Here is a 144,179-nt window from a genome sequence, read left to right as displayed (position 1 = left end):
TATCAAAAATTTGCAAGTTTTAGTATGGTGGGAATTCAGTGATTTTGCATGCTTAGTCACACGGATCATGGGTTCTATGATTGTGCAAATTTCACAATCATGAGCTAGTTTATGTGTTTAGTTGATGGAGGGGAGTGCAAAGGAGAGTAGTCTTTTAGTTTGGGAGCTAGTGGGGCTACAAGACTAAACACATGAGGAAACATAGAAATGGGAATAGAAAACCCACTAACATGTTTTTTATCCTCTTTACCAAGTATAATGATTTTAAACAACACCAAACAAGTGAATAAAGATAAACAAGGACCATGAGTCCTACCTTAGGTGGGTCATGCTAGTGGAGATAAGGTGGGCAAACAAAGAACGACCAGGTGCAAGCGCGATGAAGAGCTCAAAGAAGAAGGTAACAAGCGAAAAAAGATTGAAAAATAGTGATAAAAACAAAAAAAAAATCCTATTTAAAGCTAAGGGGATCACGACGGCTAGTGTATTGATGGTGGCTGACACATGGCACAATGTAAATGGTCTCAAGAATTGTGATGTGATCATGGCAATGGTCAGTGCAATCACATCATAGTCGAATGTGATCACGGCAATGGTCGGCATGATCATGTCATTCACAACTGTGATTACTAGATAATGACATCAAGTGAAATTGCAAATAGGGATCTGATTCATTCATGTCCAAGAAAAAAACACTACCATGGCTCAAAAAAGGTGATTTAACAGTTGTGTGGGCATGATTTTATAGGTGGGGGAAGCGGTTGTGATTCCTCTAGAATCACAGTGGAGGAACCACGATAAGCAAGATAGTGAGTTTAATTAAGGTCCTGATGCATTTGGTAATACCTATTTGTGGCCCTACAAGATGATGATGAGAAGAAGTGATTTGATGTGATTCTATAGAACCACGGCTCATGGTTGTGACTATGAGTTTTTCATAGAGGGTGTTAAATCAATTAATACTTTGTGGCTTATTGTGAAAAATCATGGTCTTTTCCTAGCTTGATGCTCCATGAGATAGGCCAAGCATATCTAGATGAAGCTCTAGATGTAGAGGGAGCATGTTGGGGTAACTTTTGCAGCTCCCCCCCATGGAACATGGCATCTCTTGCTATGTTTCATAAAGTTGGGAAGTTTCTTGTGGCTTCTGCTCAAGTTCTTGTGGCTTTTGCTTAGGTTCTTGTGGCGTCCCAATCGCATGTTTAGTGGCTTTTAACTTCCATCTCCATTCTCACCAAGTGTCAATCTTGCTAATTGACTTAGTGAGCTTAGATCTTAAATTGGGTCTTGTTTTGTGCACACATGTGCTTTGTTACTTGTTGACGTTGTAGAGTGGTGTGCTTGGTTGGGACCCATTTTGGCCTTCTGTTTCTATTTCCACTTTGCTTGGTAGGTTCGATCATGGTGGTTGGGGTGATTGGTGGTTGCTCAGATGAGGTTTTTGCACATAAGGATTTGCCCAAGATTTCATGACTTGGGTAGCCATATTTTCCTATTCCCTTCATATTATCCTTGGGCCTTTAACAACCTTTTGGTGGGAACCCAATAGCGTTGAACATGAGGCTACTGGCCCTTGGAGTGTCATTGTGGGGTCGGACTCATGCCTCTATGTGTCACACTTGTTGCCTTCCCCTAGAATACTTGTGGTGCCTCAGGTTCAAGAAGACATAGTAGCAATTTGGGTGGCTATGGTTGCTCAAATTTCAAATTTTGGTCAGGTTCTAGGGTGCTCCATAGCAGCACTATATATTTGCAGCCCTCGGCGGATAACAAGTGGGCAATCCTTTACTCCTTCACAATTCATAGCAGAGATCCAACTTCATCGGAGCAACATTTCCTCTTCTAAGACACCTATAGGCATGGCAAAAGCCTTACATAGCCAAGGATTATTTCTAGTGGAAACATTAACTTTCAAACATCTAAAATCTCATATGGTTCTTGCATGCACACTTTTAACTCTGGCTAACATGGGCTCTAACTCTAGTTTTTTTGGCTTCACCTAGGTCTCATACAAGAGCAAGTTGTGACTTGCCCCCCGAGTAAATCATTGCGAGGAGATTAGTAGTTGTCCCTCCTAGAGAGAGTCCTACTTTGAGCTGCGTAGGCTCTATCTCAAGGTCCTCTTCCTCAATTAGGGTTAGAGTAGCCATGTTAATTTGGAGTCTCATTCCACTTTGTTTTACCTTATCTTGGACTAGCCTTGCCTTAGCTTCTTCTTGTACTTCTTTTTTTAGCCTTTCTTGTCTCAGTTTTTCTTATTTCTTTTTGTGTGCCTGTTCCAACATGTCTTGAGTTAAGAGCCCATAGTATTTCTTAAGTTTGCCTACCATTTATGTAGCTCTATATCAAAATGCCATTACTGATCTCAATGTGGGTTGCACCCTGAGGGTGAGCTATGCAACTCTGAATGGCGTTAACCCTTAGTGTTTTAGTTTTTTTTGCTTGGAAGAGCTGACTCCATGCATAAGTACTAGATCTCCTTCCTATAGCTCTTTAGATTTTAGGTTATGGTCAAACCACCATTTGTGTTAGAGCTTTTCTATGATTATGCCATGTAGAGCTATTACTCTAGTCTCATCAAGCTTTACTAATTCAACCACTCTTTCCACTAGAGCATTATCTTTTAGGTGTTCTTTGATAGCTATCCTCAAGATGGGGCAAGTTGGGCACCAAATATTCCATAGGCATCAGTGCCTTAATTCTGTATAGGGGCGAGCCAAAAAGGAGTTTGTCCCATGGCTACCTTATAGGAGGTCCTATAATCCTATATTACAAATGTTAGCTTATATAGAAGGTCCTATAGGCCCATATTGCGACGGGGCTATTATGAGACTGACAGGAAACACTATGAGGTAAGACTAGAAAGGATTATTTATATGTAAAAGATTTGCATGTAAATAAGGTCAGGGGATTTTGAATTTGAAATACCTAAATCAATGGTTAATATGCATTAAGGTCAATGTAAAAGGAATGTAGATGGTGCATAAGGAAATCCCGAAGGCCATACAAGTAGGCGCCTCTTCTAGGGGGGGTTAAGGAGGCATTGGATAGTGAAAGGGTCATGCTTAGCCATTGAAAAGTCAAGGGGCTGAAGTTGGAAGGTCATGCATCACCTAAGCCTATATAACCATGTGGTTAGGGTCCATTTGGAATATGGTTGGGTCCATTTGGAATATAGTTGGGTCAAGAATAAAAGTTCTAGTCTTACAAGTCCTCAAGCTATTGATGCAAGGAGCATTACATTGGTATCAGAGCTAAGTTATTTCTTTTCCATCTTTCCATTGAGCTACTCATTGCTAACTCTAATCTTCTCTACTTCATCTCTTCTCTATTCATTTTCATAAGCTAATCCTTAATCTCTTCTCTATTGGATAATCCTCATATTTCTCAAATCTTCTCCATACAAATACTTATTGCTTAATATATTGGGCCTACCTCTTGCCTAACTGATTGACAATACTTCTTACCTAATAAATTGGGCATACTTTGGGGATTCTACATGAAGCAAGTGGAGTACATGACAACCTTAAAGAATCATTGAAGCAAATATCAACAAGGAGGAATCAACAGAATTGTTCTTCACATCATTAGAGACAATTCATAATTACCCAACCAAGTAAGGTGGTTGTGTTGCATTTTTTTGCTTTGTAAGAAACTTTTCATTTTTCTTATTGTTAGAGTAAATGGCTTCTCAAGGTGGGAAGGATGAAAATGGGAAGAAGAAGGAAAACCCAATGTCCTCTTTTTCCATGGAAGAGGATATTACAAAAACAAATAAAATAGATATGCAAGATTTAGATATTAATGAGTATGAAGGAAATGAAGAAAAAATCTCTAATATAGAGAATAAACTTGAGAAAATGATGGGTCTTCTTAGCTCCTTGATGGGAGGAGGGGAAGGATTGAAGGTAAAAGAAATATCTAAAAACATTAATGAGGGAAGAGAAAAAACTCTAGAAAAAGGATTGAATGGAGCCATAGTTGAAGAGAGTCCCAAAACTAGAGACCAAGGTATGGTATTCAAAGATTTAAAGGCACCCACTTTTAGTGGAGAAGAGAAGGAGAGAAATAAAGATGCGATCCATATTTTTCTACAAAAATGGCAATATTTGTATCTTTTAAGAAATGTGCCTGATCATAACTTCCCCATTGAAGTTACCCTATCCTTACAAGGCAAAGCTTATAAGTGGTGGATGAGCTTAGCATAATCTAGGCAAGAACCCGATTCTTGGGATTCATTTAAGGAATTATTCTTAAAGGAATATCTTCCTGAAAATGAAGAAGATCGAAATTGGGAGGAGCAAGATAATTGTTCTATGGAATAAAAGAATTTAAATCTCACTCAATATATAGCTTGCTAGAGAATTTTTCTTAAAGCTTAAGGGAATAAATAATTTTCAAAAAGTAAGAGGCTTCATTAGAGGCCTAAAAAGGGAGTACAAGAAGGAAGTTCGCTCCAAAGAGCCAAGAAAAATAGATGAGGCTATAAAATTTGTAAAAAAAATTGACGATACCATGGGTAATTGTAATCGTAAAGAAAATGATTTTAAAAAATTCATATAAGCCTCATGAAGAAAATTTTGGCTCTCAAAAAAGAAAGGGTTTTTTCTTTAAAAAGGAACAATCTCTTAAAAAGCAAAAATCCAATCCTAGTAAGTTTCTAAAAAAGCAAGATTTTGAGAGAGCAATTAAAGAAAAACTTTGTTTATCTTGTCTTGAGCCACGACATGATAAAAGGAATTCAATTTTCTGATCATTGTTGTTCCATTCATGATAGAACTGATTCTGATACACTTCTCTTGTTTGGTACATTGTGCAATGGCCTATACAAACTTGATATGTATGATAGAAGTACTCATCCTCATGCAGATTCCTTGATTGTTTCCACGCCACGAATATAGCAGGACACTGAGTTTTGGCATGCTCAGTTTGGTCACTTCAATTTTCCATCTCTTATCCGGTTAAATTTTACAGCGTCAAGATATAGTTCATGAGCTACTACCTATGCAACTCTCCCACAAACATGTATGTGAGGGATGTATATTGGGAAAGATGCATCATCGGTCGTTTTTGAAAGATGGCACTATCCATGCTACACGTCCATTATTGCAGGTGCACAGTGATCTCTATGGTCCTATGTGGGCTTCCTCTTTAGGTGGACATCTATAATTCATGATATTGATGAGTGACTACACATGCTTATACTAGGTGATGATATCAAAGTCAAGTCAGATGCCTTCTTAGCTTTCCGTCAGTCTCTTCCTCTTGTTGAAAATGCTAATCATAAGCTGCTAACATTGCGTAGTGACAGAGGGGGGGGGGAATATTTGTCAAATGAGTTTTTTGCTTTCATGTTGACCCATGGCATTTCTCATCACTACACTACTCCTTATACACCACAATAGAATGGTGTAGCTGAATGTCGAAATTGGACACTCATGGAAATGGCCAAATGTATGCTCAAAAGCAAGGATCTACCTTCTAGATTTTGGCTTGAAGCAGTCATGTGTGCCAATTATGTAATGAACTACTGTCCCATTAAGGCTTTGAAATCTACGAGATAGCTTATAAAGCTTGGAATGGTAGAATTCCAATCATTACTCATATGTGTATTTTTTGTTATTTGGCCTGTGTACTAGCACATCATAGACATAAGCTTGAAGAAAAGGCTTTGAAATGTATCTTTGTGGGGTATATCAGGTGAGAGCAAAGGATATCGAATGTATGTTTTGTCTAGTTAAAAGCTGATTGTATCCAGAGATATCATCTTTGATGAATATGCATCTTCAACCCATGCTCTCCTATTAACTACAGCCATCCATTGATGCTCCGAATGTATTTGATACATTGTTGCCTTTGTTTAGTATTGGTGTTGACTCCTCTGAGCCTGCCTTAGTTCCAACTCAACCACCTGCTCTGCTGCAGCCCATCAGCATAGATTCAGCAATTCAACAATATCCTCAGTGCTCCGAGGGATCAGCAACCCTTTAATCTGGATGCCTTGGGTGATGTATTAATTGAAGAGAATGTAGCTATTCATGATTCTCAGTGGATTCAGCGCTAGCAAAGGACATCCTTTAAAAGGTTTAAATATTAAAAAAACTTTAAAAATTTCACACAAAGAGTTAATCTTATTTACTCATTTAAATTATCTTAAATCTAGGTTATCACCTAAAAAGATATTTGTATCAAATCATATTCGTCATGTTAGAGGAATATCAAATTTGCTACAATTAATAATATTATTGCCATTTTTAAATTTCATTTTATAGCAAACAAATTATAAATTTAAGGTGAGATTCTCCTACTCTAATACCAATACTTAGTTTTGACTCTACTTTATGATGCCAAGTTTTATTTGAACATTTGTTATTTAAATCTATTGAAATTGTAATTCTTTAGATGATACAAATGTAAATGTCATTTTTCTTTTTATTAACATTTGATTCTAACATAAAGCTTCTATACCATCCTTACACATAGTAAATAGATTTATGTTTGTGAAATATAAAACATAAAGCTTCTATACCATCCTTTTACATAGTAAATAGATTCATGTTTATGAAATATACTATTGGAGTATTAATCTATTTTACTAGGACTTCCAAAAACAAAGTTTATATTCCAATGAAATTGCTTTCTTTTCATCTATGGTAAACATCTCAAGCAAGAGGGTATTGCAAAATTGACACACTATTTAAAGATGTAGGTACATATAAATTCACATTTTCAAATAGTTTCATATTTGTTATTGTATTTTGGTTGTGTTATATTGTTTAGTCTTTTTTAATTTCAATAGAATTTGGATAGAAATCCATTGTGGATATATAAGAATATTGCATAATGGAAAGAGATACAACAAGAGAAAGTACACTAGACAATGCAATAGAGATAATGGAGAGATTTTTGAGATTTTGATTATACCAAACAAGAGGGTACAATATGATGGTGCTGTCCACCGGTGTGCTCTAGTGTAGAGCTTAGATGGCAATCTAGACAGACTCTGGATGGAGGGCGTACACATGAATTTGATTACAATAGTAGATAAGCAGCTTTCACCTAGAGCTTAAAATGTGGGATAGGATTTAGTAAGAAAAGTGTTATAAATAAATTAGTTAACCATCATATAGCCAAAAATATGTCAATAGAATTTCATAAAAACCAATGATTTGTTTTTGGTCAAGACGTCATGAATCATTAAGGTAGAAAAGCTCCAATAATATTAGAGGAAGAGCTTGATAGGGATGTCATGGATGCAATTCATAGGTCCCAATTGGTCCTTTCAAAGGTGAAGGAAAAAACTTGGGAGATAGATGAATGCTTTGAGGTAGCTGAGTGTATAAAGAAAGGAGTAATATGGCACTTGCCTGTCTCAAGGTCCTCCGGGTAGCTTATGTAGGATAGAAAAATTAATGAGAGTCCAGCAGTCAGAGCAGGAATAATTAAGATGGTGTGACATGAAAGCATACCTTTGCCAAAGGTTTTGTCCCCCCCAGGGTTAAGAAGATAAGCTGAATGAATTCTTAGAGCTATCATAGTAAGGCATAACCATAGAGGAGTTTCACCAAGCCTTCACCAATCTCCTTGCGATGGATGAGGTAATCATAATACATAGGTTTGATTGGAAGCTCAATTAACCTCTTGATAGCCTAGGTAAAAACACAAAACTCTATTCCATTTCAAAAGCAAATGGATGGTGGCTGAAGATTTTACCGAGGCCTTTACATGCAAAACTTGTAGCTTGTGCCATCATTTCTAAAGAGATTGATAGTTTTGGGAAATGTCTACAACCCTCCTCTACCAAAGCATAATCATGGGCCTAAGAGACAAGATGGTTTGGAGCTGAGGAGAAGCCTCACCTCCAAAGTTCAGCTTTAGTCTTGCCTTTCTTAACAAGTAAACAATGTGACCAAGTTTGCCAACACAAGGAGCTTTTCTTCATTCTCTATATAGAAAATTGCTATGTAGCTAGGAAGTTTTAGCATATTTCATAGTTACATGAAAGTATTTTCTTCTCTTTATCTAGAAAATTACATTTCCTTATACACCCCATAGCTATCTAGGAAATATTGCCTTTTACATGGAGAGTTGTATGGATTCTCCATTTCCTATATAGATATAGGAAAGGAGGTATTTATGTAGTAAATCAATAAGAACTCATTGTTTCTGTATACAAAAGTATAATTACCTATATAGGAAATGATGAAGGACATTGAATTCTCCGTGTAGTTAAATTTTTACTCTGTGGAAAATAATCTTAGAAAATTACATAATGGAAAAAATAAGAAATATTATTTTCACCTATAAATATTTTTAAAGTATAGACAATGTTGAAGTTAATATAGATAAATATTTTTATAACATATATTTCTTAAAAATTTGATCAATAAATACATATGCATCCATATGTGATGGACATGTGAAATTTGATCTATATATCAGTTATGGTTTTAATTTTTATATTAGCTACACTTTAGTCTACATGTGAGTAACACACATGCTAAAAATAATTATTTTTCCATAGCATTTAAAACTCAAATCAACACTATTTTCAAGGTAGACTCCCACATAGCCCAATTCCTTGGGGATCCAATCAAAAAGCTAGGGTTTGGGAAAATTGGTGTGTGAGTTCTGTGATGACCTTGACATGGGAAAAAAGAGCCAAGAAAACCTACTAAATGTGTGAGTTAGGAGAAAATATCATGGAGTCTCTAGGTCGGGAGGCATCTTTGAAGTGTCACATTAGATGGGAAAAAGAGAAGTTACAAGTTTCCCTTCAAGTGAAAGGTGGAGATAAGGAAGGAGCCGAGAAATCTAACAAGAATGTGGTTATTTAGGGTGGCCACACCTAATGATTTTACAGACTCCTAGGTAACTCTTTTTGTGATCATCGTATTTTACACTACTAGAATCCTCTTAAGGTAAGAACTAGATGCATGGATCAAATAGAATGTTCTACTACATGAAGGCCATTCAACTTATTTTATAGAGGTAAATGTTTCTTTTTTAACATCTTGGTCACAGTCTTTGATGGTTTTTAATCTAGTGGCATTGTTTCTCTTTAAAACTTTGTTCTTGTGATTCCTTGTTGGGATCCCTTACTTGATGTAAATGAAGGCTTGGTGCATGCTTTCCCAACGTGGATGGAACTTGTGAATCTTTCTCGATGGCTTTGGCCCTCTCTTAGTGATCTAGGCTAAGGCTTGGTTTGGTCCATGTTTATTCCTTTATTCCTTCCAATCCTTCATTGGGAAGAGTTCTTTTTTTTTGTAGCTTGGGTACTATTGTCCCAATTTTTGACAAATTGGAAATTCAATTAGGTTTCTATGAAACATTTGGGATCAAGCTTTGGCTTGGATATTTTTCTAGTGCGTTTCTTTATCGAGAATCATTATTTCAAGACTATCTAGTTTATAAAGAGGACAACAAGGGCTATAAATAAAATAAGGAGAGTGGTATAGGGACCCTAGAGGTACCAAGGATTTTTCAAGGCCTATTGAGAATTGAGAGACTCAAAAAATGCACACTATGTGCCACTTAACATGGTGATGAAATTTTGTAAGCTTAGGGGAGTCCCCCTACATGCTTTCAAAGTTCTATCGGCGGCCAATGGGTATAATGGCATGGAGAAGAGCAGGATTTTTCAAGGCCTCTTGAGGAGACTTAAAAAATTTGCACCAGGCACTACTTGTGACATATCAAATATCATCCAATAGTGACCAAACTTTGCAAGCATGTGCCTCCCCCCAATTCTATCAAAGTTCAATCACCATCATTGGATGGTGACGACCAGACTTTGCCAAGTTCAATCACCATAATTCGATGGTGACTAGACTTTGCAAGCACGTGCCTCCCTCCCAATGCTTGCAAAGTTCAATCACCACAACGGACGATGTTTGGGTATGATGGGATGGGAAGATTGGGATTCTTCAAGGCCTCTCAAGCACTAGGAGACTTAAAAAATGCACGCTGGGTGCTATTGGACCAATCCAGTGTCGTCCGATGGTGACCAAACTTTGTAGGCATATGGGGGTTTCCCCCTGTCACATGCTTGAAAAGTTTTATCACCATTACATGATGTTTGGGTATGACAACATGGGGAAGATATGGATTTTTAAATGCCTTTTGAGCACTAGGAGACTTGAAAAATGGGCATTATGCGCTACTTAACCAATCAAACATTGTTCAATTTTGACCAAACTTTATAAGCATGTGGGGGGGAGGACCGCTCACATACTTCATCACCAACTGATGTTTGGGTATGATGGCATGGGGAAGAGCAAGATTTTTCAAGTCCTCTTGATCACTAGGAGGCTTGAAAAATGCACATTGGGCTCTACTTGACATATCAAATATCGTCTAATGGAACTTTTCAAGCATTTGGGGGAGACTCCCCCAATATATTTGTAAAGTTTCATCACCAAAGGAGGATGTTTAGGTATGATAGCATAGGGAAGAGCGAGATTTTTCAAGGGTCTCGCGAGCACTAGGGGACTTGAAAAATGTGCATTGGGCACTACTTGACCAATCAATCATTGTTTGATGGTGACCAAACTTTACAAAGCATGTGGGAGGGGACCCTCCTACTTGCTTGCAAAGTGTCATCATCACCAATGTGGATGATGTTTGGGTATCATGGCAAGGGGTTGATGGAAATGAACTCACTTTTAAATTTTAAACTTTGAAGAATTTAAAAAATGGATGTATACAACACCAATAGAAACATTAATATAAAGACTTTAAAAAACGGATGTATACAACACCAATAGAAACATTAATTTTGAATAAAAACTTTAAAATTTTTGAATGAAAACTTTCAAATTAAGATTTAAACAATACTAAAAGAGGCATAATTTTTCACAATTAGATAAAAAGTCCATCTTAATATATATCATCATAATATAATACAAAGCATGACTACTAAATATATAATTAGAAATGAGTACAAAGGATGACCACTAAACATATCTCAAGTACAAAGCAAGACTAACCGAGCTACTTTGATTTTAGTCCTAATCGGGGTAATAGTTCCTACCTGCATGATATGATGAAGAAGAGTCTAGCACATCCTCTACTACAAATCTCTAAGCATCTAGACTAAGGTCATCTCTGAGATGATCTATAATATTGCCAAACTTGTGGCTCTCCACCATGATCGTCGGACATGGAGGGGAAACCTAAGTAATAACTTGAACACTGACGACTATAGCTCTAGTCACCTCTACCTCTCTCATGTAGCACTACATGTGGTCATGTAGTTGTCTCCACAAAGTGAAGTCAGCCCATACATGCCTCAACCACCACTGGGCCTCTAGTAGGATTGTGTGTGCTCCTCCACACTATGTACATGATCAGTATAGGTCATTGGTGCCAAAGAAGTGCTAGCACCTTCTCCCTCTATGTCAACCTCTTAAAGGGCTCAGTGTATCTCCTCCTTAGTCCACTGTGGACTAATAGGCTCATGTGGAAGTCTCATGGAATACTATGAGATCCTAACCCTCCTCAGCTCTGCAAATCTTATAAGGTCCTTATGTGTAGTGTGAGAAACTAGGATGCCAATAGTAGCAGGGTTGATCTTTGTTGTGCCGAGATAGAGATCATCCATCCCTAAAACCCTATACATGGCCACATTTACATAGAGGGCATCTTGTAGTGTGCACCAACTGTATAGTGATGTAAGCCAGAAGGAACATATACCCGCATCCTAGGATATATACACCTAATCACAATGCACATATACCCTCTTAAAATATCTCTAGAGCATGCTCTGCAAATGGGTGTCCTCTTGAGATATTTGTGGGGCTAGCTGAGGATAAAGTGCAACAAAAGGAGAAGTGCACATGCCAATGAGCATATGCCCTATGATGAATCTATCGATAAAAATGCTTGGTTATATGTGCTTAGCAATGTGTCATTGGTATAACCTCTCATGAAAGAGCCCATATCTTAAGTACTGTATCTCCACCTTGGCTCTAGCAGCCTGAAGCTCTTGTGCTAGCCTCTTAAGTAGGCTCAAACACAATGCATTAATACTAGTGGCAGGGGGTGCCTACATACAAAAAATAAAATAAAATAAAGAACTATATCTATTATACCTAATGAAACACAACACATTCACCTGTGCATATTACTAGAGTATAAGAGGAGTAGCACATACAACCTCGATTACTATATGTTATGAGCATAAGAAGACATGCACCACATGCTATATGCTAGTAACAGCAGTAGTTGCTTGAACATCTATCCCCACCAGAGAACAAAGAGCTTGGATGATGGTAGAGAGGGGGAAAAAACTCTAGATCAATCAAAACCATGCAAAGCTTTATGCTATGTTGCCTAGCCCGATCCTATAGAATGTTGAAAGTCATGGATATCATGTGCATGTGCATGTGCAAGGTGATTAGTGCTAATCCTACACTAATATAATGTGATTAGAGTGAATTAATCTAAGGTGGGTGTGATCTAAGTTTACTCATGATGATGAGTAAAGTTAGATGGGAATTAATCTAAAGTGGGTGTGATCTAAGTTTACTCATGATGATGATGAGTATGTGCAATAGACTCATGATGATGAGTATGTGCAATAGACTCAAGCACAATTAGGTTACAAGATTAAGACTTGTACTCATAAAGAGGCTTGAGATGTGTGTAACGATATGATTTCAGTGCTTGAAATGCTCCCCTTTTATATGAGGAGGTACACCCTTGGGCTTGTACATCAATGTGGGATAATTCCCTTTGCTCATGTGGTTGCATGCTCTACTTTTCTCTTGCTTGGCTTACTCAACTCACTCCTTATCTCTTCCTTGTGCTCTTTGACACCACATTTCTCAACGCCTCCCCTTGGTGCCATTTTCTTAGGCTACTGCAAGGTGGTTAGATGTGAGTTTTACAACATATTTTCACACCCCTCATTTTGGTTGGGTAGCTCAGAGGCTCTTTGCCTTGGTTTCTCTCTAGCTCAAGTGTTACTTTAGTGGTGGTTGGGTTGATTTTCACTCCCCCAAGGTGCTACTTTGGCTACTCCCTGGTGTTTGAGTGTTCTAACTGAGGTGTCAAAAATTCATCATTTTACCAAAATATCTCATTTGTTTACTAATAAACCTTAACTAATAAACCCTGTACTCAGTCAACTCTTCATCTTATGTGAGCATTTACTCATTTTTGGGGTATTTTCTTTTATTCTTTGTATTTATCTCATCCCAACACTTGGATTAATCCTATTGGCCCTCTGGAACCTTATTTGGACCTTAATCCAAAAATTTCTAAAAATGTGGACCCTTAGGCTAAGGCCTTTAATACACATATTCAATTAATTTCTAATGCACATTGGAAAATTTATTTTGAATTTTTGTTTCAAGGGAATTCATCTTAGATATTAGGAGAAATTTTTTATCCAAAATATCTCAATTCTCAATTAGCTCCCTCTAGAACATTTTCTCTCTCTAGGCCAAAACAAGGAAAAACAATACTTTCTTGCATTCTAAAATAGGGGATGATTACATGGGATTGAGGTAAAATCTTATACATTATTTAGGGCTAAGGAGGAATCTTACATTTTCTATATCTGATTGGAAAATCAAACTCTTGTAGGATTTCACCCCATCTAGCCTTCCTACCTTTTAACTCCTTTTGAGTACTTAACCATTTAAGACTTTCATGGTCAGACATTACTTCCAAATTGGCACTATACAAATAATGAATCCACTTTTTAAAAGCATGTATAATTTCAAATAGTTCTTTTTCATAAGTTGAAAATTTACTTTGAGCTTTGTTCAACTTTTACTTTCAAATAATTTAGATTTTTTTTGGGACAAATAGTTTATTTTTCCTTTATAATTGAAATACTTTCCTAAGGTGCTCAATATGTTTCTGTTCACTTTAACTAAAGACTAATATATCATCAATATAAACCACCATAAATTTTTCTAAATATAGAAGTAATGAGAGCATTACCTAGACCAAAAGGCATAACTAAAAACTCAATATGCCCAAAAGATGTCCTAAATGCTGTTTTTTGCACATGTTCAATTTTAACTTTTACTTGATGATATCCAGACTTTAAATCTATCTTACTAAAATATTTAACACCTTTGAATTAATCAAATAACTCATTTATCCTAGAAATAAAAAATTTATTTTTTATTGTGATTGAATTTAATCCATAATAATATATGCACAAGCTCATATATATGCATCCTTTTTCTTCACCAATAATATTAGTGAAGTCTAGAGAGACTTACTTGGCCTAATAAAGCCTTGTTATAAATATTCAACCAACTTCTTTTCAACTTCTTGTCTTTTTGTCAAACTTACTCTATAAGATGACTTACTAATTGGTGTCCTTTAAAACTTCTATGGGATGATCTATCCCTCTATCCGGAGGTAAATCTTTTGGCAATGTTTTTGTGAAAACATCTTTAAATTCTTCTAATAAATTGTTTAAATAAGAACTAACTACTTCACAAATGCTTGAATTAAAATTTTCACAATGGTTTTTAAACTGAGACATTGCATAAGAAAAACATTTGTTCTATTCCATTATCTTGATGAAGCTTTTGGAGCTCAATATTACATATCAAAGGAGAAGACGATACATTGTGCTCTCCTTGCAATGTTATAAATTTTCCTTTATGCTCAAATGTTAGTGTCTTATGCAAATAGCTTCTCAAAGTGTTTTCCCCAATGAAAATAATTCAATGTGCATTCATTTAGGCCTATCGTTACCATTCCCATTAAGTTCTTATCCTTGGGACATACAAGACAGCTTTGGCAAGTGTTAAGACAAAAATGAGATTCTTACAAACTCCCGGGGTAAATACAAGGTGTCAGCAACAAGAGTATAAGGACCCTTAGAGCATGAAGTCAATGCCACATTTCCTATGCCCTTGATGGCATAGGATGCATTGTTCTCACACAAAACTATTCTACCTGATGGACATCTCTCAAGGTAAAAAATAGTTGCTTGCATGAAGTAATGTGCTTAGTGGCACCAAAATCAAAGCACCAATCAGCATCTCAGAAGGAAACCCACCCTAACGTGTCATGCAAAGTTTCCTATCCACCGTCAAGCTCAAGCTAGGCTCAAGAGCTCCCACCATAGCCACTCATCACCACCGTCCTCTCGCACTCGTTGTCACATCAAGAGACGGTTGCTCTAATCCAACGGGTGATGCAAGCTCTCTACAAAGATTGTGTGGGATCTCTGCGCAAGAGGATCACGTTGGTTAGCCTAATCACGAGAGAGAGAGAGAGAGAGAGAGAGAGAGAGAGAGAGAGAGGAAGCAAGAGGGAACAAGTGATTAGCACTAATCACTCCCTAACCCTAACCCTAAGCACATCACACATGCTAGATTAGAGTTGCAAGAGAGAGGGAGAGAGAGAGAACACTCTACTTCTATTGCACAAATGGGAGAATGAGTTACAAACAAGAGAAATTGGCTTTTATAGTTCCAAGCCTTTTCCCACTAGGCCACTTGAGAGTACCGCCTGAGAGTAAGTGACCCGGGGCGCCCAAAACATAGTTAGAAGGATTTTCTCTATGGTTTGGCCAACTGACCAATATCCTCTTATCTATCCATCAAAAATACTTGGGAGCATCTTTAGGGAGTTTCCCTCATCAAATGACAGGATTTACAATATAGTGCCGGCACCCATTACATAAGTGTGTGGACATAGTTGCCGTAGGAATGTGTCAACCAACATGTGGTTAGCATACTCCCCTTCCTAAAGTCGATTGCATCCTCGTGTGATCGGTGAGGGGTTGTTGAGGCACGTGGGAAAGTGTCACACTTGGTTGGTTCTTTTGTCTCTCTGGAAATGGGAGGGGGTGGGGGAGTTAGTAAGATGGAAAGAAGTTAGTGGAGTACTAGTGATTAAGTATCCCACTAGTCTGATGAGCTCTTATGAGTTTGCTTTTTTATATGTGCCAAATAGTACTCTTTTTTGTGTTTTTCTTTTTTTCTTTTTTTTGCCTTTGTGGTGGCAAGACATCCTCTCATTAGAGGAGTCAGAGTACTTGATGAATGAGTAGACTAGCGTGGAATACTTAATGACCAGTATCCCAATGGTAGGTGGTATGATTAAAGATAAGTTAGTAAAATAATGGTGTTAGTAAGATCAAGGGGTTCACCTCTAATAAATTTTATGTATCATGTGTGTTCACTCAAGGGGTATTTAAACTTACATACTTTTATGAATTAAATAACCCCTTTTTCTTCATAAACTTATGGTTTTTTTTTAAATTGGTTTAAAAAACCACTCCTACATATGTAATTCTGTAACTTTTTTGAATTAATATACTCCTCTTGATGAACTCACGTGCTACACTTACATATTGTTAGGTGAACCCCCAAGTTAGTAAGCAAGTGGTAAGGGGGAATTCTAGAGGAACAAGGAGGCAACACACATGGAGACTATTTTCTCTCCCAGATGCTGTATGTTGATGGGGCGATATTCATGAAGCTCTAGCATCTTTGTCAAGACACTGTGATGGGTATCTTGGCTCCCGTGGGATGTTGAGTCATTAGTTTGCGGTGTTCTTTTACTTTCTTTGTGTGCTTTGTCTTCTTCTGTCATTGAAGCTCTGGAATCCTATGTTGATAGGAGTGGTAGTCAATGGCGAGGATCCAAATATGTGAAGTCAAAGAAGAAGTTAAGGGTAGGATTGAGTAGTCATGAAGCATAATTATTCAGGTGAAGCGGGGTTGATTAAGAAGATCCAGAAGATGGGTTGTACCATTAACTAGGCTTGCACCCACCATGGGTGGTTCCCCCATCTAGAGATGTACCTAAATGGCTATCGAGGATGAAGCTTTGTGCGGTGTGTGCGCATAGGACAGAGCCCAGTGAGATTTGCAAGTGTTGTGCATGGGCGAGGGAAAAAGGTGTGCCCGTGGTCCTAATCACCTAAGGACTTTTTTTACATTTTTTTATGTGTTTATTGGTCTGCACCCCTAAAGAGGGTTTTTACTGAGTGGCCCATGTGGTGCATGTTGTGAGCTTACCTTTTAGTGTAGCTTTGAGTAGTTGGATAAGCTAACCATTTGTAGCTTTGAGTAGTTGAATAAGCTCAACCATCTGTAGCTTTGAGTAGTTGGATAAGCTCAACCATCTGTAGCACTGAGTAGTTGGATAAGCTCAACCATCTGTAGCACTACCCCTTGGTTTGGCGATGAAGTTCAGGGGCGAGGTGGAGCTTCGTGAAGGGGGCTCCATTGGGGAAAAGGGGTGGGCAAATTGAGCTTTTGAGTGCCCATGGGTTGGGTGTGGGCAAGTCTATAGGATTTTGTCGAGGAGAAGGGGACTTGCTAACCTGTTGGTTGCCAAAACATCTTTGTTGATTGGATAGGTACTAACATGGTTGGTGTGATTTGGGCAGACTGAGGACGGTTGTGCTATGGGAGCCATATGATGGAGTTACCATCATGGAAGCCTTGGGCTTATAATAAGAGACATTTGGGCATCCCACGTTGTGCTATGGGAGCCATATGATGGAGTTACTATCATGGAAGCCTTGGGCTTATAATAAGAGACATTTGGGCATCCCACGTTGTGCCGAGTGATGAAGGTCTATGGTTGTTAAGGCTTCCGAGTTTTTTGTCGACGAGGCTTTGAGCTATGATGTGCTTGTCGACACGGAGGAGAGGCTTTTGAGTGTGGCTTTAGGAGCTGCAAGTGTGTGTTACCTTCATGTGGGAGCTTTGAGCACATTGGTAGGCACCCAATGTTGTTGGCTTTGTTTTGCTTGGGGTTACCTAACTGGTAGATGTGGGGCCTTTTGTCATGGCTTCTTGGGGAGTTGCGGTGGGGAATGAGCACAAGCAACCTGCTTGGGTAGCCAGAGGCGAGTGTTCCCTTCATAGTAGCCTTAAGACATTTGGGCACCCAACGCTGTGCCAAGTGATGAAGGTCTGTGGTTGTCGAGGCTTGTGGGTCTTTTGTCGACGAGGCTTCGAGCTATGATGTGGTTGTTGACGCAGAGGAGAGGCTTTTGAGTGTGGCTTTGGGAGTTAAAGGTGTGTGTTACCTTCATGGGAGCTTTGAGCACATTGGTAGGCACCCAACATTGTTGGCTTCGCTGTGCTTGGGGTTCCTAACCGGTGGTTGTGGGGCCTTTTGTCACACAGCTTCTTGGGGAGTTGCGGTGGGGAATGAGCACAAGCGGCCTACTTGGGTAGCCAGAGGCAAGTGTTCCCTTCATAGTATCCTTATGATCGTAATAGGCAGTCGGGGACGAGCCAACGTTGAAGCTTTGGCTTAGTGCTAGTTTTTGTTAGCTTAGTTGGCTTTTTGTGCTTGGGTTGTTGGGATGGCCATTTTGGGATCCAGTGTTCTATGTAGCCATCATAAAATCCCTGATCGGCACCATTGATTGTCATGATAAAGGTAAGAGGTCGGGGTGCTTGCTATGTGGGTGGTCAAGGATGTAGAGTTTGGGGGGATTGTCGATGATAAAGATTGATTATCCTTGTTGGAGGGTATCGACAATGCCCGATCGATTGGCTTTAGTGAGGCATGGGGTGTGGGAACAGGGGAGACTGCCCCAATGATGAGGATGGGACTTGAGGGGAAAGGGTAGTCGAGGGTGAGGGTGTGTTTGGATGAACTCCTCTTGAGGACACAAGAGGATAGTGGCCTTTGTGCCGTTGATGTCCATGGTGGTTGTTTCTTCGCACCAATTTATTTGGCAGCAAGTGAGTGGCATCAATCCACTCTTTTCTAGTAATAATCTAGCATTGGAGTGCTCCTACATCTATAACATGAAATCTACACTTATTTTTTATAGATATTTTTAGAATGAAATACACAACCCGCATTAGACGCACTTTTTGTGATATTTGAATGTAAGTATCTTCTTTGGTTAGTGTGGGTTTTCCAAGAGTTTTCCACACATGTAAGAGTACGAGATTGGTGTGGACCATAGGATAGATGTGGGCTTGCCACCATTGTAAACCATTCTTGGTAGCGAGTCCAATCCATATTCTTGGGGTGGGTTGAGTTCTCGTGGTAGTTCAAGGGTAGTGGAAAACTTACCAGTTAGTGTGAGGGGTGTAAAAATACCATTTGTGGAAACAGTTGGTGGGGACAGAGGATTAGATTCGAGGCCCTCCCCATCCCAAAGGATCATTGTTACCTTGCCCTGGGGAAGCTTGAGGGTAGTTGTGTTGTCAGTTGGGTTGATTGTACTTGTAGCGTTCTAGACCCAGCTTCCTCCAAGGATGAGTGCCTCCTTTATCTCACCTCTGGGAACCACATAGAACTAATAAGCCAATGGGTTAGATATAGTATGTAAAGTTTGTGTAAAGGACCCAAGGCTTTGTATGCATTGTCCAACTGGCAATTGAACTTTGGCATGGGCAATTTTTAAAAGATGGTTTGCCTAGAGAGACCCATGTTTCCCATGGCAAAAGATTGTGGCTAGTTGTGGGTGACAGACAGTAAGGCACGTTTCCATTGCATATTTCTTCCAAAGGGGAAATCTATCCAGACTCTAAGGATGGTTGTTTCAAGTTGGGGAGCTACACTTACACTTAGGGTGTTAAGCGAGGCAATGGCTTTGTAGGGTTCATGTAGAGTCTGGCCATTTGGGAGCATGAATTGTGTGCCGAGTTTGCAATCTAGGAGGGTGTCAAGTGTAGCAAGGATTTTCAGCCAATCATGGTCGACTTCATTTTCAGCCAATCAAGCAACCATGCATGGCACCCGCGCATCATCAAGGGCTTGATGACGAGGATCACAAACCAAGAGATCATTTCTCCTGGCGGTGGTCATAGAGTCTTTGGCAAAGGGAGCTTTGGCCATGGGATGTGAGTGCCACATATATAAATTGACCTTAAGCATTTGAGACCCTTTGCGGAGGTAGACATGATGTATGTCCTAGTCATGGATCAGTTGTGTTTGTCGCATGAAGGGTCTACCCAAGATGTTATCATAGGCAGCATTATGAAAGTCCATGACCACAAATGTGAGGTGGAATGTCATGTCACAGAGTTTTACCTTGAGGTTATGCACTATGCCCAAGGGTTTTACAGATTTCCCATCTGCAAGCTCGATCACCATTGTGTGGGATCAAGGCGTGGTTGTGTTAAACAATCCTAAAATGGGATTGATCATGGTGATAGACATAGACTAAGAAACATAATTAAGGTGGATTAAACCACACTAAGAACTCCATAAGAGATAGAGAGATAGATTGCACACTCAAGACTCAATTATATTGCATATCACCATTGAACCATACAATGATATAAGCTTCCTAGCCTTATCTCACTTTCCATGTCATCATCCATGTGGCAACTCCTTTTCCACTCTTTTGGTCAACACTCACACACCATTCAATATTACATGTGGCATTCTTATCTTGCCACAATATCTTGCACCTCTAGGGTGCTTTCACACATACACTCAACACCATGATTACATCTCTCAACACCATGATTACATCTCTCAACACCCCCTCTTAATCGAGGTGTTCCACAACTCATCCACCACCCATCACCCATATCAATGTAGTATTGCACAACCGCAATTGCTACCTCTAAACACTCCCCCTCTCAATGATACATTATAGTGTCCATCAACTATGGCTAGACGCATCTAGTCCGTTAGCATGTGATATCCCACTGCCCCCTCCGCGCACCAGATTCCCGATTTTGCTGGCAGCGAAAGCAGCTCCCTCATGCACGGGGGATAGGATTTCCCAATCAAGGAATCGCCCTCGCATGTCCGGGCACGAGACTAAGTTGGTGATCATTCCGAAAACCGAACCCGGTAAAACTTCCCATACCCTGAAAACAAGGACGATTCCACCAATTTGAAATTTCTTCTATAACAAGGTCAAGATACTAAACTAACCTTCATCTGAATAAACCAGATAGAAGGGAAACTATTACAGACTTAACTAGAAGGGATCGACGCTTTTTTCCTAATTGAATCAGGCACAGCCGTTGATCTATTCATTTGAGAAGTCTTCATGTTATTATTTAACTATTCGAGTTCTAAGCGTATTCCTATTGATCAATTTTATTATTAATACTCTACTGATTCCAGCCTAACCCCATCCAGCCCATGGGTTAGCCACTGCCCAACCACTGGAATTGGTAGAACTAGACAAGTAATCACCCACCCATAATTGAATGCCTTTCTTGACTTTTGCTTTAGAATACAAATACGCACACACTCCTCTTTAAACTTTAATTTATAAAACAATCCATTGACAAACAATTATTGGTTACAGATGTCATAACTCAAAATTTCCATTCCATCCTTGTTTCTCACAAAACAGTATCACTCTAGACTCTCCGTTGAGACCAGCAGGTCAGCAACAAGATCCAGTAACAGATTACAATAAATTTCTCGTCATCATACATATATATATCTTCCACGACATACGCATGGGTGTCCTAAGCACCGTGAGCCCGTGCATATTCGGTGGGTGATTTGAGTGTAGATTACTGAACTGGTCACATCGTCTTTTCTTGAAACGGACGAAGGAGTTACGTCTTGGTCATAGTCTGATTCAGGGTTTGAGTCTGGAAAGGTTCTCCCTGAACTATCTTTCTCGAAGGGTAATATTTCAATTACTACTTTACTGAATTTCATTCATTGAGTATTTTGCTTAACTGAATTCAAAACTAGTCAATTCCTATGAAGAATAAATTAATCATTTATCTAGAATTCTAACTTCGATAGATCTTCTGAATTTTCTCATTACCATCCTAGAGAATATGAAACAGTAGAATTTTCCTTCACAGAGTATTTACTTATTCATTTACCAATATTCATGGGATTTACACAATGATTAAAGAGAACTCTTATTTTGATATAAAAAAAATATGTATGCATCTATTTATGCATAAAATCCAACTTCTATGGAATTAAAGAGAACTCTTATTTTGATATAAAAAAATATTTATGCATCTATTTATGCATAAAATCCAACTTCTATGGAATTAACACTTTTATATAAAAGAAAATCCTTTTGTGCATCTATTTATGCATAAAAATCCATTTTGATGAAAGTAACACTTTTATAATAAAATTTCTTTTATACATCTATTTATGCATAAAAATCAATAATGATGAAAGTAACACTTTTATAATAAAAGATTTTTTTTATGCATCATTTTATGTATAAAAATTAATAATAATAATAATGATGACAGTAACACTTTTATAATAAAAAAAATCTTTTATGCATAAAAATCAATATTGATGAAAGTAACACTTTTATAATAAAAATATTCTTTTATGCATAAAAATCAATATTGATGAAAGTAACACTTTTATCATTAAAAAAAATCTTTTATGCATCAATTTATGCACATAAAAATCAATATTAATGAAAGCAACATTTTTATAATTTAAAAAATTCTTTTATGCGTCATTTTATGCATAAAAATTAATATTGATGAAAGTAACACTTTTATAATAAAAATTTTCATTTATGCATCATTTTATGCATAAAAATTAATATTGATAAAAGTAAGACTTTTATAAATAAAAAAATTCTTTTATGCATCATTTTATGCATAAAAATCAATATTGATGAAAGTAACACTTTTATAATATCATTTTATGCATAAAAATCAATATTGATGAAAGTAACACTTTTATAATAAAAATTTCTTTTATGCATCATTTTATGCATAAAAATTAATAATGATGAAAGTGACACTTTCATAATAAAAAAATTTATCCAATGTGCATCTTTCTATATGCATAGAATTTAAATCTAATGAAAATCACTCTTTTATAATTTAAAAATTTACCAATATGCATCTTTTTATGCATAGAATTTAAATCTAATAAAAATCACTCTTTTACAATAAAAAAATTACCAATATGCATCATTCTATGCATACAATTTAAAATTTAATAGAAATAATACTTTTGTAATAGAAATATTTTTTCTATGCATAGAATGAAAATAACACTTTTAGAATACACAAACGATGGGGATTACTCTTTTTGAATTAAAAAAGGTAATACTTATTTCACAAAATTTAAGAAAATTTTACCATAATCTCCTTTGTATGGTTGACAATTTTTTTAATTTTTCCTATTCTTAGTTTACTTAAAAATTATCCCCAATTTGTTTAAAGCATTCTAAACTAATTAAATTCCACTTTTAAAAGAGAAACAATATGAAAAGTTGAATTCAAACAATTTGATTACTCAACTAGGATAAAGAAGGTAATACTTTTATAATAAAAAAATTCTTTTATGCATCATTTTATGCATAAAAATCAATATTGATGAAAGTAACACTTTTATCATAAAAATTTTCTTTTATGCATAAAAATCAATATTGATGAAAGTAAAACTTTTGTAATAAAAAAATTCTTTTATGCATCATTTTATGCATAAAAATCAATATTGATGAAAGTAACACTTTTATAATTAAAAAAATTCTTTTATGCATGAAAATCAATATTGATGAAAGTAATACTTTTATAAATAAAAAAATTCTTTTATGCATAAAAATCAATATTGATGAAAGTAATACTTTTATAAATAAAAAATTCTTTTATGCATCATTTTATGCATAAAAATCAATAATGATGAAAGTAACACTTTTATAATAAAAAAAACTTATCCAATGTGCATCTTTCTATGCATAGAATTTAAATCTAATGAAAATAACTCTTTTATATTAAAAGAAAATAACCAATATGCATCTTTTTATGCATAGAATTTAAATCTAATAAAAATCACTCTTTTATAATAAAAAAATAACCAATATGCATCTTTCTATGCATAGAATTTAAATCTAATAGAAATAACACTTTTGTAATAAAAATATTTCTACTATGCATTTTTTCTATGCAAAGAATGAAATAACACTTTTAGAATACACAAATGATGGGGATTACTCTTTTTAAATAAAAAAAGATAATACTTATTTCATAAAATTTAAGAAAATTTTACCATAACCTCCTTTGTATGGCTAACCATTTTTCAATTTTTTCTATTCTTAATTTACTTAAAAATTATCCCCAATTTGTTTAAAGCATTCTAAACTAATCAAATTTCACTTTTAAAAGAGAAACAATATGAAAAGTTTAATTCAAACAAATTGATTACTTAACTAGGATAAATAAGGACTGAATTTAAGAATGAGAGAGGGGGAAAGCCTGGGAAAGCCTTTCCAGCAAGGCATAGCATCATATTATCATTTTAAAGATAATAAAAATTAGAAAACCATTAAAAGAATAAGAAAAAGTAAGATTTCTAACTTACATGAAATTCTGAGAGCTTTCCTTTGGCTTGATGGTTTGAGGGATCTACTCTTGTTTGCAACAAGAGTGGCCACCAATTCTTTAGAAGAGGGAAAGGTCAAAAACTAATGAATTATTAAGAAATTCATAGTTTTTGGCTCTGGGGAGGAGTAGAGTAACAGTGCATAAAACACTATTAAGCTTCAACAAAAGGGGGGGGGGCTTCTATTTATAAGAAAAAGTGAGCTTCTAACCAAGCAAACTGATTCTAGAATTTTTCAGATCAGTTTGGTCAGTTTTAGACCATTTTTGGGTCAGTTTAGCTTACTTTCGATTACTTGGTTCACCCTTTCAGTTTGACCATCGGTCTCGAGGTGGTAAGCTGTGCTGAGATCCAAGAAAGTTTCTACTACTTCAAAAAATGCAATCCAGAATCTTGACGTGAATTTGGGATCTCGATTACTTTACTATTCTTTCAGTTTGACCATCGGTCTCGGGGTGGTAAGCTATGCTGAGATCCAAGAAAGTTTCTACTACTTCAAAAAATGCAATCCAGAATCTTGACGTGAATTTGGGATCTCGATCACTTTACTATTCTTTTGGGTAGGCCATGCAATCTGAAGATTTATTTGAAGAACACACTGGCCACATCCACTACAGTGTAGGTTTCTTTTTTTACTGGAATCAGATGGGCAACTTTGGTTAGTCTATCAACTACCACGAAGATGGAGTTGTAACCTGATATTGCACTGAGGGTAATCCAGTAATAAAATCCATACTGATGCATTCCCGCTTCATCTAGGGGATGTCTAATGGGATGTAACTTCCCAGGCATTTTTACTCTCTCGGCCTTGACTTTGTGACGGGTCAAACATTGACGTACATGATTAAGCACATCCTTTTTTAGACCAGGCCAAAAGAAGCTTTTCTTCACAGACATGTAGGTTTTGATGAGACCTAGATGTCCTGCAATAAGGCTATCATGGGCTTTATTCAAAATTTGACCCTTAGTTCCCTCATCATTGGGAATGCATAGCCTGCGATTATAATACATAATTCCATCATCCAGGCTGTTGTACCCTTGAACTCAGTTCAACTCCTATGGAATTTTGCTTTCCTGCATAAGTAGGGTAGCAATAGGGCCAAAGAATTTATCCTGCATGATCTTCTCTCTTGCTTTAATAACCAAAGGATTTGACACTACAATAATTGCAACAAGCAAGGAGGCTTTTTTGTTGAGGGCTTCTGCTACCACATTTTCTTTGCCTAGGCGGTACTTAATTTCAAAATCAAATTCCTGCAGGGTCTGCATCCACCGTCTTTGGTGCATGTTGAGATCCTTCTGAGTGAAGATCCACTTTAAGCTATGATGATCTGTCATCAAAGTGAATCTTTGACCCAGTAGGTAATGTCTCCACAACTTCAGGGCATATACTACTGAAACTAGTTTTAGGTCGTGGACAACATAATTCCTCTCATGCGTTCTGAGTTTTCGGGATTCATAGGCCACTGCATGACCTTCTTGTATGAGTGCACCTCCCAAGGCAAAACCAGTGGCATCAGTTCCTACCTCAAAGGGTAGAGAGAAATCTGGCAGCTTTAGAATGGGATTGGTTACCAAGGCGGTCTTTAGCTTATCAAAAGCACTCTGGCACCTGGCAGACCATTGAAACGAGATATTCTTCTTGAGAAGATTAGTCAGGGGGGAAGCTATGAGAGCATACTTTGGTATAAAAATTCTATACCAACCAATCAATCCCAAAATCCTCTGACTTCTTTCATTGTCTTTGGCTCAGGCCAATCTATGACTGCTTGGACTTTAGCGAAATTTGGAGAAATTCCATCTTTGGATACCAGAAAGCCCACTATTCAACTTGGTCGGCAGAGAAAGTGCATTTGCTTTTTTTTGCAAAGAGTTGGTGCTTCCTTAGAATCTCAAGAACTCTTCTGACATGAGCTTCATGGTGGTCAGTTGCATTCTTTGAGTAAATCAGAATATCATCAAAGAAAACAAGAACAAAATCATCCAAGTATTCTCTGAGAATGTCTTGCATTAATCAATTGAATGTAGCTGGGGCATTTGTCAATCCAAACGGCATGACAGTGAATTCATAATGCCCATACCGAGTATTAAGGCTGACTTCGGGATATCTTGCTCATTAATCCTGATCTGATGATACCCTAATTTGAGATCTATCTTTGTGAACATCTGGGCTCCACTTAGCTTGTCCAGAAGCTTATCAATTCAGGGGATAGGATACTTATTCTTAATTGTCAGGTGATTGAGACCTCTGTAGTCCACACAGAGTCTTAGCATTCCATCTTTCTTTTTCTAAAAGAGAAGTGGCGCACCCCAAGGTGAAACACTGGGTCTTACAAACCCTTGTTCTAACAGCTGTCTAAGCTGTTCCTTGAGTTTGATGGCTTCAAGAACTGGCATTTTGTACGTGCGTAGGGCTACTGGTGACTAAGCTCCGGGGGTCAGTCCTATCACATGATCTACTTCCCGAATTGGAGGCATCTCTGTTAATTCTGCTGGGAATAAATCATCATAATCACTTAACCATTCAGTTTCTTTAGTTTTTAACTGTGAGTCTACTGGATTCATTTTGATAACATAAATGAGTTGCTTCTTTCTAAGTCCTTTTAGTAACTTAGAAGCCTTTACTAACTGCAAATTTGGGGCTCTTGAAATTCCGGTTCCTTGAACTTTATTTCCATGGAGGTAACGGAAGGAAATGGTTCCATTATGACAGGTGAATGTCAGCTTGATTTTTATGGAGCCAATCCATTCCAAGGATCCCATTGAGAACTCCCAAAGGTATAACTCTGAACTGACAGTCGGTTAAATTCCCATGTAGATTGAACTGAATAGGATCTGTCTCAAGGTGAGTGAAAAGAATCTTCCCACTTGCCAATTCAAATTGCATAGGTTTCCTTGATTTCTGATCTAAGACTAGCTTACGCAAGCATCCAAGGGAAATGAAAGAATGAGTACTACCTGAATCAATCAAAAGCTTAAAAGGCTTACCCTGATACTTAGCTGGAGTATGAATGATGGAGAATTGACGGTTTGTTGGCCCTTGGTTTTCAATTGCTGCATAAATATGTCCTCTTTCTTCTTCCACTACTTCTACTATTGTGACTGCTCTAGCTGCTGCAGTTTGAGACAGAACTCTTTCTCTTTGGTTGCCCTAGTTTTAGGAAGAAGTTCTGAGGCTACTCTGGATAGAGGCAGATGGCTGAGCTAGAGTTCTCCTGGGATTGCCCTGATTTTGATGAGATGGGCCCTGATTTGACTAATAGGAAGGGGTTGGTCTCTGCACTCTCGGTCCTTGACTTCCCTGTCCCCTTGACATGGTAGGAGTTTGGCAGTCTTTCAGCTAGTGACCCTGGCATCCAAAATACCGGTTCACTTCTAAGCTCATCCCTCTGAATCCTTGAAAATAGGTGGGGCTCCTGAGAAAGTGATCTGGGGGGGAAGGGTCTTCCTTCACTTTTGAATCTTCCCGCATCCTGATTCTGAATTGGGCCTTGCTGCCTCTTTGGGGGAGGAAAGTTTGAAGTACTTCCCGAGGTTTGGAATCTTTTAAAGTTAGAGGGTGCAGGCTTTGGTGGGACCTTAACAACAAAGGCTTTGGCAAAGTCTTTTGCCATTGTTACTACTTCGGCCATTGAAATAGGTTTGGCATTCTTTACTAATAAGGTGTCCAATGGCTCGTTCATTCCTCAAATGAACCTGGCCATCAGCTGCTCTTCATCCAATTGAGGAGAATATTTAAGGAGAAGGGCAAAAGCTTGATGGTACTCTTCAATTGTCCGACTATCTTGCTTTAGTTCCAAGAACTCATTCATTTTAGTTTCAAGGAAGCCAATAGGACAAAACCTCTTTCTAAGGTAAGCTTTAAGATCGGTCCAAGTCTGGGTATTCCGGTCGAGACAGTTAGTCTCGCAATGATTCCTCCAAAGCGACCCTGGCCATTTCTGCAATCTTTAACCTGGTGAGAGCCATCTTGCTTCTCTCATTGTAGCCAGTTACATCAAAGTATTCCTCCATTGCCTCAATCCACTTTTCCACTACTTCACCTAAATGCTCCCCTTCACCCTTGTAGGGACCAGGTTGAGATCTGTCCATGGCTTTTTGAACATCCGGATCTAACTCTTCATCATCGGTTAGAGGATCTAGTTGCATTGCCTATAACAGATTACAATAATTTTCTCATCAACATATATATATATCTTCCACGACATACGCATGGGTGTCGTAAGCACCACGAGCCCGTGCATCGCCTGGTCATCAGAACCCTCAAGATCCTCCTTAGGTGTCCTGGCACTTCACTCAGGGACCGCTTCATCGGCCCTTGCCCATCATACCGGAAGCACACCATTTTACACCATACCCAAGCTGGTCAAGACTTGGGCAGGTTTTTGCCGCGGGAGCTATCCTTTGAACACTCCCCACCAGAGCTGTTGAAATCGAACTTCCCTTAGAAAAACACATATACGAAATGCTCCCTCCAGTATTCTGGCGTAAGAAAGTCATTTAAAAAAACAAGGTTTCTATGCAAGTTTTCAGTTTTGATTTTCTGAATACAATGAGTATATCTTAATTTCGTATCCCAATACTTCTAGATCACAGGTCTGGATTCCAATAGAATTTCCTTAATTCTATAACCTGGATCCTCAGATCAAAATCAAAGGTCTCAATTTAATTTCATATTCGGTGGGTGATTTGAGTGTAGATTACTGAACTGGTCAAATTGTCTTTTCTTGAAAAACTAAAGAAGGAGTTACGTCTTGGTAATAATCTGATTCAGGATTTGAGTTTGGAAAGGTTCTCCCTGAACTATCTTTTTTGAAGGGTAATATTTCAATTACTACTTTACTGAATTTCATTCATTGAGTATTTTCCTTAACTGAATTCAAAACTAGTCGTCACGAATTCCTATGAGGAAGAAATTAATCATTTATCTAAAATTTTGACTTCGATAGATCTTCTGAATTTTCTCATTACCATCCTAGAGAATATGAAACAGTAGAATTTTCCTTCACAGAGTATTTACTTATTCATTTAACAAAATTCATGGAATTTAAACAATGATTAAAGAGAACTCTTATTTTGATATATATAAAAATTTGTATGCATCTATTTATGCATAAAATCCAACTTCTATGGAATTAACACTTTTATATAAAAGAAAATCCTTTTTTGCATTTATTTATGCATAAAAATTGATTTTGATAAAAGTAACACTTTTATAATAAAAATTCTTTTATGCATCTATTTATGCATAAAAATCAATAATGATGAAAGTAACACTTTTATACACATATACCGATGTCGCTCAAGAGGATCAGGAAAGTAAAGACTCTCAAAATGATGTGCGAGTCTGAACTGCTTACTCGGGTCGTAGCAGAGTGAGGTGCTCGAATGCAAAGGCTATCATATCCTGACTCTGGGAGAGTTCAGGAATGCCAGATAGATTCAGGATATCCATCTATAAATTTCCAATTCAATTTATGAGTTTTCAATTTTTGAAGTTCATTCAACATAAATTTAACAAGCGAAAACATTATTTCCCAAATTTACTTTAAAATTTTAAGCAATTTTTGATGTTGTTACGTAAATTTACAACAGCGCTCTGATACCAACTGTGAGATCCCACTACCCCTCCGCGCACCGAATTCCCAATCGCTCCAAGCGGAAGCAGCTCCCTCATGCGCGGGGTAGGGTTTCCCACTCGAGGCCTCACCCTCGAATGTTCGGGCACGAGACTAAGCTGGTGGTCATTCCGAAAACCGAAACTAGGAAAATTTTCCATGCCCTGAAAATGGGGAGAATTTCACCAATTTGAAATTTCTTAACGAATTTTTTTAATGAGGTCAAGATACTGAACTAACCTTAATTTGAATATATTAAACTAGATAGAAGGGAAACTATTACAGACTTAACTTGAAGGGATCAATGCTTTTTTCTTAATTGAATCAGGCACAACCATTGATCTATTCATTTGAGAAATCTTCAGGTTATTATTTAACTATTCGAGTTCTAAGCATATTTCTATTTATTAATTTTATTATTAATACTCTACTGATTCCAGCCTCATCCGGCCCATGGGTTAGCCACCGCCCAACCACACTGGAATTGGTAGAACCAGACAAGTACTCACCCACCCATAATTGAATGCCTTTCTTAATTTTTACTTTAGAATACAGATACGCACACACTCCTCTTTAAACTTTAATTTATAAAACAATCCATTGACAAACAATTATAAACTTTAATTTATAAAACAATCCATTGACAAACAATTATTGGTTACAGATGTCATAACTAAAAATTTCCATTCCATCCTTGTTTCTCACAAAACAGTATCACTCTGGACTCTTCGTTGAGACCAGCAGGTCAGCAAACGAGATCCAGTAATAACAGATTACAATAATTTTCTTGTCATCATATATATATATATCTTCCACGACATATGCATGGATGTCCTAAGCACCGTGAGCCCGTGCATCACCTGGTCAGAACCCTCGAGGATCCTCCTTAGGTGTCCTGGCACTTCACTCAGGGACCACTTCGTCGGCCCTCGCCCATCATATCGGAAGCACACCATTTTACACCATACCTAGGCTGGTCAAGACCTGGGCAGGTTTTTGCCACACGTGAGCTGTCCTTTGAACACTCCCCGCCAGCTATTGCAACCAAACTTCCCTTAGAAAACACATATACCAAATGCTCCCTCCAGCATTCTAGCGTAAGAAAGTCCTTTAAGAAAATAGGGTTTCTATGCAAGTTTTCAGTTTTGATTTTCTTTTGAATTTAATATCTTAATTCCGTATCCCAATACTTCTAGATCACAGGTCTGGATTCCAATAGAATTTCCTTAATTCTGTAACCTAGATCCTCAGATCAAAAACAAAGGTCTCAATTTAATTTCAGATTCGGTGGGTGATTTGAGTTTAGATTACTGAACTGGTCACATCGTCTTTTCTTGAAAACTGGACGAAGGAGTTACGTCTTGGTCATAGTCTAATTTAGGGTTTGAGTTTGGAAAGGTTCTCCTTGAACTATCTTTTTCGAAGGGTAATATTTCAATTACTACTTTACTGAATTTCATTCATTGAGTATTTTGCTTAACTAAATTCAAAACTAGTCACGAATTCCTATGAGGAATAAATTAATCATTTATCTAAAATTCTGACTTCGATAGATCTTTTGAATTTTCTCATTACCGTCTTAGAGAATATGAAATAGTAGAATTTTCCTTCATAGAGTATTTACTTATTCATTTACCAATATTCATGGGATTTAAACAATGATTAAAGAGAACTCTTATTTTGATATTAAAAAAAATCTGTATGCATCTATTTATGCATAAAATCCAACTTCTATGGAATTAACACTTTTATATAAAATAAAATCCTTTTGTGCATCTATTTATGCATAAAAATCCATTTTGATGAAAGTAACACTTTTATAATAAAAATTCTTTTATGCATCTATTTATGCATAAAAATCAATAATGATGAAAGTAACACTTTTATAATAAAAGAATTCTTTTATGCATAAAAATCAATAATGATGAAAGTAACACTTTTATAATTAAAAAATTCTTTTATGCATCATTTTATGCATAAAAATCAATATTGATGAAAGTAACACTTTTATAATTTAAAAAAAATCTTTTATGCATCATTTTATGCATAAAAATCAATACTGATGAAAGTAACACTTTTATAATTTAAAAAATTCTTTTATGCATCATTTTATGCATAAAAATCAATATTGATGAAAGTAACACTTTTATAATAAAAGAAATTTTTGTATGCATAAAATTCAATATTGATGAAAGTAACACTTTTATAATAAAAGAAATTCTTGTATGCATCATTTTATGCATAAAAATCAATATTGATGAAAGTAACACTTTTATAATAAAAGAAGTTCTTGTATGCATAAAATTCAATATTGATGAAAGCAACACTTTTATAATAAAAGAAATTCTTTTATGCATAAAAATCAATATTTATGAAAGTAACACTTTTATAATAAAGAAATTTCTTTTATGCATCACTTTATGCATAAAAATCAATATTGATGAAAGCGTTTTTGGGAAAGGGTCTTCCTTCACTTCTGAATCTTGATGGTTTGATGGTTTCCTTTGGCTTGATGGTTTGAGGGATCTACTCTTGTTTGCAAAAACAAGAGTGGCCACCAATTCTTTAGAAGAGGGAAAGGTCAAAAACTAATGAATTATTAAGAAATTCACAGTTTTTGGCTCTGGGGAGGAGTAGAATAATAGTGTATAAAACACTATTAAGCTTCAACAAAGGGGGAGGCTTCTATTTATAGGAAAAAGTGAGATTCTAACCAAGCAAACTGATTCTAGAATTTTCCAAATCAGTTTGGTTAATTTTTGACCATTTTTGGGTCAGTTTAGCTTACTTTTTTGGAACTAGACTTGAATTAGGAGAGAGGAGAGATGAAATATCTCAATTAGGAGAGAGAAGAGATGAAATATCTCAATTTTTAGAATTTAAAACTCCACCACACATGTGAAATATGCGCCTCCTTCGTGAGGGGGAATCCCCACTCTGAGGTGTCAAAAATTCATTTTTTTAGTATTTCCTTTAGTTCTTAGTCCACTCTTCATCTTATGTGAGTATTTACTCATTTTTGGGGGGATTTTCTTTATTTCTTCTATTTATCTCCTCCACACATTTGGATGAATCTGGTTGGCCCCTCAAAACCTTAATTTAAAAATTTCAGAAAATCTGGACCACTAGGATAAGGCCTTTTGAATAGATTATAATTGATTTCTAATGCACCCTCTGAAAATCTTTTTGAACTTCTGTTTCGGGGGAATTTATTTTAATAAGAAGAGATATTTTTCCATCCAAAAATATCTAAAATCTGAATAATCTCTCTAGAATATTTTCTCTCTCTAAGCCAAAATAGGTAGAAACAAATCTTTTATATATCTGAAGAGGGATTTGATTACAGGGGAAGATACTTGACATCTTGAGGGGATCGGGAGGAATCTTACATTCTCTCCCACTTGAAAAACGTGAGATATCCTCATCTCGCAAACTAGGAGTAATCTCATAACAATTCGGCATCTTTCTCCCAGGTGGCATCTTCAAAAGGATAAAACTTCCATTTCACCAATAACTCTCTCAGAATTCTGTTCCCACTTGAAAAATGCGAGATGTCCGCATCTTGCAAACTAGAGGTAATCTCGCAACAATTCGGCTTCTTTCTCGTAGGTGGCATCTTCAAAAGGATAAAACTTCCATTTGACCAATAACTCTCTCAGAATTCTATTCTTGAGAACCTTTTCTCGAACATCAAGGATTTGTTCAGGTTGGAGTTCCATCTGCCCTTGGGTTGAAGAAGTTAAGATTTCATCATCAAGCACATGATTTGGGCTTGGTATATATACTTTTTAAGAAGGCTAACATGAAATACATTATGTACTTTGAGATGAGGAGGCAGAAGAAGCTCGCAGGCTAAGTCACCTACTTTCTTTGTGATCAGATATGGTCCACAATATCTGGGGGATAACTTCTTGTACTTCCCAACCAATTCCCAACCAAGAGATAGAGAACTTCTTTTGGGGCATACTCGAATGAAGACCATATCTGCTTCTTCGAATTTTTTATCTGACCTCTTCTTATATGCATACTGCTTCTGTCTATCCTAGGCAGCTTTTATATCTGTGCGAATTGACTGCATCTAGCTGCTGCTCCATGTCATCAAGCATCTGTCTGGATATCTCGACCCTAATCAATGGCCAGACCAAGTTAATGGAGTTAAGCAATCTTGTCCATACAAAGCTTTGACTTGCTAGGGTTTGAAGCTCTCCCTCTCCCCCACATTCTCTTTAACTCCACTTCGATTGCACAAATGGGAGAATGAATTACAAACAAGAGAAATTGGCTTTTATAGTTCCAAGCCTTTTTCCACTAGGCCACCTAGGAGTAAGTGACCCGGGCCGCCAAAAACATAGTTACAAGCTTTTCTCTATGGTTTGGCCAACTTACCAAGATTCTCTTATCTATCCATTGAATCTCAATACTTGGGAGCGTCTTTAGGGCATTTCCCTCATCAAATGACGATATTTACAATATAGTGAGATGACGATGACCATTACGTGAGTGTGCGGATATAGTTGTCGTAGGAATGTATTAACCAATAGACAAGAGGCAATCAAATCACTGCATGTTATTGTCAATGCATAGCCATCATGTGCAAAATTTGCTTCCTCTATGTTATCGCTTCTAGTGGCAGCAAGTCCTTGGATGCTTCTTCTCCTGCTCACTCTCCTTCTACTTCTGAAAGTCCTCTAAAACATGACTAGGTTTTCGACAGTAATTGCATCACTTCTGCTTCTCAGTTGTCTCCTCTTTGGGCTTAGGGTTATCTGATTGGGCTGGTGCTTTGCCCTTAGGCTTGGCGCATGAGATGGAGCCCCAAATTTGCCTTTTCCACGATGGGAGAGGTAGCAAATGCTTGATCGGAAGCGATCATATTGCCAAAATAACCTCATTAATATTGATCAGTTATTCTTGCAAATCCTTGATATACGAGTGAGAAATGCATCCATAGATTCACCATCTGTCAGATGATCTCGGGGGGTGCACTTCTAAGAAACCCTTTGTATCATGTGCATTCAAGGGGTATTTAAAAACCCCCTTACCTGTGAATTTTTCATGAAGAAAATGACCCTTTTTTCTTTATGGGGACTTACGGGGTTTTTTCCCTTAAAAGGATCCCTTCTGTGAATGTATTTCTGTAAATTAACCTTAAAATTTTTAATTAAAGAACCCCTTCATTTGAACTCACGTTTATACTTACATATTTTTAGGTGAACCTCGTGAGAAAATGCTCCAAGTCAAGCTTTTTCTAAAGATAGGCAACTTAGGCTTCATTACGGATTTGGTATAGAGAGGCAAGGACATCCCATGCACTCTTAGCAGATGAACATGATCGGATGTGAGGAATAACTTGCCATTTACAAGAGTGAGCAATAATTGTATGCACTTGTGCATCTTTGGCATCCCATCTCAATTGTTCCGGTGTGTAGGAGAAACAAGTATAGAGGCTGTACACTACCACTAGAACTAGATTCACTAGTTCTAACAATAGATCTAGAGGACATGCTGACATACCCAATAGGCCAAGTGTCAACACCAGATACATACACCCACAGGTTCTTTTCCACTAGAACATGACGCATCATATATACCCACATGGGATAGTTGATTCCATCCAACTTGTCCTCAATGGACAGCTTGCCAAACAATTCATTGTTGTTTTCGGACATGTTGCACACCAAAGGAATATACAAATTGAAGTGTATCTCACATAGGGATTACCTACAAGGGAGTCAAAATACTTTAAATGTCTGTAAAGGGATGTGCAAACTTACTAGAAGCAGGTTGCAAAATAGAAAAGTGCGGAGTCAAATGGGAAAGCAACAAGCCAAAATCAGCTAACCAGAAGCTGACATGGAATTAGCAAGATGGAAGCAAACGTGGAATTAGCAGGTCTAATGACCTGCTGACTGGAGACAACATGTCTGATGTTGACGTAGGGACAGAACCAGCTGACGAGGCATCAGCAAAGACAGAAGCTAACGTAAAATTAGCAAGTCTGATGAGTCAGTGGGTCCAAAGGTTACATGGCATCAACAGTTCCAAAGCTGACATGGAGAAAGTAGGTGTGATGCTCACGTGGAGTCAGCAGTTTTAAAGGTGACATGGAGTCAGCAGGCTTCTAATGCTGATGTGGAGTCAGCAATTTTGAAGATGACATGGAGTCAGCAGTTCTAATGCTAATGTGAAGTCAGAAGTTCCAAATCTAATGTGGCATTAGCAATTCCAATGCTAACGTGGAGTTAGCAGTTCCAATGCTCACATAGAATCCAAGTCTGCTAAAAGTAAGCCCGGCCAAAGAATCAAACCCGACCAACTGTTGAATTCAAAATGTGAAGCACTGACTATTCAAGATAGGAAACCGAATATTGAAAGCTAGACACTGAATGTGGAAAGCGTTGAGCTGAGCTACAGATAAGGCAATGTTGATTGACGTAGTTAAATGAGTTAACGAAGCAAAATCAACCGATACAAAAGCCAAATGCTCAAGATGAATGCTAAGAAGCTAACAGTTCAAAGGTGACGAATGTCGAAGTCCAATGTCCAAAGAAAGCTAAATGACTGAACAACAGCCACAGCAGAGCAAGAGTAGTACCAACTAAAAACCTCTATTGGAAAGCTGGGTGAAGAGCTAGTGAGGGAGTGAGCCTTGAATTTCCGATAGTATTAACAAAAATAACGCCAATGTATAAAAGAAGGAAAAACCCTAGATCTGATTGAAAGTGTGCAAAACAAGATCTTACCTAGAATGAGTAGTGACACTAATGAGATGAAGATCAGCAGGCAAAGCAACAAAACAACAAGGCTATGATACCAATGTTTGATGTGAAAAAAGATGCTCTGCATAGACTCATAGAGACAAAACGCACACACGAGCTCAAAGAGCGATAGAGACAATGACGTTGGAATGTACTTTAATGAGATAATGAGTGAGTGGAATACAACTCTAGTAGCCCTAACACTGGGGCTGATGTGGATGCTTACGCACTAAGGGTGTGTTCTCACAGGAAAAAACCCTTGTCGCACAAGGTAAAAAGTGCTCATGATGATCAGAGCTCAGTTCACACCTAAACTTCTTGGAGGTAGAAGGCTAACAAATATATTAGATGTGAAAGAAGATGCTCTGCACAGACTCACAGACAAAATATACATATTCTAAAGAATTTCCATGTAGACACTGTATATTAAACTATTTTATAAAGTTAAGTTAGATGATATCATACATTTATATAGGGTGACCACATACATTTGTATAGAGTGATTGTCCTGGGAGCCAAGGCTGCTATGACCAATTACAAGGATTTCACAAGTGGTGTTTGGTCTTTCTATATTGGTTCCTCATGTTATGGCCTTTGACGTCCATGATTGGGAGTGCCTTTAGAGTGCTTTGTAATGGCAATACAATATTAAAGAAGACACTCTTCTCTAACTTCATGTGGACATTATTGTCATGAAGAACCATGTTAACCAAAAGTGGTTAACTTAGTGTGTTTGGACATTATTAGGCTAATTTTGAGTGAGAAAATATTTGGGTCAAGTGGTAATTAACAAATATTTGGGTTGGTCTATAATAGAAGAAAACACTGAAAAGTACATGGAGAAAAATATTTAAGTTCATGTTTGACTTTTTGAGTTATTTTGGTCAAGCCCTTTGGCTATGTTATACTTTGAACTCACAATATGTGAGACCAACTAATGCAAATACTATGATGTAAACTGAGTCTAGTTCATTGTGTTTACATATATTTAACATCGTGCCAAGTCTCTTTATCATGGATTTAATTCCAAGTTTCAATCCTCCTTCATAAATGGAATAGATTGATTGATCTAATTATCCTCATTGGCTAACAATGAATTAATCAATGTGATGGGTTGTCAAAGTCATAGGTGGACATCTTATTTAATTACAAGTGGATTAGTGAGGAAGGACTTTGTAACCAATGGATTAATCAATGTGATGGGTTGTTGCCAAGGTCGTAGGTGGACCTCTTATTTTATTACAAGTGGATTATTGAGAAAGGACTTATAACCAATGGATTAATCAAGGTCCTAGGTGGACTTTCGACATATTCTTTTCAGACATCAAGGCACGAGCAACTTCTGCAATGTGCCTATTTTTCCTTTCTATTTAAATGGTTATTATTACAAGTGGATAAGTGAGGAATGACTCTGTAATCACTTCTATACACCTTTGGTAGAATTTTGGTTCAAAGTGGCTTTAGTGCTTGGAAACCATGTTGGACATGGGTTTTGTGCAAAAAAAGTAAATTGCAAATAAAAACCTACCCCAATAAAGTTTACCTATGTTCATAGGGTATGGCATCGATGGAATGAATAAGTATGCTATGCTTATAAGTTATGTTTGGAGCTAGAGGGATTTTAAGATAGGAATGTTACTGTGTAGTTGGGTGTGCTAAAGATATTAAGAAGTATTATCTTGGTGTTTTTAAAAGACTGCCTTGATTAGTTAATAGTTAGACAAATGTTCTAATCATAATAGCACCATAATGAATTAGGTGATATGAGGACCTAAAGTAGATATCATCTAACATTCTTTAAAGGGGTGGTTTAATCTCCCACAAGTAAGATATGGCCATGAAGATAATTACAAGAACATTTAGTATGAGTATTTCTCTAAGGTTATAAGCATTTAAATAAAAGACTCTTTAAACATGGATTTTACTTCAAGTAATTCAACCACCAAAAGTGTATAGGCAGGGGCTCCAAGATCATTTAATTTTTACATCAAGAATTTTGAGACTTAAAGGTTTTTTAAAAATTAAAGGTCATTGTAATCTATCAATAGGATTTTAAGAATCATTAAGAAATTTAATGAAAGCTTGGTTACTCTGAGGTTGGGATGTCTCTGAACGCATAAATCCATCTTAAATTATAATGGTTTCCATAATTTTGAGACTTAAAGGTTTTTTAAAATTAAAGGTCATTGTAATCTATTAATAGGATTTTAAGAATCATTAAGAAATTTAATGAAAGCTTGGTTACTCTGAGGTTGGGATGTCTCTGAACGCATAAATCCATCTTAAATTATAATGGTTTCCATAATTAGTTCTGTGTGAGTATCACACTATGTCAAAGGTTCTTGGAGGACTATGGCTTTGTCCCTATGCAAAAGTGGAGGGAAGTATGTTACATTGAATGTCTATGGGGTATAGTTAACAATCTATGACTTCATGCAAGGTGTATTAGTAGTTTTGATAATTAGAGAGTGAATTATTAATTCGATAAAAAATGGAATAATTATAGTACTTCTAGATATGTGAATGTGCATGTACTTGGGCATTAAGCCATATGGGCATGGATATGGACTAGCCTAAGAGGGAGATAGTGCATTGCTAAACCCTTAAATGATTACCACATATCATATGGGATGCATCCACTCATGCACATATTGGGAATGCACTCTTTGATTTAGAGGCCACATGCTCACACATATTCACTCTATCTAATTCTCATATGTATTAAGATTCATGATATCTCCTACACACAACTATGGAGATTAGGCTTTATCTAATGATCTACTAATGACACATTATTAAGCTAATCTAGGGTGGATGGTGCCTAAGTACACTCATAATGATGACTATGTGCAATAGACTTAAACACAATTAGATTACAAGATTAAGACTATGTCCAATAGACTTAAACACAATTAGATTACAAGATTAAGATTTATACTCATAAAGAGGCTTGAGATGTGTGCAAATGATATGATTCATTGCTTGAAATGGCGCCCTTTTATATGAGGGGGTACACCCTTGGGCTTGTACATCAATGTGGGATAAACCCCTTTGCTCATGTGGCTTTATGCTAGGCTTTGCACTTTCTTTGCTACTCATTCTCACTCCCTATCTTTTCCTTATACTCTTTGGCACCACATTTCTCAGCACCCCCCCTTGGTGCCAAATATTTAGGCTACTGTCACGTAGGCTATAACACCTGTGTGACCGACGGCGGCAGACCGGATGGCCGAGGACGTGGCCATCCGCCGAGGTTCAGTGGGAGAGGATGCCCATGCGGAGTCATGGGTGGCCAGGCTAGTGTGGACGGTAGGCCACACACTATATAGCCTGGGGATGAGGGACAATCCTCATTCTTCCTCTGTGGTGGTTGGGTGGTGAGCCACAGGCCATCCCCTCCTGTAGTAGCACCCGTAGCGGCGCTACGGAGATCTAACATTGGTATCAGAGCTTGGCGTCGGGATCGCGAAAGTGGCGTGCGAAGCGGGCCTAGCCGTTTAATGATTGGCTCTCAATCAAAATTGGGGGGATAACCTTATCCCAAATGTCTTTATCATCTTCTACAGTAAGAAGTCGTGTACACGGAAGAAGTTGGCCATAGCTGGAAGGAAGGGTTTCCTCTATTTTCTCTCTATTCTCCTTTTTCTCTCTCTCTCTCTCCCTTGCACACACCCAAGCTCTCCATTGCAAGTAAGCAATTTATGTGTTTTTTGCTTTGGAGCTTGTCAATTTTGTGTTTAATTCTCTGTGGGAGAAGAGGTTGACTGTGTAATAGCCCACTGTGTGTGGGGGGGAAGACGGCCAGCTAAGGGGAAGATGGCTGGAGAATAGTCGACTGTGTTATTGTATTTCAGCCCACTGTGTGTGGGGGGAAGACGACCAGCGCAGCCGGCAGCCTGCCTAGCGCTGCCCCAGCGGCCAGCTAGGCTAGCACCAGCGGTCATCCCCCAGGCGGCCAACGCCGCCGGCGGGGACGATAGCCCAGTTGGGTGCAGTAGTGCCGTCAATCTGCATCAGCGGAGGGACATGGGCTCTGGGATCGGACGCGTGGCATCGCTGTGCAGGACCGGTTGCTTGCACATCTTGTGGCGCGCCCATCTCCAAGCCTGGAGTGGAGGTATTGGCACCTTGCCAAAGGGTGAGTTGTCTGCCATTCCCTACAGTGGGGGGACTGCGTGTCAGGCCGGGAATGGAGCAATGATTACCAGTGTCGGCGGCAGTCCAACCAAATGCAAGATTGGAAAAATAAAAATAAAAAATAAAATCCAACACCAGGATGGTTCCCGCACAGGTTCCCGCCGTGGGGGAAAAATTTACAGCAAGGGACTTTCCTCACATATATTTTTTTTGGGGGGGAAGTTATACACAGTACCAGGGGCTGGTTCCCACAGCGGGATGGTATTCGTATTTGGGACATATGTTCCGGTGAAGCTGTTCCCACAGAGGGACACACGAGACTTGATGACTGCTGCCTTTTACGGCTCAAAGCGGTTGTTCGCATGATAACTGTCAATTAATTTTTTATGAGTTGCAAGCACCTTTCTCTCGGATATAGGAGCATCCCGGAGTAGCGACGCTTGTAGAGGCTCGCAGCGCAACACAAATCGGCAGTCGACGACAACCCCACGAGAGTGACTATTCTCTCTCCACTGCTCATTTTATTAGCGTTTTTATAATTTTCAAGTTCTCACATTTTTTATTTGTGCAAGAATTAAAATGTCTGCTAGGCGTAGTGTGTCCCCACCGCCTTCTACTTCTCTAGGGTTTTCAGGTCTCTTGTCTCCTCGGTCGCGGGTTTGACCCCGACCGAATTGTTAGGCCATATACGCCCGTCCGGTGTCCGAAGTGCGCTCGTCGATCACGCGTGATCCGCCAGCGCCCTCCTCATCTGTTGACCCCGCCTTAGGACCCAGCGAGCCCGTAGTGGCTGCAATAGTGGCAAATGACCCCTTTATGGTCAATGAGGCAGATGACATGAACACCGATGTCGTCAAGGGGACCGAGGAGGACCTCTTGGAATATGACAAACGACGATTATGACCTATTGGACCCTGCCGCCGACGTCCTGACAGAGACGGAGCTCTCTAGTGGACTTTTTAAATATCTTAATGCAAAACTGAACAATATGGGTAAAGTCCAGGCTGACTTACTCACACGATGCTATAGAGCATCTCTACATGGTTAGACGCACTGACAGCCGCCTCGGCTAGTACTCCGACTCCTCGTGGTAGACGAGCTCCTGAGGCACGGGTGAGCGTAGCCTCGCCAGTGGTTGCAGAAGTACAGGCTGATGCACCTGCGAGGCCATCCGTAGTAGAGACAGCTTCGTCATTATTGAAAGACTTGAAGCCACCTAGTTTTGGTGGCGAGGAGAAGGAGAGAAACAAGGACTCGATCAACATGTTTCTAGTAGCGAAGTGGTCAGACTTGCACACGCTGCGACAGTAGCCTAGCCGGGTGCAGCTAGCCGGGTGCAGCCCGTAGAGGCTAGCCTCTCATTAACCGGCAAAGCGTACAAGTGGTGGATGAGTTTGACAACTCGTCCTTCCACTTGGACGGAGTTTGAAACGATGTTTCGAAAAGAGTTTTTGCCTATTAATGAGGCCGAGAGAAGCTGGGAGTTATGGGACAAGTGCTCGATGATGGAGAACAAATCCCTGACTCAGTACATCTCAGACTATGGGGAGATAGTACTCAAGCTAAAGGGGATCGATGCATTCCAGACATTACGAGGCTTTAAAAGAGGCCTCAAAGATGATTACCTTGAGTACGTAGAACCCTTACAGCCTAAAGACTTAGTAGAGGCAATTAAGTATGCGCAGATATTTGATAACATCAAGCGCCATAGTGCGCGTGGTGGTTCGAGCAAGGCCGAGGGTAGTGAGAAGAGGAGGTCAGGCCTTAAAAGAAAAGGGTTCCCCACAGTGAATAAGCAGGGGGATAAGATGGACCAGGGAGGACAGGGTGGTCATTGGTTTAAAAAACCGCGACCATCCAGGAAGAAAAGTGACAGTGAAGTCCAAAAGAAAGAGCAGTATATTAAAGCGCAAAAGAAAAATCACTGCTTTAATTGCAACGATGTAGGGCACACGAAGGCTGAGTGTCCAAAGCTTAAAGCCAGCACGAGCGGCAACAACGAGCCCAAAAGAGATGGTAAATCCTCTAGGCAGTTGCATACAATGCAGAGACTCCCTCTCAGTTCCGCAGAGTTCAGAGAGGTGACAGTGTGTCATTATGGATGAGCATCACGCTTGTTTGGTTGTGACACCAGCGATGTGCAGCCTACTATAGGTCCGCATGACATGGTGCGCATGTATGGCACCATAGGTGGCCGTAGAGTCTCAGTTTTTATCGAGATGATGGAGCTAGCCACAACTTCTTGAACTACTCATTAGTCAAGAAGTTGGGGTTGACTGAGACCCAGAGCGATCATGAGTATACTGTTAGCCTAGCCAACGGGTATGACAAAACGGTATGGAATACCGTAGTATTGGGGTCCCATTATCTATGCAGGACTACGAGGCTCCGCTTGACTTTCAGGTCATGTACTTAGCCAGAGCAAACATATATCTAGGCAAGGAGTGGCTGTATGGCTTGGGCCCTAGTCTAGCTCAAAGTTACCTACATAATACGCTACGTTTTGAGCATGGAGGTAGAGTCATTGCCCTGCAGGGCGACCGTATTATCCCCACCACACCACTTATTTCCTCCATGGAGCTATGCACAGTGGTCCGCAGAGGCCAGATATAGCAGAGGTATATGCTTGTTACCCTCTTTTAAATTCTATTTTCGTAGATGAAACTGTACATGATGTTTGCGTAGACAAACAAGGAAAACAAAATAGCCTTGGACGAGACCCACTGTTTGAAAACCCTGTTTTGGCATGCATGCAATTCAAACAAGAAAAAATCAAAGGCGAAAGAGACTTTAAAGAAAAAGTACATAGATACTTTAATGAATTTATTAGAGGAATTTCAGGATGTTTTTCTTGAAAATTTGCCAGATGGCTTACCACCATCTAGAGAACTAGACCATGGCATCAAAGTTATACCAGATTCAAAACCTATAAGCAAACCTGCTTATAGGTTAAGCCACTCCGAGGCACAGGAGGTGGGAAAACAATTGACGGAATATTTGAACAAAGGCTTTATTCGGCCTAGTTCAAGTCCGTGGGCACCCGTGGGCATCACCTATTCTTCTGGTAAAGAAGAAAGACGGATATATGCGGATGTGCATAGACTATAGGGCTCTTAATCAAATAACGATTAAGAACAAGTATCCAATGCCATGCATGGATGAGTTGTTTGATAAACTCTATGGATCGAGATACTTTACAAAAGTAGACCTGAGATCAGGGTATCACCAGGTTAGAATTAAAGCAGAAGATGTTGTGAAGACAGCATTTAGGACTCGTTTCGGGCATTTTGAGTTTTTGGTTATGCCATTTGGGCTAACCAATGCTCCAGCGACGTTTATGATAATGGACAGCATTTTACATCCATATCTGGGAAAATTCGTAGTAGTTTTCCTAGATGATATTCTTGTGTACAGTAAGACACAAAGCATTTGCGTCTAGTATTCGAGTTGTTGCAAGAGCACAAACTATTTGCAAAGAAGAGCAAATGTGAATTTTTTGAAACAGAAATTCACTACCTTGGCCATATTATATCCGCGGATGGAGCCAGGAAAAGTAGAGGCTATTCTTAAATGGCCAGCGCCGAAGAATCTCCAGGAACTGCAGATTTTTCTTGGCATGTCGGGGTCCTACCAACACTACGTGAAGGACTACGTGAAGATCACAGTCCTGTTGACTCACCAGTTATGGTCAAAAACTAAAAATAATAGTTGGGGGGAAGCCCAATAGAAGAGCTTTGATAAGCTCAAGGTGGCCGTAGCAGCTGCACCTGTTTTGACTATTGTCGATCCAAATGAGCCTTTTGTCTTGGAAACAAACGCTAGTGATGAGGCCATTGGGGCCGTACTTATGCAAAGGGGACGCCCAATTGCATTTGAGAGTAAAAAGTTAGATCGTGCGCAGCATAACTACTCGGCTTACGAGCGAGAGTTACTAACGATAGTTCATGCACTGAAAAAGTGGAGACACTATTTATATGGTGCTCCTTTTGAGGTCCGGACGGACCATGAAAGTCTGAAATGGCTTTCAAGTCAAAGTGAACTGAAGGGTAGAAAAGCTCGGTGGGCAGAGATTCTACAGGAGCTTGACCTTCAAATATGTTACCAAAAAGGTAAGTATAACGTGGTGGCAGATGCACTTAGTCGCATGCCACAGATTAATGAACTTAGTTTCATAGTCTTCAAGAGTGATTTCTTGGAGCCACTACGTGGTTTATGTGAGCACGATCCATCTTTTAGAGAGGTCTGGCGCGTTGTACGCATACGCACTTCTTCACAAACGTGACCACCTCTCTCGTTGGCACAGATTGCTAGTCCAGAGAGACTGGTGCCGAAGGTGCAACCGAAAGGGAAGCGAGAGTTAGTCCAGAGAGACTAGCCATGTCTTCTGGGTATAGTTTGGAGCCGGAGAGCTCTGACGTAGGCCCTTCATCACCTTTGACTGCCCACGGCTTCAAAGGGGGGTGATAAACTTCGTCAGGGGGAGAAATATGCTAATTACTCCATTAACGATGGGTACTTACTCTACAAGGGTAGAGTATGTGTACCAACTATTGGTGACTTTCAGGCCCAAATTCTTAAAGAAAGTCATGATAGTCCAAGTGCAGGTCATCCCGGGATTCAGAAGACCTATGCACTAGTAAAAAGACAGTTTTATTGGCCTAGTTTGTTTAAGGACATCCAGACTTATGTGCTGAAATGCAATAAGTGCCAGGTTAATAAACACGAACGTCTTAAGGTTGGAGAACTACTCCATCCACTGGAGATTCCTCACAGGGGAAATGGAAAAGCATTTCCATGGATTTCATTACTGGTTTACCTAAGACGAGTCGAGGGAATGACTCAGTGTGGGTGGTAGTGGACAGGTTAACTAAAATGGCAAAGTTTATCGCCACAAAGAAAACTGTTAAAACGCCAAAGTTGGCAAAACTCTTTATTGAACATCTCTACAAGCTATATGGCCTGCTTGCAGATATAGTGTCGGATAAAGATAGAAAGTTTAACAGTCATTTTTGGAGGGAAGTCTTCAAAAAGTTGGATACTACTCTGAGTATGAGTACGGCAGATCATCCGGAGTCTGATGGTGGTCAAACTGAAAGAGTTAATCGAATTCTAGAGGATACCTTGCATTCTTATGCTAGTAAGAAGTAATCTAATTGGGAAGAGTGCTGTGTGTTGTGGTCATTTCGTGCACTTGTACTTTAGATATACTTAGGATTGTGAGGTGCTTTATTTGCCCAAGGACATGTGACCCTTCCCTAATGAACTTCCCAATGTTTGATGCCATGCGCGAGAGGGTCTTACCATGAGCTTGTGACAAGTCTCTATGGAATTGTCTATACTCTCTTATAAGATTAAACTCTAATTTTTTGTGCAATGTGTGATTTCAAGCTAATGAAGATGATTTAGATGCAAAATATGCACTAAAACTGAACTGAATGTAGTGAAAACTGCTTAAATTGAGCAATGCGAATGAATGTGTGTGGCCATGTATATAAGTGAATTTCTCTCATAATACAACATACTCTCCCATTGTGCAATTGAGTCTTGCTCTTGCTAATCCTCTTGCTAATCTCTCTCCCTAATGCATGCTAGTGAGTGTGTGTGAGTGAAGTGAGGTGAGAGGAGGGACGAGGACCCATAGTGCAACGCGGCGGTGTGATAACGCTCGTGGTGGCAGACGCGGTGGAATTGCTTCTCAAGGAGTTGTAGAGCTTGGAGACCTTAAGGGTTATGATCTTGGCCATTGGAAAGATCCTCATGACAGTTGCAGTTAACCAGGTAATCTCTTTTTGGATGTGCTTCAAGGAGGGTTAGGATGAGCCATAACAATCTAATGATCTACTAATAACACATGATTAAGCTGATCTAGGTTGGATGTTGCCTAAGTACACACATGATAATGAGTATGTGCAATAGACTCAAGCACAATTAGGTTACAAGATTAAGACTCAAGCAAAATTAGGTTTCAATATTAACACAAAATAATGAGTACAAGGATGCTTCTTTGCATTTTCATTGAAATAAGCAATTGAGCTTAAAAAGTGGCTTTAGCACAAAAATATATATATAATACTTATGAATGCTATTATTATAAAATATTATTCATGTATGTTGTTGTTATTATGATTAAGCCAAAAAAGTTGTTTTTGTTAAATGAGATGGATTTGAACAAGATATGAGTGCATGAATATGAGGAAATGAGATCTATGGGTGGATGAAAGATGGAGGAATACCTAATTTGAGTATAGAGTTGACACTAATGAAGATGAATAAGATATGGATTAGGGCTAATCTCATAATCACGTTTTTGCATTAAGAAAATGAGTTTGATACATCCATTTATAGCTCTCATCCACATGTTCCATGCACCCTTGTGTTCATAAATGCCCACATGCCTTATGCGCCCTTGCACTTTCGATGTGCCTACTTTTTGACCATTGACTCCCTTTTACATTCATCCATTCACATGCCCAAATAACCCTCAAACATGACATGATGGGCACTATATTTCAACACCCCGCCCCCCTTGGTGCCCAAATGGGTCTCATCCCAAGAAGGTAATGTGACATACAGACATGACATTTTCTCCCTCCTTAATGGAGACACACATATACATCACTTAGCCAACATCATCGATGGCTAGAGGTGATTACATTAGCATAACGAGAACATAACATGACATCATGGACATGAACATAGACATCATCACATCCACATACATATGGGCCCATTATCACCAAGGATTGCCCAAGCCTAAGGCTGACATCAATATAAGACATGACATGAATCAAAATTACACCTAAAAAAGGTGTTAGCATTCTCATGAGTTGCTTCCACCATCAATTTGATTTATTGCTTCTCCTTTGACCAATAATTCTTCTTAAGGTGGCCTACCTTGCCACATGCATCACATACAAGCTTGGTTTTTTTCGATGATGACATTAGGCCATTACATACCCCATCCTTCCACATTGATTATATTTTATATTGGATTTGTTAAAGAATGTAGCCTCCCTACTGTTTGTTGAGATTTATTGTGGACCATTAGTTTCTTATCTTCTTCAAACAAAGAGGATTCAACACTTTCAACAAGGGTAAGATTTAGAAGATTAGTAAGAGTTGTTACCACCGAAGAAAACTCTTGAGGCTTGCTCTTGATTAAGACCGTAATTGCATCTTTCTCTGGGTGCCTTGATAGCTACAAGCTACATCATAATGCTCTTCATCTTAAGTACATGTCTCACAAATGAGTCTTTGAACTCCATATCAAGTCCATAGAACTGTATTTTCAAGTTTATTTTTGATTTTTTTCCCCTGGCTCCAAATACCTTCTCTAGCTCTTCCTTAGCATGCTCCTTGTTGCAGATATAATGAATGATGTTATCCCCAAGGCTTAACCCAATGATGGCCATGGATTTTCTATCCTTTTTTATCCATGCTTTGACTCCATCATCGCTCCCTTCATCAAGCTCATCTCCATTTACTAGCCCCCAAAGTTCCTTTTGCATGAGAAGATACATGACCTTTGTTTGCCATGTATGAAATCTTTCACCACTGAATTTATCCACTAAGACTTGAGTAGCCATGGCTTAATGACGAAGGTCTTACCTAGATTTTAACAGAATCTTATCAATGTCTAGTCCTCTTACAATGATTTGAACAAATTCAGTTTAGATTTAGGTGCTAAACATAATTAAGACCACTAATCTCAAAGAGAAAAAATTAGGTAACTTTAAGTGATCAATTGGAATAGTTGTACTTCCATTTAGCCCAAATTCTTTGAGAACATGAACTTGAGCTAATGATACTTGAATTAATTAGCCTTTAATTAAGGATTAGAGATTTTATCAAAAACTTAATGAAAAGTGAAGGTACAGCCCTAGATCTCATTCTCTGCTACTCCATTTGCAAAGCTAACTTCACAGAATCGGATCCATGCAATGCTTGCATGAGCTTGACAAACAACCAATTTCTCCCAAAATTTAAGGCACTGACTACAACACTGATTCATGTCGATTTACGCCAAATTAAGGCAATTCCTTGAGTAGCACAATTACCCAAAGCTCCTTAGACTCCCCTTGAAGGGCAAGCCCAATGGTGGAGAGAGTAGGCAATGGCAAGCCCTCCACCACAGGGTGGTTCTCTTCCACATATTTTTTTGGATAAGCTAAACTAATTAGTCACTAATAGGGTTTAAACTTACTGATTATGATATGATGGTGTGGTAATGAGATGAAGGGAATGTCATTGGCTTTGATACCATGTTAAATGAGATGGATCTAAATAGGATATGTGTCACGTGCATCGCACACTCGGATGCCATGTAGATGTATCTGAACAAGAAGGTGCATGACCTAGAGTGGAGGCTGGTCCCATGTGTCCAGCAACTAGGGTTCCACTCTAACGAGTCCGAGGTATGGTGTGCATTATCCAATGAAAAAATTAGGGGCAAAATTTATCCAAAGGCTAATTTTCAAGGGTCTTCCAAAAGTCTTGGGCTATTTTAGACCCAAAACAATAGTGACTTTTTAAATATATTAGCCCAAGGTAGCATTTTTGGGTAAATTTTAATGGAAAAATTGCCAAATTTCCACTAAAAGTGAGAATATATCTTGAAAATTTTCAAACATTCACCAAAGTCCCTACAAACTTTACCTTCTATCAAAGAAAGGTTCGCCAACCCATCTCTACTTTAACCATAGGATATGCTCCTGATTTTTTTCCCTGGCATTATCCTGCACATGAAGCAGTGCCAATCCGTACACTGTGAGTCTCCCTCTGGAATGATGTCAGATGAGTTGTATGTTTGGTTTGTAACCGGATGCCAGGAGCATGTAGGATTTGCATGTAGAAAGGGGTCTAGCCCATAGGGCTACCCCAGAAGAGGGAATTGTGCTCTTGTGTGGGCTTTGGGTAGGCTTGGGCCACCCAAGAGGGGCCCGGCCCCTCTTGGGTGGCCCAAGCCTACCCAAAGCCCACACAAGAGCACAATTCCCTCTTCTGGGGTAGCCCTATGGGCTAGACCCCTTTCTACAAGGCCACCCAAGAGGGGCCCCAAGCTTTGCCCACTAACCCTAGAATGGGTTGGGTTGGCAGTTGGCCAGCCCAAGGGGGCATGGCCAAGTAGTCGACAAGCTCTAGGGCCTTACCCAGCCAGTCGGCCAGGTGTGGAGGCAACCCACATAGTCTTCGCAAGAGGCTGCCCACCAACAGCCTAGCTCTTGCATAAAGTGGCCAGCTGTTGCCCAATGTGAAAACGATGGCTAAAAGGCATTAATTTGGAGAAAGACCAAGTCATGGAGGGGTTTACAATTGGCTAACCATTGCATATTAGGGGTATAAATACCCAGCCTAGAAAATAGTAGATTCATCTCATAATTCACAAGGTTGTTGCGTTCTAAGGGCCAGGTGAACCAAGATGCAGTGTTCCAGCCAAGGTGAAAAGTGCAAGTCAAGAACCAGTCTTTATTTTCAGATTTACATCATTTTAAGAGGAAGTGCCCCAGCTAAGGTGAAAAGTTCAAGTCAAGAACCCGTCTTTATTTACAGATTTACCTCATTCTAATAAAGCAAATACACCATTCGTGGTGGGGGACCCATAGAGGGTATTCAGGACCCAATACTGTGTCCTCTTCTCCTCTCTTTCTCTCTCTCTCTCTCTCTCTCTCTCTCTCTCTCTCTCTCTCTCTCTCTCTCTCTCTCTATTTTTTGCACATCTTCTTCTATGTTGTGCATTATATTCATCGTAACTGATTACTGCATTGAAGTTACCGAGTCTTCCTCCAAGCTTCCGCATGTTACATTGGTATAAAAGCCTTCTTCAAGTGTGAAGATTCAGCTAGAGAAGTAGGATTTTTTTTCCTTGCTTGTGTGGTTAGTTTCTAGACTCCAGCAGACCACCCATGTGCCTACTTTTTGACCATTGACTCCCTTTTACATTCATCCATTCGAGATCCATTCACATGCCCAAAGAACCTTAGCCTTCATCCACATGCGTTGTGCACCCGGGCACTTTCCATGTGCCTACTTTTTGACCATCGACTCCCTTTTACATTCATCCATTCGAGATCCATTCACATGCCAAAGAACCTTAGCCTTCATCCATTCCTATTTCATATCATTCTAGGCTTCATCCACATGCGTTGTGCACCCGGGCACTTTCCATGTGCCTACTTTTTGACCATCGACTCCCTTTTACATTCATCCATTCGAGATCCATTTACATACCCAAAGAACCTTAGCCTTCATCCATTCCTATTTCATATCATTCTAGGCTTCATCTACCTTGCTTCCACATACATGTGCCTCATACATGACATGACAACGAGCACCATATTTCAACAGTTTTAGCTATATATATAGCATAGGGTTAACTTAAATATTACAAAGAAATAAAAATCTAAGTGTGAGTAAACACCCATCTCATTTCACTTCTGTTGTTTCCACCACACCTTAGCACCTCAAGTAGATATGTTGGCACTAAGGGGGGTGATGACATATTGTAAACCAAACCTTACCACCTGAGAGTAGCAATCATACACCCATGGGGTATTGGAGTTGTAAACCTCACATCCAACCACCTTGCAATAGCCTAAGAATATGACATCAAGGGGGGGTGTTGAGAGATATGGTTCCATGGAACACAAGGAAGGTAGGGAGTGAGTGTAAGAGCAAGCTGCCATCATATGAGCAAGTTGGAATTATCCCACATGAGCAAACAAAGCCAAGATGTATCCACCTCATATAAAAGGGGTCGCTTTCAAGCAATCAAATAAAGAAAGATCTCAAGTCTTTTTATGAGTACAAGTCCCAATCTTGCCACCTCATATAAAAGGGGTCGCTTTCAAGCAATCAAATAAAGAAAGATCTCAAGTCTTTCTATGAGTACAAGTCCCAATCTTGTAACCTAATTGAACTTAAGTCTAAAGCTTAATTAGCTTAGTTTTTCATCATTATGTGTGTACTTAGATAGCATTCACCTTAGCTTAGTATTTTGCATTATCTCTTTAATCTACAAGCTTCCATACCCATAGTCATGAGGTGTCATGCTCAATCTTAACACTAGATAGCAAATATGGCCAGATGGTTAGGAGATGACTTATGTAGACTTGGCACTCTGCCAAGTAGGATGCATACTGTGTGGGCTATGTGACTGAGGGAACACATTGTTCTCAAGTGGGGCTCATTTGAGGGTCCAGACGATCTTAGATGGTTATGGATGGTCGTAGTTGGATAATATGGTTGGTTGGTCATTTCAGACCAAGTCGAATGATGTGGTCGGTTGGTCATTTTGGACTAGTGGGTTGGCGAACGTGGCTGACCTTGTCCAAATGCCGACCCTAGGTACTATATATAGACTAGTTTGGTATCCTTAGTTTATCGTCAAGTTCATTGAGTTCAAGCAAGACATCCTCCATCCAGAGTATGTCTAGATCGCCATCAAAGCTCCTTACTTGGAGCACATGGGTGGGTAGATGCCATCAATTTGTAATTAATATTGTTTACTCTCCACATCTTCCTACAATTTAGTGCTTTGTATTATGTCGATCCTATTCCGCTATTGTGTATTCTTATAGCCATATAGTGTCTAGCATTGAGTAGCACCAATGTGATTGTATTACCCAAATCATCAAAGAACACTGTTACTCTACTCCTCCCTAGAGCCAAAAACTGTGAATTTCTTAATAATTCATTAGTTTTTGACCTTTCCCTCTTCTAAAGAATTGGTGGCCACTCTTGTTGCAAACAAGAGTAGATCCCTTAAACCATCAAGCCAAAGGAAAGCTCCCAGAATTTCATGTAAGCTAGAAATCCTACTTTTTCTTATTCTTTTAATGGTTTTCTAATTTTTATTATCTTTAAAATGATAATCTGATGCTATGCCTTGCTGGAAAGGCTTTCCCCCTCTCTCATTCTTAAATTCAGTATGTTGTCATAAGGGTTTTGCAAAGCCCCCCCTTGCTAGATGAAGCCATGCATTCATGCTATGGTTGCAGATCATGGAGAGAGGCTTTATAGAGAATGGGAAGAAGATACATGTGTCAATCATGTCCTCCCCTCTCATCACCCTATAGGGCCATTGCTCACATGGGCTCCTATTAATGCATATAACACTTTGGCTGCATGAAGGACATCATCTCTGCATCACTCACATTGCACAACACTCTGCATGCACCCTGTGGAGTGTTTGATGGCTTCACAGGTAAGCCTTCTTAAGATGTTGTCGAGAGCATGTTTTTTTTAATCTACCTGCGCTTTTTAACTAAGAGACTACCAATGATATGATACACGTGTTTGAATGCGCTTAAAGGAATTGAAAAAATGACGTTACACTACCTGTGTACATAAAAACTAAAAACCACCTATTTACACTATCTGTGTAAAGAAAAACTAAAAACTAGTAAAGAAAAAAGAAAGAAAAAGAACGTGAATGAAGATGATAATTTTTTATATTTTATATTCTTACTTTTTTCTAAGTAATATCTTTGAGAGTTTTCAACCGACGTTAATACCTCTCTCTCTCTCTCTCTCTCTCTCCAGAGAATGCCTTTTAGATTCTAAAACCTTATCCTAGAGTTTGCCCAACTTTCTAAAAATCTACCTCATCTTAAGGAAAAGTGCCGCCTCTAAATTTTCAAAAAATAGTAGTAATAGGATAAAATTATGAAGAAAACGTTTGTTCACATTTGTCTTTTCCTCTTCAAGTGATGGTGAAAGAAGGATTCATGTCAAGTTTACTAAAAAATGTTTTCAAACATTGCCTTATAGTTAAAAGAGAGGTATTTTTTTAAAAGTCTATGAAAGCCATAGAAAATTGTGTTTTTAAAAGACGTATGCCAAAATAATTATTGAAAATTGTTCAATTTTGTTGTGGGGTGTGTTTCAAAAACAAAATTAAAAATAAGGGGGTCCCATGGGTACTAAGCCCGTCTCTTCTCTAATGCCAACTTAAAAAAAAAAATTAAAAATAAGATTTTTTGAGGAGAAAGACCATAGGAAATTATACTTTTTTTGATATTTTTGTTTTTTGTTCAACTGGTATCTCGTGTTGTGCAAGTACCTCAAATAATATCAATCGGTTCAGTCTACCCTGTCGAAGATCCAGGTGCACGCCATGGTGTCCTTCGAGATGAACGATCGGAAAAGTAAGTCAGCTTCCACACCTGCTGTGAAATCAGGTTTTTGATGATGCCAGGGTCTCATCAGTGGACCTGGGGTTTCAACGTTCATGCGATCTGCTGTGAGGCTAGGGTTTCAACATTCAGGCGATCTGCTTTGTTTCAATGGTCGTTACATATAATGTGAAAGTCAGGCTTAGGGTTTCAATGATCATACAGTCTGCGTTGAAATTGGATTTGAAACGATCATCTGTGAAAGACTTAAACAACCACCTCTTTTTTTTTTTGGGATCAGAAATTGGGATTGGCTTGACTGGTTTCGGCGTGTTTTTCACCATACTCGGAGTGATTTTTCTCTTCGACAAAGGCCTTCTGGCGATGGGCAATGTAAGATTTTGATATAATTGCAAAGCCCCAGCAACAGAACCACCCCCCCCCCCCTTCCCCCTCCCCTTTCTTTTCCCAAACTCACCCACTCGCGTTGCAGCTGTCCTCAGTAGCAGCATGGTCTCTTGATAAGCTCTCAACGATAGGTGGGATTCGTTTGTGAATCGATTCTCATTAAACCAATACTCTTGTTGAATTTGGGGACATATTGGAATGTTTTATGGTGAGCGTCTCTTTTGTACTAATATAGAACCACATATTCCACTATCGTCATCCATTATTCACTAGCTGGTTCATCTGCTTCTGGTGGTGCGTCTAAGGTGGGTCCATGGTATCTCAGAAGATTACTTGAATGAAATAGTGGATGCATCTTCAATGGCTTGGAAAACAGCAAAACGATGGAACTGAGCATTTGCTTGATCTAAAATGGACCCTTCTTCTTGAAGTGCTCGAGTGACTATGTTTGGCTCTTTAGATAAACCCTAAAATCCTTTCTTAAAGTGGCTATTCGGATGCTACTAACTTGTGTTACCAATTTACTTTACTCGAGCCTTTTGTATCTTCTCCCAGATTTATTGCAACGGTTTATCTTTTTCCAAAACGCTTGTGAAAATTGGTTCTTTGTTTGAAAGTCCATGCAAACAAAACACCCCTTGGATTAAAAATTTTGCCACTTTCTGGCATCCACATCTGACTTGCAAGAACTTATCCACTGTTGTCAAAACACCATTGTTTTGAAACCTTTGGTTTGGTGGCTCTTTAGCAATCTTGTCACTAGCTTGGACATTTTTTACTATATAAAAGTGGTTTGAAAGGGGTTTGCTGGGCTCCAAGATGTCTAAATATTTAATGGAATTGGGACATTATCTAGTATAAAAGATCAAGCACTTGAAGCTTGCTTTACGCGCCTGAGATCATTTCTCGGACATAGAAATGGGCTCTGGAGCTCAAGTGTCAAGTGGAAAGCATATATGGTGAGCTCCCAAGGATTGGGAGAGACATAGCTTTGAAACATGGTTCTACATAGTGCTCACATACATTTCTAACAAGGTGGAATACAAAGAAGGATCACACTTATAAATCTAGGAGGGTTACTATTTTTGGACAACCCCCAATGGAAATTATGTTCACATCATTCGTCCGTAAGCTAAGCAAATGGGGGGACTTGCTGAAGTACCTTCGATAGAATGTCTCTGAGTTGAGATATTTTTAGAGATGAAGTTCATGCTCTAAAATTGGGACATGTGGCAGTAAAATGGATCAAATTGAGACAAGTGGCCTCACGCTTATCACTTCAACAGACACAGATGCAAGGGAGAGAGAAGCTAGTGTAACTCTGCTATATACACCAAAGAAATCCCGAAATATACAATGAACAATGTGGAGGGGCAAGGGGCCATTTTATATGGCCTGAGGCGTCTGGTCAGCCAGCAGACGACTTTGCAGGATTCATCACCCGCATCTGAACTTTCGAGGAGATTCTCTTCATGGGTGATACCTTGTTGTAGAGAGAAGCCAAATGCTGCCAAATACCTCTGGCTAGCGTCATATGCTTTATATGATTGATCACCTGTGGTGTGCACTTGAGGAAGATGAAAGAACAGACTCTGGCATTGACACGATCCCATAACTGTGTCTGTGCCTCCCCTTCCTTCCGAATAGAGGGTAACTCCCTGTCCTCTAACTCCGGCCGTGGAACCCCAACAACAATGAAATTAGCCAAGTCATAAGACTCCAAAACAGATTCCATCCATCATTACCTTCCATATGCCGTAGTTGTTCCCGTCCAATTGGCGGTCCACCAGGAATGTGGGGAGTGTCGGGATCTTCACGTGCTTCTCAGCCATCTTAATCAAATCAGCCATCTCAAGGGTTCACAAGGTCTTGTGAAGGGAGGGTGGGTGGGAAAAAAGAAGAAGAGGTTGCAAATAGTATGCAAGGTGGTTGTCCAACGATGATGGCCGCCTTCTACCCGATCTCCAAGTCCTGTACAGCCCAGAACAGACTGTCTCCAAGCTTCAAGCCAATTGGGGCTCTGATACCATGTGAGAATGCACAGTGGAAATGAAGACAACTGCTGTAGAGAGCAATACATAGATGCAAGAGAGAGAGAAGCTAGTGTAACTCTGCTATATACACCAAAGAAATCCCGAAATATACAATGAACAATGTGGGGGGGCAAGGGACCATTTTATATGGCCCCGGTGCCAGGACAAAACAGGCCGATAGCAGCCCATGACCTGCTCTAGCCAAGTCGGCCGGCAAATGTGCAGTCGGCCGGTAGATCTGCAGTCGGCCAAGGCAGCACATCAGGTCGGGTCAGCAGTGTCCAGTCAGCCAGCATCTGATACAGCCGACAGGCACAAAACAACCTCCCACACCAAGCAAAAAATGGGAAAAATACATGGAAGTGAGGAAAAAATGGGGACACACCAAAATTGGGCGGGCACACCCACAACAAAGGCCCTGACATAGTGTACAGACAGGAGATGACTGCTAACATTTGCTTGCCAATTGCAGCCAGTCTTTATCATGCTGGCAACTCTTCTCTATTCTTGGTGGTTCTCTACTCCAAGGTTATGACTCTCCCACCGCTATAGGCTGCCCTAATACTGGCTGCTCTCTTTCTCTCTCTTTGTAAGGTTGCAAAGGATACCAACTCTCGGGGACTATTTTGTAGGCTTCCATTGTGAAGAAATCTTGAAGGCAAGGGTGGGGCTTTTTAATGACATCTTGTGTATAATTGATGGTTGTATGTGGATAAATTTTGAGTGTGTGCTGGTGCCGATGTGCGCATCTCTCTTTACAATTACGTGGAATTAAGTGACATATGTTTACGGTTGTGGCCAATCTAAGTGTTTAATTGAATCAATGGGCAAGTGTTTTGTGAAACTCTTCCGGCCCCCACTTGGAGTTTGCCATGGCCTTGTGAAAATGGAACAGCACAAGTGTGGGCATGGTGGTTGCTAAGTCAAAATATTAAATGATTCACATTTGGGGTGCCCAGACAGAGATAATGATGTGTGGACATCTCCAGGTGTGAAGGGGGGAACTAGAACATTAATATTTTAATGTTTTATGTATGGTTGCCCCTAGGCCTTAGTGGCCCTTAGGGAACTTTAATTATTATTAAAGTTGGGGCCCTAGGACAAGTTTGGAGAGGGGGCAACTCCACTTTTGGAGTGCATGTCTCTCTCTCTTCACTCTCTCTCTTGCTTTTGGGAGGCGTGTGACAAACGTGTATGCTCAAGCGTGGAGAGGAGAAGGAAGCTAGTCGGCTGCAGAGAAGTCAGGCTGCTGTGCAAAACAGGCCGGACAGTCCAGCCGTACAGCTCTGTACGGACAGGCTGCAGCAGATACACCCACTGGTACAGGCTGCGCAGACAGTAGCTGAAGACAGGAGCAGGGTTGTTGCTGCAGGTTCTGCTGTTGGTACAGTTGTACGGACAGCTGTACGGACAGAACAGGAGCAGGCGGCGCTGGACAGACCTGGAACAGGCGGCGTTGGACAGACCTGGAACAGGCGGCGCTGGACTGAGCAGGTACAGTCGGGTACAAAGGCTATTTTCAGGCAGCGTAGGCAGGTACAGTGCCACGTGGGCTGTTGGTACAACCTGAACGGACAGGTATAGTTTTGATTTCCTGGTTTGTGCAAACAAGTACAGCACTCCCAGTTGCAGGCAGAGCTTTTCCAGAGCTTGGTTGGTGCGATAGTCAAGTGGTTGCAGGGGAAACAGTACAGATAGTCGTTGTCAAGTGCAGACTGGTACGAACTGCTCCACGGGTGCAGAACCACGTGCTGACTTGGTAAGCTCTGAGCTTGTTCATTTGTCTTTCTTTCCATTGGCTTATGTCTGCTGCAGATTTGTGCTATCTGGCCCCTTGTGAGAGGAGGGGTATGGCAGATTGAAAAGGGTGGAAACAGAGATTGGGACAGTGAATGTATGCTTGAGCTGAGTTGTTGAATCATGTGCATGAGATATGCCAGATGTATGCTCAAGGCTGTCCTGCTGAATGGTCTTGGCTGATCAGAGGGAAGCACAGAGTGTTGCTTTGAGACACAGATCTGTGTGTGTGAATCCTCTGTGCTAAGAGGTATTGTGGGCTGCCAGATTGGACATATAGGTGTATTCTCTTGGCTGGTTTTGTTGTACTCAGTCTTACATATTTTTGAAATTGAATAAAGAAATACCGCAAGGGGCGCCAAGCTTTGGGGCCAACAGGTGTCGTTTTATTTTCAGATTTGGGGCACTCTAGCTCCAATCCAAATTGTTTTCATATCTAGACTACAAGTGGAAGGGTGACTGCTAGTCTACCGCAGTTTGGTTTTTACCAGAGGCCGGTTTCAAGGTTCCGTTGCCGGGACCAATCATCAACTTTCTAAAGGGGGTGAGCTCGTGGTTGCCTCGAGGAAAGTCATCGCTGAAAAATTCAGGAACATGTCTGATACAGAGGATGAGTACTTCTATCATGAAGAGGAAGAGCAAGAGACCTCTCCTGAGAGAAATGCATCTGAGGATATTTTTGCAGGAGAACAGGCTGCAGATGATGAGCATTATGAGGATGTAACACAGCCAGAAGATGTACTTGGTAAAGAGGATGATGATGCTCGGTTTAAAGATCGTTTGGCTAGTGTTATGGATGTGTTTATGCAGCTCACACAAAGTGAGAAGTTTGCTGAATTTATGAGATCCCGTACAGAGCCCGAAAAGAAGAAGAAGAAGAAGGTGCGTTCTAAGAACCTTCCTCAAGGTCATAGTGGTGCCATCCCACAGGATCCATCTTTTGGACAGTTTCCGAACATGCAGCATGCTTATGGTGCTAACTCTCAGAGTTCCTTCTGTGGACAGCCATCTATTCCTCAGCAGACTATGCACCAGGTTATTTTGGTGGTGGCTCAGTGTTCCAATCTATGACTGGGGGTTATCCTCAGAAAGGCATGGGTATGCCAGGGCCTTTTGGAGCAAATTTTCAGCCTGGTATGCAGGGGAATATGTATGGTGGTATGCAGTCCGGTATGCAAGGAAATATGTTTGGGAGCATGCAACTTGGAATGCAAGCAAATATGTATGGTGGCATGCAGCCAGGTATGCATAATGGAATGTTTGGAAACATGGGTGGAATGTATGGTATGCCAGGTGTGGGAATGGGAAATGTTGATCCTATGATGGGCATGAATGTTGGGGGCAGCAATCTTGCGAAGCCACTTCCATATGATAATCTAACGCCTATGGGTAAGGCGAAAGATTATAAGGAAGGGGGAGCTGCAGTGAAGTTTGATACATTCAGTGGAGCCAAAGATAAATTGAAAGCACTTACCTTTTTACAGCAGTTTGATGCTGCTTTTTCTGGTGGGAATTACACAGAGTCCTCTAAGGTGAGGAAAGTTGCCACTTTTCTCAAGGGCAATGCTTTGCAGTGGTGGTCTACTCTTCTTTTGCAGGGCATAGTACCTACTACTTGGGTACAATTTAAACAGGTCTTCTCTTCCGTATGGCTCACATCTACATTTGAGGTGGATGTTATGACTGCATGGCACAAGTTGGATGCTTCAAAATGTGAAAATTTGGAAGATTATAACAAGAAGTTTTGGGAAGCTTTACTCCCAGTGACTTCTTACCGTGCAGTGCCTTTGTCTGAGCAGGTAGAGAAGTATTGTTGTGGGTTGCCCAAAGAGGTGCGTGATTATTGTATCAAGACTCGAGTAACGAACATGTCACAGATGATAGAGAATGCTATGACAGCTAATGCATTACTCACTGGAGGATCATCTGGGTTTAAAGGAAGTAAGAACTCGAGCAAGAAAGCTGAAAAATCTGGGCATGCTTCGCGTGATGCTAAAGGGTCTTCAGAGACGCGGTATAAGAAGTTGCCAATGCCCAAGAGAACTTCTGAGGAAAGACGGGCTTTGAGAGATGCTCGGAAATGTTTTTACTGTACTGAAGAGGGACATATGTCATTCAATTGCCCCAAGAGAAAGTCCCAAAAGGACTCTGACAATAAAGGAGAGTCCAAGTCAAAGAAACCAAAACCTTCTGCGGGGTTAGTTCCTGATCTTGTGGGGGAACAGCCAGGTGGTGAGGAGACAGAGTTGTGCAGGGCATGGAGCAAAGTGAGATGAGAATGCCTTGATATTCTTTGACACAGGTGCTAGAACCAACTTCATTTCACCAGATTTGGCTGGCCGATTGGGGATCCGTGCAGAGGAGATGGGGCCGTTATATGAGGCTAACATGGCTTGTCCAGGGTATGTAGAACCCGTTACTCCTATCATTGGGAAGCTTCGGCTTCATTTGCAGGGTTATGTGGACAGCGAAGAGTTTTTCATCATGCCTCTTGATGGCTGTGATGTTTTGTTGGGTATGCCATGGTGCCACAGAGTACATGCGGTGGTGGATACATACAATAGGAAAATCACTCTGACTCATAGAGGGAAAGAACATATTTTGGATGTAAAACTTAAAGGGGAATCTGTTCCTATTGTATCCGCTTCGGCAATTTCATCAGTAATGAAAAAGCATCTTTCCGCGTACTTGATTTATGTAAAGGATGCACAAGATGATGAGTCTAAGTCTAATTTGTCTATGTTAGATAAGGACAGGACTGATTTCTTATGTGGGTTCCAAGATTGTATTTCCGAGTCATTGCCAGGAGAACTTCCTCGCCATTGATCTAATTCCTGGTAGTACTCCACCGAATAGACCGCCGTACCGTGTTAGTGCAGCCCAACAGGAAGAGATTACGAGTCAGGTGCAGGAGCTTTTGAATAAAGGGTTGATACAGCCTAGCTCATCACCCTTTTGCTAACTTGTACTCTTGGTGCAAAAGAAGGATGATTCTTGGTGCATGTGTATTGATTACAGGGCGCTGAACAAGAACACCATCAAGAATCGATTCCCCATACCGAGGATCGATGACATTTTGGACCACTTACAGGGCTCCACTGTCTTTAGTCGCATTGACTTGAAAAGTGGGTATCATCAGATACGTATTAGACCCGAGGATGTGCATAAGATAGCATTTCGAACCACATTTGGGTTGTATGAATTCTTGGTTATGCCCTTTGGTTTGACAAATGCACCTGCCACATTTAACAGAATGATGGACAGGATTTTCAGGCCTCATAGAGCGTTTGTGGGCACATTCTTTGATGATATGATTGTGCATTCACAAACTGAGGAAGAGCATAGAAGGCATTTGGCCATTGTGTTTGCAGAACTCAGGAACCATAGGCTGGTTGTTAATGGCAAGAAGAGTGAGTTCTTTTTGCAAGAGATACATTTCTTGGGGCATATTGTGTCTAAGCATGGAGTCCGTATGGATCCAGCAAAGGTGGAAGCAATTCTTAATTGGCCAGATTTGAGGACCGTGCATGATGTACGCAGCTTTCTAGGATTGTGTTCCTATTACAGGTGGTACATACGGTACTTTGCTGAAATTGCTTCGCCTCTTCATGCCTTGACAAAGAAGGCAACTCCGTTTAGATGGGCTGATCGGGAAATTACAGCATTCAAAAAGCTCAAAGAAAAGCTTACTTCGGATCCAGTATTGGTGTTACCGGACCTCCGAAAGGCTTTTGTTGTCCAGTGTGATGCATGCGGAAGTAGCATTGGTGCAGTTCTCATGCAAGAGGGACATGTGATAGCCTATGAGAGTAGAATATTGCAAGATGCCGAGAAGCATTTACAGGTTTATGAGAAAGTGATGTTGGCTGTAATTCACGCTCTTTCTACATGGAAACACTACTTGCTTGGGGCTGATTTCACTGTGCAGACAGATCATCAGACCTTGCGTTATTTCCTCACGCAAACTAAGCTTTCAAAGAAGCATATGCATTGGGCAAACTTTTTGTCTATGTTTCACCAGATTGTGCATGTGGAAGGCAAAAAGAATGTAGTGGCAGATGCTTTGTCACGCAAGCCACAAGTCTCCGCAGTTTCACTTGCTTATCATCATGAGCTTGATGAAATGAAAGAGCAGTATGTCCATGATGAGGACTTTGAAAGGTTGTATGATCAGATGTCTGAGGGTCAGCGGCATGAGCATTATATTCTCAGAGATGGGTTTTTACTGATGCATGGCAGACTGTGTGTTACCAGGCCATTGCGACTCAAGGTTATGATTGAAAGTCATCCACCGTATGCAGGTCATAGAGGTATTGACGCCACAGTAAAAGCAGTGGAGACTTTCTTTTATTGGCCAACCTTGAGAAGAGATGTTGATGCCTTTGTGAGGCAATGCATCGTATGTCAGAAGGTAAAGTTTGACCGTCAAAAGACACCAGGGTTACTACAGCCTTTACCTATTCCAAATAGACCTTGGGAGAGTATTGCCATGGATTTTATATTTGATCTTCCACGGACACAAACGGGCAATGATGGCATTTGGGCTATCATATGCAGGTTCAGTAAGCAGGCTCATTTCATTCCCGTGCTTAAGATGATCAAAGTGGATCATATGGTGAAGTTGTTCATGGCGAACATCTTCAAGTATCATGGCTTGCCTACGTCTATCATTAGTGACCGTGATCCACGGATGACGAGTTTGTTCTGGAGAGGGTTGTTTGACAACATGGGTACAACTCTCAAGTTTTCATCGTCATTTCATCCACAAACAGATGGTCAGTCAGAAGAAGCTAACTCTACAGTGTTGGATCTTCTTAAGTGTTATGTGTCAGAGCACAAGCAACAATGGGAAAAGTATCTTCCTTTGGTGGAGTTTGCATATAACAACACTGTACATACCTCGACAGGCAAGGCGCCTTTTGAGATTGTGGAAGGAGAGAAGAAGGTACCACCCATTTTGCATACAAAGGATAAGATCTTTGAGGGTGATCAGTATGTGGAGAGTATGGATGAAGCTTATCGCAGAGTTAAGTTGGCACTCCAGAAAACTCAGCAGAAGCAAAAGAAAGCCGCAGACCGTCATAGACGTGCTTTAGAGTTTGCATTGGGTGATTGGGTTCTTTTGCGCTTTGAAAAGGCTAGACTCAAGAAGATGAAGGGTAAAGAGCGCTTATTCCCTAAGTTGAGCATGCGTTATTATGGGCCTTTTCAGGTATTGGAAAAGATTGGTGAGGTAGCCTATCGTTTGAAGCTACCAGATCACTGGAGGATTCACAATGCTTTTCACGTGAGTCTCCTTAGACCTTTCCGTGGGGATGTGCCTGAGGATGTATCAGATGAGGCTCAACCGGAAGTTGAGGAACTTGATGAGGTTCTGATTCCAGAGCAGATACTGGCACATAAGGAAAGAAAGGTACGAGGTAAAGTTTCCCGTCGCTATCTTGTGAAGTTCAAGAACTATTCACCGATGGATGCGAAGTGGATGGAGGAAGGTGACTTAACAGATTCACCTCAGGTTTTGCAGCTTTATCTCGATGCCTTTGAGTTAGAGCCGACTCTTGCTGTGGCTCATTCAGGTTCAGCAGAGCATGGGTCTGGAGCATTGCCTGATGCTCAAGAGGGGGGTAGCACCTCCACTCCCTTGATACAGACAGGCTCAGATGACATCTAGAGGTCGCTTGGTGCAGTTTTTATCTCACCCGAAGGTACTGATGGCTGACAGTACATCTGTTTATGGGACTTCTATGATATATGTGTACTAGTCACATGGGATGTTGTGGTTATGTATGGTTCACAGTGGTATACAACTTGGACTACTACTACGCCATTGGTTTGCAGTGAATGATATTGATACATGTGCATGGCTTAGAGAGATTGGGACACTGATCTTGCCATACTGTATATTTCACTTTGGATATTTTGCTGTATCACCAGAATGCAATCGAGGACGCTTGCCATTTTTCAAGAGGGGGGTATGTCATGGCCCTGTGAAAATGGAACAGCACAAGTGTGGGCATGGTGGTTGCTGAGTCAAAATATTAAATGATTCACATTTGGGGTGCCCGGACAGAGATAATGATGTGTGGACATCTCCAGGTGTGAAGGGGGGAACTAGAACATTAATATTTTAATGTTTTATGTATGGTTGCCCCTAGGCCTTAGTGGCCCCTAGGGAACTTTAATTATTATTAAAGTTGGGGCCCTAGGACAAGTTTGGAGAGGGGGCAACTCCACTTTTGGAGTGCATGTCTCTCTCTCTTCACTCTCTCTTGCTTTTGGGAGGCGTGTGACAAACGTGTATGCTCAAGCGTGGAGAGGAGAAGGAAGCTAGTCGGCTGCTGCAGAGAAGTCAGGCTGCTGTGCAAAACAGGCCATACAGTCCAGCCGTACAGCAATGTACGGACAGGCTGCAGCAGATACACCCACTGGTACAGGCTGCGCAGACAGTAGCCGAAGACAGGAGCAGGGTTGTTGCTGCAGGTTCTGCTGTTGGTACAGTTGTACGGACAGAGCAGGTACGGACAGCTGTACGGACAGAACAGGAGCTGGCGGCGCTGGACAGTACAGGTGCTGGCGGCGCTGGACAGACCTGGAACAGGCGGCGCTGGACTGAGCAGGTACAATCGGGTACAGAGGCTGTTTTCAGGCAGCGTAGGCAGGTACAGTGCCACGTGGGCTGCTGGTACAACCTGTACGGATAGGTACAGTTCTGATTTCCTGGTTTGTACAGACAAGTACAGCACTCCCAGTTGCAGGCAGAGCTTTTCCAGAGCTTGGTTGGTGTGATAGTCAAGTGGCTGCAGGGGAAACAGTACAGATAGTCGTTGTCAAGTGCAGACTGGTACGAACTGCTCCACGGGTGCAGAACCACATGCTGACTTGGTAAGCTCTGAGCTTGTTCATCTGTCTTTCTTTCCATTGGCTTATGTCTGCTGCAGATTTGTGCTATCTGGCCCCTTGTGAGAGGAGGGGTATGGCAGATTGAAAAGGTTGGAAACAGAGATTGGGACAGTGAATGTATGCTTGAGCTGAGTTGTTGAATCATGTGCATGAGATATGCCAGATGTATGCTCAAGGCTGTCCTGCTGAATGGTCTTGGCTGATCAGAGGGAAGCACAGAGTGTTGCTTTGAGACACAGATCTGTGTGTGAATCCTCTGTGCTAAGAGGTATTGTGGGCTGCTAGATTGGACATACAGGTGTATTCTCTTGGCTGGTTTTGTTGTACTCAGCCTTACATATTTTTGAAATTGAATAAAGAAATACCGCAAGGGGCGCCAAGCTTTGGGGCCAACAGGTGTCGTTTTATTTTCAGATTTGGGGCACTCTAGCTCCAATCCAAATTGTTTTCATATCTAGACTACAAGTGGAAGGGTGACTGCTAGTCTACCGCACTTTGGTTTTTACCAGAGGCCGGTTTCAGAGTTACAAATCCTACCATGAAATACATAGAATCAAAACACAATTGTTTTGAAACCTCTGGCTCTTTAGCAATCCTACCATTAAATACATAGAAATCTCTTAAACAGCTAAGAATATAGATGCCAACTTCACAATTGGCAGCTCTCTAGGAATGAGGATGATAACAACAAGGAGGTGGTGGATCGAGCAAGCAATCCGAACATTTCTCCTGCATGCGCAAAACATTGCTTTGAAATATGCTATTTGAGGAGGATGGTGGTATGACAAGGACCGCCTTTGTGTGGTCAAGAGTAGTGATTTCTGGGCAGTACTTCTATTGTTACGTACCTGGTACTAATCTTTAGGATTAGTGGTCTAATCGAGCAGGGTTAGGGGAGCCCTCAGAGTAGAGGAAGCAGGCTGATATGGGTGGCTAAGGCTCATGGTTATTAATACCAAGTATACTGGCTATTTATGACGAGATAGTTATTTATAGCAGTTGTAGCCACTATATAAGTGTGATGGGTTATTATTGTTCATAGAGAGTTATTCACTTTGTGGTCTGTGATGGACCAGGATTGCCGTTGGGAACATGATTGGATTTGATGGATCATGGACAGTGGTGCCAAAGGCCTCAGCAGGCAGGCATTGGTAGTATAGCAATGCTGATTGGCATCGTTCGTGGGATTGGAGCCTTAGCCTTGGGGGAGGTTTGCAAACGTGAACGTATGGTTGGGTGGTGAGCTAGCTTGCACCCCTCTTAGGGGGTTTGTACTAATCACTCGTGTTTTGTGTTTTAGGAGATCTGTGGGGTTGTAACACGAGGTATCAGAGCCACCTAAATGCCGAAGAGCACATGATGCATGGGTGAAGGCCTCAGTAAGCTTTTTCTATTTGCTTTTGATGGCTGCTTCAAGAGACTTGATGGTTCTTTCCTCTTTCCCCTGTGTTAAGAGGGTTCCGTGGTTTTACATGTCACGCGCACAAGGTAGTGCCATGGCTAATCCCAGATCTAAATCCCTCATTAGGCAGCTTTAGGTGCATTTAGGGCATGTAGCATCCAATCAGCAGCATCTAAGCACAGTTGTCAAAGGATTAAAGATGGATTTATGGACTAAAGTTTGCTAAATTTAGGCATTAGTTATTCTTTGATTGTTCTCAATTGATAATTATTCATGCATTTATTAATCTCAGCTATTTTTTGTGATGATAATATAATCTCTTTTGGCCTGACATATCCTGGCAATTGAAATGCCACACAAACACATCAGATACTTTTTCTATCGGGGCTTGCTCTTACTATTGGGGTCAAATCTACAACTTCTTTTTTCCTAAAGCGTAGTAATTACAAGGTATGCTTTCATTTTCCTTTTTTCTGAAAGATTAGCCTTTTGTTCACATACAACTTCTTACATGCTGGTCAGCAACTTTATATGAAAGCATTCTCTCAAAATGATTTTGGTTTGCAGGGTTCTATCTCGTTTTTGGTAGGGTTTTTGCTAGTGATCGTGGGATGGGCTTTTGTGGGGATGATTATTGAGGCGTATGGCTTCATTATCTTGTTCAGGCAAGTCATGTTGTTGTTGGTTTGTACCAATGTACTGTACGCAGGTATATATTTTTTGGGTTGTTTATGAATAACAAACATGCTACTACTTGCAAAGCATACACCATCAGCTTGTTTTACACAGAGTAATGGTAAAGAGTGCAACTCCTACTGCAATTTGCAGCATCTTGAGCAGAGTACTGGGGAGAGCGTGGGGGATTGCAGGCTATCCCAACTGCTTTCAGCAATGAGAAGCAAGGAGAATGCCTCTTTTAGGGCATTGGGACCTTATCCTTGTCCTTGCCAAAAACTACTGGCTACTGAGCCACCCCTGCTGGTTAGCTAGAGTGACCCACATGCTGGTTGCCTTTTACCTGCAGGTGGCTGTGAAGCATTGTCCTGGGCAAGAAGAATTTCTTGGTGTTGAGAACACTCATGAGAACCTTCATGCCATAAAGCACGGGAAAGACTCTATCCACTAATGCATTGGCTCATATGGATCACCAAAGTTATTTGGATCAAATTCCATGTACTCTTATAACTGCTGCATCAAACCGGTAAGCACATGTACCTCCTTGGCCCTGTGTGCAAGGACTAACATCCACCAACTCCATGCTGGACACCAATCCTTGGGCAGCTTCCTGTGGAACATACTCCAAGAAATACATCATGTATGCACTGAAGCCAAAATATCTTCTTTACAACATCCAAGAAATGTGCTTTCAATGAAGATAAACCAACTAGCAGATCCTCTGGTGGTTAAGACACATAATTGGAGATGCCCTCCTGGGACTAAGACACATCCATTGACATGTTCTCATGCGGTGCCACAATGATGGCAGAACCTAAAGACACTTCACCCAACTTTGCGAATAGATTTGAACCACATTGAAGCCAAAGATTCTTCACCCAACTCATCTGAAGACTGTGAAGACTCTCTCAGACACCTGGCTGGAAGCTTGCTTCTTTTGCGACCATGGCCTATTAGAACCATTGGTGGAAAACTCCTACCCTTTGGCCAGATTGTGCATGCACCTTGCATAATTGGGATGATGGGCCTTTGCACGTCTGGTGAGATCCCAGGGCAAAGGCTCTTGTGGTCTGACACAATTCTGCAACCCTGTATGTTGATAATTGGTTGGCATTTTGCAGGGTTACAAAGATGGGCCAAAAAGCTATTTGGGAGTTGACCATTTTCAAGGCAACATTTATAAGCTAATGGGTTCACACACTAATCAAACTGTGGACAATCTATTAACTGGGCACTGGACACGTGGACTATTTATTAGATGGGCACTGGACACTAAAGGCTAGTGGGCAGCTGGGGCATGAAGCAACAGTACCTTTGAAGGGCTTCATTCTACTTCCATACTCCTGTAGAAGTACACCTTACACCCAGTACTGTAGGTAAAATCATTTGAAGACCATCTGAAGGCGTCCTATTTTCCCTTGTGCTGCGTGGCTTATGAGAAGGTGAACTGGTGCTCTCTTGTGAAGAACCTGGTGCCTAAAGGTGTGAATACCAGGATTCCCCAACCTTGAAGGCATCCTTGTTCCAGTGTGAGAGTGGGCATGACTTGAGAGATCGACACAGGAGCCTGTGTGAGGTTGTGGGTCATGCTTGATAGATCCACTTTGGACTTGGTATGAAGCTTTGGATTAACCCCTTGCTCAGTGGCTTGGGTGGTGGACACCTCTCTTGTTGAGCAGCTTGGGTTGAGGAATTTGTTTGTTTTGTTTTCATTTATGTAAAACTTGGAAATTTGATGCAAGGCACCCTTATGCTTGTGTCGCAAAAATACTATATTGGAATATACAATTCTGTAGGGGGGGTGGGTTTGTTCCGGACCTAGTGTGTTTTTCTTACATTTGTTGGTGTTGAACTGGTTAAGTGCTCGTCCAACTTTATTCTCATTAATATTTGTTTAGTCATGAGATTAGGGCTCTAATCCGCCACATTACATTGGTATCAAAGCCTGGTTTCCTTCCCACCGTGGTGAAAGAGACCCTCATTCTTGGTATTAGTGGGCTAAGTGAGTGATGGTGGGGTTAATTAAGGATGGCCAGCCATTCAACCTTGTAAGGATGGCTGAGTCTGCCTTGCATCTCCGGAGGTTTGACAGAAACTCAGTACAAAGGCGTTTGTGTGAATATATGCTCTTATGTGTGTGTGTGTGTGTGGAGTGCGTGTGTGAGAGCATAACTTCATACAGAGTTCTACACCCACTATTGGGCACTGATGACGATAGTGGGGATGTCGTAGTATCTAGTCCATACTATGCATAGTGGAGTTGATAGTTATACAGTCTTGTGGGTTGACTACCATAAGTATATAACATGCGCGTTCCTAAAAGGTGAATTTGCGCATGTTCCTGGATTCATCTAGGTATATATATATATATATTATTGCCAAATTGGAGTTAGAATGTCGCCAGTAATGGAGGCCAAAGACCAAGTGTTGGAAAGACTCCGCCAATAACGTAAGGAGCAACAAGCTATCAACAAGCAACTCAAGGACAACTTCGAGGTCCAAAGAGCACTATTTGCTTATGTTAATCAAATTGAGCAAGAGATCCATTTATTTTCAGATTTGGCAAAGAATGTGGATGCAAGACCTTGTGAGCTTGCACTTGTCTACCGCATAAAGAGTGGGGACATCATTGAGAGCAAGGATGGGCACCTCTCACTTGTGAAGCCTTCCCGGAAGTGATGCAGCCCAGACAGCCAAGGTAAATGCAAGAGTTTAGGCCACTGTGGTCTCTCTACATTCTCCTTCATCCCGTGGACACCCTCCCGGAAACCCTGTACTCGCAGCTTTCACTAATGATGAGCTCTTTCATCAAGAAGGCCAAGATTGAAGATGATTCTAAGCTTATGATGTAGTGGTTGGAGGGCCACATATGCAAGACAAAGGGAAGATGCATATGCATGAGATGGGCAAAGGCAAGAGCAAAGTGGATGCAGGAATTGCTATGCCTAAGCTTGTAAGGGCAAGAGAAAGATGGAAGAGCAAGAGGAAGAAGATCAGTTCATCGAGTCTCTACGGCCACCCAAGAAGCTTATGGACTTTAAAACAAGCAACCAAGAAGTCAAATTTGAAGACTTCCATGGAGAGTTCAATGTGCACAAGGCACTTGCTTTCATCTCACAGTTTGAGGTGCCCTTTCAAGAAGAAAAAATGAAAGAAAGAACGTTATTTTGTCTATGGAAGACCCCAAGGGTCTACCGTCTATGAGATCATAAGTAATACAATGGTACCATGGATATATTTTTTTTTCTGGGAAAAAGATCCTTCCATTAGTCAAAGAAAAACAGCTGCAAAGGGCTAAGTACAACCACGACGGGCTAAATATAGCCTCACCTCATATAAGGGCAGGAGACAAATGATCAAAGGGAAAGAGGTGCTTCTCCTCCGGCTGGCTGCTTTGTGAGGAGAAGGCTATCTCATACTGGGGGAGGGGGGGAAACAACCATACAGGTGGTCTATAATGCCAAATGGGGTCACCGTCTCTATCCGTGAGGAAAGGGCCAGGCCTCCAAAGTCTCAAGAAGGCTTCTCGTTGCTTCCGCATGCGGTTAGAACCTCCCTGCAGCTTCCCCCACTGACCGCGGAGGGTGTGAATGATGTCAAGCCATATGCTCCTGATGGTCTCAGCCGGCGGAGTGTGCGTGTCCTCGATGGCCTTGCTACATCTAGTCCGCTAGGTGTGCTAGGCGGCTATGCTACTGCAAATCTCCCATCGCTGGCATGAGCCTGGTCGCCAGACACCTGCCGGTGGGGCTATGACTGGTACTCTGCAATACAATGGTGGGAGACCTGAAGAGCAAGTCCTGCCCCGTCCTCTTCGTATGTCCTGACCACTCTAGCCTCAGTGGCCCAAGCGACAGTACCCCAAGTGATGATCCGGGTCGATGCCCTGTTCATAGCGAAGATGCAGAGAATCCGCTGCCAAATCTGCTGAGCCTTCGGGCAATCCCAAAGGCAATGTTGTTGAGACTCCTGGGGGTGGCGGCACCTCGAGCAAGCTGCTGATTGATCCCCGACTGCCAGCCAAGTACCAACCGCCAGACTCCTGTGTGCCGTCTTCCAAAGGAAGAGAGTGATCTTCCTCGGTCGAAAGCTGTCCCAAAGCCTCTTCCAGAAATCTGAAAGGAAGTGTTGTGATAGGCCTTGAGACTGCCAGTGTGATGCTGCTGGTGTGCCATCTATCTCCGGCATTTGGATCCTCCGGCTGAGCCGCGCTTTATATGCAAAGAAAGGGGCATCCGGAGTCTCTACCCAATCTGTGGGATCATGCCAAGTCCACTCTCCATGTCATGTGCACAATGTGTATCTATCGTGTGCTACACGCATATGAGGTGATCTAACAAAAGGACCTCTGAGAGGCAAGCCAAAAACGGGATAAAGGCATATCTTCTGATGAGGTTTGGGGAAGCTTGGAGCTAGGCAGGCTGATTGGCGAGCTGAGTTAGGGATAGACTAACGGGCGGACACCCAAGTATGGACGGGCGGGTGTCCGATGACCGGCCAAGAGCCTATAAAAGGGTGGCCAAGGTTAGTCATTAGTCATATAGAGAGTCTCGCGAGTTTGTGAGAGCTCTATGGTCTTGGAGCCTGGATCTAGTGCAGACGTGCACCTGCTTTACGCAGCCGAGGCCGGCAGCAATCTCGAGGCCCGCGAGGGTAGCTTCGTGGCGGTATGCACAGTGTGTATCTATCGTGTGCTACACGCACGCAAGACTAGGTTCGAGGTTTGGGGAAGCTTGGAGCTAGGCAGGCTCATTGGCGAGCTGAGTTAGGGATAGACTAACGGGCGGGCACCCAAGTATGGATCGGTGGGCGCCCAAGTGTGGACGTCCGATGACCGGCCAAGAGCCTATAAAAGGGTGGCCAAGGTTAGTCATTAGTCATATAGAGAGTCTCGCGAGTTTGTGAGAGCTCTATGGTCTTGGACATAGTCACAGGGGACGGAGGGGACGGAGGCTTGGAACGCCGGGACGACGAATCGGGACGGCGCAGGGACGGGGACGGACAGGGACGGACGGACGTCCCCCACCGGACATTTCTCACAGGGGACGGCGACGGGGACGGCGCAGGGACGGGGACGGCGGTCGGGGACGGTAGAGAGCCGTTGCGCCTGCCGTTTTTTGGCCGTTGCGCCTGCCTGCCCGTTTCTAGCCGTTTATGGCTGTTGGGCCTTGGCTCTTTGAGGCTTGGCCCTCTCTCTCTCTCTCTTGCCCTTGAGGCTTTCCTCTCTCTCTCTCTTGCCTATCTATATAAGAACAAGCCTCTACAAGGCTACAAGCACACACAAGTTCACAACTCTCAAGGCTCAAGCTTTCAAGGCTCAAGCTTCTTGAATCTTCTCTCTTCCAACTTCCAAGTTCCAAGCTCTAGGGCCTAGGCTCTCACCTCTCCCTCAAGCCTCGAGTCTTGACTCTTCCAACTTCCAAGTCTCTAGGCTCTCTCTCTCTCTTTCTCTCTCTCTCATTCCTCAAGGCTCGCTCTCTCTCTCTCTCTCATTTTCCTCAAGGCTCAAGAGTCAAGCCATCTTCAACCATGGCATCCTCCGCACGTGCCGGGGCTTCTCGTAGAAGGACAACGGGATGGACATGGTGGGAGGAGGTTAACTACACCACATCCGTTCATGGAGGCGGTTCTCGGCCATGGGTATGCAAGCTTTGTCCGTACCAGCGAACGGGTGGCGCCGACAAAGTGCGAGCCCACCTCTTGCATGAGAGTGGGCATGAGGTGAGGTTTTGCACGAATGTCACGCCCGAGAAGAGACGGGAACTTCTCGACAAGCTTAGCGTCTACGAAGCGGTCGAAGCGACAAGAAGGACACCATGAGTGGCCGTGGATCCCGCGACGATGGGGAGAGGAACTCAAGCCTCTACAATGGAGTCATGTGGTGGATCGGGATCATGCACACCATCACCTTCACCATCAAGTCTGAATGTTACTCCATCCACGACACCGGCACCCTCCATCTCCACGGTCTCTCAATCATTACGTGGCCCTCGGCGACAATCTACACTGGGGAGAATTGGAACCCCAAGTTGAAGGAAGAGGTGGATATGGCGGTGGCCCGCTTCTTCTTCCACGACCACATTGCCTTTCAAGCGGCTAGGTAAGTGCAATCGATCATTGCCAATTCATCATTCATGTTTTCATCATCCTAGTCCCCTTCTCATTAGTAAATTACTTTCTTGAATAGGTCGGAATACTTCAAGGTCATGGTTAAGAAGATTGGGGAGTATGGCTCAACCTATACGCCCCCCTCATCCGAGAGCTTGCGCACTACATTGCTCGACAAGGAGAAGCGCATTGTAGAGCAAGCGGCCGACAACACAAAGCGGCAATGGGAGAGGAATAGAGTCTCCCTCATTGTGGATGGATGGAGTGACACCCGCAAGAGGAGTATTCACGGCATGGTTGCATATTCCCGCGGAGAGATGTACTTCATCTCATCTCATGATGCATCCGGCACTGGGAAGAGCGCGGATGTGCTTGCGGCGGAGTGGGCTACCACCATGGAGATCGTTGGCCCCGAGCATGTAGTGGGCTTTGTTGCGGATGGGGAGCCTTCCAATAGGGCGGCGGGAGCTATTCTCCAAGGTATGTATGGACATGTCACGGTGTCCTTTTGTATGGCTCATTGCCTAAACAACCTCCTCAAGGACATGGGGGCATTACCATGGATCAGCCCGCTCATTGAGGAGGCCAACACCATGGTCTCCTTTGTCCTCAACCACCAAAGACTTCGGCATGAGTTCAACAAGAGGTCCTGTCTCTTTCTCAAATATTCCGACACCCGGTTTGCCTACAACTTTCTCATGTTGGGCCGGTTGAAGGATTGTAGCGGTGCTTTGAGGGGACTTTTCCTTAGCGACGAGTTTGTCGCCATGCAAGAGTCCCATACAAACACTGGCCAAGAGTGTAGGCTACGGGCGGATGACGCCTCTTGGTGGGAGCGTGTGAAGACCACAGATGCTATGGTGAGGCCCATAGTCCACCTATTGAGGATTATAGACGCTATGCAACCATGCATAGGCAAGGTCTACGAGGCCATGGATCGCATGATAGAGAAGTTGAAAGACTTCGTGCTTGACGAAGACAGATACGAGGAGATCCATGCCTTGTGTCTAGGAAGGTGGAATTCCTACTACTCTCCATTGCATGCAGCAACTTATGTGGTGGACCCAGAATTCCAAGGCAACAAGCAGGAGAGCGACCGGGAGGTGAGCGCTGGATGGAGGATCATCTTGGATCATCTTGTGCCTGATGCTCGTCTTGTGTCTGATGCATCGGTTAGGCGCAAGATCAGGGACCAGCTTTCGATGTACAGGTCATTTCATGGCTCCTATGGCTGTCATGATGCACAGGTTGACCGCTCCAAAGTTGGTGCTGCTCTATGGTGGGAGGACTTTGGTTCAGATGGACCGGAGCTGCAGCAGCTTGCCATCCGCATACTTAGCCAGGCCGTTAGCTCCTCTTGCTTGGAGCAACTTTGGAGTACCTACAGCCACATTGCCTCTAGGAAGAGGAACCGACTCGGGGTAGAGCGTGCCAATGACCTTTCATGACTCATTTTGTATCTACTTAATTGTTAATATGACTCAAAAGCTTACCATTTTAGTGTAAATTTGTGCTCATTTTGATGTACTTCCAAAGTAGAATAAGTGTAGAGTAGAAAAATTTAAAAAAAAAGTATTTTTTGAGTGCCGTTCCCTCCCCCGTCCCCGTTCCCTACTTATGGCCGTCCCCCGTCCCATCCCCGTCACCGTCCCCCGTCCCTTGTGACTATGGTCTTGGAGCCTGGATCTAGTGCAGACGTGCACCTGCTTTATGCAGCTGAGGCCGGCAGCAATCTCGAGGCCCGCGAGAGTAGCTTCGTGGCGGTATGGGACATCGCGAGGAGGAGATTGGTCAGTTTTAGCCTCTAGGGCTGACCATGTTAGTCAGAGGGGCTGGTCACCCCTCACTCATATTTTACCCATATTTATTCCCCATTTTATGGTCTTGGGATTTTCCCCAGTCGTGGAGGTATTTATCACTAGTCGGCTGCCTTCATGTAGAGGTATATATAGCCGGCATGCCTCCCTCATATTTTACTGCTTGCATTGCTTTCCTAGCTTGTCTAGCTGCATTCCCTCACTTACGAGGTTCTCCCCTCTTGCTCGGAACATGTATTCCTTTTGATGATGATATTGAGAGCAGGTTCTCACCTGTGTTTCCTCTCCATCTTTCTCTCTCTCTCTCCCTCTTGCGTTTCCACTTTCCCTTCTTCCGCTGCTCCTCCTGAGGTAACTGCCTGTGTGCAATCCAATCTTCAAGAGACCTAGCTGGTCCATGCTCAAGGCTCCACAGGATATGTGCGGTCGGGCCCCTAGCATGTGGCCACTATGTAAATGGATCAAGGGGTTCCACATCAAAGGCTGCCGAAGCTACTCCTTTGAGGCTACTGGAACAATTTGTGTAAGGGCTGGCCTGAGATGAGCCTAAGCACGAAGTAGACTGGCTGTGAATCCGTCGTCAAAGGCTGGACTGAAACCACGGGCTCGCATCTCTGTGAAGATCCATCTAGTACTCTACGGCCACGGGCCTTCAAGGCTCGGAGTGCGGGTTGAAATCCGGGCCAAGAGGAAATCCTTCCAAGGCTCACCACCGGGTAGGAGTCCTCTGACAATTAACTTGCCCAGCAAGGCACGGCTCTGTATAGCTGGATCGATGAGGCCAAGCCCCCCTCTGCTATATGCCACCTTGGGCTTGGCTGGCCTCCCATCACTTACGGCCCACAAGAAGTTCCAGATCAAACGTTGTACCTGGCCAATACAAGCCCGAGAAAAGGTCCAGCACGAGGTGATGTACCACATGGTGACAAGCAGTACCTGGCTCGCCACCACCACGTTGCCTGCTACGGATAGCCTCGCCGAGCTCGAGTACAAAAGCTTCTTCCGAATACTTAGAAGAAGCAGAGCGAGTTGTTGATCGGGAGAGAGATCAATGCCAACTTGGCAACCGAGGTATTAGACTGGAGTGCCCTCGGGATCCATTCGAAAGCCTCAACTAGTCGCCAAGTCGAGGTGGGTGCTGAGTCTACTTAAAAACCACACGACTTGTGCCAGTTGATCTGTGCTCCTGACGCACTGCAAAAAATCTCTATCGCCTCTGTGAATCTCTGGAGATTCCCAACATCTCCAGCAAGGTAGGCTGTTGTGTCGTTTTCCAGCAGCTCCTCCTGCGTGCGGAGGGGAAGGCGCAATCCTTGAAGTCTGGTCTCCTGGGCAGAGAGAAAACTACTCATGGCCTCGGCGACAAATAGAAAGAGATACGGTGCCAGAGGACAGCCCTGCCGAACCGAGCGGGAAAGGGGGAATCTGTCGCCTCGAGCTTCGTGAATGAGAACCTGGCTGTGAGATGTTGAATAAAGTCCAGAGACTCCACGAATCCACTCCATGGGGAATCCCATCCGGCTGATGGCCTTGGCCAAAATCTTATAGGCCGTCCCTAGAAGGGTGATGGGTCTCCAGCGCCGGATCTCCAATCTGTCACCACCCTCCTTTGGGATCAAATGTATCAAGCCCTTTGTGAACCTCTTTGGAATGGCACTTGTGAGCATAATCTCATTGAAGGCAGCGCGAAGGCAACCTTCCATGAGGTCCCAATGTCGAAGAAAGACAGAAACAGGAAGCCCATCTGCCCCTGGGCATTTGCCCTTGGGTAATGCCTTCACCGCCTCTGCTAGCTCCTCTGAAGTGAAAGGGGCCAATAAGAAAGACCGGAGGGAGGGGGGAACCACCTCCCTCGTGTGCCTCCAGACTCTCTTGCGCGCATCCATCACCTGGGGGGATAATGGGGCACCAGTGAGAAGAGATCGGAAGAAATCCGTGGCGATGGCTCTCACATGCGGGGGATCAGAAACAATAGCTCCATCCTGTTCACGTAGCCTACGAATACTCTCTCCTCCTGTGTGGGCCGGCTATCTCAAAGAAGTCTCCAGTAACTCTGTCACCGGCCTGAGTCCATTATGAAGCCTTGGCATGGTATCTATACTCCACACCCTCTCCTCGATGGACCGAATCTCCGTGCAGGCGGTAGTGATCTGACTCTCAATCCATGGGTTGTCTGGGGAACTCTCCTGAAGACGCTGTAAAGAGGCTAGGCCCCTCCTCAGACTCCTCTCTTGCTCCCGAAATCCCTCCAATCTACTCTGGGCTGCCTTCTATAAGAAAATACCGATCTTCCCAAGGCCATCATCCAAAGTGCATGCTGGAGAGCCTGAGGAAAAATCTAGTCCCACCCATATCTGCTCAATCCGGCTACAAATCTCAGGGTCCTAAATGAGGCTGTCTGGAAATTTGGAGCTCGCATGTCTGTCGTGCCTCCATGTCCTCTAGGGACAGAATAATTGGGGCATGATCTGAAAATGTAGTGCCTGCTAGAATACCAACCATGCCTCCATGGCTGTAAGCCCACTTGTCCAGTCTAGAGAGGTTGGGGCGAGTGCTCCGCCTATTCGATCGAGAGAAGCTAAGACTCCCAAGGCTACGCCCAAGCTTTGGGAGATGCCAAGGGTCCTGTCCCCTAAGAATTAGTATCATCTCCTCCCATGCAGAGTACTCCGCTCCTGAGACTGTGGCCGTGCCGCCTCCAAGTCTGTCCTTTGTTGCCTCTAGGCTCTATCATGTTGAAGTCACTGCCTATGCACCAAAAATCAGCCTGGGGTAGGGCTTGTCGGACTGTGCTCCAAAAGATAGCTCTACCTGCAGTTGCATTTGGGGCATAAATGCTGAAGAAGCCAACTCTATCCTTTCCAATCAAAATGATAACCCACTGAGCACGTCCTGGAACTATGACTCCTGATCCTGTCACAGATGGTAGAAGCTGCTCACTGACAGAGAGAGACACTTCTCCTTGCATCCTTGAAGGGCCGAAGGATGGAGAGACCAAAAGGTACGACTCCTGCCTGAGAATCTTTCCGCAGCGGCGGGTAAGCCTCTTAGTAAGATGGTGCTCCTGGAGGAAGAGAATGTCGATAGGTCCCGACTCCCCCCACCATAGCTCGCTGCAGCTCTCCTCTAAGGATGCCTCGTCTCTGAAAGCACTGAGGCCCCCCTCAGCCCTGAATGTTCCATGAGATAATTCTCATATCAATCTCTGTGTGAGGTGGAACTACCGGAATTGCCCTCCACTCGAAGAGTCTTGGGCGCGAGCTTAGACGGGGACTAGTCACAATTTATCCTGGTGCAAATTCGTGCCAAGTAGGCGTGGATCCTACCCTTCATGTATTGCCACTCAACTCGAGCGTGAGAGTATGTATACTCCGCGCTCCATCGATCATAGTGGAGATATCTGTAAGAAGGGGGGGAGAGGTACTGCGAGAGAGGTATGCATGAACACAAAAAGCAGTATCTCCAGGCTAGAGGTCATCATCTCCCCTCCCTGGTCTCTGTGGGCTGATCCACCAAGCTCCATCCTGGCAAGAGGCCATAAATGAGTAAGAACATCGATGATGCGAAGATCTTGCAGATGATGCGATAGCTCAACTGCCTGATCCTGAATGGTAGCGACCACTGACTACTCTGTCTCAGGGGTTGCGCAGTGCTCAAGGGGAAAGAGAAGATCATCGCGCCATTCTCTGGCGTAGAGGGTCTAGATTGGTGGAAGGCCATACATACCTCTCCTGGCACCACCAATCACTGGGAGAAGAGGAAGGTACTCCTTTCTAATGCCCGGGAAGCAAACTGTCACTGGGAAGCCCGAAATGCTAGCCAATGGGTCAGACGCAGGATTGAAGCCGTGTTGCCATCGAGCAAAGAAGGCTTGCACCGTTCGCAGTGTAAGGGGGCTCAATTGCATGACTCGGTCTGATGCTGATGGCGAGTCGAACTCCACACCTGGTAGTATCCGCAGCCTAGAGGGTGAATATCGGTGATCTTTGTAGGTTCGCCAATGAAGCTAGCTTGAAACAGATCCCTAAGCTATCCACGCGCGGGGCGGCTACCAACAATTTTGCAGACTAGGGTGGAGGCCTCAAGTGAGGCAACAATTGTGGCAAGAACATGAAGATTCGCTTCAGAGAAGGAAATGCAAGCAACGGCGGCTTCGGTTGGGGATAACGGAGCGGTGCCATGGAGTCCTCCTGAGGGTGAAGACCAGAATGAATCGAAGCTTGCCAAGAAAACTAAAACCCCAAGAAACCGGGAAGCAACAACCTGCATGGGAGGGGAGGGAGGAGAGGGGCGAGGAAACGAGAAGAAGTAGGAAAAAAGAGGGGGGGAGGCTCAAATAATAATTAAAAAAACCGGGTGGAGACACACTAACAATTAAAAATAAAAATAAAAAATTTTAAAAAAAAGAAAAAGAAAAAGAAGAAAGAAAGAAAAGGTGGGGCGTTCCCAAAAAGAAGAGGCGGGCAAAAGGCGGACAGAGGGAGTAGCGAATAGGGGGGCAGCGAAAGCGCGGGGGGGGGGGGGGGGGGGGGGGGAGGGGGGGGGAGAGAAGGAAAAGGGGGTTGAAGAAGAGGCGCATAGCGGGTGGGGGGAAGAGGGCGCAGGCGACGCGAGCGATAGGGGGGGGGGGATCTAACGGGAGCTTGCCGACGAGCGTTCTACCAGTTGTACCATGGATATATTGAGCCATGGAAGACATGAAAAGGAAATGAAAACACCAATGTGTGTGTTCATCCAGATGCAGATGATTATCCTATGATCGCTTCTCAGCTAGTACCAATCTGGGTTAGGCCTCTGTGATGGGAGTATGTCGTGTTGATGGAGAACCTCGTGGATCTCTCTTTTTGGTGGAGGGTCTTGATGCTCTAGGCTGGGGGTGTTTGGCTCGTAGAATGGATCGAGCTCTCTGGGTAATAACTCCTCTGGGGTGTGGATCTGGAGTGTGGGTATGGGTGGTTGCTCTGATGTCGAAGCATTGGCATCAGTATGGGTGGTGGCTCTGATGTGGATGCGTGTAACCACAAATAAATCTGTGATGGCTCTGATGTGGATGCGTGTAACCACAAATAAATCTGTGATGGCTCTTTGGGAGGTGTCGTGTCAGGGTTGGGCTTGTCTCTTAGCATGCTGCCTAAGCACTACATCCTTGTGTTACGTGAGCTCCATAGAGTATATGCCCAAGCATCTTTGATTCTCATGCTGTATCATGTGTGTGAATGGCCTGAATCCCTCTCGAAAAAGCCAGTGGAATCACCTTGTATCTTGTAGTAAGCGGGATAGCTAAACAACCAATGGGCCTCATCCTCTTGGTGCACTCACTGCATATCCTCTCCTCCTTTAGGATATCCTCGGCTTTGCCAGTCTCTACGCTGAGGTGGTGGGAGGATACCTTGAGCTGGCCAATCGCGATGATAGGCATAGCATGTGACATGTGTACTTTTAGGTAGCTCAGGATCTCAATGAATTTACCTCTGAGAGTCTCAAGAAGTGATCTCTGTAGAACTCACACTTAATATCAATCTCTGACGGCCAATGAGGTGATAGCTCAAGTAGTGAAGGTGTTTGCTTGGAGAGTCTCAAGAAGTGATCTCTGTAGAACTCACACTGAATACCAATCTCTGACGGGGAAGGAGGTGATAGCTCAAGTGGTGAAGGTGTTTGCCTAGGACCAAGAGGTCCTGGGTTCAAAAACCCCCTTGGTGTTTTCTTGGCGGCATCGCCTACGGGCGGATAATCAAGTGCTATGGGCGGTGAAAAATCGGTAACTACGGAAGGATCTTTGGCCTAAGGCCAGTCGGGGGGGGGGGTGTCATGTGCACAGAGTGTATCTACCGTGGGCAAAACCCACAAGACTTGGCTATCCACACCGAGCCATGAGCTGAGCTAACTAGCAAGATGCACCGACCAATCTTTACTCCATGACGTCCCATACCGCCACGGAGCTACCCTCGCGGGCCTTGAGATTGCTGCCGGCCTCGGTTGCATGAAGCAGGTGCACGTCTGCACTAGATCCAGGCTCTTGACCATAGAGCTCTCACAAAGACTTGCGAGACTCTGACCAACTGACTGACCTTGGGTGCCCCCCCTCTCCTGCCTTCTCCACCCACTCCCCCCCTTGTGTGCTCAGCCCACCTTCCCTGCTCTCCCCTTGCCCGTTGCTTTGCCGCCACCCTGTCCCTTCCTTTGCGCCTGGCGCCCCCCCCCCCCCCCCCCCTTTCTTCCCGGTTCCTCGCCTCCCCGTGCTTGCCTCTTCCCATAGGAAGTTTCTTTAGGGTCTTTGGGGTGTTTTTCTCGGCAAGCCTCAACATTTTTAGGTCTTATCCCTCAGGAGGACTCCATGGTAGCCGCTGTGTCAACCACGACCGAGGCCACCGTTGCTTGCTTAACTTTTTTCGAAGCGGACCTTCATATCCTCTCCAAGACTGTTGCTGCATTAGAGGCCTCCACCCTGGTTTGCAAAATTGTTGGTAGCCGCCCCGCTTGCGGACAACTCAGAGATCTTTTATAGGCGAGCCTCATTGGCTCGCGTGCAAAGATCACAGACATTCACCCTCTGGGGCATGGCTACTACTACTAGGTGGAGTTCGACTCGCTAGAGGCGTCAAACCGAGTCATGCAGCTGAGCCCCCCTGCATTGTGTACGGCGCAGGCCTTCTTTGCGCGGTGGTAGCATGGCTTCGATCCATGCGTTTGATCCACTCGTGCTAGCCTGTCGGGCTTCCTAGTGACAGTTTGCTTCCCAGGCCTTAGGAAGGAATACCTTTCGCTTCTCCAGGTGATTGGTGGAGCCATCAGGAGAGTGATGGAGTCCCTCCCCACTGTTGCCTCAGCCCTTGCACGGGTGGCCGGGATTCCATCTCTCCGCATTTGTGTGGCCTTGTCGGATTTAGTGCCACATGTTATATCTATCCCATGCCTCCGGGGAGACCTTGTCTTTCACCACGTGGAGTATCGTGAGTGCCACCATCCAAGGTTAGGTAGTTGAGCTATCTCATCATCTTCACAATCTTCGCATCACTGACGTACTCACCCATCTATGGGCATTGGCTAGGATGGAGCTTGGAGGCTCAGCCCATAGAGACCAGGATGGGCAGATGGTGACCTCTAGCCTGGAGGTGCTGCTGTTTGTGTTCATGCATACTTGTTGTAGTACCTCTTCCCCTGTCACGACCCTGTGAATTTGTACAGCATATGTGGACAGTGTGGGCATGGTGGTCAGTGTGCAGGACATTTATTTAATGTTCATATTTGGGGTCACCTATTAAGGTTCCCTTTCATAACTGATGGGGACAAAGGTTTTAAAACCAATAACTTTTTTTTTTTTTTTTTTGGGGAGCATTGTGGCCCTTTTGGGGGAAGCCTACGTTATTTTTGGAGGACTCTCTTTTGGAGGAGTCGGCTGCAGTTGCACTTGTATGTGCTTTTTCTCGTTTGGGCGACTGGCGTGCTGCAGGGAAGCACAAGACTGGACTGCACACACACACACTCTCTCTCTCTCTCTCTCTCTCTCTCTCTCTCTCTCTCGTGGAAAACAGTGCAGGGCTGTAGGCGGCTGCAGGAAGCACACAGCGGTGTGGAATTCTCTCCAAGGAAGAGTCCAACAGAATACATCATGGCCAAACATGGCTGAAAGTAATAGCATGCCCAATATGCTCATACCTATGATCCTCTCCACATAGCAGTCCCGCAGTCTTGTTCTAATTCCAATACACAAACCTGCATCCCTTTATGCCAAGAAAATACATTCATGAGGCCTCGAACAACATAGCCAAACTGCCCTTACTCGCAGCCAAAAACACAGCCATACATCAGTCCATAGACTCATCCAAAAACATCCCTCGGATTGCCCTGTTTCCACCCTCAGAACTGCTAAACCCTTCCTCTCACAAAGGGCCAGAGGAGCACCTCCGAGACAGTCACGAGCCAGAGAGAGAGAGAGAGAGAGAGAGAGAGAGAGAGGGAAGAAGGCCCTGTTCGGCTGTGCACCGACTACAGTCCCCTGCCTGTTTGCAAGGTAGAGAGAGTAACAGTCCTGCCCACCTGAGGCTGCTCGACCAGCCCGCCTGCCTTCCCACGAGATATAAAGAAATACTGAAAGGGGCGCCAAGCTTTGGGGCCAAAAGGCGTCGTTGATTTCCTTGTAGGAGTGCTCTAGCTCCCTTTTATTTGTTTTCTTTGCTGATTTACAGCTGTGTTAGGACGACAGTTAGTCTACCGCACTTTGGTTTCTACTAAAGGCCGGTTTCGAGGTTCCGTCGCTGGGACCATCACCAACTTTCCCAAGGGGGTGAGCTCGTGGTTGTCTGGAGGAAAGTCGCTGCTGTAAATTTCAGCAAGATGTCTGATCAAGAGGAAGACTATGATTATGATGAAGAGGCAGAGGAGGAGTCCATCCCTGATAGGACTGAATTTGGGGATACACATGCAGAAGAACAGGCTACAGCAGATGAACGTTTCGAGGATGTAACACAGCCAGAAGAGATGCCAAGTAGAGAGGAAGAGGATGCTCAATTTAAAGCCCGATTGGCAGGTGTAGTGGATGTGCTCATGCAGCTCACGCAAAGTGAGAAGTTTGCTGAATTTATGAGGGTCCCTTGTGAGTCTAAGAACAAGAAAAAGCTGCGTTCTAGGTGCTATTCCACAAGATCCTGCTTATGGACAATTTTCCAACATGCAGAACACTTATGGTGCTAACCCACGTAATTCCTTTTTCGGGCGGCCACCTATTCTGCAGCAATCTTTGCATCCAAGCTATTTTGGCGGAGGTTCCGTGTTCCAATCTATGACTGGGGGTTATCCTCAAGGAGGCATGTGAATGCAAGGGAATTTTGGTGCTAGTTTTCAGCCTGGAATGCAAGGCAGCATGTATAGTGGTATGTAGCCTGGAATGCAAGGAAACATGTATGGGGGCATGCAGCGCGGAATGCAAGGAAATATGTATGGGAGCATGCAGCCCGGAATGCATAGTGGCATATTTGGAAACATGGGAGGGTTAGCAGGATTGCATGGTATGCAAGGTGTGGGAACTGCCAATGTTGACCCTAGTATGGGTATGAATGCAAGGGGTAGCAACCTTGTGAAGCCACTTCCTTACGATAATCTAACGCCTTTGGGTAAGGTGAAGGATTATAAGGAAGGGGGAGTTGCAGTGAAATTTGACACATTCAGTGGGGCAAAAGACAGGCTCAAGGCTCTTACCTTTTTACAACAGTTTGATGCTGCTTTTTCTGGTGGCAATTACACTGAGTCCTTGAAAGTGAGAAAAGCTGCTACTTTTCTCAAGGGTAATGCATTGCAGTGGTGGTTCACTCCTCTTGCAGGGTATAGCACCATCTACTTGGGTACAGTTTAAACAGGTGTTCTCTCATGTGTGGCTCACATCTACATATGAGGTGGATGTAATGACAGCGTGGCATAAGTTGGATGCATCGAAGTGTGAGAATATGGAGGATTATAACAAGAAGTTTTGGGAAGCTTTACTTCCAGTTACTTCTTATCGTGCAGTGCCACTGTCTGAGCAGGTTGAGAAGTATTATTGTGGATTGCCCAAGGAAGTGCGTGACTTGCATTAAGACCCGATTAACAAATATGTCGCAGACGATAGAGACTGCTATGACAACAAATGCGTTACTCGCTGGGGTTTCAACAGAATTTAATGGCAACAAAAGCATTGGCAAGAAAACTGAGAAGTCATGGCATGCACCTCGGGATGCAACAATGGTTGCAGAGAAGCGGTGTAAAATGTTACCAATGCCTAAGAGAACTCCTGAGGAGAAGCAAGCTTTATGGGATGCCAAGAATTGCTTTTTCTGTACCGAAGAGGGACATATGTCTCTCAATTGTTCTAAGCGTAAGTCTAACAAGGACTCTGACACTAAAGGGGAGCCCAAGCCTAAGAAACCAAAGCCTTCTGTAGGATTAGTTCTTGATCTTGTTGGGGAATAGCCAGGTGGTGAGGAGACAGTGTTGTGTAGAGCATGGGGCAAGGTCAGAGATCAGATTGCTTTGACTTTCTTTGACATAGGTGCTAGAGCCAACTTTATCTCACCAGATTTGGCTGGCAAATTGGGGATCCGTGCAGAGGAGAGATGGGGCCTATTTATGAGACAAATATGGCTTGTCTTGGGTATGTAGAACCCGTTACCTCTATCATTGGGAAGCTGAGGCTTCATGTGTAGGGTTATGTTGACAGTGAGGAGTTTTATATCATGCCACTTGATGGGTGTGATGTTTTGTTGGGTATGCCATGGTGCCATAGGGTACATGCGGTGGTGGATACGTACAACAGGAAGAATAATTTGACTCATAGAGGGAAAGAGCACATTTTGGATGTAAAGCTTAAAGGGGAATCCTTTCCTATTGTATCGGCTTCGGCCATTTCATCAGTAATGAAAAAGCATCTTTTCGCATACTTGGTCTTTGTTAGGGATGCAAAAGATGATGAACCTCAATCTACTTTGTCTATGTTAGATAAAAACACGATCCATTTCCTACGTGAGTACCAAGATTGCTTTTCTGAGTCATTGCCAGGAGAGCTTCCTCCGGAAAGGCCAGAAGATCATGCTATTGATCTTATTCTAGGGAATGTCCCACCAAATAGACCGCCATACCGTGTTAGTGCAACCCAATTAGAAGAAATCATGAGCCAGGTATAGGAGTTGTTAAAAAAGGGGCTAATTCAGCCAAGCTCCTTGCCTTTTTGCTCACTTGTGCTTTTGGTGCAAAAGAAAGATGGTTCTTGGTGCATGTGCATAGATTACAGGGCGCTATACAAGAATGCCATCAAGAATCAATTCCCTATTTCGAGGATCGATGACATTTTGGACCGCTTACAGGGCTCAACAGTCTTTAGTTAGATAGACTTGAAAAGCGGGTATCATGAGATTTGCATTAGACCCGAGGATGTACATAAGACAGCATTTCGGACCACCTTTGGGCTGTATGAGTTCTTTGTCATGCCCTTTGGCTTGACAAATGCTCCCTTTGGCTTGACAAATGCTCTCACCACCTTTAACAAGATGATGGAGAGGATTTTCCGGTCCCATCGAGCATTTGTGGGCACATTCTTTGATGATATGATTGTGCATTCACGCTTAGAGAAGCATAGGGAACATTTGGCCACAGTGTTTGAGGAACTCTGGAAGCATAGGTTGGTCATAAATGGCAAGAAGAGTGAATTCTTTGTGGAAGAAATACACTTCTTGGGGCATATCGTATGAAAAGACAGAGTCCGTATGGATCCTTCGAAGGTAGAAGCAATCCTTAATGACCAGATTTGAGGACCGTGCATGATGTACGTAGCTTTTTGGGATTATGTTCCTACTATAGGCGGTACATTCGGTATTTTGCTGAGATTGCTTCGCTCCTTCATGCTTTGACAAAGATAGGAATTGTGTTTCGATGGGCTGATCGGGAAATTGTAGCCTTTAAGAAGCTTAAGGAAAAGCTTACTTCGAATCCCGTATTGGTACTACTGGATCTCCAAAAGGCTTTCGTTGTCTAGCGTGATGTATGTGGAACAACATTGGGGCAGTTCTCAAGTAGGAAGGACATGTGATAGCTTATGAGAGTCGCATATTGCAGAATGCCGAGAAGCATTTACAGGTCTAAGAGAAAGAGATGTTGGCTGTAATTCATGCTCTTTCTACATGGAAACACTATTTGCTAGGGGTTGATTTCACTGTGCAGACAGATCATCAGACCTTGTGTTATTTCCTCACGTAGACTAAGCGTTTTGAGAAGCATATGAGATGGGTCAACTTTTTGCCTATGTTTCACTTTCAAAGTGTGCATGTGGAAGGCAAAAGAATGTTGTGGCAGATGCTTTGTCACGCAAGCCACAGGTCTCAACAGTTTCAATGGCTTATCATCATGAGCTTGATGAGATGAAAGAGCAGTATGCGCAGGATGAGGATCTTGGAAGGGTCTATGATAAGGTGTCTGAGGGTTCAGCAGCACGATCATTATACTCCCAAGGATGGCTTTTTGTTGATGCATGGATTGTGTGTTACCAAGCAGTCTCGGCTCAAGGTTATGATTGAAAGTCATGCTCCACCGTATGTAGGTCATAGGGGCATTGAGGCCACGGTAAAGGCAGTTGAGTTCTCTTTTATTGGTCGACCTTGAAAAGGGATATTGATGCTTTTGTTAGAGTATGCATCATATGTCAGAAGGTGAAGTTTGACCGACAGAAGACACCAGGGTGACTTCAGCCTTTACCTCTTCCAGATAGACCATGGGAGAGCATTGCCATGGATTTTATATTTGATCTTCCGAGGACATAAACGGGGAATGATGGCATTTGGACTATCATATGCAGGTTCAGTAAACAGGCTCATTTCATTCCCGTGCGTAAGAAGATCAAAGTAGATCACATGGTGAAGTTGTTCATGGCGAACATCTTCAAGTCTCATGGCATACCTTTGTCTATCATCAGTGACCATGATCCACGGATGACGAGTTTATTTTGGAGAGGGTTGTTTGACAACATGGGTACAACTCTCAAGTTTTCATCATCATTTCATCCACAGATGGGCAGTCGTAAGAGGCTAAGTCCACAGTGTTAGATCTTCTCAAATGGTATGTGTCAGAGCACAAGGAACAATGGGAAAAGTATCTTTCTTTGGTGGAGTTCGCTTATAACAACACCGTCTATACCTCAACGGGCAAGGCACCGTTTGAGATTGTGGAAGGAGGGAAGAAGGTACCACCCATTTTGCACACAAAGGATAAGATCTTTCAGGCTGACCAGTATGTGGAGAGTATGGATGAAGCTTACAAGAGAGTTAAGTTGGCACTTCAAAGAACTCAACAAAAACAAAAGAAAGCAGCAGACCGTCACAGGCGTGCATTAGAGTTTGCATTGGGTGATTGGGTTCTTTTGCGTTTTGAGAAAGCCAGGCTCAAGAAGATGAAGGGTAAAGAGCGCTTATTCCCTGAGTTGAGTATGCGCTACTATGGACCTTTTCAGGTATTGGAAAAGATCGGTGAGGTGGCCTATCGTTTGAAGCTACCAGATCACTGGAGGATTCACAATGCATTTCATGTGACTTTTCTTAGACCTTTCCGAGGGGATGTGCCTGAGGATGTATCCGATGTGGCTCAGTTGGAACTGGAGGAACTTGATGAAGTTCTTATTCCAGAGCAGATATTGGCACACAAGGAAAGAAAGGTACGAGGTAAAGTTTCCCGTTGCTATCTTGTGAAGTGTCTTGCTGTATCACCAGCATGCAATCGAGGACGACCCTGTGAATTTGTACAGCACATTTGGACAGTGTTGGCATGGTGGTCAGTGTGCAGGACATTTATTTAATGTTCATATTTGGGGTCACCTATTAAGGTTCCCTTTCATAACCCATGGGGACAAAGGTTTGGAGGGGACAAAGGTTTTAAAACCAATAACTTTTTTTTTTTTTTTGGGAGCATTGTGGCCCTTTTGGGGGAGGCCTACATTATTTTTGGAGGAGTCGGCTGCAGTTGCACGTGTATGTGCTTTTTCTCATTTGGGCGACTGGCGGGCTGCAGGGAATCACAAGTTTGGACTGCTCTCTCTCTCTCTCTCTCTCTCTCTCTCGTGGAAAACAGTGCAGGGCTGTAGGCAGCTGCAGGAAGCACACAGCTGCATGGAATTCTCTCCCTCTCTATCTCGTGGGAAGGCAGGTGGGCTGGTTTAGCAGCCACACAGGCGGGCAGGACTGTTACTCTCTCTATCTTGTAGATAGGCAGGGGACTGCAGTCGGCGCATAGCCGATTAGGGCCTTCTTCCCTGTCTCTCTCTCTCTCTCTCCAAGAGGCCTCTCTCTCTCTCTCTCTCTCTCTCTCTCTCTCTCTCTCCGTGAGCAGGTGGGGCTGTTGGAAGCATAAAGCCGAGAGATTTCTCTCTCTCTCTCTCTCTCTCTCTCTCTCTCTTTTCACTGGCTCATGACTGTCTTGGAGGTGCTCCTCTGGCCCTTTGTGAGAGGAAGGGTTTAGCGGTTCTAAGGGTGGAAACAGGGCAATCCGAGGGATGTTTTTGGACGAGTCTATGGACTGATGTATGGCTGTGAGTAAGGGCAATTTGAGTATGTTGTTCGAGGCCTCAGAATGTATTTTCTTGGCATAAAGGGATGCAGGTTTGTGTATTGGAATTAGCACAAGATTGTGCGGGACTCCTATGCTGAGAGGATCAGAGGTATGAACATATTGGGCATGCTATTACTTTCAGCCATGTTTTGCCATGATGTATTCAGTTGGACTCCTATGCTGAGAGGATCAGAGGTATGAACATATTGGGCATGCTATTACTTTCAGCCATGTTTTGCCATGATGTATTCAGTTGGACTCTTCCTTGAATGTGAATAAAGAAATACTTAAAGGGGTGCCAAGCTTTGGGGCCAACAGGTGTCATTGATTTCCTTGTAGAAGCGCTCTAGCTCCATTTTATCTGTTTTCTTTGCTGATTTACAGCTGTGTTAGGGTGACAGTTAGTCTATTGCACTTTGGTTTCTACTAAAGGCCGGTTTCTTTCCCCCTCTTACAGGTATCTCCATTGTGATCGAAGGACTCCAAAGTACGCATACTCTCGCGCTCGGAAAGAGTGGCGTCACATGGAGGATAGGATCCGTGCCCACTTGGCGCCTTCGCCTTAGGACGGATTGTGATTATTCCACGTCTAAACCCTCGCCCAAGACTTTTCGAGTGGAGGGTAGTTTTGCTAGTTCCGCCTCACACATAGATTTGTTAGACATCATCCCCTTCTTGCTGGCTTCCTATTTGGTGTCCTATTTTAGCCTCTAGGGCTGACCATGTTAGTCAGAGGGGCTGGTCACCCCTCACATATATTTTACCCATATTTATTCTCTATTTTATGGTCCTGGGTATTTTCCGAGTCGTGGAGGCTCTTTATCACCAGTCGGTTGCCTTCATGTAGGCATATATATAGCTGGCATGCCTCCCTCATATCTCACTGCTTCTCTAGCTGCAGTCCCTCATACGAGGTTCTCCCCTCTTGCTCGGGACATGTATTCCTTTGGATGATGATATTGAGATCAAGTTCTCACCTGTGTTTCCTCTCCATCTCTCTCTCTCTCTCTCTCTCTCTCTCTCTCTCTCTCTCCTGTGTTTCCACTTTCCCTTCTTCCGCTGCACATTCTATCATGGTATCAAAGCGCTAATGATCGTCAACGTTGGATGCTCCCTCCTCTTACCTCTTGATTTCTGCGTTTTTCTGCCTGTGGACAGATCTGTGTTTTTTCATACGTTGAAGCTTGTGTTTCAGGTCAATCAAGGGCTGACTCATCCCCAATTCAATGGGCTGCAGTCCCCCCTTCATCAGGGCATCAGTTGGCAACCTCTGGGCGGCCTGACTGATAGGGGCTTTTTTTTCAGGGCAGCATACCTGCTCTTCTGGTGGCACCTTCCAGGGTTCTCAGGCGACTATTTTTTTTCAGGGCAGCATACTTGCTCTTCTAGCGGCACCTTCCAGGGTTCTCAGGCGACTATTTTTTCAGGGTCTGGGCAGCAACATTGCTGTCCCAACAGGCTGCGTTTTTGGCCTGTTTGGGCTAGGCTTCCCACGCCCTGTTCGTGGAGCTCTTTGGGCTCCCCTCTTGGCCTCTTCAAAGGGCCTTCTACTAGGCGCTAGGCCAGCGCCTGTCCCTTGTGGTTATCTTGTGCCATCTCCCCCCCCCTCCCCCGATTGTACTTGTTCTCTGCAGTAGTTCTTGATTTGAGGCTTCAGTGTTTCAATATTCAGCCTATTCCACAGGCCCTTTTACCCCTGCGTTTTCAGATTTGCAGCCTTGGTTGCTGCATTTTTCTGAACTAATCTCGTTGGTAGCTCTACCTTCACATGGGCTTCATCTGTTGGACCCGAAGGTACCTTCTCTTCAACATTTTTCCTCATAGGAGTTGCGGACACTGGTTGGCTTGAATTTTCAGGTTTGTAGCCCCTTGTTTGGTTGCGTTTTCTTCTCCAGTGGACACAGATCACTTGCAGAGGGGGTTTCTTGTTTGGATTGTGGCTTTGGAGGCAGTTTGGTACTTGAGGAGGATTCTGAATTTCAGATTTCAGTCAGCGTTTTGCTGATTTTGGAGCATCACTTGTGTTTTGTTCCTGGTCTGCACGATTTCCCGGTTTCTACATGTTCCTTGCCTTCTATTGGTGGTGGAGTGCTATTTTGCTGGATAGCAGTGTTTTGGCTGCGTTTTGCTTCCCACAGGAGTTTTCTACACTCAGAGGGGGCCTCTCACCGGCTACTTCACTTGAGGATCAGTTTCGGGAGGAGTTTTGTATCTGTGGAGACTTTCTTCTGTGACAAGAGTTTACAGATTTTGGAGGAGAGCAGTGATCTTTTCAGAGATCCTGAGTAGAGTTTATTTTGTCCAAGCTTGTATTCTTTGTAGTGTTTGCAGAACGAGGGTGTTTTGTCCTTTGAGGTGTGATCCTTTCACATGGATCATTTATTTGTTGCTGATTCTTGGGATCTGATTCTACTTCTGGAACAGTCTTCTGCTATCTGTGATGCTTTTGAGGACTTTGTTACCAGTGCAGTTTATATTCCTGCTGCCCTTCCTCTTTGTGAGGAGCCTACCTCTGCGTCTCTTTGTGATGCTTCTGAGGATGCCCCTCCCTCTGCCAGTTCTGCAGGTTTGTTGTTTTGGAGGATGGTTTTTTGGACCTAGTGGGATGCTTTGGATCTGTGGTTGCTAACCGTGCCTGGGACATAGTGGTACTTCCAAAGTTTTTTGGATTTGGATCATAATCAGGTTGGGCTTATATTAGTCCGACGATATCTTTTTTCAGAGAGGGATGTGGAGTCCTTTCATCTTGCGATGCCCATCTCAGTGGGGTGTACTTATGTATAGCATTGGGCAACTCATGTTATGGAGTTTGAGCAGATGGACCCCATCTTTTCTACAGAGTCTTTACATCTTGCGATGCCGACCTTTTCAGAGGATGCTTTTATACAGCATTTGGCTACTCTTGATACAGAGTTGGAGCAGATTGACTCTTTCTTTTGAGGGTTCCAGTGAGGAATAGTTTGCTTCTCTCAGGATTGATTATATACAGGATCTGATCTTGGTTGGTTATGAGGTTTTTCATAGCTTCTCCAGGCTGGATACACGACATTTGACTTCGCGGAGTGTTCTTACACTTGGGTTTGGAACCATTGTTTGGAGCAGCACAATGCAACCTATATGGTTGTTTTCTTCCAGAGGAGCGGTGTACCTTGTAGTTTATTCTATTGCTTTTGTAGCTGAGTTGCTGAGGAGATTGCTTGTGGAGCTTTCTTGGTACCTGTTTCTGCAGTCTTTCATCTTTGATCGAGGACGGCGTCTCTGGCTTCTTGGAGTACACTCAGTATCCGGTGCTGAGAGGGGGTGTTAGACATCATCCCCTTCTTGCTGGGTTCCTATTTGGTGTCCTATTTTAGCCTCTAGGGCTGACCATGTTAGTCAGAGGGGCTGGTCACCCCTCACATATATTTTATCTATATTTATTCCCCATTTTATGGTCTTCGGTATTTTCCCGGTTGTGGAGGCACTTTATCACCAGTCGGCTGCCTTCATGTAGGCATATATATAGCCGGCATGCCTCCCTCATATCTCACTGCTTGTCTAGCTGCAGTCCCTTACATACGAGGTTCTCCCCTCTTGCTCGGGACATGTATTCCTTTGGATGATGATATTGAGCTCACATGTGTTTCCTCTCCATCTCTCTCTCTCTCTCTCTCTCTCTCACTCACTCTCTCTCCTGTGTTTCCACTTTTCCTTCTTCTACTGCACATTCTATCAAGATTGATATGCAGATAGTCTCGTGGAACATATAGGGTTTAGGGGGGCCTTAGTGCTTTCAGAGATGAGGCGTCCTTAGAGGAGAGCTTCAGAGAGCCATAGTGGGGAGACCTATTGACATTCTTTTCCTTCAGGAGCATCACCTCGTAGAGGGGCACACCCACCGATGCGGGAGATTTTACGAGGGAGGAGTCATACTTTCTGGTCTCCATCCTTCGGCCCTTTAGGAACATAGGGAGGAGTTTGCATCTCTGTCAGTGAGCAGCTTTTGCCGACCGTGATAGGCCTAGGAGTCATAGTCGGGGCGAGCACAGTGGGTCACCATTTTAATTGAAGAGGATAGTGTTGGCTTCCTCAATGTCTATGCCCCGAATGCCGCTGCAGGTAGAGCCCTCTTTTGGAGCACAATTTGACAGGCCCTTTCCCAGGCTGACTTTTTGTGCATGGGTAGTGACTTCAACATGATAGAGGCAGCAAAGGACAGACTTGGAGGAGATACGGCTACAATCTCAAGAGCAGAGTAGTCTGCCTGGGAGGAGCTGATACTGGTACTTAGGGGACAAGACCTGTTAGATATCCGTAACGCCGCTACGGGCGTTACCACAAGAGGGGACGGCCTCTGGCTCACCACCCAGCCATAGAGGAAGAATGAGGATTGCCCCTCATCCCCCAGGCTATATAGTGTGTGGCCTGCCGTCCACACTAGCCTGGCCGCCCATGACTCCGCATGGGCGTCCTCTCCCACTGAACCCCGGACATGGCCATCCGGTCTGCCGTCGGTCACAGGCATTACAGCCTACGTGACATTACCCCCCCCTTAAGAAGAGTTTTCGTCCTCGAAAACAAACTGGGGAAACCTTTTGGAAATTGCACTACGGCGTTCCTAGGTTGCCACCTCCTCATCCCTATCTGTCCATTTAACAAGTACCTCCTGGTACACTTTATGTCGGGTTTGTCTGTCACGATACTGTAGAATCTTTTCAGGTTCATGTGGTATCTTTGGTGGCTCTATCAAGTCCACCAAATCTCTGGAGAAACTGCGTTCTCTAACCCGTGAACTGATTTCTTCAGTTTACTGACATGGAAGACAGGATGAACTTGAGAACTCTCCGGTAACTCAAGTTTATATGCTACGTCCCCAATCTTCTTAAGGATTTTAAAAGGACCACAATATCTCTGAGAATTTTTATCACACTTTCGTTTTCATGGTTTCTGACTGCGCAGGAACCTTGAGGAATACAAAGTCACCTTCTGCAAAGGTCACCTTTCTACGTCCTTTATCCGCATAAGTTTCAGCGCGATCTTGAGCGCTACGAATGCTCCCACGTGCGGCTCTGAGCATATTATTCATATCTTCAAGGAAATCCTTGACAGATTGAATCTTCTCCTTTTCTAGGCCTACAGCCATCGGAGATCTCGGCTGGAATCCATACATTAACATAAATGGTGTAAATCCAGTCGCTGAGTGTTTGGAGCTGTTATAGGCAAACTCCAATAAGGGCAAGTACTCTTCGCAATTAGATTGCTTCTTACTAACATAAGAACGCAACATATCCTCTAGAATTTGGTTAACTCTTTCAGTTTGACCATCAAACTCCGGATGATCTGTCGTACTCATACTCAGAGTAGTATCCAACTTTTTGAAGATTTCCCTCCAAAAATGACTGTTGAACTTTCTATCTCTATCCGACACTATATCTGCGGGCAGGCCATATAGCTTGTAGAGATGTTCAATAAAGAGTTTTGCCAACTCTGGCGTTTTAACAGTTTTCTTCGTGGCAATAAACTTTGCCATTTAGTTAACCTGTCCACTACCACCCACACCGAGTCATTCCCTCGACTCGTCTTGGGTAAACCGGTAATGAAATCCATGGAAATGCTTTCCCATTTCCCTTGAGGAATCTCCAGCGGATGGAGGATTCCTTCAACCTTAAGACGTTCATGTTTATTGACCTGGCACTTACTGCATTTCAGCACATAAGTCTGGACGTTCTTAAACAAACTAGGCCAATAAAACTGTCTTTTTACTAGTGCATAGGTCTTCTGAATCCCAGGATGACCCGCACTTGGAGTATCATGACTTTCTTTAAGAATTTGGGCCCGAAAGTCACCAATAGTTGGTACACATACTCTACCCTTGTAAAGTAAGTACCCGTCGTCAATGGAGTAATTAGCATATTTCTCCCACGTGTCCGGTCGAGCTCGACCGTCGCTACGGGCAATCCGACGTGCCATTACAGAATAAAGAGTTTTCGTCCTCGAAAACAAACTGGGGAAGTCATTGTTGGTAAGCAAATGTCTAGTAGTACTCATGCAAGCCGTGATTTGGTATTTCAACCAAAACCCCAAGGCAAATTTCATGCCTTGATTTTGCATCATGTCATTAGCACAAAAGCTAATGTACTGGAGAGCACTCTAGTAGCGCAAGTTCTTAGACTATGCTACTAGATATTTGTAGACCACGCTACCATGTTGCATCACCAACTTGTTAAAACTTCTCCTTGGAAAGCTCTACCGCCATAGGAGAAATAAACTAGAGCCAATCTAATCATGCATCACAAGGATTAGTTCCAAAGCTGAGAGATACTTTCTCTCTTAGAGTAACATCTTTGCTCTAGAATCTTGTTGAGTTTCTAACTACCATCAATCTACGGATGGTTAAACTCCACTCTAACTCAGAGTAAATGTAACTTTTTGAAGATTTCCCTTCAAATATAACAATCAAACTTCCTATCTCTTATGCCATACTATATATGCGGGCAGACCATATAGTATGTGGAGATGTTTGATAAAGATTCTTGCACCACTACGGGTGTCTGGAGTTACATCCAATCACTTACAACTCTTTGTTGCTATTACCAGACACATCCCTTCAAGTATTGTCTGGACTCACACAACTATTCGAGTTTATGTGATATTTGAGGATATTTCTCCTTTCCCTCAAGAAAGGTTTTTGTCCTCAAAACTCTACTCTCAAGCGGACTACGCGCTAGTGTCATAGGTCCAAGAATAAATCTAGACCATGTTTAATATCATATGTTATATTCTTGAGTCCTTCCAAGAAACTTTTAAACATCTTGCAACGAAGATGTGGTATAGTGTCTACGCACATATGGTGGTACTATTGATAATCGCTTTGCAACAGATCAGTGGTTTCACACTTGTAACAAAGTGCTTCATTGTTGCATATTACTACCTTTCATAAGCGGTTACACACTTATGAATCATTTGGGTGGGTTGTACCATCTATCAAGAAAAATTCCAAACTACTAATAACCACATTATCAATCCACAGATAATGACTGAGCTTGCTGCGAAGCCATAGGTTGCTAGATAATTGATGGTAATTACCAAAGCCCAATGTCTCATTACATCCTACATTCAATATAAATGCAAACATCACAGTACTTCGTGATGATGAACTTAGGAATTTCATCCTATCCCTGTTTGGTGTTGGTATGAAGTATAACTATGAGAACATTATTTGCTGCCTCCTCATTATAGCGGCAAAGCTACCTACCCATCACAGGTGGCAATCTCTACCAAGCTATAACCAATGACAAGCAAATAAACGAGTACTCTTGTAAGAACTTCATAACCATATCTCACATTAAACTCATAATCACTACGGATTAAATGCCAGGGCTTGCAAAATTGAATGTTGTCTGATAGGTAGAGGGGATCATCAAACTACGGATGACCTTGACAACTCACGAGGACTAGTGATGTGTAACTTTTTAAGTTACTCCACTCTCCTTGCTTATTCCATACCATCGAACAAATCGGTCCCTTGATTTGAGCAACGTCAACATATTTATGAGTACCTCGATACTCATGGATTGTGGTTCGGTAATTTAAAATGTTGATCTAGAGTATCTTTCACTCGAGGATCTTAATTTTATTAGCAGCTATGTATTAGTAGTGAGTAACTACGTACCCACTATCATCACACTAGTAGCTCCATACTAGTCTGTGAGTAACTCCGTACCCAATGGCGTACCTCCCCCGAGTGGGAGTACCATATACAACCATCTATAACAAGATGCTTAAGTCACTTGCTGCTAAAAAGTGACTACACAAATTGACCCCTCCATTGCACATTGCACTACAATTTCTGGTATTACAACACGAATTTTTGGACGTCCTTATCATAGAGGTCAATTTAAAAACTAGTGCATAGGTCTTGTGGAGTCTCGGCTGACCTAATTACACCACTGGTGACTTCCTACAAAAAATGTGGCACCGAAGTCACCACTATGTACTTTAACTCCGTAAAGTACATGGTCTTCATCTATCATCTATGGAAAGTTGTAAAACATTCCTGCGATGGATTTTTATCACCCTAAAATTATTGTGCACTATTTTAGTGTGAAGAGCTTTTTTCCTGGGTACCATGGTTCACCCCAAGCTCATCTTTTGCTAAATTCTCCGATTTAACAAAAGATATGTCTGCCTCCGAACACTCCAGTTCAGCCCCAGACTTTGAGTTTACTTCTTAACACTCCGGTTAAGTCAAAACCCACCAGATATAGTAGGATTTACCACTAAGCTCTCCGGCTTAGTCTTCTATCCTAACTCAGTCCGAGTTTATGTACGCTACATATGTCGGATCCGATACTAACAACAACCAGGCTCATCTGGAGTGAGATACTACTCACTATTGCCATGTAAAACCTTATTAAATCCGAGAAATGCTCCACTCATTCCCCAGGGGTCATACGACTTATAGGGTTTACACGCGCATGAACTTTGTAAGCAAAATAGCCTGTCATGCAATATTACAATTGCTTATGTAGGAAAGTAATATATTTCCCAAATTCATATGGTAGCAACTAAAATGTGCTCACAATCGCACACTTATGTTGATGAACATAGGCAAGACTACGCTTGCAAAATGCTATAGGGCGTCCCCCATGCATGAAACTGTCCAACCAAACTAGTCTTACTGCTAACCTCTAGATTTTTTTTTCCGAGAAAAGATCCTTTCATTAGTTAAGTAAAAAACGCCCGTAGGGCTACAAAAGAGATCTCTCCTGCTCCTAACTGAGAGAAGAGCAGTGAATACATCATGGCAGCCCGGGAGACTCTCCCTAGGTGCTGCAAAATACAAGCATCAGTCTAAAGGACTGAGCGGCTAAATCATACAATGGGGGGGGGAAAGAGCCAAACAGGTGGCCTGTAGTGCCAACGGGGGGATCCCGTGTGTAGGGTGTAGAACGGGCCGCAGCGCCAAGTGGTATGAAAGGCCTGGCGCCGTAAAATCGCCTCATCCGAGTCTCCCCGGATGCGGTCGTACTGTCCTCGCAGGGTGTGGATCAACTCCTGCCAAATCCCCCGAACAGTCTCTGCTGGTGTCTCTAATCTCCCCTCAAAGGCCGTGAAGCACCGGGCCCTCCAGGTGAACCAGATGGTGAGGCTGCTGAGGAGCTCCCATCGTAAATCCCTCTCCTGTGTCCAGCTGGCGGACGAGAAATCCGGTGCCGGAACCAGGCGAGGCTGGCCCCTAATAAATCTGATGGCCTGACTGCCCTGCTCCATCTCATAGCCCATCGCAGGCCCTGACGAAGTCGACCAAGCAGCGGAACCCCACGTAAACATACCCTCTGGAGAGAGGGGGGCTAGAATACGCAGCATCCGCAGCCAAATCTGCTGTGCCTGAGGGCAGTCCCAAAGGCAATGTCTCTGTGTCTCCATAGGGTGGCCGCATCGGACGCAGGCCGCCGGAAGACCGCTGTAAACAAGCCAAGTGCCAACTGCTGAGCCCCTGTGGGCAACCAGCCACTGAAAAGCCGAGATCCTGCGGGCCTGTCGACTAGCCCAGAGCCTAGCCCAGAAATCCTCCAGGAACTCCTGTGATAGTCCCTGCAATCGCCAATGCCCCGCTGCCGCTGGAGAAACCGTCCTCCTCGCCGTCAAAATATGCCGTCCCAGCCGAACAGTATACTGGAAAAATGTGATCTCTGTGGCCTCAAGGGATGCATAAGGATCATGCCACTCGTACTCTCCGGGGTCCCACTGTAGCCGGGCCAAGGGGCGCGCTGCATATGCCCATATACGCCAATCCGGGAGCACGTCAGCAGGGTCGGGGTCAATATGCCACTTCCGAGAAGCGGCAGCCACTACCCGAATCCTCTGAAAGGTGCACTCTGCAACCAAAGGCGACTCCACCTCCACTCTCTGGAGTCGGCCCTCATCCTGAATCTCATAATAGAGGCATCTGCCATCCTCAGTACTAGCTCTGACAGCAATCAGGATCTCCAACTGTGTGAAGGCACCCATCCACCGTGGGGCCACTGGCTCGAGAGGTGTGAACCACTCCTCTGAAAGTGCCTCCTGAATATCATCCCTCATAATCAACCCCCCTCTGAAGTGACTCAGCCTCTCCACCTGGGTCTCCTCTGGTAGACTGCAGAAAGCCTGCCAGTCTCCAAAACTACGAGCTGGGCCTGCCGCTAAAGGTCCCCAGGCTAGACGAGGCCGAGAACCCAGCATATGACCCTGCTCTGTACGAACCGCTGGGCTCCAGATGAGCGGCTGCCTGGCCCGCTCCTCAACACAAGACGGAGGCCGCTGAGAGAGCCCCGGTCTCAGTAGCTCCCAAGCTCTCAGGATACTCAAAGCAAATCTGTCCTCCCATCCTCTACTGAGGCCTGTCCTCCTCATCTCTATGAATATCCAGCGAATCTCTGGTGCCCAAGTACCCCCTGCTGGAGGCGCCCGGGCCTGCAGTCGCTGCAAGAGGAGCTCTTTCCAAGGCTCAGCGCCTGGAAGCAACCCCCGAACAATAAGCTTCCCCAATAAGGCTCTACTCTGATCGACTGGATCTATAATGCCCAAACCGCCCTGAGCCAGCGGAAGCGTAATAACTGCCCATGCAACCTTTGCCCGAGCTGGCTGACCGTCCCGCCCAGACCACAGAAAGTTCCTGATCAGCCTCTGTACCTGGCTGATGCAAGAGCTCGAGAAAATCCAGCAAGACGTAATGTACCACATAGTCGCTAACAGCACCTGATTTGCCACCACCACCCTCCCAGCCAAGGATAGTCGAGCTGTACTCCAATACAATAGCTTCTTCCGAATGCTCAGAAGAAGCGGGGCAATCTGCTGCTCAGGTGACAAATCGAGGCCAATCTGGCATCCCAAATACCGCACTGCTGTGCCGGGAGGAATCCATCTAAAGCCGGGGTCCGGACTCCATGCCGGAGTGGGAGCACTACTGATCCAAAAGGCCACTGTCTTGCGCCAATTGATCAATGCTCCCGAAGCTGCACTAAAAACCTGGAGCGACTGCTCTGCCCGAATAAGATTGGCCTCTTGGCCATGCAAAAATAAGCCCGTGTCGTCTGCAAACTCAGCATCAAGCAAATCCTCCCCCCGGACTGGGAGCTGAAGTCCTCTCAAACCAACCTCCTCTGCCGTCAAATACATACTCATAGCCTCCGCAAAGAAGAGAAAAAGGAAAGGGGCGAGAGGACACCCCTGGCGGACTGATCTGGTCAGCTCAAAACTCGGCCCCCGACCTCCTGCAATCAGCACCTGGCTGCGAGCTGTGGAATACAAAGCTGCCACCCCTCTGATCCATCCTGGCTCAAAGCCCAGGCGTAGCATAGTGCCCTCTAAGAATCCCCAATCAACTCTATCGTATGCCTTCTCAAAATCGAGAAGCATCACGACCAAGTCCTCGCCAAGGAACCTAGCTCGGGCCGTCGCCTCCCAGAAAGTAAAGATGTTGTCAAGGATACTGCGCTCCTTGACAAATCCTGTCTGAGTAGCATGAATCAACTCCCCCAGGAAGGGCTGGATCCTCAAACTCAAGGCCTTTGCCAAGACCTTGTATACAGTATTGAGGATCGTAATAGGCCTCCAATGCCGAATGTCATCCGATACTCCCTCCCCCTTGGGGATAAGATAGATCAAGCCCTCTGAAAAGCTCTGCGGCATCTCCCCAGTGTCCAAAACATGCTGAAAGCCCCTGCGGAGGCCTGGCCCCAAAAGGTCCCAATAGCGCATAAAAAAGGCCGGCGTCAGTCCGTCCTCCCCTGGGCAACTATGTCGCGGCAGGACCCTCAAGGCCTCGGCAAGCTCAATCTCTGATAGAGGCGCACCTAGAACTGTGCGCATATGGTCTGTGACCCTCCTCTGCACATGGGCCCACACAGTCTGTCTGCATACATCTCGATCGTCAGTGGCTGGCTCCGCTGAAAGCAAGTCACGATAAAAAGCAGTGGCAATGGCTCTGATCTCCCCGAGCTCAGTAGCTATCGATCCATCCGGTCTACCAAGCTGGCGAACCCCTGCTCGCGCATGACGGGGTCCAGTGATCTCAAAAAACTCCCCAGTCACTCTATCACCAAGCTGCGTCCACTGAGAGGCCTGACGACGATAGTAAAACTCATGTCTCTGCTCCTCTGCCTCTCTAACCTCCTGGCGTGCCTGGCTCAGCTGGGACGCCACCCACTCACATGCAGGCTGCTGCTCTTGAAGGCGCTGTAGCGAAGCAAGGCTGCGTCTCAGCCGTTGCTCCCGCTCTCGAATCTCTCCCAGTCGTGTCAAAGCTGCAGCGTGTAGAAAAGAGCTGAGATCAATGAGTCCCTGGGCACACTGGCCCGCTGCATCCTGGCCAGAGCACTGACTATCATGCCAGATCCTCTCAATGTCCTCAGCGAGACTGGGGTCTGCAAGTACCCTCTCTGGGATCCTCAACTGCAAGCTGGGCTCCCGTGTCCCCTCCTCCAAAGTCAGTATAACTGGCGCATGATCTGAAAATGAGGTGCCAGCAAGAATGCCGACGGAGCCCCCTCGCTCCCCCAACCAATCGCCCACATAAAAGCGATCAATCCGAGATAGATTAGTCCCTCCCTGCCGGCGATCCGACCGAGAGAAACTAAGACTGTCCTGAGACCGGGAGAAAGCCCCATGCTGCCATGCATCAGTGATCCTCAGTGTCATACAAAACCGGTCCCAAGCTGCAAGCTCTGTGCCGTGCACTGTAACATGACTGCCTCCCACCCTATCTGCCGGGTCCTCAAGCATGTTGAAGTCTCCCCCAACACACCAATGTGCGGCCTCTGGCAATGCATCTGTAACCTGAGTCCAGAACTCTGCTCTGGCACTAGCATGATTGGGCGCATAGATGTTGAGCACACCCAATAGCTCATCATGCATCCTCAGAATGACATACTGTGCTCTACCAGGCACAATGATCCCTCGATCCACAATGGCCTGCCGCCATGCATCTGCAATAACCATGCATACTCCTCCCTGTCCACCCAAAGGACCAAACCCTGCAGACCAGAAAGTGTCCCATCTACCAGGCATCACCGAACCATATCTCCGGATCCTGCTCTCACCCAAGTGGTGCTCCTGCATCATCAGAATGTCAATGCTGCCACCAACCAGGCATCTCTGTAGCTCCTGCCTCAAGCAGCCTCGATAGCGTATAAAGTGTGCTCCGCCAAGGCCCTGAACATTCCATGAGATGATCCTCATGGATGTCCTACTGAGGTGGATGCTGTCTCAGCCGTGCGGCGGGCCTTCGCAAGCGGCTTGGATGGAGAGTAGTCCCCATCCGAACGGCTGCGAGTCTGCCCACCCGGTGTACTGCAAGAATCCCGGATCAGGCGCCAGTGGCTGTGACCCATGGCGACTGCCTCCTGCTCTGACATAGTAACCTCGTGAATACTCACATATCCTGGGTCGCGTGCCAAATCTGCAACTATGCGCACGACCAAATGCCGAATCCCGGATGTATCCACACCCCCGGGATCCAAGACAAAATGAGCCAACTCCCAAAGTCGGCCTAGCACATCTGTAACCTCCAAATCGCTCATGTGATGAGAAAACTCAACTGCCTGAGTCTTCAACGTGCTGAGAGCGAGCTCTAGAGTCCACTCCCGGTCACAAGGTCCACAAAGAGGGAACGAGAAGGCCACCGCTGAGTCTAGTGCCTCCTCCCCGCGGGCCGGAGGTATCACTACATGCACTCGGATGGGTGCTGGCTCATGGGGGCCCTCTGCTCCAAAGAGCCGTGTGAAGGTATAATCAAACGCCGTCGAGCGCTGTCGAATGCCGAGGCGACTCAGCCGACTGCGGATAGATGAAATCCGTGAGGCCCTAATCGGCATAGGTCTCCTCTGTGATGCTCGAGCGAGGTCAGTGCTCAGCGCCCTCCGGACTGCAGGTGAGCGCCAGGGAGCTGCCAGGACCTCCCGGGAAGGCGAGGCGGGCGGAGGGGGAGGAGGGGGAGGCGAGGGAGGAGGAGAGGGAGCCGCTGCCGAGACCGGAGCGGGGGCGGGAGGCGGCGATGATGGAAGCGAGGCGGTGGGAGGGGATGGGTGTGGGGGAGGTGAAGGAGGGGGAGCTGGCATCTCCTGGTCCTCGGTCGCTGTAGGGGTCTCCTCCTGAAGGGGAGCAAATCTGTTCCTCACGGGAACCCAGTGAGGCTGAGACTGTGGCTGCTGCTGCAGCGGTACCTGGGCGTGCTGCTGTGGCTGTCTCCCTCGACGGCGCCCCTGTCCAGGCTGCCACTCCGAGGTCTCTGTGGCCTGAGCAGGTGTCCCTGAGGCAGCCTGCCGAGCCGAATCTGTGGGCGGGCCATCCGTGGCCTGCTGCTGTGGTGAGGGCCGAGGTCTCCTGCGAGGGCAGGCCTTGGCCAAATGACCGACCTGCCTGCAAATGAAGCACTGGTTCGGGAGCCCCGAGAACTCCACTCTCTGATCTATCCACCCCCCCCCTATCCTAGGTAGCTGAATGACCTTAGGAAGGGAGGAGATGTCAGATACCAACACTCTGACCGAAGGTAGCCCAGCTGCTCTGGCCACCACTGAAGCTGCTGAGGGGCCCGTCTCAAGAACCGAGCCCACCAATGCTCCGAGCCTGGAGAGGAGCGGAAGATACTCCCGGCGGAGACCAGGGAAACAGACTGTAATATGGAAGAGGCGCTCTCCCTGCTCCGCCGCAGCTGGATCAAATCCATGCTGCCAAGGCCTGAAGAAAGCCCGAGCACCCCTGATATCCAGAGGACTCATGGCAAGGACCTTGGCAACGCTCTGGGCGGCCTCGAACTCGATCTGATAATGTCCCCGGCCCAAGAGCTGTACATCAAGGATCTTGCCCACATCTGCAAGAAGGCGAGCCTGAAGTAGATCCCTGATCTCCCCTCTGCTGGGGCGAGTGCCGACTATACGGCAGATGGTGGAGTGAGCCTGAAGGCGTTCCACCTCTGCGGTGAGGCTCGCTTCCTCTTCCGGCGAAAGAGAAAGCCTGATGGGGATGACCTCGGGGGCGGGCGAGGGGGCTGCGGAAGAGTCCCTCTGAGGCGAGGCGGGAGGAGTCTCCATCAGAGTCTGAAGCTCAAGCGAAGGCGAGGCGAAAGCGGAAAACCTGCAAGAAGCGGGCTGCACACCAAGAGGCGGAAGGACGGATGACGATGAGGGAAAAAAAAACAAAAACCCCCAAGGGGTGAAAAGCAGCACGACAGAGGAGGGAGGGGGGGGGCGGCGCAAAGGGGGGAGGAGAGGCCCAGAGGGGGGGGGCGGCGACAATGCGAGAAGGAGGGGGCGGGGCGCTGCTGAAAGGAAACGGGCGAGAGGAGGCGAAGAGGCGGGGGGGGGGCAAACACGCGGCAGCGGGGGGGGATGACGAAAAGGCGGCGGCGGGGGGGAAGGCGACCAGGCGGCAGCGGGGGGGAACAGGCGGCAGCGGGGGGGGGATGGCGACCAGGCGGAGCGGGGGGGGGATGGCGAAATGGCGAAGAAGGGGGAGAAGGCGAAGCGGCGAGTAAGGAGGGGGGGGCGGCGCAGCAGCGAGGAAGGAGAGGGGGGGCGCAGCGACGAGCAGAGGGGAGCTAGCGGGGGGCGGAAGGAAGGCGCGAGGAGGGGGGGGGCGAAGGTGCGCAGAGCAGGGTGGTATCGGGAGCTTCAGCGAGCAGCCTGTGTGTTGAATGCTAACCTCTAGATTTAGATCACTCCGAAACTAAATCACTCTGTTACACTAGTACACCATCATGGTCTTGCTACCTAGAGTTTCTCCGAACTCTGTAACTGGGTTTTATCCCAACTTATGGCTATATTTGGTAATTTTCAAAGTTCAAATTTTATCTTGCACACTTTATCACTACAGACAAGTGTACATACAGACCTGCCAAAGAGTCAAGTTACATGCACAAGCCTTGGCGTCCCATTCCACCAAGACTACAATCGCTTCCGTGAGAATTTGATGTCCCATACCATCAAATTACCACCAAACCAATTGATGTGACATATAAAAAAGCTCTTTCCCCCCTCGAAAGATCACCACAAACTCTCGAGCAGTGGGATGTCAACGCATGGCAATAAAAAGAAGAGAAAACCATGCTAGTAAGTTTAAGAACAGTTCTCTTCGATCAACTTCTATAAGGGCATTGAGCATTACATCTCAAGACTATACCCTTTCAGATTTACCTTTGATTTCTACAAATCAATCCTAAATCTGCTATTATTATCTAGGCGTATGCTAATCCCTCAGATTAGTACTCCTAGATAAACCATTCCATTGAATACTGCTAGCAGCACTGCTAGCCCCTTTATCCCAAGTAATACACACCTTAGGGATTACTTTTACCAGGCAATCACGTGACTAAATAAAACTAGTCACCACTCTCTAGGCCCAAGTAGTGACACTATTTTGTTATTACCAACAAGGGCCAGCTTGCCTCTGGCCAGCTCTCTTGTTGCTACAAACAGTAAGCAACTTGTTTGGACACAAGGCATAACCACATCAAGACTACGCTTGTACATGGTTTTCATTTGCCAAAGTTTATCACAATCTTCGAGCAGCTGTTAAAAGATTGTGAAGGGTTATGAGCACTACGGCTCAATTAGGCTTACCTTGATTTCTCGTGATAAGCACTTCGTCTAATTTGGGCACAACTGACGCCATTGCCGGTCCTCTTAGCCCAAGTAAAACACACCGCGGTTTCAGATTTACACTATAGCCAAACTACGTGACTTTGATGGTTAATACTAAGTCTATGCTCAGCTTAAATTTAGTCTCTCTGAACCAAATGTGTGATCACCACATGTGCTACTTTCGAGGCGCTACGGTCATAGACGTGTTCACTAGGCACAACGGCCATAGAACGGCTCTCTCTCGAAGGACTCGGTATTCGGCCGTGGGATTTGTCTCTCTCTTAGCACGCGGCGCTACGGCCGTGTGCGGTGGGTCTCTTTCGTGGAAAACGGGCACTACGGCCACACGGCGCGACGGCCGTGTTGGGTTTGTTTCGTGGGTTGTGCCGTTGTTTTTGTTTTTGTTTTTTTAAAAATAAAATAAAATAAAATAACGGGCCGGGCCGGCCCTCGCCGCTTCGGGCGTGGCCGCCCGCCCATAGGGAGTGTCCACACGATTCTGGCTGGCCTCCCGTTGTCAGCTATGCGTTGGGTAGGCCCATATGTGATGGCATCAAGGGCTGGCCGCCCGTTATTTTCATGATTCATAAAAATGAAGAATGAAAATATATTTAAAAAAAAATAAATGATTTTTTTTCTGCTGTCGCGGGTGCTTGCAGCGTTGGTGGTTGGCCGTTTGTCGCCGGCTGTCCGGTGGCCGCCGCCTGGCTGGCCGCCGCCGCCGCCTGGCCTGGCTGGCTGCCCATGGCTGGCCGCCGCCGCCGCCGGCTGGCCTGGCCGGCCTGGCTGGCCTGGCCTTTGGCTGGCCGCCTAGGCTCCTCGCGCCATGAGACCTACGCGCTAGCCAACTGCGCTACACGACGGAGCTTCCCCTTCACGCGTGGGGCTGATCTTCAACGCGTGGGCTGAATGCTGTTCTTCGCCCCCCCCACTCAACGCAAGTCGCCCCCCCCCCCCCCCCAGGCTCTTCAACGCAGCCGTGGGGCTCGTGGGCTAATCTTCGCAGAGGGGCTGCGCTTCGCCCCACGTCAAAGCAGGCGCTCCATGGGCTCTGTGCCCCACCTCAAAGCAGGCGCTATGCTGCGCTGCTTTTGCAGGTCGTGGGGCTGGTGTCGCCCCCCACACACAGTCGTGTGTTTCAACGCTTTCGGGTCTGCGCCCCCCCCCTCCCCCCCCCCCCCCCCCCCCCCCCCCCTTACACACAGCTTCAACGCATCTTTGGCAGACAATTTCAACGCAGAGAAAAACAAACAAAACGAGATGCTTTGCTTACCTGTGATGTTGCTTGCTGTGTGCTACGGGGAGAGAGAGAGAGTTCTTCCCTTCCATTCTTCCTTGGCCGCCTCCTTCCACACCCTCCATTCCAGATAAGGGTGAGAAGATTGTGGATGAAAACCATCGAGTGGGCTCCGGTCCCCCGTTCACGCGCGGACTCTCATGATCCCCTCGAACCACGCTCTGATACCAGTGTTAGATATCCGTAACGCCGCTACGGGCGTTACCACAAGAGGGGACGGCCTCTGGCTCACCACCCAGCCATAGAGGAAGAATGAGGATTGCCCCTCATCCCCCAGGCTATATAGTGTGTGGCCTGCCGTCCACACTAGCCTGGCCGCCCACGACTCCGCATGGGCGTCCTCTCCCACTGAACCCCGGACATGGCCATCCGGTCTGCCGTCGGTCACAGGCATTACAGCCTACATGACAAGACCCTTGGTATCTTCCAGTAGCCCTAGGAGCCTTAGCTTCTTGAGATCGGATAGGAGAAGCAGTGGCCTCAACCTCTCTAGATTTGATAGGTTTACGTTGATGAGTGGGCTTGTAGCCGTGGGGGCATGATTGGTATCTTGGCAGGCACTACTTTTTCAGATCACTCCTTGGTTATTCTGTCCCTAGAAGATCCCTGGAGTCATGACATGCATAGGAGCTCCAAGATTTCGGACAGCCTCATTCAGTACTTCGAGATCTACAGAGCAGGATGGAGTAGATTTGGGCGGGACTGGACTTTATCTCAGGCTCTGCTGCGTGCACATTGGATGTTGGCCTAGGGGAGATCAACGGTTCCTTGCAGGAGGCAGCCCAGAGCAGATTGGAGGGATTTCGGGAGCAGGAGCGGAGTCTGAGGAGGGGTCTAGCCTCTTTACAACGGCTTCAGGAGCGTTTCCCAGATAGCCCATGGATTGAGAGTCAGCTAGCTGTTGCCCGCATGGAGATTAGATCCATTGAGGAGAGGAGGGCGGAGTACAAATACCACCCTAGAGCTTCATTCTGGACTCAAACTGGGGACATAGTCATAGGAGATTTCTTCGAGATAGCCAACCCCCAGAGGAGGAGAGATGGTATTCGCAGGCTGCGTGGTGAGGATGGAGCTATTGTTTCTGATCCCCCCCATGTGAGAGCCATCGCCACTGATTTCTTCCGATCTCTTCTCTCACAGGTGCCCCATTATCCCCACAGGTGATGGACGTGCACGAGAGGGTTTGGTGACACACAAGAGAGGTTGTTCCCCCCTCTTTGGTCCTTCTGAGGAGCGGCTTCTGCAGCCTTTGGTCTGGAACCCCCTGATATGTTTACCAAGTGGCCACATATTGGGGGCTCAAACGCATGTATCATGGGGTGCCTTGAGCATAGGACCAGCCAGGTCTCTTGGAGATTGACTAGTGTACCTGCTGTAGTGCCTTGTGTACTTGTTGTACTTGACGGTGTACCTGCTGAAACCCTAACTGTCCTTGCAAGTACAAGCTGAAACACCGACTGTACCTGCAAATACAGGCTGAAACCCTAACTGTACCTACAAGCACAAGCTGAAACCCTAACTGTACCTACAAGTACAAACGGAAACCGTAACTATACTTGCAAGTGCATGCCTATTGTACCTACAAGTACCTGCTGAATATCATCCTACATCTACAATATCAGATGTGCGTGTGGTGAACCGGGACCAAGTGTACCTGCTATTGACACCGCATACTAGTACTTGTTCATGTACTCATACCTGTTCGCGTACCTATACCTGGTTGTGTACTCGTACCAAGGAGGCTTGAGCCACGGTCTTTGCAAGGGTGTGAGCCAGGCTCTAGTATGAGAACGCTTGTTTATGCATGGTCTCGGAACGACAGTTTCGCGTTCACTTCCCTCTAGGTGTATGATACTGGTGGCCAGGCTCTAGTACGAGAACGCTTGTTTATGCATGGTCTCGGAACGACAGTTTCACGTTCACTTCCCTCTAGGTGTATGATACTGGTGGCCAGGCTATTTAGACTTATTCCACGAGTGCGGCATGGACAAACTGCTACAACACTTTTGTTTGGGTAACTTGTCTTCATACCTACATTGCATTGGATTATCTGACTGGCAAGCCCTTGGAACTTTGTACAAATTTAAATACTCCGATAATATACTTTAGTATTGAGAAAGGGAGGGGGGGGGGTTTTCACGGCCACAGTGGTGGTGTATTGTGCAGTGCTTGTCTTTTTGTAGATTATCTTGTGCAACGATGTATCATTCAATTGTTATGTGCAATGTGGCTTTTACATATTAAGTGTCATGTGCGCATTGTTCATGAGACGGTGCCCAAGGATGTTCACATCTAGCTGGTGTAGTGACACTGGTATCAAAGCATGCTTGTTTCTCTTTTTAGTGGAAAACGGTCGGTTGGGCATTGGGCTCCGTGTAGTTGGACAGCCATGCACAAAGTGGTCAAGCAGCTAGTTCACATGGCCAAGCAAGTGGTACTCATGCTTTTGAAGCCTTGGGCAATAAGCATATGCATGCAGGTTATATAGAGGAGCAAATACATGTGTCACAACCTTCTCGAGGTAATGAGAAGATGCAAGAGGATGACCCAAATGTATTGAAAGCAGAGATTGAGCATGTAAAAAGATAGTTGTATGCCAGGGAAGAAGAGCTCAAGATGCTCTATGAGAATCTGCAGGTTCACAAGCTTATGGAGGCCACAAAGGCCGAGTCTATGGTGGCACACACTGTGGATTCTATGGCAATGGAATTGGGTATGAATCCCTGAGAGGTAGACCTCAACTACCTTATACGCATTGGAGATTCGGTGAAAGGCAATGCGAGGAGCTTTGTGTGAAAGAACCCCCGCATGGGGAGAGAGGTAATGCTATGTCTCGTAGGATCAAGTCTTATGTGCACAAAGATGAGGCTTCCATGACTTCCAAGCAAGCCTCCACCCCACATGGGTGACAAAGAGAGTGGCAAACATGATGTTAATGTACATGTGAATGCTTGCTTCCCATGGGGAAAGTGAGAGGCATGTTAGCCACCACGCTTTGCCTATGGAATTGGCTAGAGATGAGCCCCGTAGGCTGAGAGTTGTGCATAATGCTGGGACAGCCACAATTGATTATGTATCACTTGCCACTCATGCTACCGAGTATACCCATGGTGAATGAGTCTCATGCATGGATCCTTATGTGAATGCAAGTATCGGAAGGCCACCTTTGCACAAGTGACTGTTGCATAGAGCACATGCCTCCACGCGCATGTTTCTCGTCGATGTCTTATGCATGCACTTATTGGATAAGGGGAAGAGAAAGTTGGAAGAGAGGGTCACCATGCTAAGAGGCTTAAAGAATTTAAAGTAGGTGATAAATCTGTAAAGTTTGAAGCCTATCATGGTGATTATGATGCAAGCAAGGCAACGACTTTTATAGCCCAGTTTAACATTGTCTTCAGTGATGAGGAATTCTCTGAGAAATCCAAGAGTCGCCATGTAAGCATGTTTCTAAAGGGCTCAGCTACCCATTGGTGGATCACATAAAAGCTCTCTAGGAGCCCCGTTCAAACATGGGAGCAATTTAAAGAAGGATTTTATGCGCAATTCTTGCCTCGCAATGCCGTGGAGAAGATCATGAGCAAATGGGATGAGATTGAGCAGAAGGACAATGAGTCCGTGCAGACATATGTAAACAAGTTTTGGAAGATCTACTTGGAGGTCTCACCATTCTTGTTTGTGGGTGAGCCCAAGAAGAAAAGAAAGTTTAAGCGTGGACTTTAACCGGTCTACAAGATACTCACCACAATGCTATCTTGCAGGACTATATAACAACCGCTCTTGCCACCAAGCAATTGGAACATAAATTGTAGCGTTTTGGTAAAGGAGACCAAGCTTTCAAGGGCAAAGAGAGGGCTGGTCATAACCAGCAATCGAGCGGACAACATGCTAAACCTTCTGTGAAAGATGTAAAGAGTGGTGGGAAGGCTGAAAATATGCAACCTAAGGATGCCTCTCAGAAAAAGCACAAGTCATGAGCAAAGGGAGCAATATTCCAAGGAGGGTAAATGCTGTGCGTGCCATTCCTGATGTGCAAGGGAATTCAAGAAATAAAGACAAAGAGAGGATGGTTTGCAAGGCTTGGGGATAGCTCAAGGATCAGCCCGCACTCTTTATGTTTGATGATTGTGCCATAGATAACTTCATTGGCATCCGCATTGAACATTGATGTAGGGGACATGGGACTCCATATTGAGGCAGAGGCCGCTTTTGTGGGCAAGCAAGTGCAAGCGACCCCTATCTGTGGAAAGTTGCGCATACACATCTAGGGTTATCTTGATCATGAGAATTTCTTGGTTGCACCATTGTAGGGATGTGATGTATTGCTGGGAAAGTCATAGCATCACCGCATAGAGCCATGCAAGGAGTATAAAACCACTAGGATTACTTTTATGCATAAGGGCCGCATGCATATTATTGATGCTGGCCAAGAGGGAAACTCCATCCCAGTTGTATCTCATATTCAAATTAATAAAGCAATAAAAAAGAGTGTTTCTGCATACTTGGTTTTTGTACGTGTAAATGTTAAAAATGATGATGTACAGATAGACACTCTTACGAGTGATAGGTTGAAATTATTAGATGCATACAAATATTGTTTTGTAGATGCGTTGCCAAGAGAGTTACCTCCTGAGAGACGCGACGAGGATCACCGCATTGATTTGGTGCCGGGTAGCTCCCCACCAAATAGATCCACATGGATGGTAAGCGGAGCATCATAACAAGAGGAGATTATGAAACACGCGATGGAGCCATTGGACCGAGGATTGGTTGAGCCAAGCTCTTCGCCATATTGCTACTGGTTTTGCTTGTATAGAAGAAGGATGGTTCCTTTCGTATGTGTGGATTACCAAGCTTTAAATAAACTTACTATCAAGAACTAGTTTCCAATACCGCGTATAGATGACATCCTCGATGAACCTGATGGGTGTGTGTGTTTCAGTCGCATTGACCTTAAGAGTGGGTATCACCAGGGGCGTGTGGTACCATAAGATGTATACAAAGCGACATTCCATTTGGGTTATATGAGTTTTTGATTATGTTGTTTGGTCTCACGAATGCCCCGGCCACGTTCAATAGAATGATGGATCGCATTTTTAGTGAGCATCGAAAATTCACAGGTGTGTTTTTCAATGATATCTTGGTATTTTTCAAGAATGAGCAGGAACACCGCCAACATTTGTTATTGTGTTTGAAGAGCTTCGTAATTACAAGCTCTGCATCTATGCGAAAAAGAGTGAAATTTTCCTTTCCGAGATTCACTATTTTGGGCACATCAAAGAATGGTGTTAGGATGGATCCTGCGAAGATTGAAGCCGTTCGAAATTGGCGTGAGCTATCTTCCGTACATGAAGTTCGAAGCTTTTTGGGTTTATGCTCATATTACAAGCGTTTTATCAGGAACGTTGCATGGATTGCTTTGCCATTGCATGAGCTCACTAAGGAGAAGGTAGTCTTCAAATGGACAGTTGATGAGAAAGAGGCTTTCTTTCGCCTCAAGGATGCCATTATGAGTGGGCTTGTGTTAGTCATCCCAGACTTACATAAACCTTTCTGTGTGGAGTGCGGTGCAACCGGAAGTTGCATTGGGGCTGTCTTGGATCAAGAAGGACATGCTGAGCTTATGAAAGGCGTCGTTTGCATGATGCAGAGCTTTTTTGGGGTATCTATGAGAAGTTGGTTGTAATTCATGCCTTGGCTATTTGGAAATACTACCTTCTTGGGACTGATTTTATGGGCAAGATAGATCATCAAAGCCTAAGGCTAAGTACTTCTTAACGCAAAGGAAGCTTTCAGAGAAGCATAAGAGGATGGCAAACTTCTTGCTATGTTTCATTTTCAGACTAAGCACACTCCAAGAAAGAAGAATGTGGTGGCAGATGCATTGTCCAGAAAGCCATACGTAGCTATAGTGTCAGTTGCCTCACATGGGGACTTGTGTGAATTATACCATTCAAATGCTGATTTTAGGCATGTTTAGTGGTTGGACATCTACATGCCTCTTATGTGATCAAAGAGGGGTATCTCATGAAGGATAATTGCTTATGTGTTGTGTCAAACATGAGGCAAAAAGTCATTGATGAGTGCCATGCTTCTCTGTATGCAGGACATAGAGGTATCATACCTACTACGTGCATGATTGAGCACTATTTCTTTTGGCTAAGTATGCACAAGGATATTGAGGCATATGTACGTACATGTATCACATGCTAGAAGATCAAGTTTGACAAGCAAAAGGCTTCAGTTCAATAGTTGCCTATTCTCTGGCAGCCATGGGAAAGTATTGGAATCAACTTTATCATGGATTTGGTACTCATCAAGGCAATGATGCTATTTGGACCATTGTTGTTAGCTTTAGCAAGCAGGCACACTTCTTGCCGGTCAAGAAGACCATTAAGCTTGAGCAAACACTATGGTATGCCTAAGTCCCAGGACTACGGGTCTCTTTTGGAGTGCTCTGTTTGACAATATGGGCACTAAGCTGAACTGCTTGTCGGCTTTTCACCCCCAAACGGATAAGCATAGTGAGGCTAGAAATTCAGTTGCGTTGGATCTTTTCAAATATTATGTTGCAGATTAAAAAACAGCTTGGGAGAAGTATTTAGCGTTGATAGAGTTTGCATATAACAACACAGTGCATGCCTCCACAGGAAAGGCCTGTTTGAGATTGTTTATGGAGGTGATATTGCCACCCATTCTACGCACTAAGGATGAGATCTTTGTAGCTGATTGAGTATGCCAGAGATCTCGCTGTTGCCTTTGCACAAGTGCAGACAGGCATTGCTCTTTCACAGGATAAGCATAAGAGGGCTGCGGACAAGCATAGAAGAGAGGTGGACATCAACGAGATGAATGGGAGAAAGAATTAGGGTTAGGTTTTGATGTGGGAGACATACACAGAGAAGAAGGGAGAGAGAGAGAGAGAGACATATGTGGGGATAAGTCAACTCATTGAGATGATTGTGTGACTCCCCTATCACACATGTATATTGCACTAGTACACATAGTGCACTTGGTACATTAAAAGTACTAAGTGTACTATGTACTATAACTTATGGGCTTGCCCACACTATAAGGGTGGGCATAATGCCTTTACCCCAACAACCTCCCACTTAAAGGCAAAGTGCCCTTAAATGAAGGAAAAGAAAAATCAGCATGTACATGATAATATATAAGGCCATATCAAAGCTGAAACTGGCTCATCCAATGCCCATCAAGTGTCTGCAATGAGCAAACCGCTCCGGAGGCAAACTCTTTGTCAACAGATCAGCCGAGTTGTCATCTGTATGAATCTTAACAAGCTGAATTTGCTTGTTCTCTATCACCTCTCGGATGAAGTGATACTTCACATCCACATGCTTCGTCTTTGCATGAAAGACAGGGTTCTTTGCCAACTGGATGGCACTCTGACTGTCACAATGCAACAATGGAATATCCCCTCTATAACCTAAATCAACCACTAACCGAGATAGCCATAATGCCTCCTTGCAAGCCTCTGTGGCTGCAATATACTCGGCCTCTGTAGTAGATAAGGCAGTGCACTTTTGCATCCTGGATATCCATGATACAGCACCTCCTGTGAATGTAAACACATAACCGGTAGTAGACCTCCGGTTATCTGGATGACCGGCATAATCTGAATCCGTGTAACCATGCACTAATGCATCCTGTTTGCCAAAACAAATGCACATATCCTGTGTGCCCTTTAGGTATCTCATGACACCTTTCACTGCTTCCCAATGCTTCTTGCCAGGTTTGGCCATGTATCTAGAAACCACTCCCACTGCAAATGCAATGTCCGGCCTACTAGCAACCATGGCATACATGAGACTGCCACAAGCTGAAGCATACGGAATCTTGGCCATATCAGCCTTGTCTCTATCTGACTGTGGGCTATCCATAGCACTGAGTTTCACATATGGAGGCAAAGGAGTACTAGTCTTCTTCCCCCCGTCCATATTGAACCTCTGCAAAACTTTGCCAATGTATTCCTTCTGAGACAAATACAACACATGCTGATTTCTGTCCCGAAGTATCCGCATACCCAAGATGTGATTTGCATCACCCAAATCCTTCATATCAAAGGTTTGATGCAGCCTCTTCTTCAAGGCATCCATCTCTTTACGAGATTTTCCGGCAATCAACATATCATCAACATACAAGATGAGGATCAATAGACTGCCATCCAAAGCTTTCTTGGTGTATAAGCAGTGATCTATGTCACTTCTCCTGAATTTTTGGGATTTCATGAATGTATCAAATTTATGATACCATTCCCTTGGTGCCTGTTTGAGCCCATAAAGACTCTTTTTCAGCTTGCATACAAGCTTCTCCTTTCCATTCACTGCATAACCCTCTGGCTGTTGCACATATATCTCCTCATGGAGATCACCGTGAAGAAAAGCAGTCTTCACATCCATCTGAATCAAGTCCAGATCATCATGAGCAACCAAAGCTAATACAGCTCTAAGTGTGGTCATTTTGACCACTGGAGAGAAGATCTCATCAAAGTCCACGCCATATTCCTGCTTGAAGCCCTTAGCCACTAACGTGGCTTTGTATCTTGGCTTTGCATCTAGTGCAACTTTGAGCCTGTAAACCCATTTGCAAGGCAAAACCTTCTTGCCTATAGGCAAATGCACCAACTTCCATGTTCCATTTTTGTGCAGAGAATCCATCTCTGACTTCATGGCACGCTCCCAAAGAGCCTTGTCTGTCCTCTTCTTCGCTCGCTTGCCTTCCCTTCGTGCTACCCTGTAGCCCGCGTAAGTTAAGTTAAACTATCGAGTCGGCGTAAGGCGATGGGCTGAGCGCCGCCCGCTAGTGATTTGGGAGACGAGTTGCGCTATCGAGGGAGCCACGACCGCTACCACACTCACTGCGACCCATGTCCTTGTTGCCGCCGACTTCACCTAGTAGCCAGCCGTCTAGCGCCCAAAGCGTTTGCTGCAAGCGCACGTTCGTGTCAATGATCACCAACGACTTGTGCAGCTGCTGTCGCCTGCCTCAGTTGCAGCCTGCGTAGCAGAAGTTGCGGAGAGAGAGCCACGCTTTCCTCTTTGATGGCAGGGCGTTTCTGAAGAAACTCAGCTACAGAGGTGAAACCGGTGGCCCTTGTAGTTGGCGTCAAAATGCCTGTGGACACGCACCCCTGCTTCTTCAAGCAAATGCTGCAGTTGCAATCGGCATGGCTCTGATACCAGTTGAATGGGAGAAAGAATTAGGGTTAGGTTTTCATGTGGGAGACATACACAGAGAAGAAGGGAGAGAGAGAGAGAGAGACATATGTGGGGATAAGTCAACTCATTGAGATGAGTGTGTGACTCCTCTATCACACATGTATATTGCACTAGTACACATAGTGCACTTAGTACATTAAAAGTACTAAGTGTACTATGTACTATAACTTATGGGCTTGTACACACTATAAGGGTAGGCATAATGCCTTTACCCCAACACGAGAATGATTGGGCATTGCTGAAATTTGAGAAAGCAAGACTCCGTAAGAGGGCAGGAAAGGAGGGAGCATGCCCCAAGCTCTCTACCAGGTATTACAGACCTTTTAAGGTGATCAAGTAGATCAGTGAGGTTGCGTTCCAGCTTGCATTGCCTCATTATTGGAGGATTCACAATGCCTTTCATGCGAGTCTATTGCGGAAGTATGTGGGGCTAGAGGCAAAAGAGCCTGTGACAGATGAGCCGCCAAAGGTTGATGAGCTAGAGGAAGTTCTTCAAGGTAGTGTTTCACAAGGAGAGAAAGCTAGCTGCCTGCTAAGCTTTCAAGGTGATACCTTGTGACGTTCAAGAACTATTCGATGAAGTCTACTTCAAAGATCACCCACAACTTCTTTAGGCATATTTGGGGGCTTTTTAGTTGAGGTCAATTGTTTAGAAGCTGGCGGGGTATCACCATTTGGCCGCCCAAGTGGTCTTCCCCTATATTGTGCCAAGGTATGGGAGGCTAGGGAGCTTCGTGTCACCTGTATTGAACCCAAGACTCACGTCACCTACGGGGGGGCAGGCCTCATGTCACCCATAATGTGGCCAGGACGTGGAACCCATTGTTAGGGATCCCAGATTAGGCTTTCCACTGAGCTAATTCCGTGCTCGGGAAGACTTGCTATTTATAGGTTCCAAGAATGGGAGATATATCCATTGCATAATGTGTAAGCATGCATCTTTGCCTACTTGAAACTGTTTTTGCATGACTGTGTGTTATGACGTGTCCAGTTCACATTTAGGGGACGTCCACCTGTGAACTGTGCGAGTACTGGCCAGTGACCGGGGCCCAAGGGACCCATGTATGGGCAGCCCAATCTTTGGGCACCCTTTTGCTCATGTGAACACTCTTTATTCAGTGGGCACTCAAGGAGGTGCCCATCTTCATTAAAGGTGGGCACGGCCCCTTCCACCCCCCCTCACCAACCTCTCCCACCAGTGCTTCTCTCCCTCTCTCCCTCATCGGAAAGGAAGCACATCATTGCTGGGCTCTCTCTGCAAATCGACACCAAGAAGATACACACCTCGCTGCCCTGTACTTGCTGCCGACTGTACCTGCAAGTACCTCTGCTGGAAACCCTACTGTACCTACAGTACTGGCTGGAAATGCTACAGTACCTGCAGTACTTACTGAAACCCTACTGTACCTAGAAGTACATCTGTTGGAAACCCTACTGTACCTACAGTACTGGCTGGAAACCCTATAGTACCTGCCAGTACATCTGCTGGAAACCCTACTGTACCTCCTGCCAGTACATCTGCTGGAAACCCCACAATACTGCAAGTACATCTGCTGGAAACCTGCAGTACCGACGGGAAACTCTACTGTACTTGCAAGTATGCCTGCTCGAAACCCTACTATACCTGCTGTACTTGACTGTGTACTGCTATACCTGCCTACTGTACCTCTTGTACCTGTTGAAATGCTAACTGTACCTACAAGTACACATTGAAACCTTAACTGTACCTGCAAGTACATGCTGAAAACCCTACTGTACTTGCAAGTACCTGCTGAATATCATCCTACATCTACAGTACCAGATGTATGTGCTGTGAATGGGCACCAAGTGTACCTCTTTGAGTACCTGCTACTGACACCGCATACCAGTACATGATCATATACTCGTACTTGTTCGTGTACTTGTACCTGTACTTGTTTGTGTACTCGTACTAGGGAGGCTTGAGCCAGGGTCTCTGTGAGGGTGTCAGCCAGGCTCTATTTCGAGATCGCCTGTTTGTGTGTGGTCTTGGAACGATAGTTTCATGTTCACTTCCCTCCACGTGTATGAGACTGGTGTCCAGGCTATTTAGATCAGCATTTCGTGTTCACTTCCCGTTTGCGGCCCTAGTGGTGGTGCTTGTCTCTTTTGGAGATTATCTTGTGCAATGATGTATCATTCAGTTGTTATGTGCAATGTGGCTTTTACATATTAAGTGTGAAGTGCCCAAGGACATTCACGCCTAGCCGGTGTAGCTACACTATACCTACTTTATGCTGTCACCTTGGTATGCCACCTTTGCTTATCTTTGATTGGTAAGTTTGTCTAGAAATTCTTTCGATGTTTACTAGTTTACTTTTGGATAGAAGGAGAAGGCCGTGAAGGTCGGAGTATCTTTTTTTTTTCCAAGAAGAATGTAGGAGTATCTTTAAACCAACCTGGGTGTGAAATTCTTTTATTGGCATACGAAAAGTACTGACATTGCTGTATTGTTTGTCCAGTGGTTTTATGCCCACGGTGTTTGTTTTCCTGTCGAGAATTCCAGTCATAGGTTGGTTTTTCCAGCAGCCTTTCTTTCTATCGGTGAGCATGTGTATTTCTTGGGGTCACTTAACTGTCACATTCGCTTCAAAATTTGCAACCTTTAATGAATGCATGTAATTATTGCAGTCCTGATCTTATCGAGTTTGCCCTTGTAGTTTTTTGACCGTTTTCGGCAGCGGAGAGTACCTGTATGATGTGCAGCAACAGCTGCTCACAAGGGGTAGGATCTGGTTGGGGATTGAACTCCAGAATGAGAAGAAGGGCACCATGTAGTGGGCCTCGTCCAGAAGCAGTGTTTGGGGTGTGAACACGAGCAAACAGTGACAGACTCAAATTAGCAAATGATTTGCTTATGTAAATGATAGAAGGGGAGGACTCCCACGGTTCTTGGGAGGAGCTATTTGGGACTCTGCCAAGTGTGTTCTAGAACATTTCATGGTATTGCATACAGAGGAGAAAAAGCTAGACTTAGTCATTGAAGTATATACATCTGTTTTGTCCGTTTTTGGAATCTCTCAGATGCTGTTGGGTTTGTTAGCAATGTCAAGAAGATGCTTCATATCCTGTTATTTCTGTGTAATTTTTTTTAAAAGTCAAGGCCCCTCTGAACAATTCTGTGCTGTCATGGTGCAAGATGTCTAGCTAAAACATTACTTTCGTGGAAAAATTTCCCTTTTTCTTTTTGTGAAAATTATCCCTTTTCATGCACTGGAGTTTTATTTCTCATTTGACAAGTCAACTCGAATGTTGAAAAACCTTTCTTAAAAATGTCCGTAATAAGACGGAAGGATACATGACTAGTACGTCCGTTTTGAGCAAGTGTTATTCAGAATGACTGGGTGTAAATGGCACATAGGCAGTGAATCAAGTGGAAAGTCAAAGGCACCAGCTCAACCGGTGGAAAGGCCCTTGTAGGGATGTGTTTTGGGACACGACATTTGGTTGCATGCCTTGATCGGCAAATGATCACCGGAGTATAGCACATGATCGCTTTTCCTTGTAATAAAGTCTTCAACTTACAGAAGATGTGCATATTTGTTCCAACCTGTTTGGTATGTCCGTATTGATTGAGCAATATTTTTCAATTGCATGACATATGCCTACATATAGATTTGATACTTTTCTCAACATGTTATTTTTGATGTGGTTGTGTTAATACTTTCAAAGATTTATTTGACTTCATATTTTCTTTTATTAAGGTGGGGTGCTAGTAGCTATGAGTATGCAAGGGGTGGTAAAGTGCTATTTTGGAAAGTTCAAAAAAAAAAAAAGAGTGCCAAGGAACTAGTGTGCTTTTTATGAAGCCGTAATAAGGAGATCTTGGGAATTCATAATCAATTAAGCCGCTCAAAAATTTGATCACGTTGCTTTTGCAAGAGGAGCCTCCATTTCAAGCCAAAGACGGCTCAAAAATATAACCCCATGATACACAACTTTGTATCTAGAATCTCTCATTGCACAAAGCAAGAGCAATTAAAAAGTTAACCCTATATTGGATTTGTGATATGGGACACTTTGAAGCCCTAATTTTCAATAGTCTAATATTGTTCAAAAGCATTCATTTGTTGCATCAAGTGTTGGCATAGCGTAAGAACAAGGCTTGATCATCTCTTGCAAAAGGTCACGACATATAGCTCATGTTATACGGTGAAGGATTTTTTCAAACAAAAGGGGGGACTTAATTTGAGAAAATGTAACAAATCTTGAAAGGTGGTGATGGAAAGGACCTTGAATGACCAAGAAGGGACAAAGCCATGTGCTACATTAGAGATCACAATCGTATAAAAAGGTATTCTATGATGGCATGAAAAATTTGAATGCAAAGGCCACTTTTATTGGCATGGAAAATCTAGTCAATATTAAGGAATGAAATAAGACATGGTAAATCAAACACGTTGAATGAAGCAAAGGGCATATTTGCATGTACGGTCATGAACCTCAGAGCTTGGATAGGCAAGCAATCAAATAAAGAAATGAATGAAACTAATTTTGTAGTAATTTGTGTGTGTGTGTGTGTGTGTGAGAGAGAGAGAGAGAGAGAGAGAGAGAGAGAGAGTACATTGACAATGCAAAGAATCAACAAGCATGAGGTTAGCGCATGGTGTAGTGACAAAGACAATGATATTCATTTTGTACGTTTTCTAGAATCTTTTTGCAAGGGTAAGGGAAGGGGAGGTTGTTGGGGGGAGAGGGGGGGGGGATTGCTACCATTGATAACTACCTTTCCCTTTGCCAAGCTACAAACTCTGGTCCTCCTAAAGTCTAGCAACATTTTTCCAATAGACAAAAGCTTCTTTATAGCACTATGTTACATCTTCTTTTTAGTAGTACTCTAGATGACCTATAAATCTATGCACCCCTTCCAGTTAGTAGGTGGTGGCGATTTCATGATCAATTGGATCTTTTCTTTCATTAGTGGAAATGCCATTCTTAGAGATGATGTGTCCCATGGCTTCCGATAGAGTACGTTATGATAGCATTCACCTTCGAGCATCTCCCTTCCTTAGCTCGTGCAGACCAATGGCCTTGGCAAAACACTTCGAGCACCTCTATTTTCTCACTATGGCAGACTGGAGACATACATGATACTCAAGATAATGGATCATGGTGCCCTTAGATGGGTCTATGCTTAATCCAAAATTGGTGTTTCAGTGGGTTCAATAAGATGCGATAAAGTTTGCATCTTTCAAATACTTGTCTAGGACAAGCGAGATGCTCTTTTCACTTTGAATATACGCAAAGGTCATCTATGAATATCTCTAGGATATTTCAAAGGAGATCCTTGAAGGTTGTTCACATCAAAGCGTTGGAAAGTGCAAAAGCATTGGCTAAGTCGAATGATATGACATGATATGCGTTGGAAAGTACAAAGGCATTGGCTAAGACGAATGATATGACATGATTGGCTAAGTCCATAGCAAATTATGTCTTGTGTTGATCACTTGATCATAACCTAGTTAAAGTTTGAGAAGCCATCTAAAAGTCATAAAATTATTCTCCGTTGGTGACTCTCCAAAACACGTGGGCAATTTATGGGAGCGGCGGATAACTATGGTGCATTAACCTTTTTGAGGTCAACACGCACTCTAAGATTTATGTTCTTCTTAGGGAGAATCACAATCAGTGATACCCATTCGGTATGCTCGCACATGATTCCCGCATTAATGAGCTTTTCGAGCTCATCTTTGATCAATTGTTCATACTTGGGATTTATGTTGTAGGCTCTCTACTTTGATGGTTTTTCCCTTTCCATGATAGGGATGGTGTGTTTCACCACTTTTGGAGGAATTGCCTTCATATCGGTGTATTTTCAAGAAAAACCGTCTTGATACTCTTTGAGCAGAGCTATTAGTTCTTGGGGTGAGGTCTTTGGCTATGAATATTGGCTTGGGTTCTTCACTTGGGCCATCGATATTTTCTTCCTTGATCTCCATAAGGCCATTATTTGAGTCATGAGTATCTCATTCCAGGCTTCTTTCAGTCCTCTCATCGTATATCCCATATATTGAAGGACTAGAAGTACTTTGGTACTACCTCATATCTTTCTTTGGAGGCTTGGCAAACTCTCTGAGTTTGGCTTCCTTCTTTGCCTCTACCTTAAGCTTATTGAGCTTGCGTCTAGTAACTCGGAAGATGATATTGTTACATGTAGCATATGCTATGTAGAAGCTTCTAAGAATGGAAAAAATGTTGCAAAGATTGCATCAGGATAAAAAATGTGTTTTGGTAATAATTAAGTGATAATTATAAGTACTTGCTTATCACATCAAAAATCCCAAAAATCTACAATGAAGTTAAACAAACAGATTGCTTATAAGCATGGCAATTCAAGAAATAACCTTAAAAAATCTAGCATATGAAGGAAAGAAAATAAAAAATCATATTTAATGTCACTTCTCCATCAATTTGAGTCGTCTATTTGCTCATGTGTTTGACCTAACCCATTCCATCCACCCTCCACTATATTTAGTTAAGGCAAGAGCAAGACCAAAAAGGGTATTGGGTGGTAAAGTTATCTCAACATTTCATTGATGGTTTCATGTTTGGATGAAGGTTGGATGGTTGTTTTGCAGGTTATGACATCCTAGAAACGACATCTTAACCAAACTATGAGCTAGGTTGCATGCAATTTGGATAAAAAATCATATTTAATGTCACTTCTCCACCATCAATTTGAGTCGTCTATTTGCTCATGTGTTTGACCTAACCTATTCCATCCACCCTCCACTATATCTAGTTAAGGCAAGACCAAAAAGGATATTGGGTGGTAAAGTTATCTCAACATTTATCTTTCATTGATGGTTTCATGTTTGATGAAGGTTGGATGGTTGTTTTGCAGGTTATGACATCCTAAAAACGACATCTTAACCAAACTATGAGCTAGGTTGCATGCAATTTGGATAATTGCTCTCTTGGATTAAATTTCTTACATTTTTTCTTAAAACTACAATCGTCAAATCATGATGGTAACTGTTGAGATGTCAAGCTCAACATGAACCGACACTCATGACGTGCATGGGTGGCTATCTCACGTGCTTAGTGTGGTCACATTATGGACAGCTTGTACATAGTACTCTAATACTTATGTTGATTTTCACTTAACTTTTGTAGACCTCTTTTGAGTGCAAGAAGAAGAATAAGATTTCAGCCTTCCATCTTTATGTGTGCCTTATTCATTATTGTGTGAGAGTGTGTGTGTGTGTGTGTGTGTGTGCTTGTAAGAGCTCAAGATTTATCTCTCCTCCTCCAATCTTTGTGTGTGTCTTATCTGTTGTTGCATGAGTGTGTGTGCGCTTGAAAGAGCTCAAGCTTTATCTCTCGTCCCTAAATCTTTTCATGATGGTATCAAAGTCTAGTTTAGGCTAAGGCACTGAGTAGTAAGCAAAAAAAGTTACAAAGGTAGGGGAAGCAGTACACGAGTAAGAGAATTATCATCTCTTTCCCTTCTTGTTTTAGTAAGACACCCCGGGTAATTTTGGGAGCTGCACATCTCCGATTGAGGAGCTATCTTTGCAAGTGTGGAGGTGCTTGTATGAAGCACAATACTTTCTATTGAAATTTTACGTAGTACTTTATATTGTAAATAGTCAAATTTCTCTAAGAAAATAGTAAATACAACTTGCTTTTGCCATGAGGCGGGAAGTTCACAGTGAGTAGTCAAATTTCTCCAAGAAGATAGTAAATATAACTGGCTTTTGCCATGAGTCAAGAAATTCATTAAGTAGTCAAATTTCTCCAAGAAAATAGTAAATATAATTGACTTTTCCCATGAGTTAAGAAATTCATTATGTGGCCATGAGCACAAGGTGCTGGGCCATCATATTTTGATCACTAACAACCGCAGCTCAGCACCATCTTCAGTATTCCATTGTCGACCAAGCTTGAGTGAGGCCCTTCATTCGAAAAACAGCCCCGATAACTTCAAGTTATGCATTAACCATTGCTTCTTTGGCACCTTCAAAAAGCATTCTCAATGCTCTCTAAAGAAAAAATTGGTAGTAAATATTAAAGTGGGTATCATAGAAAGAAAATTTGTTTAGCTAAACCTCTACTGTAGAGAGCATGCTCAGTTTCTCAAGAAAAACCCAATGGCATCTCCTCACAAGCTATAGTATGGGTAGCATGAGAACAAAATCTAAGCTAGGAAGAACCTCCTCTATAGAATATGAAAAGATGAAGGGGAGAAGAGAGCTTGAGCTCTTGCAAGAACACACACACTCACACAAACCCTAGAAGAGCACACACAAGGTGAGAGGCTGAAAATTCTTCTTCTTCTTTACACAATAAAAGAGGTCTACAACAAAGAAGATAAAGTGACTAACACACATAATAGAGTATATACAAAAGGTACATAATGTGAACACACTAAGAGGAGTGGATAGGTGTGGACTAGTCGGTGTAGTCTAGCTGTAGAATCACTGGCAAAGATATGTCGGTGTCAGCTACCAAACCCGCCAGTGATGTAAATGAACGATCATCAGCGCCTTGTGAGTGTCAGCTCATGTTGAGCTTGACATCTCAACACTTCCCCTCAAGCTCAACTCTAGCTCATGAAATCCAAGCATATCTCGAAATATATGGAGCTTCTAAGCTCCCAAGGCCTTCGTGAAGATGTGAGCGACCTGATCCTGTGTGCTGACGTAGGCCAAGCCGATGTCGTCTCTCTGCTGGTAATGTACCTCAATGTGTTTTGTCTTGCTAATGAAAAATTGGATTCCTGGCCAACTGTATACTGCTAAGATTGTCACAATATATGACAACCTTTCTCTCCATGTGCAACCCCGAATTTACAAGTAGCTTGCGTAACCAAGATACCTCACACGCTACTATCGTAGCTCCTCTATACTCTGCCTCTGTACTCGACAAGGAAACGGTGGGCTGCTTCTTGCTGCTCCATGTCATAGCAACACTCCCCAAAGAAAACATAAATCCATTAATAGATCTCCTGTTTGAGATGCTACCTATCCAATCTGCATCTGTATACCCATATAGCTCTAATGGTACACCTTCTACATAAAACAATGCATAATCAACAGTGGCTCTCAAATACCAAAGTGTGCGTCGCACAATGTCAAGATATGGTTTGCACGGAACCTGCATAAACTAGCTCCCTAAGCCAACAGTGTAACTCAAATCTGGCTTACTGATCGTGACATAGATCAAACTCCCCACAATCTTCCTGTACATAGTGGGAAGGCTCCAACACATAACCTACATCTACACTAAGCTTGCCATTTTGATATAATGGCACCGAGATTGACTTACAATCATTGTCTTTACCAATTACCATGATCTCTTTGACTCCCCCCTACCTTTAAACTGGCCTCTTCCACCTATGTGTTGCAAATCCTAGGACTGTTGCTACAGCTGACCATAATTCTGATTACGTGTTCAGCCAACGACCTCTACCTCGTCCTCTACCTGAACTTGTGTAGAAGGCATGTTGCTCTGAATTGTTTTTGTTTTGTGAAAACTGTTGATCTTCACCCAAATTCTTCTCTTCAATGATCAACATTGATACCAAATCTGTGAAGTTGGGAATGTTCTCTCGAGTTTGAATAGACGTCTTGAATGCCTTGTACTGTGGCCCGAGACTACGTAGACACACTTTCACCTTATCATCATCATTAATAGAAATACCAATAGATGCAAGGGATTCCACAATGCCCTTGATCTTCATAGCATAATATTTCACAGACGTATTTTTCTTCTCCACAGTATGAAGCTCATTCTTCAACTGAATCTTTTGTGCCTTGGTGTTATTTTTATACAGCTTAATCAAGGTATCCCATGCCTCCTTAGGTGACTTGGCATCTTGTATATGCCTAATCATGGTATCTTGTATACTAATAGAAAGCCAATACATGAATTTCCTTGCTTCTTGATTCCAATTCTTGCATTCTTTTACATCTGCAGTAGTTAGATTAATCTCCGGTATCTTTGGTGCCTACTCATGTTCACTTTCAATGTAGTCCTAGTAACCTTTTCCCAGCAGCCAGGAAACTTGTCAATCTAAAACTCCAAGCATGGAAGTTTTTCTTGTCAAGCTTCTTTGCAACAATCTGGTTTATTCCATCATTCAACATCTTATCTGCAACACAAATTTACCAAAAATAGCACTCTTGTTTGATCTTCACAAACTACTATATTCTTTGCACAGCGGTACTATACTGCACCTAAACTGTCACAATGAGTGATCTCAATTTTCATACATACACTCAATGGAAACTTTAAGACCTCTTTGCAAATTTCAGTACATACAATGTCTGCACAACCAATCTCCCTTCTTGCACTTCCAAAAAAAGAGTTCTATAGAGAATTGAAACTTACCTGCAGTGCCTGTGACGCTTGCGAACTGAAAAACGGAGGTTCAGACATACCCAAAACGCGTTTTTGACTTGAAAAGTTGTATCCAATAATGGACCCAAAGAACAATATAGTTTCCCTATCGCTTTACTCCCGCGAAGAAAGCTCCTCAATCGGAGTTTGTTTGTCGGTGCCTCCCGAAGAGCTCCCGATAAGGGTGTAGTAGCCAACACAAAGGGGGAGGAGTAGATGAAGCTCTTACCCTCGTACCGCTTCCTGTGCTTCTCTTATTGGCTGCTCAGTGCTCATCCCTTAGCATGAACCATGATCTGGTACCATGAAAAGATGCAGGGAAGAAGAGAGGTTGAGCTCTTGCAAGCACACACACACTCACACAAACCCTAGAAGAGAACACACAAGGTGAGAGGCTTAAAATTCTTCTTCTTCTTCACACAACACAAGAGGTCTACAAAGAAGATAAAGTGACTAACACACATAATATAGTATATACAAGCAGTCCATAATGTGAACACGCTAAGAGAAGTGGGTAGGTGTGGACTAGTCGGTGTAGTCTAGCTGTAGAATCTCTGGTGAAGATATGTATGTGCCAGCTAACAAACGCGCTAGTAATGTAAATGTCAAACGGTCATGCAGGCGCCTTGTGAGTGTCACCTTATGTTGAGCTTGACATCTCAATAGAATACACTTGACTTTCTCAACCCAAACCAGACATCTCCTCACAGTTCCCGGCCAAGAGCTCTTAATCATTAACCCACCACATTTATTTATAGTGACCCAGACCGTAGAATCTTATGAGACGACCGAGTCTCCCCTTGCCATTTGCGTGTTGGCTTCACGTGCTTGCTATACAGCTCAAAAAGGCAACCCTCATGAACTTGAGACGGCTCCCATGCAACTGTTAATTTTGTCTAGCTAGCTTCTTCTTGGTGGTCGCGAGATGATTTTGATGATGACTAGTTCTCTGGTTGACTCATTCACATGCTTGCATCACCCTTGTGTGTTTTTTTAATCCAACGGTGGCCACTAAAGTATTAGATATCTTAGTGAAAGCCCTTTAAATTATTTTGTACAATAACTTTATATACATGATAAAAAACTACCTTGTTACCACTACTAGTATCCAATTAAAATATTGGTCATGCCTTAATGTTACCCAACCTCGACCATCACCAAATCTCATCTCGTTGAAAGAAGTCCCAAAAACTAGCCTTTGTGATGATAAACTCTTGAAATGATGAACCACTGCACCCAGTCTTCTCAAACAGCCATTGTCAGAGTTCACCACCTTAGCTATCATTACCAATGTGCTACTATTGGGTTCAAAACATATCAATCATGGAGAGCTTCTGACAAGATACATCATCGTTTCTTGAGTTGTGACATTCCCACACAATGCATCCAGCACAATGCTATAAATATACAAGATATGATAATGCATTTCAAAGCACAACCCCCTCTACTCTGAAGACCAAACATGCTATAATACCTACTCTAAGTATAAACCAACCATTATTTTTTGATACACAAACACCAAGATTCTACACATATATACATGTTTTTTTGGTTTTTTTTCCTAGCCTCACAACGTGTCTTCTTCCAGCTTACTCCATTGGTGAGGGGCACTGATAGTGTTGCTCTTTGATGATTGAGCCGCTACCTTGTCACTCAAATTTCTCTACTCATAATTTTCCTCCACTTCCCACACAGTTCTGGATCCGGCCTTGCATTTTGCTCTTGGGAAAGGGTTTATCATGTCTTTGTGGCTTGGTCTTGCTTCTATAGGTGCTTCCAACTTAGTTATAAACTTAGCTATGTCTTCCCAATTGGAAGGCCTCATTACTCTTGCTAGTTGTGCAAATTGCACCAATTGCTGCTTACATTGCAAGGCTATCTCTTTCCAAGCGCTCAAGATTTTCAAGCACAACTCCTGTCCAGCTTAAGTTGTCCTAGCATTGGAAATCCTGAATCATTTTATCTTTGGATTGTAGTTCCTCGGTGTGGGCCATCCTCATGGTGTCTACCTGTTTTCCTCTCTTTTTGATCTCAGCGGTGTTAGTAGTTGTTAGTGCCACATTGAGATCATTATCGCTTATTTTTCCTACCTTACCCCTTTTCTTCCCTGTGGGAGTAGTTGCCTCATTCCTTCATTAATGTTTTGATGGTCTTACCATCTTTCTTTTGTTCTTCCTTTATAAGCGCTTCTAGCTCCTCCACCTAGACACGTAGCATTGCTTCATCATTTGATTTCTCTTCAAATTTCTTTATGACTATCCATGCATGTTCCTTTAGCTCATTTTTGGGATATGGTCCAATGCAGAGCTACTCCACACCACTATTTCCTTTCCTTTTTCATCTATTTCTACTGGTTTCTTTCCTTCTCCTTTTAGGACAACGAATTTCTTCTTCCAAGTTTATGCTTCCTGTTGTAGCTCCTCATTCTCTTCTTGTTTTTAGCATTTCCTAATTCTGAGCCAGATGATGGAGCCATATTCAGATATCTTGAGCCTTCGTCTAGATTCTTGTCTCTTGGCTCATGAGGAGTTATTTGTTTACACGAAGTTGTGGGGTCTTCCATTACTCATTTTGATAAAAGACTGATAATAAAGAGAGAGCACACACACAAGAGCGCAACCCCTATTCCATTAGTGTAACCCTTAACCAAAGAGGGAAGGCATATCCACTCTCACACAATGCATAATGGAAGAGAACTACACACCACACATTGAATGTGCTGTGTTCACACACCAAATATCCCTATCTAATGTCCACACACTGTAGCTAGCTAGACGCAGCTATTTATTGTCACACACATGCTGCTATCTACCATGCCGCACCTCTATACTCCGCCTCTGTACTAGACAAGGCAAATGTGGGTTGCTTCTTGCTACTCCAACTCACTGCAACACTCACTAGTAGATCTCCTGTCATATGAAATTCCTGCCCAGTCTACATCTGCGTGACCATACACATTAAACTCTTTCCCTAACTCATAAAAAAAACCATAATGGGCCGTGGTCTTCACATATCTCATAATCCTCTTGACAACATCCAAATGAGGCTTCTTGGGACTCTGCATAAACTGACTCACTAGTCCCACAACATAACATAAGTCCGGCCTTGTAATAGTCAAGTAGATAAGACTACCCATTCTCTTGTACACTAGTTCATCACCCAAATCAGCCATAAGCTTCATATTCTACTCCAAAGGTGTCATCATAGGCTTACAACCTGTCATTCCATACTTTGCTAGCATGTCTAAGGCATATTGCCTTTGCACTAGCCATATACCATGAGAGATGTCCTAATCAACTCAATACCAAGAAATAATTTGTGTTCACCCAAATTCTTCATATCAAACTGTGTGCTTAAAGATGTCTTCACATCCTCAATGTCTTTCCCATGATCACCTGTCACAATCAAGTCATCCACATAAATGCCTATCACAACCAATCCATTCAGTGTCTTCTTCACATAAAGTGAAAAATCTGAATTTCCCACATGAAAACCAATGCTCATAAGATACTTTCTTATTTTGTCACTCCAAGCTCTTGGTGCCTCCTTTAAACCATACAATGCTTTCTTCAATCTACATACACGTGTGGGATACTTAGGGTGTACATACCCCTCTGGCTGTTGTTCCATAAATACTTCCTCTTGTAGCTCACCATTGAGGAAGGCATTCTTCACATCCATTTGAAATAGATTCCATCCACGAGAAGTAGCCATAGATATCACAGAACTAAATGTAGACATCTTAGCCACTGGGCTAAATGTCTCATCATAATCCAAACCACGTGTCTGTGCATATTCTTTTGCAACCAACCTTGCTTTATGCCTCTCTATTGAACCATCTGATTTACATTTCACTTTGTAAACCCATTTACAGCTAATCACATTCTTGCCATCTAGCAAATCTACCAAATCCCACATGTCATTATGCACAAAGGCATCCATCTCCTCATCCATGGTTCTATCCCATGTCTCCCTACCAATAGCCTCTTCAAAACATGAAGGCTCTACATGCTTTACCACTGATGTCATATATGCATAATGCATAGCATAACCCCTGTATGTCAATCTCTGTACTGGGTATCTCACTCTTTGTGATCTCCTCACTGGTTGTGGCTCACTACTACGAGCTTCATGTGCTCTAACATGTGGTGGCACATACCTGTCATTTCTAACACCTGGAGTTCTTATTTTTGGAATCCCCAATTCTTCATGAAGGCTTTCTGAGCTTGGTGAATTATAACTTGTAGTACCAATGCCAATAACTTCCACTATCTTTTTTCCTTTGTCCACAACGCTACTTTCAGTGCTCACATCATGTCTCAATATTCGTGACCATGGACTCACATTATCACTGGATGACTCAAGTGGTGCACTCATACTCGTAGATTCCTGCATAGGAAGATTCACATCCTCATTTGCATCTATGTCATCAATTATGACATGCTCACTTTCTTTGTACCAAGTTCCCATCTCATCAAAGATTACATCTCTACTAATGACAACCTGTTTTGTCACTGGATTATAGCATTTGTATGCTTTTGTCTCTTGTGCATACCCAATGAAAGCACATTTTTCATCCTTTGGATGATCCAATTTCCTTCTTTGCTCATCTGGTACATGAACATATGCAAAACATCCAAAAACTTTTAAGTGACCAATATCCAGGGCCTAAATCCTGTCATCCTCATAATAGGTGTACTCTCATGTATAGCTGTGGTAGGAGCCCTGTTCAACAAGTACGTTGTAGTAGCACATGCTTCTGCCCAAAAATAATTTGGCATAGACTTCTCATTAAGCATAGCTCTTGCAATCTACCAGTGATCCTATTTTTCCTCTCAGCAACACCATTCTGTTGAGGTGTGTACTTGCATGTAATTTATCTTCTTATCCCATGCTCTCTCAAGAAGGCATTAAATGCATGTGATGTGTACTCACCACCACCATCTGTCCTTAAACATTTGATTCATTGACCACTGTTTTTCCACCAATTTTTTAAAGTCAATGAACTTCCCAAGTTCTTCACTCTTCTCTTTGAAGAAGTAAATCCAAGTGCTGTAGTCATCTCAATAAATGTGACATAATACCTGCAACCATTAATAGTTGGAGTCTGTGTGCTGGACCCCATATGTCACTGTGAATGATTTCTAATGGTTTTCTGCTGATTTGACCATCTTTTGGAAATGTCAACATGCTTCACATATATGATTACTACCATCATATTTCAACCTGGGTAAACCACCAACTATACCTTTTTGCATAGATTTCAGCTTTTGCATAGATGTGTAGGCGTCATCCTGTTAAACCACTCACCATGGCATGTCATGTGGTTTGACGCTCGAGAATCCATATACCAAATATCATCACTCTCGCTTTGTGATATCATAGTACCTATTACATGTTTCATGGCAAACAAGTGCTCCTCATGTTGTGCATTACTAGATGATGCATAATTGCCATGCTGCACTCTTCCACCATGGAAGTCATTCTGCTTTTTATAGCAGTCTTTAGCCATATGTTCCATTTTACCACAATAGTGACACTCAATGCTACCAGCATTCTATTGGCGGTGTTTGCCATCTCTCCCTACCTCTAGATACAGATCTTCCTCTAACATGAGGGTGAAAACCATGACCACCTCTAGCACTCAATGATGGCTAAAAAATTCTGTTGAGACTGTGGTGATGATCGATCCTGCCAACCACGGCCACTTGCACGTCCTCTTGGGCTGAATCTTCCCCTACCTCTCTAGCACCACGATGAGTGAAAAATGCTTCATCCCTTGAATTTTCATTTGTGCTAGATGAGGCACCTATTTCAAGTTTCATCTCCCATAATAAGCAATGAAATCAGCTCATCAAAGTCTGGAGGGTCTCCACCTCTAACCGCGATAGAGGTTTCAAATGCCTTGTACTCTTTACACCCAAGCCATTCAATGTAATGGCTATCAAGTCATCATCATCCGTAGGAGCACGAGTAGATGCTAGTACATTAGCACATTCTTTGATCTCTTGCACATAATCATTTACACTTCTATTTCTTCGAGTCACACCATGAATCTTCTGCTTTAACTGCATCTTTGGTGCTGTAGTCGTATCATAAAACTTTACCAAAGTATCCCATGCATCCTTGGGATATAACTCAAAATTTCCATTCAATCCTTGTTTCTCACAAAGCAGTATCACTCTGGACTCTCCGTTGAGAACCAACAAGTCAGCAACGAGATCCAGTAACAGATTACAATAATTTTCTCGCCATCAAACATATATATATCTTCCACGACATACGCATGGGTGTCCTAAGCACTGCGAGCTTGGCATCGCCTGGTCAGAACCCTCCAAGATCCTCCTTAGGTGTCCTGGCACTTCACTCACGGACCGCTTTGTCGGCCCTTGCCCATGGTACCGGAAGCAAACCATTTTACACCATACCCAGGCTGGTCAAGACCTGGGCAGGTTTTTGCTGCGTGTGAGATGTCCTTTGAACACTCCCCGCCTGTTGCAAAACTGAAATACCAAATGCTCCCTCCAGCATTCTAGCGTAAGACAGTCCTTTAAGAAAATAGGGTTTCTATGCAAGTTTTCAGTTTTGATTTTCTTTTTAATACAATGAGTATATCTTAATTCCGTATTCCAATACTTCTAGATCACAGGTCTGGATTCCAATAGAATTTCCTGAATTCTGTAACGTGGATCCTCAGATCAAAATTAAAGGTCTCAATTTAATTTCAGATTCGGTGGGTGATTTGAGTTATTGAACTGGTCACATTGTCTTTTCTTGAAAACTGACGAAGGAGTTACGCCTTGGTCATAGTGTGATTTAGGGTTTGAGTCTGGAAAGGTTCTCCCTGAACTATCTTTCTCGAAGGGTAATATTTCAATTACTACTTTACTGAATTTCATTCATTGAGTATTTTGCTTAACTGAATTCAAAACCAGTCACGAATTCCTATGAGGAATAAATTAATCATTTATCTAAAATTTTGACTTCAATAGATCTTCTGAATTTTCTCATTACCATCCTAGAGAATATGAAACAGTAGAATTTTCCTTCACAGAGTATTTACTTATTCATTTACCAATATTCATGGGATTAAAACAATGATAAAAGAGAACTCTTATTTTGATATAATTTTTTTTTGTATGCATCTATTTATGCATAAAATCCAACTTCTATGGAATTAACACTTTTATATAAAAGAAAATCCTTTTATGCATCTACAAATCCATTTTGATGAAAGTAACACTTTTATAATAAAAATCCTTTTATGCATAAAATCAATAATGATGAAAGAAACACTTTTATAATAAAAAAAATTCTTTTATGCATAAAAATCAATAATGATGAAAGTAACACTTTTATAATTAAAAAAAATCCTTTTATGCATAAAAATCAATATTGATGAAAGTAATCCTTTTGTAATGAAAAGAAATTCTTTTATGCATCATTTTATGCATAAAAATCAATATTGATGAAAGTAACACTTTTATAATAAAAAAATTCTTTTATGCATAAAAATCAATAATGATGAAAGTAACACTTTTATAATAATAAAAATCTTTTATGCATAAAAATCAATAATGATGAAAGTAACACTTTTATAATAACAAAATTCTTTTATGCATCATTTTATGCATAAAAATCAATAATGATGAAAGTAACACTCTTATAATAAAAAAATAACCAATATGCATCTTTCTATGCATAGAATTTAAATCTAATGAAAATCACTATTGTATATTAAAAAAATAATCAATATGCATCTTTCTATGCATAGAATTCAAATCTAATGAAAATCACTCTTTTATAATAAAAAAAAACCAATATGCATCCTTTTATGCATAGAATTTAAATCTAATGAAAATCACTCTTTTATAATTAAAAAAAAAATCAATATGCATCTTTCTATGCATAGAATTTAAATCTAATAGAAATAACACTTTTGTAATAAAAATATTTATACTATCCATTTTTCTATGCATAGAATGAAAATAACACTTTTAGAATACACAAACAATGGGGATTACTCTTTTTGAATAATAAAAGGTAATACTTATTTCATAGAATTTAAGAAAATTTTGCCATAACCTCCTTTGTATGGCTGACCATTTTTCAAATTTTCCTATTATTAATTTACTTAAAAATTATCCCCAATTGGTTTAAAGCATCCTAAGCTAATCAAATTCCACTTTTAAAAGAGAAACAATATGAAAAGTTTAATTCAATAATTTTATTCCTTAACTAGGATAAAGAAGGGCTAAATTTAAGAATAAGAGAGAGGGAAAAAATTTCTAGCAAGGCATAGCATCAAATTATCATTTTAAAGATAACAAAAATTAGAAAACCATTAAAAGAATAAGAAAAAGTAGGATTTCTAACTTACAAAAAATCTTGGGAGCTTTCCTTTGGCTTGATGGTTTGAGGGATCTACTCTTGTTTGCAACAAGAGTGGCCACCAATTCTTTAGAAGAGGGAAAGGTCAAAAACTAATGAATTATTAAGAAATTCACAGTTTTTGGCCCTGGGGAGGAGTAGATAACAATGCATAAAACACTATTAAGCTTCAACAAAGGGAGAGGCTTCTATTTATAGGAAAAAGTGAGCTTCTAACCAAGCAAACTGATTCTAGAATTTTCCAGATCAGTTTGGTCAATTTTTGACCATTTTTGGGTCAGTTTAGCTTACTTTTTGGAACTAGACTTGAATTAGGAGAGAGGAGAGATAAAATATCTCAATATTTGAGAATTTAAAACTCCACCACACATGTGAAATAGGCACCTCCTTCATGTGGGGCAATCCCCACATCTGAGGTGTCAAAAATTCATTTTTTAAGTATTTTCTTTGGTCCTTAGTCCACTCTTCATTTTATGTGAGTATTTACTCATTTTTGGGGTGGATTTTCTTTATTTCTTCTATTTATCTCCTCTACACATTTGGATGAATGTGATTGGTCCCTCAAAACCTTAATTTAAAAATTTCAAAAAATCTGGACCCCTAGGATAAGGCCTTTTGAAGAGATTATAATTGATTTCTAATGCACCTTCTGAAAATCTTTTTGAACTTATGTTTCAGGGGAATTTATTTTAATAAGAAGAGATATTTTTTCATCCAAAAATATCTAAAATCTGAATAATCTCTCTCTAGAATATTTTCTCTCTCTAAAATCTGAATAATCTCTCTCTAGAATATTTTCTCTCTCTCTCTAAGCCAAAATAGGTAGAAACAAGATCTTTTATATATCTGAAGAGGGATTTGATTAAAGGAGAAGATATTGGACATCTTGAGGGACTGGGGAGGAATCTTACATTCTCTCCCACTTGAAAAACGTGAGATGTCCTCATCTCACAAACTGGGGGTAATCTCACAACAGTTCGGCTTCTTTCTCGTAACAGTTCAGCTTCTTTCTCGCAGGTGGCATCTTCAAAAGAATAGAACTTCCATTTGCAGACCAATAATTCTCTCAGAATTCTGTTCCTGAGAACCTTTTCTCGAACATCAAGGATTTCTTCAAGTTGGAGTTCCATCTGCCCTTGGGTTGAAGAAGTTAAGATTTCATCATCAAGCACATGGTTTGGGCTTGGTATATACTTTTTAAGAAGGCTGACATGAAATACATTATGTACTTTGAGATGAGGAGGCAGAAGAAGCTCGTAGGCTAAGTCACCTACTTTCTGGTCCACAATATCTAGGGGATAACTTCCTGTACTTCCCAAGAGATGGAGAATTTCTTTTGGGGCGTACTCGAATGAAGACCATATCTGCTTCTTTGAATTTTCTATCTGACCTCTTCTTATCTGCATACTGCTTCTGTCTATCCTGGGTAGCTTTTATATCTTTACGAATTGACTGCATCTGCTGGCTGCTCCATGTCATCAAGCATCTGTCTAGACTCGACCTTGTGGAGTTCCAGCATCTCATTGAGCGGCGTCGTTCAGTTGGCCATCCATATTTCAGATCCACCACAGGTCCACCAGGGCTTGGGATTGATGCCTCCTCCCATGCCACTCATGATGGCTGATTCGGTCTTTTGTCATTTTATTTATTTTATTTTCTTTGTTTGCCTACGGGCATGTACTGGCCATGGCCAACTTTCATTCTGTATCTTGTATGCCTGGACTTCGTGCCAAAAGTTTTGCCCAGACGAAGTGGCCACTATTGTTTAGATTGGTTTTTGTGCTTTTGTTAAGGTAACCTTCTGTTTGATGCTTTGCCCAAGGGATGACAGTGGTAATACAGTTAGTGATAGCTTGCTGGATGATGAAGTGCCCAGGACCTCTAAGAAATAGCTTGCTGGATGAAGTGCCTAGGAGCTTCCTGTTCAATGATTTTTTTCTACAGCTCATTGGATGAAGTTGCCCAGGAGCCTAATTGATTTATTTTTATTTATTTTGTATCTCTCTAGAAGGTTTGCCTGCTCTGGAAGGCTTTTGTATGAGGTATGCCTGGCAGCCCCTGCTTGTTTGCTGGATGTTTTTCCCGGAGGCTCACCTGTGTTTTCTTGGCATTCACCAGGATGGTGAATTGAGTAGTAGTGGGCAACCTGTGGACAGGAAGCCAGTTCCTCCACACTCCACCGAACGCTCCAACTGTCGTCACTGCCAGTGACCTCCGATGACTCTGACCGCCGTCACCACCGGTGCCCTCTGATGACTCTGACCGCCGTCAGTGTGCTCCGACCACTTTGACAGCCGGTGCCCTTCCTCTGACTACTCCGACCGCTTCGACCGCCATCACCGCCGGTGTTCTCCAACCACTGCAACTGTTGGTGCCCTCCGATAATTCTGACCGTCGGTGTGCTCCGACCACTCCGACCCCCGTGCCCTCCGATGGCTCTAACTGCCGGTGCCCTCCGGTCGCCAGTGCTCTTTGACCCCTCTGACTGCTAGTCCCCTTCGACATCTCATATGTGCATGGCCAACTCTGATGGCACTAATGGAGGCAACACCCCTCTCCCTTTCCCAAGGCAGGGAGAGATCCTCTTTGAGATCCTAAGCACCATCTTCCTTTCCCCTCTTCCTTTCCCAAGGCAGGGAGAGATCCTCTTCGAGATCCTCTTGAGCGCACCACCTCAAGGAGGAGGACACCCAAGGAGGAGTTAAGGGGAGAACTCTCTTGGTAGCATGAAGATAGTCTGGAACACACTCTCACAAAAGAGGACACTCTCTCGTGTATCACCTGGAGTTCTAGCACAGGTCTTCTATCGGAGCGGAGTCTCCCTTGTATCACTCCTTTTTGGTATTGTGATGGTAGTGTTGCGCTCTGTTTGGTGTTTTGTCTATCTCTTTGTGTGAGTGAGGTGTGAGTGAGGCCTGTAGGGGTACTGCGGTGCTAGGTAGTGGTTGGAGAGCATGGTAGACAGTGTAGAGCATAGGTCTTGCATGTCTAGCCAATGAGGTCGACTCATCCTTGGTGGGTATACTACCCTGAGAGAATCCATGCTCCCTTCTCCCCCAACCATAGTGTCTGTGTCGGTTGTCTTCGAGTTCCCTAGCAAAAGGACCGACAGAGTCATCCACACACCCTATATAAGGAAGTAGACAAACATGCAAAATGGCTGGAGAAGCTGAGGTTGAATGAGTTTGTAAAATTTTCCTAGGAGGAGCTCAAAACTGTGACATATGGATTGTGTCACTACTTACATGAGTTACAATAGATACTACTGTGTTGCAGATTGCATACGAAAATTGTTTGTTTCGGAGATTTCTAGTTGTTGCAAGCAAAGATGTTTGACAACAACCAAATTGTGAGTGAGAAGCTTGACAAGAACTTTTATGGGTGGAAGTTCAAAATCATCAATTTCCTAGATTTTGGGACTATGTTGAGGAAGACAATGAGGAGCCTCCGAAATTTCTTGAAGAGAACACTACTCCAATAGAGATAAAGGTGTTCAAAAATTAAAACTAGGGTGTAAGAAAAGTCATGTATTTGCTTTTAGTTAGTGTGCCAGGCATTATGATAGAGCATAGGTTCTATTGATATACCATGAAGTGGCAGCAAGATACGTAAAAAAATTAGCCTTGCAGGTTTAGCAAGTGCATCACATAGAGGTAAAGAGAAAGTTGATGAGTCTCTTGGTATGCTTGACATTTCAACAAGGAATTCATATGTTGATGGAGAGTTTAGCGGCTCAGAGCCGAGCCTTGATGAGGAGTTTGGGATTTCAGCTATTCGAACACTTGGTGTAAGGAAGGCTAAGGCAACCCGCAATGACACTAAGGACACCGGACCACACAAGCCAAGATAGGGTCCCAAAATTTATTATATTTCACAAAGTGTTGGGCCTTTGGCCATATATACATAAAATGTTTACAATGAAGAGGTATCTAACTAGAATCCTCATCGGCTTCCGAGTGATCATCATCATTTTCTTCCTCGTTCTCTTCACTTGTTTCTATCACTTCATGCTCATAATGAGGATCCTCCTCTTCATCTTCCCCTTCATCCTATATACATACCATCAAGCACAAGGTAAGCAAGGGAATTAAAATACAATTAGACGTAGAAAAGAGAATGGTTTAGGCTCACTTACCTCATCTTCTTAAGTCCCCAAAACAAACTCATCCAAGTTTATGCCTCGCATACATATCCATGCCCACAATTGCGGATGGGGGGCTCTGTACCCATATTCGTACCCCTCCTTTGTTTGGTCACGCCCAACAACCTCCCTCTACAAAAAACAGTTAAGAAAATATACAATTAGTTAAAGAAAACAATATAAATCAAACAAAAATCAAAGAGGAGAAGAAATAATTTCTTACAAAACGAGTAATAAAGGAGGAATTTTTACCGGAGCCAAAGTGTGAAGCCCCTCGCTTTCGTAGCCTGGAAGCACTCGCCGCTTCTTGTTGTTAAAAAGCACATAATTGCTTTCTCACAAAGCTGTGTGTGTGCCTCCACTCCTTGGCCATGCAAACACTGGGATTCTCCAAGTTATTCTTGCTGATCTCTTGATATTTTTTGTCCTATTAGAGAGCGAAAGATTGATTCATCTCTTCATCCGCTCCTTGGAGAAGCAAAGACCCACATGTGGAACATGGAACTCCGACTTAAGCACATCAATGACATATTACATTGCAAGTTCATTTTGTGCTTTCCACTTTTTGACGTAGTTCATGAACTCCTGGTTTACAAGTACATGCATGCGGTTCATGACTTTCTTTCCTCATATGCATCCATCACAAGGGCACCATTGACATCCATGTTGTATGGTAGGGTGCATGGATCGAGAATGGTGGAATGAGTCTCCTCGGGGATGACTCATAATGTGTAGATGAAGAGTCTCCCTGTTGGGGAGACACATTGGGAGACCTAGTGCTGCTTTTGCCAAAGCAAAAGTAACCTGCACCCCCCCGCTGGCACGTCTACTCCCCCCCTAGACTCCCTACTACGTTGTCATCATGGTGGTGAAGATGGACGTGAGGGAGCGGGGTTGGGTCTAGTAGAGGAAGGTGGTGGTCTCATCATAACCATATTGTGATGGGCCTACACTACTCGGTCCCATGCCTATCAAAGGCATGATCTACCTTGACTGGCCAAGTGGGGTAGATTGCCCCCATGGCGTGCACTGGCCCGATTATAAGCCCACCTGCATATAAGATTAAACAATAAGACTTATAGAATGCATAAAAGATTAACTTTGTGTATGTGAAAATGTTTAATGGAATCATACCTGTCTGAGTAAACTGAGACCAAGCTTGCTGCCCATATCATTCATTTATAATAGATATAGCAGATTTGCCACATTAGGGTATTGTGAGGGGTCGATTGACATTGCCTATACATACATGCATGAGGCAACAAAAAAACAATTGCTCTAACAAAAGCCATGCTTAAAGCTTAGACAAAAAATACAACATATGATATTAGAACATTTTTAACACCTCCTACAATATTACTTAGACAAGCAGGGTGGACAGTGCCCCTTTCGGATGATAGCTTCTAAGGCCTTTCCACACGTGATTTTATCATTTAAATTGAGTGTGATAAGTCCCAATGCTTTTTCATTCCTGCTCTTCCACTCATTTTCCCCTCTCACCTCTGGGCATTCATCTCTTCCCTCAACTAGCCCCCATAGATTTTTCCTCATCAGCAGATACATGGTTTTTGTCTGCCATGTGTAAAACTGTGTTGAAATATACAAGTGAATAGGGTGTGTGCGGGAACAAGCCCTTGGCTAGAGGCTGTAAAAGAGAATCTATAAATGTGAGAGAACCTGTGAAAAGGTGAGAAGAATCTACTGGGAGAGAATAAAGGGTAGCATGAGGAGATTTAGGAGGTGTGGAGATATTCTGGGAGAGGTGGAGAGAATCAAGTAAAAGAGGTGGAGTGAATCAAGGAGAAATCAGTGGGATTAGATGCTTGGATGTAAACTCTAAAAATTTAGGCATTGGCCTAATGAGAACTTGTTGGTTTTTGATTATCCATGCCTACATTAAGCTATCAGTTAATTACTCACTAATCATGTGTTAATTATCATCTAATCTCTTTGTTAATGATGTTGATTCTAGCATTTGATCCACCATAGCTCATCACATTGCTGTAATTTTAACATGGTATCAGAGCCTAGCCTAGAATCCATCAATTTATGAGCCCATTATCTTGCTAATCACCTAGCTAATTAGGATTAGTAGAAAATTAATATTTTTCCCTCTTTTTCAACTAACCCTCTGTACCCCCAGCCAATGGAGGAGCTCCCTCTCCTTGTAGGTTCAACATTAGCCCAAACCCTTCTAGCCCAACATAGCTACTTCATTGGTGCTCCAGCCCATTGAATCAGCGCAACAAACCACCAGCGCAATCAGGAGAAATCACGTTTTTTTCCAGCACTTGTTTTTCTGAAGAAAATGAAGATCTCTGCTGCTCCAAATCAAATGGGTCTAATTCCTCTTAGCCCTAGGGGTTTTCAAGCATGATCTACAAGCTGGTGAAGTCAAAATTTGATTTGATCAAGTCTACAGTGAGATCCAAGCTCTTCATCAAATCTACAGAGCAGGTGACTTTGGTAAAACAGAGATTAAGCATTCAATGTTTGGTCAAATCTTGTGTTTCTTGGCTTAATCCTGTACTACTAGACTAATTGCTATTAATGGACTTGAAAGGATTTGAGCTCATTTGAACTCTAAGGCCTCAGATCTGGGCTCCCCGCAAACTCTGTTTTTTGCACACAAAATAGAGGATTAATTTGCTAATCAATGATTAATCAGTGCTAATCACTATATTTTGGTACAATTGAGGGTTCAAATTACCATTAGGTATCTGATACAGATCCCTATAACTTTAGATTATAATTCGGAGATGGTTTGATACTCCAACCATTTCGTATAAATTGGGTACCCTTGATTTAATGTAATTTCTGGTGATTTTATGCTGATAAATCTATTATAATCATCTCTTAAACACCAAATTGACTTGTAAACACCATATTGGGGAATATGGGAATTTCCCAGTAGTTTGGGACACACGTGGTCAAATCTTTGGATTAATCATAACTTGACTTGTTACAAAAGGATAGACACTGCCCTTGAATCTTGAAATTGGATCAAGAGGTAAGACCCCCTTCACATCATCATGAGTACAGCACAAGAAATAGCCAAATTTAATGGGGAGCAGTTTACACATGGCAGACAAAAACCATGTATCTGCTGATGAGGAAAAATTTGTGGGGGCTAGTTGAGGGAAGAGATGAATGCCCAGAGGTGAGAGGAAAAAATGAGTGGAAGAGCAAGAATGAAAAAGCATTGGGACTTATCGCACTCAGTTAAAATGATGAAATCATTCATCACATCATAGGGATACAATGGGCAAAAGATGCATGGGATGAACTCAATAAATTATTTAGCACACAAGCTAAAAATTCAAAGATAAATCTGTTAATGCAATTCTACAAATCCGATATGAAGGAAAGTGAACCTTTAATTACACACTTGAATAGATATAAAAGCATTAAGCAATAACTGGCAGCTTGGCAAAAAGGTAGAAGATAATGAGGCACTAGCAGTGCTTCTGAAGAGTGTGGACAAAGGTGAATATGAAAATATTATAGCAACACTAAAGAATGTACCTGAATTGAAGCTACATGAGATAGAAGGAGCTCTACTAGAGCAAGAGAGTAGAGGCAAAGAGAAGAAATGGCTCGACTCAACAGCAGGAGAAGAAAAAGCATTCTTCACCCAAGGAGGATTCTCTCGACGAGGACGAGGACGAGGATGAGGAAGAGACAGAGTAGGAGGAAGGACCTTCACTTGCCACAACTGTGGAAAGCCAGGACACATGGCAAGAGACTGCTACAGCAAACCCAGTGGAGAAGGAACGACATCGGCAAACTTCATGGAGGCTCCTAAGGAAGTGGAGTCGGATCATCTTTTCTGAGAGAGAGAGAGAGAGAGAGACCCCACAACCCAATGTAACCTGCCCCAATAGAGTAAAACCACCTCTGAGCCACCGATGATGTAGGCCATGTGGTAGATGTATGTGTGAGTACTTTAGTCAAGGTCACGGGCACTTATAGTAGCCTTGGACACATAGAGAGAGAGAGTGTCAAGGACTATGAGTTTAGGGACTTGAGGCACTGGTCGCGGACTATCAAGTAAAAGGGAAACTTGGTATAGGGTCCAGGTGTGCTAGGATTATTTACTTGAGGGGAGGTGTTGAAATATACAAGTGAATAGGGTGTGTGCGGGAACAAGCCCTTGGCTAGAGGCTGTAAAAGAGAATCTATAAATGTGAGAGAACCTCTGAAAAGGTGAGAAGAATCTACTGGGAGAAAATAAAGAATAGCATGAGGAGATTTAGGAGGTGTGGAGATATTCTGGGAGAGGTGGAGAGATATTTTGGGAGAGGTGAAGAGAATCAAGCAAAAGAGGTGGAGTGAATCAAGGAGAAATCAGTGGGATTAGATGCTTGGATGTAAACTCTATAAATTGAGGCATTGGCCTAATGAGAACTTGCTGGTTTTTGATTATCCATGCCTACATTAAGCTATCAGTTAATTACTCACTAATCACGTATTAATTATCATCTAATCTCTTTGTTAATGATGTTGATTCTAGCATTTGATCCACCATAGCTCATCACATTGCTGTAATTTTAACACTCCCCACTATTAAAGCCAAAGGCAACTCCTCTTTTACAAGAGAAGGATAGTGAGAAGATCGAGGGCTCCCCCTCCACTATAACCACCTACTCTTGTGGATAATCACTCCTAACTTGACATAAACAACATTCTAGATGGCATACAACAATGCCCTGTATCTCTATACGTAAGTCTAAATTCTATACTTGGCACCCAAGGGTGTAATAAACATGAGGTTGAATGAATAAGAGAGCTTACCTCGACAATATTAAGCTAACCAAGAGAAAACAACACAAACTTAGACAATAAAGGCAACATGTGATATTAAAACATTGTTAAGACCTCCTACAATACTGCTTAGACAAGCATGGTGGACAATGTCATTTTTGGATGATATCTTCTGAGGACTTTCTACACTCTCCCCACTATTAAAGCTAAATGCAACTCCTCTTTTACAATAGAAGGATAGTGAGAAGATCGAGGGCTCCCCCTCCACTATAATCACCTACTTGTGTGGATAAA

General features: G+C 43.1%; 1 protein-coding gene across 2 annotated transcripts; it reads left to right on the top strand.

Annotated features, from left to right (window-relative positions):
* The first annotated feature begins 53,777 nt into the window (after nucleotides 1-53,777).
* On the top strand, nucleotides 53,778-119,434 carry LOC147639884 (vesicle transport protein GOT1-like). 2 transcript variants are annotated; one of them, XM_086775036.1, is made up of 6 exons: nucleotides 53,778-53,922; nucleotides 54,191-54,282; nucleotides 66,799-66,879; nucleotides 66,997-67,094; nucleotides 118,708-118,757; nucleotides 118,906-119,434. In XM_086775036.1, exons 1-6 carry the CDS (start codon nucleotides 53,892-53,894, stop codon nucleotides 118,911-118,913), a joined length of 360 nt encoding a protein of 119 aa, XP_086631162.1. In that variant the 5' UTR covers nucleotides 53,778-53,891; the 3' UTR covers nucleotides 118,914-119,434. The 2 variants fall into 2 exon arrangements, with proteins under 2 accessions (XP_086631162.1, XP_086631152.1); XM_086775026.1 differs by having other exon boundaries at nucleotides 118,708-118,789.
* The last annotated feature ends 24,745 nt before the right edge of the window (nucleotides 119,435-144,179 follow it).

This window comes from Cibotium barometz, chromosome 3, assembly GCF_041138505.1.
Source record: "Cibotium barometz isolate CiBa-2024 chromosome 3, ASM4113850v1, whole genome shotgun sequence".
NCBI lineage: Eukaryota > Viridiplantae > Streptophyta > Polypodiopsida > Cyatheales > Cibotiaceae > Cibotium > Cibotium barometz.
Note: the sequence above shows the minus strand (reverse complement) of the source record. Positions and strands in the feature narration are given on the sequence as shown.

What these genes read in the sequence shown, in the direction of transcription:
- LOC147639884 (XM_086775026.1), top strand. Translation starts at nt 53,892, where the DNA reads ATGGTGTCCTTCGAGATGAACGATCGGAAAA. An exon ending in GCCTTCTGGCGATGGGCAAT is followed by an intron (nt 54,283 to 66,798) that starts GTAAGATTTTGA and finishes CAAACACATCAG; the next exon opens with ATACTTTTTCTATCGGGGCT. An exon ending in TAAAGCGTAGTAATTACAAG is followed by an intron (nt 66,880 to 66,996) that starts GTATGCTTTCAT and finishes TTTGGTTTGCAG; the next exon opens with GGTTCTATCTCGTTTTTGGT.